This window comes from Gastrolobium bilobum, unplaced genomic scaffold (assembly GCF_033153095.1).
Source record: "Gastrolobium bilobum isolate Gb01-03AN ecotype WA unplaced genomic scaffold, APGP_CSIRO_Gbil_v1 utg354, whole genome shotgun sequence".
In the NCBI taxonomy this organism is placed as follows: Eukaryota; Viridiplantae; Streptophyta; class Magnoliopsida; order Fabales; family Fabaceae; genus Gastrolobium; species Gastrolobium bilobum.
Window position 1 is genome coordinate 221,933 of NW_026897778.1, and position 142,829 is coordinate 364,761.

Genomic DNA, 142,829 nt, shown 5'->3' on the forward strand with positions numbered 1-142,829 from the left:
TACTTTTGAAATAATTACAAAAATTTCATTTAATGTGTAAATAACCAAATCACAACAAATATTTTAACTAAAATGCCAAAATTTCATATTTAACAAATAATAATTATTTCATGAAAATAATAAAATATAATATTTTAAATCAATGAAAATACTAAAACAATATTATATTTTGCCTCATGAAAATACTAAAATATATAAAAAATATTACTCATTTTTTAATACCATATTATTACCTTAATATTAATGAAACAGATGAATTGATAAATATATATATTTGAATCTCATGATATCCAAATAACTTAAAGCATAAATAATTCATACCAAGAGAGAGAGGAAGATGAATAATGTTTTGAAGAGATGAAGTCATAGAGACTAAGGATGTTCATCAACCGATCCAAACGACAGTGACCAAACCAAAAAATTAATAACTGAATTAATCGAAAATTGAAAAACTGCATATTTTAATTGAATTAGATCGATTTTAGATTTGGTTAGTGAAAATCGATTCAATCCAAATCGATCAAATGCATTATGTATTTATTATTTTTGAAATTTTATTTCCCTAATTCAGTAGCTATAGCTATAAAAATTTTTATGGAAATAATCTTTCTCAATCTTCCATCAAAGATGTTCATGAGGTAGAAGACACTAATTTGGCAGCATTTGATAACTCTTCATTTGCCAGTAGGGGTGTTCATCAACTGATCCAAACCGCGGTAACCAAACCGAAAAACCGAAAAAACCCGCAAATTTTAAGTGGATTGGATCGGTTTTTTGATGGGTTGATGAAAACCGATCCAATATATTAATTTCCCTCTACCTATTTGGGTCTTTCCCTAATCATAACCTAAAAATTTCTAAACCCAAGACTCATTAACCCATTAACTAAACTCAAGAAAAAATCTAATCACATCTCATCAACAAAATTTTATCTTTGTAGAGCTTTATATCTCATTGTCCAAAAAAAACTATATTATAGTTTAGTAATATTTTTGTATTTCAACAAAAGATGTTATTTGCACAATAATCATGAAATAAATTTTAGGATTTTCTAAAAACCGAAAACCGATCCAATCCAAACCGAAAAAAATTGGATCGGATTTGAAAAAAAATCCAAACCGAATGGATAATTATATGATCAAACCGAAGGGATTGGATCAGATGATTTTTGTTTCCAAAATCGATCCAATCCAGACCGCGAACACCCCTATTTGCCAGTGAATTTGACAAGGACATAACTGTGAGTCAGCACTTTAATAAAAATGAGATGGATGTGTATCTCATGGAGCCACTAGAGAAATGAATTCAAAAATTTGATATCTTGAATTGGTGGAAGATGAATTTTAGCAAATATCCTACTCTTCATCTAATAGCTAAAGATGTATTAGCTATGCCAGTATCTACAATTGCTTCTGAATCTGTATTCAAGCATTTGACATTGGGAGTAGAATTATTAACGATCACAAGAGTTCTCTTACTCCAAAGACAGTTGAAGCATTAATTTGTGCACAAAATAAGAGTTTATAGAAGAATTTGGAAAGATGGATATAGGTAATTTACTTTATTTTACTTTTATAATTTTTTATTTTATATCATCTTTTTTTTCGAATTATTAAGTTACTAACAATATTTTATTATAATTATTTTAGATATTTTTTCAAATACAGAAGTTGATGATGATTCTGGTACAGATTCTGATTAAAAGTTGATGATTATAGTTGTTATTTTTTAATTTCAATCATTCATGTATTTATTTTTAAATTTGTTATTGCTTGAACCCTCTCTTAATCTTTTATTTTCATAAAAATTGTTGCATTGGTGGTTGATTTGAAGAGCACAAAGTGAGCATTGAGCTAGCTAAAAGGGTGAATGAAGTATGGAAGAGAAAGATGATGACTTGAAATCTTGTTGTTTTGTAGATTTGGAATCTTGGATGCTATTGATAGCAGACTACCTTGTTTTATATTTTTATTGTCTATTACTCTATTTTAACTCTTTATGAGTTTTAAAACTTATTTTAATTTGAAGACTTAAATTTTTCAATCATTTGTAACTTTGTAAGACTTCATTTTGATATAGGTAGTGATTTGTATGACTGAAATTTTAGACTTTTCGAAAAATCAAAAACCTATCCAATCCAAATCGAATAAAATTGGATTGGATTGAGTCAGATTTGAAAAAAATACAAATCGAATAGATGAAAAAATGATCAAACCGAAGGAATTGAATAATATGATTTTTACTTCAAAATCGCTTCAATCCAAATCGTGAACGCCCCTAACTAGGAGTGTTAATGGACCGAGCTGGGTTGAGCTTTGGTCTTAAAAGGCTAAGCCTATGTTTAAAGACTTGTGGCCTGACTTATTTACAAAAAATAAAAATCTAAAAAAAAAAAACAAAAGCTTGGTTTAGCTTGTTAAAAAAAAAACAAGACAACGAAAATTTATCCAAACAAAATATACAATCAACAACACTAATAATTTCATAAAGATTCAAAAATTCAATGTATATCTAAAGAGCGTAATATAGAATAAAATCATTCAAAAAATCTGTTTCACACGTAAAATGGGATATTGGGTTGAGGAGAAAGTGAGTGTTATTATGAGTAGTATAAAAAATATAACATAAAAATGAAAGTTAGTATACTAGGCTAGCCTGAGAGGCTTTAAGGCTGAACTTTTGAATTAGAGCCTGAGACTTTTTATTAAACGAGCTTTTATACAAGTTTAAGCATTGTTCTAATAATCAATTTTAGACATGTAAGCTCAAGCCTTCACGAGTCGAGTCAAAGGTCCCTGATTTGTTTATCACCCCTACCCCTAACATAGAGTAGGAGAGGATAAGAGAAGTTACTTGATGGGGCCTGGTGAAACAGAAGGAGGCACATGAGTGAGAAATGTTTCTCTTTGTGTGCCCGAATAAAAAAAAAAATAAGTTACTTCGTTTTTTTATTCCTCGTAATAGAAATTAAATTGGTTCATTCCTGAAAATAAAAAAATAAATTAATTTTATCTAATATTATTTCGAACTATTTTTGTTCATTGAAATTTTTTTTAAATTAATTAATTCTGAAAAAGTTATCATGCACTCCCTAAATATACAGGGATTAATTTTGAAATCTTATAGATGTAAATCTTACCAAACTAATATGCAAATTGAGCAACACGAGGATAATAAATTTAAAAAAATTAGAGAAATGAAAAGGTCTTTTGATGCAATTTTTTTAAAATTATATAACAATATTGTTTGATTATGTATATATAAAGATTAAAAATATAAATATAAATAAATTTCTCATGCAAAGAATTGCTCTTATTTTTTCTTATCAAATTTTTACTATTACGATGGAACTTTAGAATCAAAATTATCAATATATATTATCTAATTATTAATTTAAATTATTTACTTTTCAAAATTAGTTGCATCAAGAAAATTATCTTATTTTTTTTCTCATTAAAGTCATATATATCTGCAGGGATATTCTAATTTAAATATATTAAAATCTGATATCTTATTCACTTTTTTTTTTAATACACGATGTCTTATTCACTTTAACAAGGGAAATGGATGGTTTTAAAAATGATATTCAAAATTGACATCCCTCTTTTAATAAGATAAATTGTCAATTCAGTAAGTAACCAAACTGATATCAAAATAAGGAGTTGGAGGGATGTCAATTCAGAATGATATTCAAATTAAAATAACCCGGAGCTGCAATTTTTAATTGCTCTATGCTTGAAATATCTAGCATTTGATATTACAGCTTTGATACATAGTCAACTTTAAAAATTGAAAATTATTGAAATCTTTAAAAATATAATATTGGCATTGAATCAAATAATTAACAATGTCTGTGCGAGTACTCTTAAAAGACCAAAATTATAATAAATATCAAATTGTTAATATAAAATCCTAATTAAAAACATCTACTTTAACAAATGTCTGCGACAACATTAAAACTGACTTACAATCAGGTAAGACACAGCTAATTTTAAAATTTTGAAGAACAGTATTTAACCTTTAGCTAGGGTGCTAGTTTTTCTGATTTGAACGAGCACAATTCAATTCAACGAGTTCTGTGTCTGATACCTATTCTTAGGGTCCGTTTGGATGAACTTTTTTTTCTTCAAAAGCTATTTTTTTTAAAGAATTAAGCACTTTTCGTTTGGTTCGTTTGGATGTCTGCTTTTAAAAAAAGGAGAAGTCACAAAAAAGTCAAAAACTTACTTTTTTCGGAAGCTAAAAATTTTAACTTCTAAAAAAAGCAGAAATCAAAAGTCAAATATTTTTTTCAAAAAATAAATATTTTTATAAAAATATAAATACCTTTAACTTTTGTAAAAAAATACTTTTAAAATAAGAAAAGGATAAAAGTTTTTTTTTTTCTTAAGTCGAAATAAACGAACTCTTATTGTTACTTAGAAAAGTCACGTGAATCGAGGTCTAACCTTTAAGTTGTTTGTGTTTTCTGAAATCAAAAACTTGTGCAATAAATATTTCTGCAGTTGAATTTAAGGGAGTTCAATTCGTTCGGTTTCTTTTAATATGTAACGGATCAAAGACCGACTTCAACAGACGCATTGATTTCAGGTTTGAGCAAAATAATGGATCCTTATCCCAAGAAAATCTGGTTGAACCGGTGTGTTTTTTATGGGAGTCAATCTGAAAAAGTGTTCATGTGATCATGTTATTTGATTACAATCACTCATTGATGATGAGATAATAGAGAGAAAAATGTATAATTTTTAAATGAGTGATTGTGATCAAATAACATGACCACATGACCACTTTCCACATGAGAGAATCCACTCTCATTTTCCATTGCTCCTCCTTAAAATATTTAACATTTTAAAGAATAAGTTTTGTTTTATTTTATGCGTTATTTCAGAAATTATTTTTGTAATTTTATTATTTTTATTTATATTTTATGTAATTAAATGGGACAGAATAAGCAAGTGATATTATTATGATGAACGATTTAACTATTTTTTTTTCAATTTGAAATTATTTAATATTTGTTTAGTTTCGATAAATTAGCTAAAAAAGTAAATATTTTAAAACACATCTAAATAATAAAAGGAAGAGACAAAAAAAAAAACTATTAAGAGTGAGTTAATCATGACTTGGGAAACAATAAAATTTTTATATAATTTACTTTTAAAATAATTTTGTGTTTAACTTTTTTTTTTGAGAGAATCTCGTTTATTTAATATTTATAAAAAAAGATAAATATAATTTTTTTACGTGTGAAATATTACCGTAAATTCTAAATCAAATGTACTAGCGTTGATAATATTTAAATCAAAATTATTAAATCGCAATTCAAATAATATAGTAATCAATTATAAGATTAAATTTTTTAATGTAAAATAACTTTAAATATCCCATGATGTATTAAATATATGAGGAGAGATATTCTAACTACCAAAATTTTCTACTACCAACTTACTACCTATCTAATCACCATTAGATTAACATTTTCTCTCTCTTCAAAAACTTTTTAACATTCTCTCTTTGATCCAATGGTGATGTGATGGGTAGTAAGTTAGTAGTGAGAGATTTTGGTAGTTAGAATATCCTCACTCTAAATATATAAGCTAATTTTAAAAAAATTCGTATGAGCGGAAAATTTATTGGAGGATTCCTACCCTAGCTAGCTTTTGGGGTGGTGTACTCCAAGGTTCTTTACATGTATCAGAGCTTGAGTGACTATAAGGTCACAAGTTCGATTCTCACGGCCCCCCCACTTTCAAGTGGAATTAAAATAAAAAGCACAAAAAGGTAAACCAAAAATTGGGCCTGTGCACAGTGGCGGATCCAGGAAATTAATGAAGGGTGGGCACTATTCAAGTACATATAAATTTGGGTATGGTCTAGAACACGACTTGCGAGCAGATGCCGGCTGGCTGAGTCTGGTTTATATCTAGATTTGAACAGATTGCGACTCAACTTGATCGATGATGAAGAAAGAAACAAATGTTCCAACTTCTAATAACGGAGATTGTGGTTTGAAAAGGAGATGAATTAGTACGTAGATGCAAACGAGCTCTCTGTTGTTAGGTTTGGATAATGAAGGTGGAAGAGAAAAAAAAAAAACTCACGAGAAAATAAAATAGAAGGAGAGAAATTAAAGGGGCAGAATATCGTAACAATCAACTAGAACTAGGGTTACCACCAATATTACTACCAATCAATTTCAGTGTTAGATGGATTATGTTGATCCAACGATTATATTTATTATTTATTTTCATCTTGTATGGTTATGATCTCCATATTTGATGTAAAATCATTAAATATGAGAAATCATAATCATACAAAGGTGAAAATAAATATAAAATATTAAATATCGGAAATTATAACCATACAAAGATGGAAATAAATATAATCGTTGGATCAACATAATCGATCTAACGGTGAAATCGATTGGTAAAAATATTGGTAGTAACACTATTTGGTTGTTACAATATCCTACCCAAAATTAAATTGGAAAAATTTGAACTTTAAAAGAAAAATATTTTTATATTTTTTGCATCATAATTTAAGGGTGGACACTTGCCCCCCTTCTCTAACACTTCCATCCGCCTCTGCCTGTGCAGTTCCACGCTTCTAGCCCAAAGGGCTCTTGCGTGAGGGGGCGTGTTGAGATATATAGTCTCACATTGATTGTGTGTGCAACTAATGTAGCCTTTATGAGGCCTTGGGTACACCAACCCTAGCTAGCTTTTAAAGAGGTGTATCCCAATGTTCTTTATAAAATTCTTAAAATTTTGAACTTATGCGGTACACTACAAGAAAATGGGTAAATGATGACCCTTAATATGAGGCAGTTTCGCTTAAAATTTAAATTTTGAGGCAGTTTATTCCCCCAATCATGATAGTTAAAATCTCGATTTAAATCTGCGATTTTACAATTTTTTTAATCAAAATGATTTCATCAAAATTCCAAACGTTTTTATGTTTTTACGATTTTTTACTATTTTTTTTATCTTAAGATTCTACGTTTTACGATTTTATATTCTTCTTTCGATTTTAGGTAAAATTCCAATTTTAACTACCAATTTTATGATTATAAAATATTCGAGATTTCTTAGGATGCGACCTTTCGATTTATGTGTAATTTTTTTTTTAAATAAATATTTTCTACTTGAGCTGCTTAACTTTTTTTTGTTAGTTTATTATTTGGAAATTTGAGTCAATTGACTAATATAATAAGCATGATAAAAAATAATACTTATTTGTTCTTTAATTTTAGAGTAATTTGGTTATAGATAACTATGAATAACCAATTATTTTTATGATTTGATAAATAACTAGTTTATAAAATAAAATGCAGTTTCATATAAAATCGGTTTTTAAAAATAATCAATTTTTAAAATTGTGAAGCAATTTAGTTATAGATCGGTTTGGTTCTTTTGCACATTTTGAACGCCCCTATTCAACACCATTAACGGCTTACACCGTTCAACGACTCTGTTTCACCCTTTTGCTATTTACACCATTGAAGGTAATTTTTTTTTTTTTTTTTTTTTTTTTTTTTTCATACCAACACCGTTAAGAGTTTACACAATTCGTATCTCATTTTTGTGCTTTGGCAATTGCACCCAAAATAGTAGCTGTCTCAGCAGCTATGGTGAACAGGGGTAAACCCCCCTTCCAATTTTCTGAGTTTATGAACCTTTTTTTAAAATATTATTGTGATTTTTGGTGCTTTTATGCATTAGAAACATCAAGAGTTTGAAAATGGAATATATAGTCATAAATTTTCCCTGTCAAAGTTGTGTAATAAGTTTAATTCTCCTTTCAATTCATACCATGAAGAATCACATGGCTGGTTTGGCTATAACATAAACATCCAATCACTTTGTTTTTCATATAAAGCACATAGGACAACATACAAATATGTAATCACATGGCATATGGCTGTGTGATTCCATCTTAAGGCAAGTCTCATACATACTTTTTTATCCATTGTCCCAATATAAACACCATTACATATAGGAAAATCCAAGATTTCAGTACATTAGAACTAGGAACACAAGTTTGGGCTTTTGCCCATAAACTTATATCAAAGACTGAGACTGCATTTTTATTTCGAAAATTATGAATTTATGATATGTTAAAGTAGATATCAAGAGATTTCTAACGAGATATAGATCATACCATTTGGATTAGTATACCTCAAGATATATATGCCTACTTTAAGAATGTTGTTGAAAAATGGAACATACAGATAGGACAGCAGACTTGGGGACAACCCTGTTATTCAAAAAGTTTCATACTGTTTAGATTTGTACAGCTTCCAATTAGCTTTAAGTGGATGCAGATTTCATTTAATTTTGACAACTCTGACTCAAGTTATCACCAAATTATTGCGGACATGTTATCTAGGAACTGGGGACAACATCTACTCATTTTTCATTCAGTCCAATATTTCATCAAATATTGAATATGCATCCAATATAACTAGAAGAAGCATGCCAAAATACAACTTCAAAACCCCATTATCATTACACATCACCTATTAACATGAAATTTCGAATTTGACATGAAAAAAAGTATAAGAAGTTCCTAAAGCTTACAAATACGACATTATCTAGTACATAAACAAAGATTAACATTAAATTCATAGGCCCAAAATCTCACTTAAAATGGAAAGTGACTCTTCTGCAACAGTGTAATTACATAAAATTCATGCTACGTTCTAAGAAAAAAAAAAATCTAGATTACTAATCTCATTCTAATCAAATTCAAGACACCCACATGCAAGATTATACACAAGAAGCCCATGACCCTCAAACTTCGCATATTTTATAGTTCCACTAAAATAAGAATGCATGTAAAGACATCAATACCATTTCGGATTCAAGACAGTGGTAGAGAAGAGAACCCATCATAACTTACCTGGGTGGGGGGAACTTGAAAAGTGCTAAACCGAGGTTTTCCTTTTATGATATGAATCAAGAGAGCTTGAGCTTCTGCATGCATCGTTCGAATCACCAAAATCGTTCTTCTGTTTTCTGCTTCCAGTTGCCTACCAAAACAGAGATGAGAATTTGAGATTGCTAATGTTGACGGAGACTAAAGATAGATCATATGATTACACTCGGGAAAGCTTTTTGGTGAAGAGGGATGAAACGAAGAATGAAGGAGGAATTGATATGGTGGAGTAATGGAGAGATCCCTTTGAAATTTCAGAAATTGAGTTTACAAGTGTAGGGAAGCTGGTTTGTCAATGAATATGAGTGAAAAACCAAAACAGGGAAAAATAGAACTCATGGGGTGCTATAGGGAATTTGTCAGGTGTTACTCTCTTATTATTATTATTATTATTATTATTATTATTATTATTATAATTTAACTAAAAATATATTTTATTTGAAAGTGACAAAATTTTAGGTGTTACACAAAATTAAAAGAATTATTGTTTTTAATTTTATTATTTTATTCTTATTTTTTTGATACTTTTACTAAATTAAATTTGAAAATATTATGAGGTGATATTTTTTAATTATTTTAATAATGAATAATTTAATCAAATATATTTAATTATTAAAACTAACGTTATTTAATGAATTTTTATATAATAAAATTACCTTAAATAATAAATATTTTGAAACCCATCCAAACAAGCAAAAAGGAAATGACAAAATCTAAAAAGTATCTGTGAGAGAGTTATATATTAAAAGACTTCAATAATTTATGGGAAATTACTCTAACATTGCATGAGACTTACTTTTTATTTCACATTCACATAAAAATATGTGTTTTTCTTTTTATTAAAAATAAAATAAAATTGATGGGCCCAATTCTATTTGTCCCAGCGTGGTGCACTTGTTACCAGACGAGGTGTCCCAGAGCTTGACTTGGTGCTCGACGAGGTGCACCTGGTGTCAGGCATGGTGCACCTGCTCCCGGACGTGGTGCACCAGATGCTTGATTTGGTATCCGGCAAGTCGCACTTGGTGCCAGGCATGGTCCACCGGATGCTTGACTTGGTGCCCCAGGTGCACCTCGTCGGGCACCAAATCAAGCATCTGGTGCTCCTCGTCCGGTAGCAGGTGCACCACATCTAGTACCAAATACACCTCGTCGTGTACCAAGTCAAGCATCCGGAAGCAGGGGTACCACGCCTGTCACCAGATATGCCATGTCGGGCACCAAGACAAGCATTCGGTGCACCTCATCCGACAGTTAATATAACTTCTTTCTTACTACGGGAAAGAAGTAAAATCCATAATTTATATGTCATTAATATACGGGAATTGTTTTTTTATGTAACATAAAAAAGCAATTTCTTACATATACACGTTGAATAGAGAAAACAATAGAGACAAGAAAAAATTTAAGGTGGGTCCAGTCTGCCAGGATTGACTATTTTTTTCAAATGAGAAAAAGATTCCCCTCAGTATATAGATAACAAAAAGAGGAAATGAGTGTACCTAACCAAACAAATGACGAAATTAACGAGAAAAACACATATCTATTTTATACAAGAGTGGAATATTCTCCCAAGCCAAATTGATTGGATCCTATATTTTACGCCACCGAAACGAAATGGTCAAGGAATACGAAAACTGAAATAAGACATTTTATATCCGTCGTTGAAAATTCTTCCCAATTAATCGGTTCATTGAAGGAAGTTAATATCATAAAAGTACAGCTCTCAAAATAGAATATCAAAAATTTGTTAATTATAGATTTTATGTATTTAGAAGTTTATTTAATATAATAATTAATAAATATTTATTACTCAATCTTGAGTATGCATATCATTAAAAAATAATAGAAAGTAATGCTCTTATTTGAAAAATTATAAGGATATGTATGATAACCATTCTGTTTTCTGACATTGTTTATGAAAAGAAATAATTCTTTTCTATTTCCGTGTCTTGAAATAGTTTTTGAGAGAAAAAAATATGTTTGATAACGTGTTCTTTTCTATTCCGAGAATGAGAATTGCGTTTAATAACAAAACAAATAATATAATAAAAAATAATTCTTATTAAACAAAAAATTTTGAATTATCACTTTCCTTTTCATATGGTGTGGTGGTGGTGGTGGCGGTGGCGTGGTGATGGTAGTGGTGGTGATGACATGGCAGTGGTGGTAACGATAGTGACTGCGACGATGATTGTGGTAATGATGGCGATGGTGGTGGTGGTGACAGCGGTGGTGGTAATAGAGGCATGATGGTGGTGGTGATGGCAGTGGCTGCGAATGCGATGATGGTAGCAGTGGTGGTGGTGGTGGTGGTAGTGACGATGATGGTGGCGTGGTAGTGACGGCGATAGTGGTGGTGGTATGGTGGTGGTTATGGCATGATGGTGGTGGTGATGGCAATGATTGCAGCAATGGTGGTGATGGTGGTGGCGATGGCGATGAAATGGTAGTGGTGGTGGTGATGGCGGCGGTGGTGGTAATGGCAATGGCTGCGACGATTGTGGTGGTGGTTGGTGGCGGTGGTGGTAATGACAGCAATGGTGGTGGTAATGACAGCGATGGTGGTGGTTGGTGGGGGTGACGTGGTGATGGTGATGGTGATGGCATGATGGTGGTTGTGACGATGGTGATGTGGCGGTGGTGGTAGTGGTGGTGACAATGGCATGGTGATGATAGTGGCGGTGGTAGTGATGGTGGTGATGGGTGGAGGTGGTGGTGGTGACGACGACAATGGTGGTACGACGACGGCGACGACGACGGTGGCGGTGGTCGTGTCAGGATGGTGGTGGTGGTGATGATGGTGGAGGCGAAGAGTGATTGAGAGACAAGTGTTTCTCATTTGTGCTCAGGAACGAAAAAATAGAATTTGTTTTGATTCATTTTATTTATTTCCCAGCACAAAAATTAAACCGGTTCATCTAGGGAAAAAAACTGATTTTACCAAAAGAGTTTTCTATCTATTTTTGTTCTCGAGAATATAAATTAAAAAAAACTGATTTCGAAAAAATTGTCATACACACCCTAAGACTTGCAAGCAAAATGGCTTCATTTTACATTATATTACCGAAATCTCAGTGTTGACAAATTCGGCAAGTGCACCGGTCGTACAAGTAATAAAGTGATAAGAAGGTTTGTCGATCCCACGAGGACTGATGACCAAGCAATAATTTTTTTATTTAATTAAAGTTGGATCGATCATTAAAGGTTTTCTTGAGAATATTGTGATTAAAATAAAAACAGAATTTATAAACTTATTTTTGGTTTTTAATATTTTAGAAATTTAATTCAGAATTAATTAAAGCTAAAAGAAATTGATTTAAGTTTTCAATAAAAAGGCGTAGTTAGGATTCAACTTCCCCAATGGTTTCTTAACGAGTTTGCTTACTCTTACGATTACATTCAAGATTAAATTATTAACAGCTCTTTCTATAATTAACTAAATCCCAATCCTTTGGTAATTTAATTCTTTATTCTAATCCAAAGCCTAATCCCTTAGTACTTTTTCATAAAACAAGCATTAACGCCAGAACTCACAGTTATAAAATTCACAAGTCTATCCCTAGATCATGCGAATTCCAGCAATCAACCAATCAGAATCATATACCAACATCCCTATTGTCATATATGACTCATGTGTTTATCTAAGAGTGATCAAGTCATAAATAAAATGAAGCATAAATATCAGATTGATTGCATAATTTAGAAACAAGAATGTAATTCATAAGAATAAACAAACATCAACTAAGAACCCATTGGTTCTGTATCTTCCTAACTACTGAAAGTAAATTAGCTAGACATAATTATAAATGCAGAATTGAAATAAACAGTAAAAGAAATAAAGTTCATCGTGAAACTTGATTAATGGAGACAAATAATGATGCGAATTGCATTCTTTTCTTTTCCTAAGCAATGCTCCAACATTCCTCTTCACTCCTGCCTTCGTCTTCTTCTCTGACTTCGTCTTTCTCCGCGTTCCAGAATGATTTTTTTACGGCTTCCTTCGCGTCGTATTTAAAGGGGAAATATGGGCTTTAATTTCCTGGATCCGCTCGCTCCATCGATCGCCTATGCTAAGACATTAGCGAACTGCTGGCCATTTTGCTCGCTCTAGCTAGTAACTTTGCTAGCTGCTCGCCTACTTGCTAGCTCTAGCTAGCAACTTTGTTAGCTACTCGCCTACTTGCTAGCTCTAGCTAGTAACTTTGCTAGCGTTACAATTTTTATTTTATTTATTATTTCATTTATGATTTCCCATTGCTCCGCGGATTCGTTGCCTCATTTTGTTACTTTGTTATTCCAGTATTCCAGTCTCAACAACCTGAAACAACAACAAATATTTAGAATTTGTTTATTTGTTGGCAATTCATTCTGTTTTACTATTTTATTGTTTTAACACTATATTTTTAACTATTTTAATAATTATTTGAACTCTTTTTAGTCATAAAAACATAGTGTCTTAGACACTTATCACTCAGCCAAGAAGAGTAATATTTCTGCCAAACGAAAAAATCTTCAATATAAAAATATTTATACTTTGGTGTATCTAGTGAACCATGTGCGTCCTTCAATTTCATCTGGTGGGAAGGTTTTTATCAGTAATTCTAAATTGTTTCGCTTGAAAATCGAACTAAACACTGTACCAATTATGCCAAATTGCCAATGCCACCCTCGAAATTGACTTCTACTTTTTCTCCATTAATAACATTGAATATACTTTGTAACGTTATTGTATCAGATCGTTGATATGTTAGAGTTAATATAAATTTAAAACAAATAATATGGGTTGATTATAATTAAATAATAAAAATATGGGATAAGATATTCTGATCAGAATTTCAACTACCTCGAATAATGTTGGAAATGAGCGGTAGAATAGACATAAAAAATATAAGCATTATATTATATTTCTAGAAATATATACATATATAAATTAAGTAATATGATATTATATTTTTTTTTATACCTATCTATCTATTTATTTTTAACACTATTAATTCTATATAAAGAAAAGAGAAAAAAAGATAAAATCAATTATAAGTATAATCTAATAGTTTTGGAAAGAAATACGCAGAATAGACATGGAATTGTTTTTTTTATAGGGTTTACTATTATAAAGGTTTACAATTGATATCAATAAGGTTAAGTGAATGTTTTTAAAGACATAATTTGTATCTTTTTAGTAGGTTTATACTATGTCTTAATTACAATATATTTTTTTTTTCATTTTTCACCTTAACTAATATGTTTGTGGAGATAAAAAAATAACTTTTCGTATTATAAGTAGAGGAAAGTTATATTTACAATATTTTTTTTTACAACCTTTTACAATCATATCTTAACTAATTTTTACCAATAACGGTTATGATTTTTGCAAATTAAACTCATTATTAATTATTAATTCACAATAAATGATAACCGTTGATTGGCGGAAATTAACAGTGTTAAAAAAGTGTTGTAAGTATTTAAAAAAAAAAAAAGTGTTGTAACTATAACCTTCCTGTTACAAGTATATCAATTTATTAAAAAACACAACTTTTAAAAAGGATACGCCTTTTTTTTCCTATTTTATATGACGTGGGAGTTGAAAGTAGACAACAATATACAATACTGTAGGCGTTGAAACCAAAGCTTGCAATTTATTCTGCTTTTCTATATAGATATTGTCCTCTCCACCCTTTCAATTCAAACCCCTTGGAATTTTCTTCATGGATTCAATCTCTAGTGAAGTAGCCCATGATTTCTCACCCCTTATCAAAATCTACAAAGACGGTCGTGTAGAGAGGCTTCTAGGGTGCGATGTTGTTCCCCCATCTTTTGATCCCATAACCAACGTCGAATCCAAAGACGTTGTGATCTCAAAAGATGAAGACATATCTGCAAGGATCTTCATTCCCAAACTCAACGATCAAAACCAAAAGCTCCCTCTCCTTGTCTACTTCCATGGCGGTGGTTTCTGCATAGAAACACCATTCTCACCTCCTTACCACAAATTCCTCAATTCAATTGTTTCTGAGGCTCATGCTATTGGTGTCTCTGTTCATTACAGGAGAGCACCGGAGCACCCCGTTCCCATCGCTTATGAAGATTCATGGACTGTGCTCAAATGGGTCGCTTCACACTTCGATGGAAATGGCCCTGATGAGTGGCTCAATCGCCACGCTGATCTTGGGAACGTGTTCTTCGCTGGGGACAGTGCTGGAGCTAACATTGCACACCAAATGGGTCTTCGGGTCGGAACAGAGGGGCTTCCGGGTGTAAAGCTTGAAGGGATTGCTTTGGTTCATTCATTCTTTTGGGGCGTGGAACGAATAGGATCTGAGGCCGAGAAAACTGAACATCTAGCCAAGGTGGAGAATTTGTGGCTTTTTACATGCCCGACATCGACTGGATCCGATGACCCGTTGTTCAACCCGGCTAAGGATCCGAATCTGGGGAGGCTGGCTTGCACGAGAGTGTTGGTTTGTGTTGCTGAGAATGATTTGTTGAAGGATAGGGGTTGGTATTATAAAGAATCGCTTGAGAAAAGTGGGTGGCACGGTGTAGTTGAAGTGATGGAGGCAAAAGGAGAAGGCCATGTGTTTCATCTGTTCAATCCAAACTCTAACAACGCTCTCTCCTTGCTCAATCGTATTGTTTCCTTCATCAATCACAGTTAAGTATGCATGCAGTTATATGCATAACTTATGAATAATACATCTCAGACTGTAATGGATCTTTATGTCTTGTAATAAGATTATGCCATGTTTAAAACATCATCGTATTATATGACAAATTTGGGTTATTCATTAACAATTTAATAATAAAAACGAAAGATAGAAAAATGATCATTTTAATTACTAACAGCTGAGATTTGATCATCTTAAAACAACAGAGGATCCATTTAGAGATTTATGGACGACCTTCTTTTAACAACCTTAGCCAGCTAGCGTTTCCTCAGTCTACTTGCAATTATGAGGATATGGAGTTTCTGCGTGTTTTATGTAACTGGCTATTGGATTGTTTTACTTTAGCAGAGATGGAGTGTAAATAATGTAAAATTAAAAATAAAGAACCTTGGCTATCAGAGCCTCGCCGCTCCCCACTTTCTCTTGTGGAATTTTTTAGCACTCTCTGTGAGGGGGTGTGTTGAGATATATAGTCCCACATTGGTTGTATGTGCAACTAATGTGGTCTTTATAAGACCTTGAGCACTCCCACCCTTTGAGCTAGCTTTTGGAGTGGTGTATCCCAAGGTTCTTTACATGGTATCAGAGCTTGAGCCCTCATCGCGTCCCACTTCAAAGTGGAATTAAAATAAAATAAAAAAAAGCACAAAAGGTAAACCAAAAATTGGGCCTGTGCAATTCCACGCTTCTAGCCCAAATGGCTCTTGCGTGAGGGGCGTGTTGAGATATATAGTCCCACATTGGTTAGATGTGCAAATAATGTGGAGTTTATAAGGCCTTAGGCACTCCCACCCTTTGAGCTAACTTTTAGGGTGGTGTATCCCAACATCCCAAGGTTCTTTGTGTATCCCAAAGGTTCTTTACATAGCCTCACCGTCCCCCGCTTTAAAAGTGGAATTAAAAATAAAATAAAAAGCACAAAAGGTAAGCCAAAAAATGGGCCCGTGTAATTTCCACGCTTCTAGCCTAAATGGCTCTTGCATGAGGGGGCGTGTTGAGATACATAGTCCCACATTGGTTGTATGGACAACTAATATGATCTTTATAAGGCCTTGGGCACTCCCACCCTTTGAATTAGCTTTTGGGGTGGTGTATCCCAAGGTTCTTTACATGGTATCAGAACTTGAGCCCTCACCGCGTCCCACTTCAAAGTGGAATTAAAATAAAATAAAAAAAAGCACAAAAGGTAAACCAAAAATTGGGCCTGTGCAATTCCACGCTTCTAGCCCAAATGGCTCTTGTGTGAGGGGCGTGTTGAGATATATAGTCCCACATTGGTTAGATGTGCAAATAATGTGGAGTTTATAAGGCCTTAGGCACTCCCACCCTTTGAGCTAACTTTTAGGGTGATGTATCCCAACATCCCAAGGTTCTTTGTGTATCCCAAAGGTTCTTTACATAGCATCACCGTCCCCCGCTTTAAAAGTGGAATTAAAAATAAAATAAAAAGCACAAAAGGTAAGCCAAAAAATGGGCCCGTGTAATTTCCACGCTTCTAGCCTAAATGGCTCTTGCATGAGGGGGCGTGTTGAGATACATAGTCCCACATTGATTGGATGGGCAACTAATATGATCTTTATAAGGCCTTGGGCACTCCCACCCTTTGAATTAGCTTTTGGGGTGGTGTATCCCAAAGGTTCGAACCAGTAACCATTTTCATTATCAGTGGAATGGATATATACTTGGTCATTCCTGTTGGAAAAATTCTCTCAAACTAATTTGTCTTTATTCTTTTCTTTTTTGTAACAATGTCTTTATTTTTTAATGGCACAAATACATGCGTATTTATAAATGAAAGTCATATCCGTTACACTGAAGTTGACTGAAATTATTTATGAACTGTTGGAATTTCGATTTGTAATTTAACTCACAATAAAGCAAAATTTCCAAGTCAATTTATCCCTACGTATAGCATTTGCAATACAATAAAAAGTTTAGAGTAAGGTAAGATTTTACCCTAACAAATTCAAAGACAAACCATAAATATTAACGATACTTTATAATGAGATTACAAAATAATCTATCACTAGAGAATTTTTGAATTCGAACTCAACTCATGTAGTTAATATAAGGGAAAGGTTGACTAAGTGAACCAACAACTACCGTTGAATAAGATAAATAGGTGAATGATAACAATTCACTGAATTTGCATTAATGACCACACATTACTCAATAACATACTCCCCTTAAAATGCTGTTTGTGAACTCCTACGGCTTCTTTGAGTTGTTGGAATTCTCCCTTGGAAGTCTTATAGTGAAGTTTTTTCTTATTTCTCTTGAAAATCATTAAAAAAAATAAAATTGCTGGACTCTTTCGTTGCGTGTTCCTCGTGATGCTTGATTTTGAGTTGTTAGAACTTATACCATTCTATTAGAGAAACTCTCTCAATGTGATTTGTCTTGTTTTCTTGAATAATTTTGACTTGAATACTCTTCTTTCCGGATGTTTTCTTTTTTCTCTTATTAGTGCTATAACAACTTTTTCGAAATATTTTTTTTTTAATTTCTATTCTCTGGAACAAAAATGGATAGAAAATTCGTTCGATAAAATCGATTTTTTTTTTATTCTCGGGACAAACCGATTTAATTTTTGTGTTGGTAACAGAAGAAAGAATAAATTTTTTTTTGCTTTTTTTGTTCTTGTTCGGGCACAAAATGAGAAACACTTGTTTCTCTCAATCACTCTTCACCACTACCATCATCCCAACACGACCACCGCCACTATCGTCGCCGTCGTCGTACAACCAGTGTCGTCGTCACCACCACCACCATCACCGTCACGATGCCACCGCCACCAACCACTACCATTACCACAGCCATTGCCGTCACCATTACCACCACTACACCATATGAAAAAAAAAGTGGTAATCTAAAATTTTTTTATGCTTAATAGAAAGTATTTTTTATTATATTATGTTGTATCATTAAACGCAATTTTCATTCTCAGAATTAGAACATGTTATCAAACACATTTTTTTCTTCTTCTCAGAAACTGTTCCAAGGCACAAAAATAAAAAAAATTATTTCTTTTTAAAAACAGTGGAACAGAACAAAATTTTTTATCGTCGACACCTTTAGATTCTTGAGTATGATTTTCCTTGATCTTTAGTTTCTCATTTGCGACTAGTCTCCCAATTTCTTCCTTAAGGAACGTTCGGAACAGGAGAATTTTTTTTTATCAGGAACAAAATTTTCCTCAGAATATGTTGGGAAGAATTTTTTGCCGGGTAAGTTAAAAAAGGTGTTTGGTATGCCAAATTTTTTTCGAAAAAATTGGATAAATTTTACTGATATTATATGTAAAATTTTACTACCGCAAAGGTAAAAATTTTTTCCACCCAATTCATGGTAAAATATTACTCTTGGTCCATGAGTAAAAAATTAGATGGAAAAAAATTGTGTCCAACCCCTTTTAACTCTTCCTTCTACCAAACATGGCCATATATTTTTACCTGCCCTTTTTTTCCGGTCAATTTTTTCTTCCCTCCCACCAAACACCCTTTAGTGGTTTCTACAAACTCAAATTCGTGGTAGCTCACGAAAAGATAAATTTGCTTCACATGTATTTTTCAAATGCACAATTTCTTTCCTTAGGGCCTGTTTGGTGTGATGTATAAGGCCTGATAGTATAAGCTTATACTATACATTATGACATTTTCAGTTGTTTGGTGTGACTATAGTATAGTATAAGCTTATACATCAAGACTCTTTAATACATCAAAATGATGTATAAGTTAATCAGGTCTAGAGATGTGGGATTAGACCTGATAAGCTATTGATGTATTAAGTTAATCCCTTGCTTCCCCTTCTACCCTTTTTCCTTCTCCATCCCCTTTCTTCCCCTTCCCCCTTTTAACGGAGGCGGCATCAACCACGCCGGAGCGGCAGGCTTCGGAGACAACTCGGTGGGGACAAGAAAGAGAGAGAGGATTTGGAACACACAAGAGAATAGATGTTGTTCAATTTCTCTATAGCAACACATGAAATCCTTGTCATACTTGCAACGTATGTTAGGAACGGTCACTACGATGAGGTTCTCTATCGCTATTTGGAGCAATGGAAATTTGGTTTGTGTGGCTCAACCATTACGTTTTGTCTGAAAAGTTGTGTTGCTTTAGGGAGGTTCTAATGTGGAAGAGGGGTCTATGTTGATTCCTTAAAGCTGAATTTGAACTCTGATTGTTTTGTTGGTTATTCTCTCATTCAGTTATATTCCCAATATGAGAAAATCGAGGACATATATAAGGTGTTTGATGAAATTACCAACAAAGATCTTGTGGCTTATTCGTCCATGATTACTGCCTATGCACACTGTGGGGGCTCATGTGCTTATGGGGCTTCTGGATTTCTTACTCAATGTAAGAGCAACAAATGCATCCCAATATCGACTAACATTAGTGAGCTTACTGCACACAACAGTGAAATTGGGATCCCTGCAAGAGGCTCGTGCAATCCATGGCTATGCCATTAGAAAAAAAATTGGCTTGTTGGATGAGATTTTTGAGACAGCCCTCCTCGATATATATCATAAATGTGGGAATATAGAAATTTTTTCTATCAAATTATAGAAATACAATAGATTTTTTATAAAAATTAACACCATATGAGATATTTGGAAGAATTATATAAATTCCTTATTAAAGAGTATTTTTGTCAAAAATATTTATTTTTATCATATCTGGTATTATACAGTGCATTACCAAACAATGGATAGTATTAACTTATACAATACATTATCTTATACAATATCATGCCAAACGCTGGATAGTATTAAAATTTAATTAGACATTATACAATCAGGTCTTATACTATCAAGCCTTATACTATCAGGTCCTATCATGTGCACCAAACATGTCCTTAGACTCGTCAGAGAAGTACTTGTGATTGTTTTGCCAAGTGGCATAATTAGAGGAAAATAGTCTAGTATAGGTCATTATGGTTGTAGCTATTAATTGACCCTTTTTTTCTTATCAACTATATACAGAACATTTTCCAACATAAAAAATCACTTTGTAACCTTTGTTAGGCAATGGGTGGATATTTAGTTTATCCTAGGCTAGGTACAATGAAAGCGTTACGAATAAACTTTTGTTGGCTATTTTTAATTTTGAGTGCAATAATGTCTCTTCCTCCCACTTCTTGAATTTTATATTTTCTTTCAGATTGATAAATTAACCTTTGTTACCTGTAGTTTAAACAACCATCATCTAAGGAGAACTCTCAGTATGAGATCTTGATCAACCATCATACTGAATCACTTAATTACATGCTGAGTTTGGTTGCCATAAAAGTGGCTAACAAATAGCTGAGTTGTTTTGACTTGGTTCACTTAACCCATGAGTTAAGTCAGTTTGGGCTAGGTTAGCCTGTGGACTGACCCAATTTAAATTAAAAATAATTTTAAACTTAAAGAGACTAATCGAGGGTCAAGAAACACAAACAGAAGCCCCAAATCCTTGTTTTAACCTTGTCATTCCAAATATGATCCCTAGTCTACCACCACAACTGCCACAAATCTGTCGTCGAGCCATCACCATGGTCCATGGATCTCTCATCAAACCCAATTTCAATTTATCAAGACCAAAAGCTCTATTCTCATTTTCAAACTTAATTTGACACTTATTCAAATTTTAATGATAAAAATACACGCATAATCAACAATTCAAAATTTTACAGGGCTCCTCTTTGAATCATCACAAGAACTCTAGCATCCATGACATTCTTCATCTTCAAATCACCGTGTTGCTCAATTATAGCTTTTATTGTTGTCTCGCTTCTTCATACCTCTTTTGTGCTAAATCCAAGACATCCAAAACAAATTATCCATTTTATTGTTCAAAAGTTTACTTAGGATATATAGCGCTTTTTTTTTTTTTTTTGGATTACAATGAAAATCGACTCTATACATATTACATTACACTACACACACCTAACACATACATCACACCACTAAGTTAACCCTAATGGTTATAGGTAGAGGTGACAAAACAGACTCGACCCGTCTTGCCCCCTAAACGGGGCGGGGCAGACTGAGTATTTCAAACCCGCCGCTCGCCAGCCCATTGGGCTGAGTTTTCTAGCCCACCTTCAAAGATGGAGCAGGTCAGTCCATTTTTTGGCGAGCTTATGGCGGGCCGGGGAGGGTCAGGTCAGACAACCCGCTTTGCCTCCTTTAGTTATAGATAGGGATGGTAAACGAAGCAGGGGTCTTCCAGGGATTTTTGACCCAGATCGTGAAGATCTGAGTCTACATATCTAAAATTGATTATTGGAATCTGGCTTGAACTTGTACAGAAGCTCGTTTAATATAAAAAGGCCTCAGGCTCCAATTTAAAAGCCCGACCTTAGAGCCTTTCAGACTGGTCTAATATACTAACTTTTTTTATTTTATATTTTTATACTACTCGTAATAGTTATCTCTCTACTCAACCCATTTCACCCCATTTTATTGATTAAACAAGTTTTTTAAATGATTTTTGTTTTATATTATAGTATCTGGACATACATTGAATTTTTTTATTTGTTGTATGCGGACATATATTGAATTTATGAATCTTTGTAAAATTATTAATGATGTTGATCATATATTCTGTTTGGATAAATTTTTATTGTCTTATTTTTTTAACAGGCTAATAGGCTAAACCATACTTTTATTTTTTATAAATAAATCAGGTCATAAACTGATAATTATATTCATAATAGGTAACAAGCAAAGCCAGACTAACACATTTAAATACAAACTTACCAAAACCCGGCCAGAAACAGCGTGTAACCACCCCTAGTTATAGGATCTTTAGCTCTTGTAGCGCTCTTTTGGAGAAACTTTCTTCAATTGCCTCGATTTAAACTTTAAAGCAAACATAATTGTATTTTACTGAAACATCCTTATGTTAAAATACTAAAAATATTATTCCCTATATTAATTTTTTCTCTCAGTTATTAATATAGAAAAATAGACTCTCAATTTTATTTATTTATTTTAAGAATGAATTATTATTATTATTATTATTATTATTAGAAATATGAATGAGCGAACCATTTTGTTTGCCTCTTATATGGATAGATGATTTATGAAAAAAATAAAGAAATGAGAAGTGCTACGAGATGATAAGGTACTCAGGCTTCACTGAACGCCACCAACAAAACAAATATCTTTTATGTGGCAACAAAAGCAAACTACCAATTCATGAATCTCATTAGCCATTCCTTCCCTTTATCACTTCCATCTAACCCATTCAAGCCTCGTCTCCTTCCACCTCTCAAACTAGCAAAACCTTCACACTCACACTCTCCACCACAGTTATCTACCATGGATTCAAGCTCTACTGAAAGTGAAGTAGCCTACGATCTCTCACCCATCATGAAGGTATACAAAAACGGTCGTATAGAGAGGCTAGCTGGTGAAGAGGTTGTTCCTCCATCTCTTGATCCCATAACCAATGTTGAATCTAAAGACGTTGTAATCTCCAAAGAAGAAGGCATATCTGCAAGGCTTTTCATACCCAAAACCACTTTTCCTCCAAGCCAAAAGCTTCCTCTTTTTATTTACTTCCATGGTGGTGCCTTCTGCATTGAAACACCGTTTTCACCAAACTACCATAACTTCCTTAACTCGGTTGTTTCATTGGCTAATGTTGTTGGTGTCTCTGTTCATTATAGGAGAGCACCGGAGCATCCGGTTCCCATTGCACATGAAGATTCATGGGCTGCACTGAAATGGGTCGCTTCCCATTCTGGTGGAAATGGTTCTGATGAGTGGCTGAATCGCCATGCAGATCTTGGGAAGGTGTTCTTTGCTGGGGACAGTGCGGGTGCAAACATTGCTCACTATTTGGGTGTTCGGGTTGGGACAGAAGGGTTGGTTGGTTTGAAGGTTGAAGGGATTGCATTGGTGCATCCTTATTTTTGGGGATTGGAACCAATCGGGTCTGAGACGAATCGGCTTGAACAAGCTGCAAAGGTTCATGATTTATGGCGTTTTTCATGCCCAAACACGACTGGATCCGACGACCCGCTAATTAACCCGGATAAGGATCCGAATCTGGGGAGCCTGGGTTGTGACAGGGTGCTTGTTTGTGTTGCTGAGAAGGATTTGTTGAAGGATAGGGGTTGGTATTATAAAGAATGGCTTAAGAAGAGTGGGTGGCATGGGGTTGTGGAGGTGGTGGAAGCAAAAGATGAGGACCATGTGTTTCATATGTTCAAACCAACTTGTGAGAATGCTCTGGCTTTGATTAACCAAATTGTTTCCTTTATCAAACAGGATTGAGCACTATCATGTATCCCTGTGACCCTGTTTTTATTATGCTTTTTTAGTTTTCAATAAATGCAATCTTTCTTGTATCCTATGTCTACTGAAGAAAAGTTTTTTTTTTTTTATGACCTTTCTGATATATTATTTGTCCATCCAAAATTACAACTACTGAGAATGTTTGTGTTGAAAGTCTAAGCTCTAATTTAGTGTTCTGTACTGGATGAGTTTTTTTTTTTTTTTTGTTCCTAAGAGAGACATGTAATTAGTACTATTTAATCAGGATATTTGATTTATAGTGTGCATCTATGGATCCATGGCAAAGAATAATGATGTTTTAGAAAGCAAGAAACAAACATGAGGAAAAGCTGAAAAAGCTTTTATTAGGAGTGGGCCCGGGTAGCAGCACGTCTCAGTCAGAAAGAGAAGCTTGTTGGCGTTTTGCTAGAAAAATCGAATGCAATAGACTCGCTTATAGGTGCATGTGTAATCAAACATATGGTTCCCCTTACTCCAAAGAAAAAAAAAACAGAATCTCATATCAACTTGAATAGTTGTATTTGTGGGTCTTCTGTTATTGTTGTTATCATTTGAATTCATTATCGCGGATTTGTCGTTGTCACTGAGCAAAAGCGAGAACAGTGTTCATTTTCATGTGCTTGTTCTTATTTAACTCCCAAGTTAAAAATCTACGCAGGGGAACTTGCGTGTTCTGTTTGTACAAGGAATAGAGAAAAGGAGAGGTGGGGAAAAAAAGCAAGTCGTTCAGGAAAGGAAAATAAAATAATAGCGTGCCATATGGATTAAAAAATAACTAGTATTTAAATGTTTTAATGTGTTTTCTAATGCTTTTTGCTATAGTGTGATGGGATGCTGAATCACTTCACTGCTTTCACTATTTTATTTCTTTTTTATATAGTAAAATACATTCATATAAATAATGTTTTATGTTGATTGGAAGGCCAATGGGGATTTTCTTTCAGGCCTTTCATGTTATTTAACCCACAATACAATTTTAAAATCCCCACAGTTGATGGACCAATAGTTGTGATTAACAAAAATAATCGAATAACATATAAGACTACAGTATAATTGGGCTCCATGTCATGGTACCCTTAGCCCAGAATGTAATCTTTAAGATGGACTAATCTTTTAATCTTCGTTTTACTTATAAGCCCAATCTGATATCCAATGATATCTGGGTCATTATGATAGACTGACCCGTCACACGCTAGCAACAATTTTCAATACTTTTGGTTTCTAATCATGTTTTTGCTTTACATGATTTTACTCCTATTATGATTTCCATAGCAGATGCAAATGACAAATGGGAATTTAATGCTGGAGGATGGATTAGTAATTGACCCCCTAGATATTCGTATTGATTGTTCTGTATACAATTGGGGAGATATTTTTTTTACTAAGTAAATGCAATTTCTAGAAATATGGTAGGAAAATGAGTTTGGTAGAAAAATTAAAAAAAAGTTATTTGATTGGCGAAAATCTTACCGAAAAAATTGGGTTAGAAGAGAATAGTATTGTCATAATTTTTGTCGACTTTTTCTCACTTACCCATTTATATGTGCAAATAGGACGTTCAAGTTGGTAAACCTCAACAGTGTATTTTGTGCATTTTTGCACTTATTCTCAATTGCTAGGCAAAAGAGAATGGTGGGCAAATTTTTATAAACCCTCTACCAAACAAAGACAACATCAATTTCCAAACTAAGATGGACGAGCATCTCCACCAAAAACTTCAACTAAACACTACCCAATTGAACTTCAGAAGATTACAATTGTCTTTTGGGACATCACCTATGATTTAAAATAGGGGAAATCACTTATTCTGTCAGTGCAAAAGTGATTTATTCCTGCCACACACTCATCGGCATTTTTTCTTTATTTTCATTTTCATTTTATTTTTAAAAAATGGTGGAGCCCATCATGTTTTTGTATCAGCTGCAAACTCTCAAATTTTGCAGTCACAAGTGAGTTGAAAAGCCCTTTAAAATAACGAAGTATTTATAAAACTTCAAATATTGTTTTTTTTCTTTCGGTAAACCCAAATATTGCTTTTAATCCGAAAAATAGATATAGGATTGCTGAGGTTCACTACAGCAGCAAGCATGTCCATTACAAAATGTCAAAAACTATCTTATCAATGCTAGCGATGTAAAATCACCATTGATATCTGTAACACATTGAGAAATTATAAACATGATATCCGTAACTACCGTAAATTATATCCGTTTGAATTATTTTAAGCTGCTAAACATGATATATGTTCGGTGTGCTGAAATTATTCACGTAGGATTAGCTTTTGGGACGTCCAATTTGGCTAAGGAATCACACATAGGCTATTGAGATGGAAAATTCTTGTTTAGACTTAGTTGTAAGCTTAAAGTTCATGTTTTTTATTTTCACCAGCTCTACGCTACACAAATGTTGATTCATTGATTTGTGATAGTGCTTTGATTGATCTTTGAAGTATAATATTATCAGGGAAAAGTCCAATTTCCATCAATGATTAACGGAAAATTCACTTTAGAAAAGTATATGTATCGAGTTGAGCGTTTTTAAAAACGTGAGGATGAACGTGCGTGTGATCCTAAGTTGGAGGGAGTAAATTGAACTTTTACTATTTTATTTCTACTTGTCATTGGTTTATACCTATGTTTATGATATCTTGTTAAATTGTGAAGTGGGCCCCTTGCTTACTGGTCAATCAATATATTCAAGAGCAGTTTGAGAGGAGCTTGAGCTTTTAATCTGTATTTGATGTCCTATAATTTGCTTTCTTATATATTGAGGTTTCTAGTTTGAATTTTGGGGTGATTGCTAAGTACCATAATCATTATCTACGTTTAATTTAGGACATGGTAGCTGAAATTGCCATGAAATGGACACAGGTTCTTAGAACTGCAGCTATTGGAGTAAGGTTTATAGGTGTTGATCTGAAACAGTCATGTCTCATTGTCTCTTACTCATATTCCATGATCAGACATTTTGCATGTTGTCTATTAATGGCAGTGTTGCAAATTTTTTCCTTTTAATTAACACCTATTATTTGGTGGGAGACTATAGTAGACAATACCTATCATAGTTTCCTTCTTGCTCTAATCCCTTTACAAATGTTGGTGCTTTTCTCATAGATACATATGTATGTCTTTACAAATTACAGGCTGCAAAGAAAACAGCAGAGAATGCTATAAACCTTAGGCGTGTGGATGACCAGGTTAATTGTTAGATTAAGAGATATTTGAAATTGAATTACTGTTGTAAAGATTTAGATTATCTTTCTGTTTATGTTTCTGTTTACAACAAATTCTTGTTTAAGAAGTTGTTAGAATATTTTTAGGAATTAGTTTTGAAGATAAAGTGTATAAATACTCATCCTCTGTAAATGAATGAGATGAATCAATAGAAAAGTATTTCAGAATTTAAAGTCTTGACATGGTATCAGTTGTGTTATGATCCAAGGAAATTTTTTTTTCTTCCATTAATTATTCCAACGTTTCTTTCCCCTAACCCAGACCCATTTTTTTTTACCCGAACCCAAAACCCGTTTCCCTTTCCCATTCCAAATCCCTAATCCATTTCAATGGACACAACGAATTCATCCCCTGAAACCAACCCCACCGCCGCGTCTTCCCCTGTTCCTCCTCCACCCTCCAACATCATTATCCAACAAGATATCTCATCTTTTCCCATCACCGTTGTTCTAGATGACAACAATTACCCTCTTTGGTCCCAGTTGCTAGAAATGCGCATTGGAGCGCGTAACAAGTCCGGATTTCTCACCGGAACGTCTCTGAAACCACCGGTTGGTGACCCTTCGTACGATTCATGGGTTACCGACAACAAGAGAGTCAAGAGCTGGCTCATAGACTCCATGACTCCCTCTTTGATGCAGCGTTTCCTGCGCCTCGAAACGGCAGCGGCAATTTGGGATGCCGCACGAAGAACCTTCTTTGATGCTTCCGATGAAACTTGCTTGTTTGAGTTGAATCAACGTTCCTTCACAACGAAACAGCATGGCCGCCCAATCTCTGTCTATTACAATGAACTCCTTTCCATATTTCAAGATATAGATCATCGTACCTCCTCTCAGGCTGACACCGTTGCTGGGGTTGTCCACATGCAGTCCTCTATCGTTCGATTACGTGTTCACATCTTTCTCAGCGGTCTTGATTCTGAGTTTGATCAGGTTCGCGGTGAAATCCTCCGCAAAGACCCAAAATTGGATCTTGAGGGGTCTTATGCTTACGTCCGTAGGGAATACCAGCAACGCGTCACTATGAATCGTCCAGCTCCTTCCTCTGAGCCCTCAGCCATGGTGGCCAAAGGCGGCCGTCCATCATCTGGTCCTCCAAAGCTTCGCAAAGATTCTTTTCCTCCGAAACCACTCTGCTCTCACTGTGGAGATGTTGGTCACCCCAAAGCTCGATGCTATGAGATCATTGGGTATCCCGATTGGTGGGATTTTACTAAAAGGCCTCGCCGGAAAATTCTGCACAGAGCTCCCACTCCCTCACCGGATATGACTTCTAATTCCTCTTCTGCCCATGCTGTGTACGAAGGAGTCCTGGGTAACTCTCCTCTCCCTTCTGCCAATGCTGTTTATGAAGGAGTTCCTGGTAAGTCCAATGCGCTCCTTACATTATCTGATTTTGATTCCTGGATAATAGATAGTGGTGCATCTGATCACATGATTAAAAATCATACATTGCTGACTGATTTTTCCCCTTCCCCTAAGACTGAGATTTCAACTGCTAATGGTGGTTCATCCGCCATAATTGGTCAAGGTTCTATATCCCTTTCTCCTTTGTTACATCTTAAATCTGTGTTGGCTGTTCCCTCACTCGAATTTAATCTCCTCTCTGTTAGTCAGATTACGTTTCATCTTAATTGCTCTGTGCATTTTTTCCCTACCTCTTGTATTTTCCAGGACAACCAAACGCAGAAGATCCTTGGTTATGGTGTTAGAAAAGGCAAGCTCTACTTCTTGGATGTCTCTTCCTGTAGCAACGAACTCTCTCCTCGTGCATCTACTACCTCTGCTGTGGACAAAGCAAAAGAAAAAATCTGGTTATGGCATCGCAGACTGGGGCATCTTTCATTCCGATATCTTCATAAGTTGTTTCCCAATTTCTTTTCTAGGATAAATGTTAGTGATTTCCATTGTTCAGTCTGTGCATTAGCTAAAAGCCACAGAATTCCTTTTTTTCCAAGTTTTAATAAAAGCACTATTCCATTTCAAGTTATCCACTCAGATGTATGGGGTCCTGCAAAGGTCCCTTCTCTTTCTAAGTCCTATTACTATGTAACGTTTATTGATGAATGCTCTCGTATGTGCTGGTTGAGTCTTTTAAAACACAAAGGAGATGTGTTTTCTGCGTTTAAAAAATTTTTATATGGTTCAAACGCAGTTCTACAGCACAATTCAGGTTCTTCAGACTGACAATGGAATGGAATATATGGATGGAGGTTTTAATGATTTTTTATCTTCTCATGGAATCAAACATCAGACTTCGTGCTCCTACACTCCTCAACAGAACGGTTTGGCTGAAAGAATGAATCGTACTCTATTGGAAGTGGTTCGAGCATCCCTGTTTGGCATGAATGTACCTTCTTCGTATTGGGGAGAGGCGGTTACCTCTGCTGCCTACATCATCAATAGGACCCCCTCTAGTGTCCTCAACTTCAAAACCCCCTACCAAACACTTCTCTCTCACTTCTCTATCCCTCACCCCTCTAATCTTGAACCTAGGATATTTGGATGCACCACATATGTCCATATTCCCAAAAACCAGAGATCCAAGTTAGATCCATGTGCCAGAAAATGTATTTTTGTTGGTTACTCAGATGTTCAAAAAGGTTACAGGTGCCTTGATCCCTCCTCTCATAAATTCTATGTCACATTGGAAGTCACTTTCAGAGAAGATGAACCATACTACTTAGGGGGAGCCTCCACTTCTCCTTCTCAGGGGGAGCATCCATTACCAGTAATTAATAGAGAAGAAGAAGCTTGGTTTTCTACTTACATCGTACCACTTAACAACTTGCTTCCTGCCGCAAATGAACAACCAGCTACACCAGAACATAATCAGTCCGTGGCTGTCCAGAATTTTCAACCAGAAGCAGTTTCCACTGCAGTAAATGATGGTCCACAAAGTGAGATGCCTCATCTAACACATATAACCGAAGGATCTTCTCTGGCTGCCCCAGAAATTCAACATAATACCGAGGTAAATCTTATTCCTCCTTCTGTTTCACCTCCTGACACACACATCAGAAAATCCTCTCGAATAAACAAAGGTATTCCGAAACAATTGTATGAACCTGACCCACAAGTCAAAGCTAAATATCCTCTCAGCAATTATGTATCCACTCAACAATTGTCCGAATCATATGCACTATCTATTAATCAATTATCTAGTGTGTCAATTCCAAATAGTGTACAGGAAGCACTGGATGATCCAAATTGGAAGAAAGCAATGAATGTGGAAATGGAAGCACTCCAAAGCAATTCAACATGGGAATTAACATCTTTGCCAAATGGAAAAAAACCAATTGGGTGCAAATGGGTGTTCACAGTCAAATTAAAGGCAGATGGAAGCATAGACCGATACAAAGCAAGACTGGTGGCCAAGGGATATACACAGAAGTATGGGATCGACTATCAGCAAACATTTGCTCCGGTGGCTAAACTCAACACTATAAGGATTCTAATCTCCTTGGCAGCCAACAGGGGTTGGCCTTTGAAACAATTTGATGTTAAAAATGCATTCCTAAATGGCGATTTGGAGGAAGAAGCTTATATGGACATACCACCAGGGGTACAACTAACCCAGTCCAATGAAAATCTGGTCTGCAAACTAAGAAAGGCATTATATGGACTCAAGCAATCACCAAGAGCATGGTTTGGGCGTTTATCTGTGGCAATGAAGAGATTCGGATACAAACAGAGTAATTCTGACCATACTCTGTTCTATAAACACAGAGCACAAAAGGTAACCATTTTAATAGTGTATGTAGATGATATGGTATTAACAGGAGATGATCTTGATGAAATGAAGTCTCTGGAACAAAATTTAGCAGCTGAATTTGAAATGAAGGATTTAGGACCTCTAAAATATTTTCTTGGGATAGAAATTGCAAGATCAAAGAAAGGCATCTTTCTAACTCAAAGAAAATATACTCTAGATCTCTTATCAGAAACAGGAATGTTGGCTTGCAAACCAGCTGAGAATCCCATTGAAATGAACCACTCACTTGGTATATATCCGAATCAAGTAGAAGCAGACATTGGAAGATATCAAAGGCTAGTAGGGAGGCTAATATATTTGTCACATACTCGGCCAGACATTGCCTATGCAGTTGGTGTGGTAAGCAGATTCATGCACTCTCCCAGTGAAGATCACATGAAAGCTGTATATCGTATTTTGAGATATCTCAAAGGAACACCTGGAAAAGGTATCCTCTTCTCGAAAAACAGCAAAAAGAACATTGAAGGATACACTGATTCAGATTGGGCTGGGGATAAAACTACTAGACAATCTACCTCCGGTTATTTCACATTTGTAGAAGGCAACCTAGTCACATGGAGAAGTAAAAAACAGAAGGTTGTTGCAAGATCAAGTGCCGAGGCAGAATTCAGAGGTATGGCTTATTGTATCTGTGAGCTTCTATGGATAAAAAATGTTTTAAGTGATTTGGGAGTTAATTATGAACTTCCCATGAGCCTTTACTGTGATAACAAGGCTTCTATTGAGATTGCTCATAACCCAGTCCAACATGATAGAACAAAACATGTTGAAGTGGATAGGCATTTTATAAAGGAGAAGCTTGATCAGAAAATCATCACTACACCGTTTGTTAGATCAGAAAGTCAACTAGCAGATATCTTGACTAAAGCAGTCTCACGAAAAGCTCTGGATAATACAAGTGGCAAGTTAGGCATGTGTGACATCCATGCACCAACTTGAGGGGGAGTGTTAGATTAAGAGATATTTGAAATTGAATTACTGTTGTAAAGATTTAGATTATCTTTCTGTTTATGTTTCTGTTTACAACAAATTCTTGTTTAAGAAGTTGTTAGAATATTTTTAGGAATTAGTTTTGAAGATAAAGTGTATAAATACTCATCCTCTGTAAATGAATGAGATGAATCAATAGAAAAGTATTTCAGAATTTAAAGTCTTGACATTAATAATGCAATAATCACAGCAAACAAGGCTGCAACTGCTGCTAGAGTTGCTGTGGTAAAGGATGTTCAGAACAGTATGGTTGGAAAATTTTGCGATACTGATGTCTAAGAATTAGATGTTAGCTTTTGTTTGGAATTGTAAATTTTTACTAATTTTGAGTACTTGGGAGATGTCACCCCGTCGAGCAAAAGCTTCTCGGTGGTCGAAGAGAGTCTCTAGTTTTGATGTTTGTTTCACCTCACTGTTACTTGTATATAAACCTTGCATATCAAAGAAAGATGAGCTTCTCAAGTTCTTTATTGATGGATTTTTCTATTTTACATGCCAGTTTCATATAAACTTCACAGTAAGATGTGGCTGCATTGTGGGAAGCGAAATAAAATACTAGCATGTTTGTTAAACCAATAGGAAATTGAGATTGTGTCAAAAAAGCATATGCTGGTGTAAGATTAAGCCTCATGCACATAGAATAATGGTTGTGCCCATACTCATATTACACCCAAATTGTTGACACGAATAAACACATAGCTGAGGGTGATAAGTCTCTGGATGAGACTCTCTAATTAGGCCAACAACTCCTGCAGGGTCAAAACAACCCATCACCGGAAATCTTGTTTGTGTGTTAGTTTAAGATATTAATTCTGGGAGAACTTATATTTATTATTATTTTTTTGTTACTATATCTTATTATCAAATTTTAACCGTTGATTTATGTCAATTCAATGGTTATAATTTATTTAGAATTAATAATTAATTAATAAGTGTGAACCAATAAATTATAGCTGTTAGATTGACGAAAATCAACGGTTAAGATTTGCTAATAAAATATAGTAAGTATAACCTCCTCCTCAGAAAAATTGTATAAATTCTTTATTAAATGATATTTTTCTTAAAAATATTTATTTTTATTCTATCTAGTATTATATAATATATTATTAAATACTGGATATTATTATCTTATACAATTGTCTTATACAATACTAGATAGTATAGTATTAAAATTTAATCAGACAGTATATTATCAGGTTTTATACTATCGGACCTTATCTTATCCTATACATCAAATGTGTTATCAAAACTTATACTATCAAACCTTATTCTAACTTGTACACCAAACATGCCATAAAGTTTCGAGAGAAGAAAATAATACTAACAAGTGACAATGGATTCGAGTTTTCACTTCCTTCATATATTTGATAAATTATACTTGGCATAAAATATTTTATATGAATAAAATTGTTTACACAAACACTTTTTTTTTTGTCATGCTGAAAATGTTTTGTTCTCAGAAAACTAAAGAAAAATATTGAGGATAATTATTTTATATTAAAATTTTCATCTTCAAATTTTTAAGTTTCAAAGGAGGTTCATAACGTGTGGGGAGGGCACGAGAAGAGTAAGTTAAAGTGAGGGCAAAGAATTTACCAAAAAAAAAATAAAAAAAATTGGCCTCAGCGGGCATTTTTACTAAAATCAAGTTGTTCGAAAATTTTCTGATAGCTATTAACTTAGGGTAAAGTGTGTGTCATTCTAAATGATGTAAAATTGTGTCATTTTAAGAGAGAGAAAGAGATAGATAAAGGAGGAGAGAGAGTTGACAAAAAAATAAAGGTGTGAGTCACACCTCTTTGTGAGAATGAAATGATATAAGTTGTGTTATTTAAAAGGATAAACATTTTTCTCATTAACTTGGTTTCATTTATAATCTATTCCTAATAATTTCATATTAATGTCTTATTTTTTAAGGCTTATTTTTTGTTGATTTTTAGTTTATATTTTTTAATTTTATTAAAAATGAAAGATGATAATTCCATATTTGCCCAAAAATGTATTTAGAAGAAATCAAACCTAAGTTCTTTCCCCCACTCTACTCAACCAGTCGTGACAACTAGTGCTATGATACTCGGCTACACCCGACTGGGTCGATTCAGAACCCGGCGAACCGGTTAGATCATGTATTTTTATATAAAAAAACCAAAAATCAAAAATCAAAATTATTTCATTTTATAAAAAAAAATGTAGAACTCATTTTAAATTTTTGTAATTTTATTTGTTAGTAATATACTTTTTTACAATGACCTCAAATTTCAGCTTTCAATATTAAAACAATTTGCGGAACAATAAAATAAGAATATGACATATGTCATTTCACTATAGATGAATTTGAAAAATATGAATTAACAACATCTGACCTTTTGAATGTCATTGAAATGTATGCTATGTGAATTATGAATTGCAATTTAAATTGACATAATAATAACGTACATTTTTATTTATTATGCTTTATGATCTTGTAAAAGTGTGATTGAGTAATTTTTAGTGAACCTTGTTTAACTCATTTTAAATATAAAAAATATAATTAAATTTATATATTTATATTTATATATATTTTTATATATCCGGATGAACTAGACTAACTAATAACCTATCGATCTGATTAGTAAATAGTAACCCAAAACGACCGAATTAATGCCCCGATCAAATTTAATAATACTGCTAACAACTGAGGTATAGTTGATGTGAAGTTTTAGATTGAGGATATATATAATACAAATTTTCACTACAAATTAATGTAGCTCTAGATGCAGGGCACGGACGGCCCAACGTGTCAGATTTTCGTGTCCCATAGGATTGGACAATGGCGTCGTTCCCAAGTCCCAACAGCCAACAAGGCCCTTTGTACCGATCCTACGGATTTTATTATCGACACTTAAAATCGAAAGAAATGCAAAATCCAGTTTGCTTCGATGGGGCAGTTTCAAATTTAAGACTCTGGTTACCATACCTTAACTCACAGTGCTACTAGATACCGTCATTACAGAATTCACGGATAAAGTTTAGCAGCAGTCAGTAGCTGTGCATCAGCAACTCTGTAAACAAATGTAGTATCGCTATTAGTCACCCCGCCACGCAGTTCGATCACTGAGCCTGAGTAATGATAGTAGCAATTTTAGGTGAACGAACACAACAAACGGAAACTATTTTGCAGATCGCAACTATACACCGGTTAATTTAGTAGAGAAGAAAAAAAAAACACTTGTTGAAGACAATTATTCAGATAAAGTTACGTGTATAGTTAAATACAGTTTTATGGAATGTATCACATAAATATTTCTATAACTTTCCCAAAATATGATGGACTTACTTTTGTAACACATGATGATAAGGTTTTGTCTAAGTCTAGTTATGTTAGATTTTCCTAGTCTTGAATTAATCATCTCCTTATATATATATATATATATATATATATATATATATATATATATATATAGATACACAGATCCAGAAAATATTATTTATGTCTGCACATTTAGTGACAGGGTTCGAGGGCAGTGTTTCCGAATTTTTTTTAATAAAATTTTAAATGCATTAAAAAACAAAAAATAAAAAAATGAAAAAAAAAACTTCAATTTAACATAAAAAATTATTCCCAACACTTTTTTTTAACAAGCTAATTTGTTACATAGCATCATAAAATATATGTCATCTCATTCCATATCACCGTATTCTATTTATTTTCATTTCATCCTTCATTATATATCCAAACAAAGTCTAATCTAACCAACATCATACTTTACTATTATACTTAAAAAATAAATAAATCAGAATTCATGTCTACATGGGCTACCAAACAGTGAAACAGGTCTGCCTCTATATATATATATATATATATATATGGAAAAAATATTTCTCCGGCAACTTGAGATAAGTTTATCTCCGTCTACCCCAAAACTACGTCGTTTTATTGATTTATTCTCTTATATTAATTGATTCACCTTTGAATGATTATGATTCTATTTCTCTCTCTTTTACTTTATCACCATTAATCAATATTTGTACGTATATGATTTAGCAGCCGGAGATAAAATTATCTCAAGCAGCTTGAGAAACGATAAATGACACACATTATATTCTTTCACTCTCACAAAGAGGTGAGATCCACATCTTTAAAACTTTTTTCCTCCATACTCTCTCCTATGATTTATCTCTTTCTCTCACTTAAAATGACACAAGTTTGTGTCCTTTAAAATGATACACATTTTTCCTATATGTATATATATGAAAAAATATTTCTACAGCCACTTTGGATAATATTATCGACAGCTACTTTTTATAACTATGTATTACCGACAGTACAAAGTTATAATATTAAAGTTATTTTTTTTTTCTCTCTCCACATCAGTAGACAGGTTCTTAAAAGTGATTGAGGAGAGAGAGAGTAAAAAACAACTTTAATATTATAACTATGTATTACCGGCAATACATATTTATAAAAGGTAGCAGTAGATAACTTTATTTAAATTGGCTGTATATATATATATATATATATATATATATATATATATAGCAGTGGCGGACGTATTTGGTTGCAAACATGTGCAAGTGCACACATAAATTTGGTCAAATATTTTTCTAATAAAGAAGAGATATATATTTTAAGGAAAAAAGATGTGTCATTTAAATGACACACCTTATATTCTTTTACTCTCACAAAGAGATGAGACCCACATCTTTAAAACTTTTTCCACTTATTCTCTCTTCCATGATTTATCTCTTTCGTTCACTTAAAATAACACAACTTTGTATCCTTTAAAATAATAAACACTTTTTCCATATTTTAATTAATTAGGAATGTCACTCAAGGAACAATTTTAGTGACTGCCTTGCCAGAAATACAACTAAGAAAGAAACACATCTTATTTACTGTTTATGTTTTAGTGATTTTATATCATTAAGTTGATTACTATTTTTTATGTTAAGTCGAAGTTTTTTTTTTTTTTAGGATTATATCTCTTATATTATATGAACAAATTTTTTTGTCATATTAAGAAAAAGACAAGTTATATAATATTAAAGAAAATGAGACGATACATTATTCAATTAATTGGTCTTGTCTTTTTCTTAATATGACAAAAAATTTGGTTCATGTAACATGAGGGATATAAATCTTTTTTTATTTATATTCTTTTATTTTTGAATGCATTTAAAATTTTGTATAATTTTTTTTTTGGAGGCACTGCCCCCAAACTCCCTCCACTAAATATTTGGACTAAGTGCCTGTTTGGATCCTCTCTTTTTTAAGCTACAAGCTACTTATAAGCATAAGCTAGGCCAAACAGGTTTTGAGAAAAGCTCTTATAACGAAAAGCTCTTTTTTTTATAATGAAGAAAAAAACGGAAAACTAAAAGCTCCTAGGAGGAGCTTTTTTTTAAGCTCTTATCTGTTTTTCTTGAATTGTGTGCTTTTTTTTTTTAAAATGAAGAGTGATAAAGATAGAAAGAGATAATTTTCTTGAAATATGTGCTTTTAAGTAATTTTCTAAGCTAAAACTTTTATGTAATTTCCAAACAGTTTTTAGCTTATTTTTTTAGCTTTAGCTTATAAGTAGCTTTTAGCTTAAAAATAAGAGGATCCAAACAGGTTCTAAATATGCACACATAAATAAAATTTCCTGGGTTCGCTATTGATCTATAGGGAAAAATATTTCTCCGGCAACTTGAGATAAGTTTATCTCTGGCCACCCCAAAACTACGTCGTTTTGTTTATTTATTTCCTTATATTAGTTTATTCACCTTTGAATGGTTATGATTCCTTTTTCTCTCTCTTCCTTTATCACCATTAATCCATATTTATATGGTTATGATTTAATAGCCGGAGATAAAATTATCTCAAACAGCTTGAGAAATGATAAGCCCATATATATATATATATATATATATATATATATATATATATATATATATATTGTAAAGAACCAATGCAACTCAAAAGATGTTGTTAAGTGAAGGTGCATCAATGATTTATATGCTTCTCTAACATGCCCTCTCACACGAGAGCCCACTGGGCATGAAGGGGTGGAATTCCACGAGAGAAAGTGGAGGAGGTGAGAATCGAACCACTAATTTAACCCAAAAGTTTAAGCTATTAAGTGAATATATATATATATATATATATATATATATATATATATATATATATATATATATATATATAGGGTTAGGATCATTTTACACCAGTGTAAGTTACACTTTCAATCTTGACCATTGATTACACTTATATCTAAGGGCTCTAAATTTTTAGTAATCTGAGCCATTGGATACAAGTGGATCAATGATTAAGATTGAGTGTAAGACTTCTAACTCTTACACCAGTGTAAGAATATCCTGCCCCATATATATATAGTGTGAATATTTTTACAACCACGTTAGATAAGGTTATTTACAATTACCCTTTATAACTATGTACTACCGGTAGTATATAGTTATAACATTAAAGTTACTTTTTTTTCCTCTCCCTAGTCACTTTTCAGAAACTGTCTGTTGATGTGAAGAAAGAGAAAAAATAACTTTAATATTATAACTATGTACTATCAGTAGTACATAGTTATAAATGGTAGCTATAAATAATATTATTTAAAGTGGCTCTAGAAATATTTTTTTCATATATATATATATATATATAGGGTATCATCCTTTGACGTCGATGTCAAATTTAAAGTTTGACGCCTTATCTGAAAGTCGTTAGATAAAAAAATATCAATGGTGTCACATGCTTACAAATCAAAGTCGTTGATCTTTTTTGATCTAATGGCTCTCAGATGAGATGTCAAATTTTAAATTTGACACTGATGTCAAAGGATCTGATCCCTATATCTTTCTCTTTTATATAGGGATCGAATCCTTTGACATCAGTGTCAAATTTGAAATTTGACACTTCATCCGAGAGCTATTAGATCAAAAAAGATCAATGATGACATATACTTACAAATCAGAGTCATTAATCTTTTTTGACCTAATAATTCTCAAATAAAGTGTCAAGTTTCAAATTTGTTATTGATATAAGACGATCCTACCTTATATACTGTTATTACGTGGGTAGATCAAATTTAAATAGTGGGTTTAATCTTTATGCACCCCATTAGACAATTTCTTTTGCTCTAGGCTGTGAAAGTAACGTCTCATGATGATGTCAGAAGTTTTCGCTTATTTAATGTTCCCATCTTCAAGATATCAATAAAATATTCCTAAAAGAGTTAAGTATATATACTCGACGATGATAGTGATAAATATATAAACTCTAAGATAATAATATAAGCTCAACTACAACTTTTTTTTTTTGTTTAAATAATTCATATTGTACGTGAGTCTCACATAACACATAAATATAACTGATAATTTCATATCATAGTGTAGAAAAACATTTTCCATTCATTACTAACAGCAAAAGACAAAAAGCAGAGGATTATAATACTTGAAAAGCACAACCTTTCCCGTTAACGAAGTTGGGCACACAGTAGTGATCAGTTTAAATAAAAGCAAATTCTTATCCAAAAAAATGATCCTATAACAGTCCTTGAGTTGGGTCATTTTATGAAAGATAAATTTTCACCTAAGTAAAAATAAAAAATAAAAAATAAAAAATAAAAGGAATTTGAAATGCTAGATTCAAGAAAATAAAGTAAATAATGATAACGAAAAGTGAATAAAAAGCTTACTTTGTTGTCCTCCTTTTGAATCTTTTGATACATGTAATATAGAAACCCCCATTATTGAACTTGTTACCTTGAGAACCTGTGTGTGGATTGTGGAATCATCCTTTGTCTCTTTCTTTACTTTATTTTTTTTTATTGTTTTTTTTTTTTTTTCTGAATACTGAAAGTAATCTTGCCAACCCTCCACCAGCGAGGTTTGCGGATTTGCCCATTTTTGGTTCATTGGCCCTTTTCTAGTTGCTTTTTACCTTTAACTACTATAGGATGAATTCATGCAATGCAAGTACAAAAGCATAAAGCTTCACAACTCTCTTGATTAATCTTCAAAGCCTCTATGATGCCATCTCAGTTCTGAAAAATCATTGGCATTGGCATTGGCATTGTTCTTTTTCTGGGTATAACGATATATGACTATATGAGTATAATACAAATTGGACCCAGATTGATATTCTCTCCTGACCAACCATAATTAGTCTCCTAGAACAAAATAAACCAAATGATAGCACGGTGCAATTAATAGCAGTAACACCTTCGCTGGTGTTAGCTCAAACTTCAAGGTCCTTCGTTAGTATTTAACTGTTCAAAACTTCAATATAAGCCATACAAGACAATAGGATACCTACTGTGCATCACTGTTACTATCTACCCATTTTACCATTCCCTTTCGTTGGAAGGACTGTTAATAGATTGTCCCCACTATCCCTAGCATACTGCATCTACTCTCTGTAAACAATAACCTTACAATTTAATCATTAGCAGAGTACTTTCTCTTCTTTTTCCTTTTTTTTCCCCCCCTCTTTTGCTCCATCTGCTGCTTGTGTTAAAACAATTTTTTTTTTCTAATAAAGATTCTCTCATAATGTTATGATTTACACCACATCGTATCATAATGATGTCACAGGATTAGAGTTTATATAATTTTCATTAATTTTTTTTTGTTATCAAAACTAATTTCCAGAACGGGTAACAATTTTTGCACTGATATATTTTTCATTGTATGCGATATCTTAGTAATTCATATATAAAATAGTGATATAATAAGTTTTGGTGTACAAACAACATTACACCTTGCTAATTTATTGACATTCAGGCATTTGATATACATAATTTACCTTTCACCAAAAAAGGAACGAAAGAAACAAAGATACGTCACCTACCCTTATTTATCACCATGAATTTTTGCTTCTACTATAGCTACTTCCTGCCTGTAATAAAGCTGTTACAAAACATAAACTGCCCCTTCTTTAGATTAAAGCTGTTACAGAGCACTTTAAAGGCGAACCTAAAACTTGTTCAAAACACCAACAAAGCCCGGTACAATTGATAGATAGCTGAATTAGGGGTTACTATCCCTGACCGGCCATATGTATGAAAAAGTTTTTGTCAAGAGAGATTTATCTACTTAATATGATCCACTTAATATGATCTCTCATCTTGAAAGAATTAGTCTTCGACGATTGGCTGAAAGAAACAAAACCAAAAAAAAATTTCTCCAAAATTTCCATCCGCTTTAAAATCGTCATAAGGAGGCATGACTAACTTCCCAGCACAAGTTGGGTAGAGTGGCCATCAACAAGTACTCTGGAACGGTCTTTTCTAATAACAGAGTCACAGCAAAGAGGTCCATTCCATGTATCTTTTGCATGGGCATACCAATGCTGAATTGAATCTGCAAGATTTGAATTTGAACACAGTAACTCCAAGTGTTGTTGTTGTTGTTGTCCCCACTTACAATTTAATATTAGGATAAAAGCTAATACTTGGAACCATGAGTGGGCCTAATTTACTTGGTGGGTGCAAATATGGCAATAGAAATGAAAAAAATGTGGCATGCCAACTCAGAGGAGCCTATATGGTGGGCTGGCTAACAAAGATAGAAGGACAAAATAAATTGAATTAAATCTCACATGTGGTTTTATGTATTGAGGATACAAGAGAGAAGTGTCTGTCCCCCTTCAGTTTTTATTTATTTATTTACTTGGACAATTATCTCGTTATTTATGATTCATTGATAGTATCAGTTATATATCAAAATATGCTTATGCTGATAATCAATTTCATTTTTTGTTTTACCAATAAAAGCATGCTCTTTGGTCTTGAATGGTTGTTATTTGTTAGGCGCTAAAAAATACTTACCAAAAAATAGATCACATATATTGTAATTCTTTTTTGGTAATTAATTATTCTGCATAGGCATTGTAACAGCCCCAAAATAAATTTCTTCAAGTTATATGCTTAGAATGAAAGATAGATCACATATATTATTGATGGTTTGGTTAATTGAAACGTTATTGCGTGATCCTGCTTGGCATATATCTAATACAACAGCTGGCATATAGCAAACGTTACTCAGAAATTAACTTAGAAATTAAATAGTGGTATATGAATTACACACATACGAGAGCCGTTAGATAAAAAAAATCAATAATGTCATATGTTTACAAATTAAAGTTGTTGATCTTTTTTGATCTAATGACTCTTAGATGAGATGTCAAACTTTAAATTTGATACTGGTGTCAAAGGATCTTACCTATATATATATATATATATATATATATATATATATATATATATATATATATATATATATCTTATCATTTCTCAAGCTGTCGGAGATAAAGTTATCTTCGGCTACTAAATCATAACCGTACAAAGATGAATCAATGAAAAAAGGAATCATAATCATTCAAAGATGAATCAATTAATATAAGGAAATAAATAAACAAAACGACGTAGTTTTGGGATGGCCGGAGATAAGTTTATCTCAAGTTGCCAGATAAATATTTTTCATATATATATATATATATATATATATATATATGTTTGAATCACTGTAAAATCTAGATTGAGCCTTATTTCACGTTTACTTGATAAAAAAAAAACTGAATATTAAAAATAAACTTCACTCTATAAATTTAATCACATCTATAGCATGTAAATGAACATTAAAGTAAACTTTTGAGTACCCTAATCTCTATCAAGCATAAAAAAAATAAAAAATTATCTACTCCATTTTCACTTCATCCATCTGTTTTACCTTTTTTCATTTCTTTATATCTAAACATGCATAGGCTTAATTAATAATACCTATATGCAAATACCATGTAAAATGAAATTATTTATAAATCCTATAAAAAGTGGTAGAATTTTTAAGTCATGACTTGTATAAATAATTAACAAACAAATTATTTTTAAACTAATATTGATCATTTAAAAACAAGTTCATTAATAAAAGAATTCATTTGTAGAGAAAATAAGTTACTTCATTTTAGAGATTCGAATGTTAAATTATGTCTCCATGAAACCTATTTTGAAACTGAAATATAAGGTCACTCTTAGCGTATGAAACTTGAAAGTCATTCATATAGTTTAACTCTGAAAGTCAGTTACACATTACTCTGATATCCATGCTTTTTTCCAGCACTTAATATGCATAATGAGTTATTAAGCATTTTATTACAGTTACTATAATAAATTTTAAATATTAATTATAAAATTATCAACTAATAAATATTTGAGAATCACCTTAAATGTTGAATTCATAATGGTACCATGGCAGTTGCCCATTAAATTATCAAATAGTTTTTTTTTTAGATGAAGGTATTTTCACAACCTCTTTTAGCTACTTGTTCTCAGAATATGACCCTTAAGTCAAGATTTAAATCTTTGACCAAAAAATGTTATTGGACACTCAATTGTCAACTAAACTATCCTTTGAGATTGAATTATCAAATAGTTTTTAAAAGGATATGAGTTTCAATCTTATATAGGAAGATTTCTTATTTTATTTTATCCTTTATTGTACTTTCATTAAAAAATTAAAAGTACAAATTCTGATAAAACTATAAGGAGGGAGGGGGTGATTTTTAAATAACGAAATGGTCATACGTGTATTTTTTTTCTATGTAGCGTCACCTTTTAAACTAAGCATTGCTGGATTTTATTGGCATATCAAGTAAAAATCTTTGGATTTATTGAACTTTTTTTTATGCAGGTTGTATCTAAATTCTTTAAAAAAGAAAGAGCAGAAAGAGCTTTATTTTTCAGTAGATAAAAAGAGCTTTATTTGGTTTAAGAAAAATAAAAGAAGCTCAAAAAAAAATAAAAAATTGTGTTAGAGTTTAGTGCGTATTATAGAAGGAAGTGTTTCACATGGGCTGTTGCAAAACGGCTTACCAACACGTTAGCGTTTTTATCGTGTCGACATTTGGCGAAGTGGACCCACCAACTAGGAAAAAACCAAAAAATATCCTTCATTTCATAGTCCTTAGCATATATAACATGACAAGTGAACTTATTTGTAAAATATTAAATAAATACATGATAGTTTTAAAAAAATGTAGTTATTTTAAAATACATGATAATTCTAAATACCTATTTAGGAGTTATTTTTTTAATTTATCTTTTTCTTATAAGCAGAAACTAAATCAAATAATTTTTTATAAAATCTCTTATAATAAAAAAAATTATAACAAAGAAAAATTCAAAAACCAAAAGCTTTTAGGAATAATTTTTTTTAAGTTGTATCAGATTATTTTTAATTTGAACTTTTAATTAATTTTTAAATTAAAATTTTTATATAATTATCAAACCGTTTTTAATTTTATTTTTAAAGTTTTTTTTTAAAAAAAAAACATATAAAATAATTTTTAACACACAAAAAAATGCCAAGGGCTCTAAAGTCATTAAAATGGTAGCACTTAGCAGTCATCCTCGCAATGACGTTGTACCCGTATGGTTGAGGGAGACAAAAGGACCCACCGTTGATTAATAAATTAAATCTGAACCGTCCATCGAACCACCACCATCATCAATATTCCTCTGCGATCACCCTCTTTTTAAGCTCCCTCCATCTCGCTCCCTTATTCTCTCTCTATGCCTTGCCTCATCTAAAAATAGCAAATAGAGAAAGAGAGAGAGAGAGAGTGTAAGGAACAGAAGGAGGAAGAGAATGGGTGATGATTGTAAACGCTGTGCTCCAACAATTGCAGCCATGGAGGATGCTTCTTTAAGCGGAACTACCATCTCCAAGAAAAGGAAAACTAACTCTGCTGCTTCGCGTGAGTTGCAGTTACACTTTTCGGATATGCAGTACCTCTCGAACTCTCATTATTCGTTCGGTGACTTTCCAGACATTACCGTCTCGCCGGAAACTTCAGTGAATTCAACCGGCACTGTTGTTTCCGGTGAATTTTACTCGGATCGCTCCCCGCTGTCTTGCTGCAGCTCAACCTATGTTATTGAAACAGGCGAAGTCGTTAAGGAGCTCGAAACTAAGCCGTTAGATCTGGAGGTTCGGTTCTCGAAATTCTGAATTTATGAACACTTTCGTTTTCGCATTCTTCAGGTTTTCAGTATGTTATAATTTCCATTTGGCTGCTCGGAATTTTTATTTTTATTTTAAATCCCGTTGGAGTTTTAATTTTTTCCTACTTGGCTGTCCCAATTTTCTTGGTTGCCAAACGATCCCGGAGTTATTCAAGTTTCGGTTTATTTTTCTTACTCGACTCGCTGTGTTTAATTAACCTATTTAATTTTTTTTATGTGTATTTGTTTACATTCGTGAATTAATGTGATCCTGCAGCTGCAGACCAAGGGTTTCGAAACTGTAGACTCAACGAACCTCAATTTCAAATCGTTCAGGTAAACTCCAGTTCAAATTTCTTTCTCCGTGTACATGTACAATTTCCTAACTAAACTTAGCCACTTAAACGCTACCTGCATTTTTTTTTTCTTCCATCTTCGCTGTTCAGTTTGTTGAGTGAGCTTTCTGGAGACTCAGAAGAATCAACGATGTTTCCGGCGATATCTTCAGCGGCGGCGAGCGAGCAGCGGAATTTTCCGGCAGTGAAGACGCCGCCAGAGGCGGAGATTGAAGAGTTCTTTGCAATGGCTGAGAAGTACGAGCAAAAACGGTTTGCAGAGAAGTAAGTTTATCCAAGTTTATAGCGGATAGCTAGTAGTGTTTTTTCCATTTTTATTCTTATTTTTATTTTGTAGTTTTAGTTTTGTGTGACGCAGGATAAGGAATGTGACTCCACTCGCATTGTAGCGGAGCCAGAATCGAACCCTAACTAACTAACAACTTTCCCTTGTTTGCAGGTACAACTTTGATATTGTTAGAGATATGCCGTTGGAGGGTCGGTACCAGTGGGTTCGTTTACATTGAATGCCATGAATGAGAGAGAAAGTGCTGCCTACTGGACACTGGTGACTGGTGAGGAAGCTAACCTTACACGAGGTAAAACGAAATTGAGCGTGCTACTTCTGTGAGAGACGGTGATGCTGCTGGTGGGTTGGTTTTTGTACAGCTAACTGCTTTCTCTTTGTCTTCGTGTTGGATACATCAAAGCTGGCTTTTCTGCAACAACACAATCTCTGCACTCATAGATAGAAGTGTAGAACCTTCTTTCCGCAGATGATGAGGCGAACCAAAAAAGAAAAAAAAGGAAAAAAGAAAATAAATTTCCCACATAGAACACAAAGATTCCATTTGAATTGGTGTCCTAATATTCGGCATTGTAATTGAGACAGTCTCTTTCAGGGTTTCCAGTACAATGAAGGGGTTCAGCTAATTCTTAGGGCTGTTTTTATTATTCATTATTAGAAGAATTCATCAGTTGAACATTAATTGTTATTTGGTAATTTTCGATGAAAAAAGTGTCTTTTGTTCCAGCTTCCTTTTGGCTGCATGTTTCCTTTTCAGCTTTACGCAGCTTCAATTATCTTTTTTTATGTATGGCATTCTTTTTCTCCTTTATTAGGCAATTTTGGAATATCCCTCCATCCCAAGCTTTGATTCCCCTGTTTGGTGTGGGGACCATGTGCCTGGCGCATAAAGAAATGACTGCATATATACTAATTTAAGTCTTCCTCATCTCTCTTACGCGGGTTAATGATTGAAGGTATCTGCTTACCAAATGCACTAAATTTTAACAAAAGCTTACAACACCGCAACTGAACCTACGGCCTATACCATATAATATGACTAAGGACTATATAAATCCATGGACCAACCCTATATGTCTAAATTTATGGATATGTTCGGTTAATTAGTGGAAACCATGTTCTCCTTTGCATTGTTTTGGTAGAATTCTTTTTTTGAATGAAATAAATTAATGAGAGAATCTGGTCCATATTTTGAAAGTGTAATTTTCTTTTGGATTGATCTTCAATTATCAAAAGTTGCTAATATGTACGTTGATCTTTTAAATAGATCAGAAGTACTGAGGAGTCATTGCATGCCTTTACTTGAAAGTGAACGCTTAACAGTTCACATGACAATCGTCATCATAGTGTGCCCACAATTAAAGTAAATTAACAAGTGATGCTATATATTATATAGATATATACCCTAGCTAGTTGAGCAAATAGGCAAAAAGGAAAGTAGCTTTTAATCTTAATTTTGTGTATTTCCCTTTCTCTTTTGCCTCTTGTTAACGGTTGCTCATAAAAGGATAGATAGACGTGACATAATATTCGTTATGAATATATCAGTGAGAGAAGGCAAGAATAAGATAGTAATGACAGAGGGAATTGTCGAAACGAAAAAAGAAACAGGGTCCATAGCCTCCCATGTAGAATGTCATCATTACACACGTGTCCAAAATGGTAGCACCACCACCCTTATCCATGTCATCATGGATCCAAATGTGCAGTTTCCAGCCTTCCCGTGTTCACCTTTCTTTTTTATACGACGAACCTAAAAACAATACAAGATAAATGATGAAAGTAGAAGACTTGCACGTGGTGTGGTGGAGTAAGATCGCGGGGTTTAATTTGCTTTGGATCTGATGCCATTTTAAAATTGGGGTGCACAGCACACCACAGATATGCAGGATTTTTAACATAGCATATAAAATGATAAAATAAAATAAAATAAAATAAAATTAACTGTAATAAAATTTATTATTATTTATACAGAATTTATTTATTCTGTTTTATTTTTCATAATATGATATTATTATGTCAATAAACAATGTAAGAGGATTTAAATTCGTAGTTAGGAAGGCAAGCCAGATCATGTGGGTAGGAAAGAGAACAAGAATTGAATTGGGTGGTATATACTATATAGTAGCAGTGGACAGTGGTGTTGGGACTTGGGAATAGAATGTTGCTTATTAATTAAGGGTAGAACACTAGAAAAGTATTGGTTTCCCGTTTTAGTGTATACGCAGATCATTTAAAAAAAAAGTTAATTTGGGAACTATTTTAGACTTTAATCAGTAAAAAAATTCATTGACATTACCTAAAAATACGCACATAAAGGGGCTTTACTAACTGAATCAGCTACTATCTTTACCCTTCAATTAATAATTGATATATTTTGAGAAACGTTTTTTAAAAAAAAAATTCAACACAAGTTGAGTAGGTGAGAAGAGAATTTGGATTCGATTATCAATAAATACATCTTTGTGCAAATATCGGAGACGACTTGCCTCAAATTAAGAGGTAATTATGATTTGTATATCAATTTTTTTTTTCTCAAAACTAAAATTGCATATTCATTCTTAAAAAATACATTTGACATTATTTTAGTATCTTGAATATTTGTTACAAAATTAAACAAATTAGTCGTCTAAATATTTAAACTAAAATCAAAATGATTCAAATTAATATTACATTAAAGTTGACGTAATGGTATTTTGAACTCATTTTAAATCTTAAAAATTAATTTATTTTCACAAATATATAAAGAGTAAAATTAATATCAAATATACATTTTGACGAATAAAATAATAATTCAATTACTTTTCATGGGATACATTTTTTTTTTGGATACACATGGGATACATTTTTAATATAACCTATGAAGCTTGAAAAGTATCAATTATTGATTTCAGCCATTATATGATAAAATACATTTCTCATATTGTATGAGATAATTTTATTTCATTTTTATATTGTATGAGATAATTTTATTTCATGTATATAAAAAAAATGAATGAGACCCATAAAAAAAGAAAAAGAAAAAAGAATGAATATTCCCACCCACTTTTTTATGTGTGCATTAAACAATTTTTTCTCATACAATATAAAAAGTATATTCCCCTTTTATGATATAAAATACATAAATTTTCTCTCCGGTTTGGGTTCATGGTTGGTTCTTACTTCTTTTTCAACTTACGAGACCGAAAGTGGTGCTTCCAAGGAAGGAATTAGTGTAATGTCAAATGTCAATGTGTATTAACGTGACGCTCCCAATAAAATTATATCCTTGATTTTCATTATTTATACTTTCGGTAAAATATATTCCCATTAATTACCGCCGGTCTTGAGAAATTCATGCATGTCTCCAATTTCAGGACAGGATAATATAATTAAGTTTTCCAATTTCCTTTTCTTTGAATTAATTCCGTTTCAAACATCATTAATTCTTTAAGTGTTGCTAACTTAATTGATGAACCCCCAAGGATATGGGTAGCTCAGTTGACAACTGAGTGTTAAAGGGTTTACTTTGGTCAGGGATTCAAACATTAGTCAAAATAAATTCTTGGAATTCTTTTGACACCAGCAATCCAATGCACCATTTATTTTAATAAAGAACTAATCTTAGAGACCGTACACCAAAAATAAGGTGGCTAAAGGAGGTTGTATGAAGATACCTCTAAGTTATCTACAAAAAAAAACTTAATTGATGTTACAAAAATATTTCTAAACTACCAAATATCGTGTATTTTAGGAGTATTATTAGATGGGTTAAAAGTTTCTTATGTTACATAAAAATGTCAACTCATTCCTGCACAAACATAATAGCATGGGTCCCATGAAAGTTTAAAAAAGAAAAAAAAAATTGAAAGCGACTTCTTTTCTATCTTCAGGAACGGATTGAATTCTTACGTTACATAAGAATTTCAATCCCCTTATTAGATTTAGGTACAATTTGAACAAATATATTTAAAATTATAATAGATGTGCATAATCAATTCATGTAAATCTAAAGTGTACATTAAAAGAGAAAATGTCTAAGTTTATAAAGAAGATATGCATAGTTAATTCAAGAAGAATTTGATTTATAATTTAAAGGTTAAAAAAGTACAAAATTACATATTTAATTCTTCTAGGGATAGTAAATTAAGAGATTAAATTAATCTTAAAAGAAAATACTCTAATCTATTTTATAGCGATTGATTTCAGGTTAGGAAAAATAAGGAGATGTTTAAATTATTAAGAAAGATCAAACAAAATTTTACAGAGAAGAACCATTCCATTTCACCTAATTTACAAAGATGCCGATATGAACAATTTTGCTAATGGTTATTATTACTTGTTAATGAGTGCCTATTTGCTTATTGAGTAGCTTATTATAAACGATATTGTATATTATATACACGAAATTAGAAAGCAATTTACAATTTACTATATATTACTTTTTGTTATGTTGTTATTTGTTCACATTAACGATAAGCAATGATAAATAAAACTATATACTAGATTTATGGCAAAAAAAATTAAAATATTATTATTTTAATAAAAATTTACAAAAACATAACTTTTTTGAATCAATTTACTGATTTATTGTCCTCAATCACGCTTAAAACACTTACATGGTCACACTCTATTCAAGCATGACTTAGGAGAGAGACACGCTTAATGTAGGCATAACCAGACACATCCCATTTAGATATTATCTAGGAGATAGACACGCCCTTATTTAGGCATGACGAAAAGAGAAAGAAAAGGGGCAATCTGACGAATCCTCTGTCTTCATTTGAAGCTGTGTGTTTTCGTGTGTGTGTGTGTTAGGTCGCACATCTCTCGGTATTGTCAACTTTGAATTTTGGTCTTGCACAAAACTTTGTTGTGGTTCTGTAATTATAAGATTTTGTTACTCTTTTGGTGTGCTTGGATTTGGATTATCCATCCTGTTCAGAAACCCATCTCACATATTCACCCAACACCGCTTCTTTTGAAGCCTTTCAATCAAAAGCAATTGGGCAGTCTCACTTCAAAATATTTGCTAAAGGTATGCAGCCTCACATCATTAGACAATTCCAATGGGCCAGTGTATGCTCCTGCAGCTATCTTTGCTTTTAATTGTTCCCAAATCCATAGGATGCTTGATGATACTGAGATAATCCAGAATATTCAACTTCACCACATCTACAAGGGTATTGAAAACCCAAGCATACTGCTGATTCATCAATCATTTCAAGAGCGAATCACAATCTTTCATCAAGAAAATATTTGCACTGCTTGGTGAAGAAGTCCGCATTGCAGACTCAAACTTTCCAGGAGAGGTGTGTCTCTTGGGCACGTACATGGTAGACGTGACCGAGTGCAATAAATTCGTAAATTGGTCCAAAACAATTATATTTATGTAATTTTTATTAAAATAACAATATTTTAATTCCCCCTGCATTTATTAAGTTAAGAAGAAATTTGTAATTAGTATTGCTAGCTTCTTGTTGAATGATCATTTACTCTCACTAAGTAGCTAATATTAATAAATTAATAAATAAAAATGATTTATTATTTCTTATGTTATAGAAGATAAATTTATCTCCTACACACTCACAAATGTATGAGATCTATTTTTTTCTTTCTCTCTCTTTTATTTACATGGGACCATATGCGTCCCACACATTTTTATCAGTGTTTATGAGATAAAATTTATCTCCTATAACATAAGAAATATTAACCACTTAAAAAAAATTATAAAGATACATGAAGTTAAGAAATATGCAAATGATGTTGAGTGGTTGTTCCCATTAAGTGGCGAACATAGTTGTGTATCCAGGAATTCGAACTCAAGGGCATTGGTTAAACTAGAATAACTTCTTGCCAGTTGATTCTTATATTTGGTGGTAATTTATTTATTTATTTACTTTTATATCACTTTAAATTGAATTTTCTTAATTGTTATTGACATCATTAAATTTCCTTTGGATATTTTTTTTTATTTTTTGGATACAAGTGAAAATTAAACACATACAAACTACTCAAAATCCTTCACCACTAGACCAAACCTAATGACTTTCCTTTGATATTTTATAATGCATTTTATTACAATAACTTTTTTTATATATAACATATATATGCCATCGATGTTAACCATCTAGTTAATGCTGCTAAGAGCTAATTAGATACCACAAAAGAAACATTGTCAATTTTAAAAACTCAAATGTTGCGTACAGCACTCGTGTAATATAAATATAGAAAGAATAAGGCAGCGATAGCCAATTTATACACATTTACGTTGCTGTCAGATGACAACATATACTCGTGTAGAAGAGATCGTCTGCGATAGAAGATACCACTGAAATTGTTTCGCAGATCCCAAAAGTAGCATCACAAATGCATGGGAAACCAGTTCAAACTTCAAACTTCTCATGGGGGATAATCTCCTAAATAACTGTCGCAGAGTTCAAAGACACTTGGCAGATTCGAACCAGTGTCCTCGGTGCTTTGTCCATGCTGAAGACACCATCATCCACATGATCATAGACTGCCATTGGAGCAAGGGTACGTATTTGGCAGAAGCTATTAAACCCGAAACTCTGGGCTGATTTCACTTCTCCCATCCTTCCCAACTGGCTCCACCAGAACTTGGGTCATAATCCCAAGCAGTATGGTAATCCAGAATGGCCCCAACTCTTTGGTATAACCTGCTGGATGATATGGAATGAAAGAAATAGTCTTGTCTTCTCTTCTCCAACAAAAGCCTCTCTAAGGAAGGTGTAGTCAGAAATGCCAGGACCTTTCTTCGGAACCATGTTGAAGCTAAACATAACTTATTGAAAGCAGGTCTGAACCAAAACAGCAAAGCCGAGATCCAAGTGAAGTGGTTTCCCCTGCATATGGGTGGATAAAGCTGAATGTAGATGGTTCTAACATCAAGAATGGCAATGTTACTGGGTGTGGAGGTGTGTTTAGGGATGAAGAAGGAAGATGGAAGCTTGGTTTCTCCAAAAACCTTGGTACAGGCAACTCAACCAAGGCTGAACTATGGGGAATACTTGCTGGACTCCTTCTAGCGTGGGATCAGGGATTTAGGAAAATTCACCTAGAAAGTGATTCTACAGTTGCTGTGGACTTCATTCATAAGGGTGTCCAGTCCAACCACCCTCTTTCCAATCTGATTTTCAGAATCCAAGAACTCATGAAGAGGAGCTGGGAATTTAAAGTTACTCGTACCTTTAGAGAAGGGAATAGTGTTGCTGACTGGCTTGCATCCCAAGCTCATCTTCATGGCTGGGATACCAAAGTGTTCAAGGAGAGTCCTTATGGGTGTAGGGATATTTTGTATAGAGATGTTAGGGGTACTGCTACCCCCAGATTTGTAGCTATTTAGGTCCTCTGTTTTTTACTTTCCTATGTATTCAAAAAAAAAAAAAAACTTCTAAGATAAAACCATGCGTGAGAAAACTGTTTTAATTTTATATAATAAGTTTATTTTGTTTACGAAGTATCCCTACACCCATAAGGACTCTCCTTGAACACTTAAAGCATGTTATCGCAATCAAACATGTTATCAATCATATAAATCATCCAATAATACAATTAAGGCAATTTTTTATAATAAAAACCTTAATCCATAATTTCCTAAAAAAAATAAAAAAATTACAGAGTAATCAAATAGGAAACTTTTGCGGCTGATTTGCTCCTTTTCTTATTGTCCATAGTTTCTGTTTCAAACCACTTTATGGTAACCATGGGCCCAAAAGCCCAAAATACTAACTTTTGGCGAGAAACCCTAAGTCAACATTCATGAACCCTAGCCGTCACGTCCACTGCACCGTCACCCGAACTCATCTCAGCACGAAACTCCAGGGAAAGGACCGCCTTGAAGAGACGAGTGCACCGCCGCCGGAACCACCCAAAATGGTGGCTGGATGCTCCCTCACGCTCTCATTCTTTGCCCAAAATAATGACATGATTTTCGCTGTGAATGAATGAATTTTTATATAAGAATTAGTATGAAAATTTACATCGTTCATGTTTATAAAAAAAATAAAAAAATTGCAATATGTATATCTGAAGTATGGATTGTATTGTCTTATATATACTTATTGTTAATTTTATTGATGCATTATATTGTGATTATGATATGAGATTGATCTATTAAGTTATTTTCTCACATTATGCCATGTTTTTTAGTCACCAAAGTGGCCAAACTAAAAGTGTGTAGATAACATAAAAGTCATTTATTTGTGTGCATTATGGTTATAGTTTGTTAGTCACCAAAGTGGTCAAACTAGAATGTTATCGCATACATAAAATTGTCATTTATCCATGTACTTATGAAATACAAATTACTGAAATAAATTGGATAAATTGACGTTGCTGATTATTAGAAATGAGGGATTCACCCAAAGATGAATCATATTCTATAATTAGTGACATTATGTGGCAAATTAGTATTTTAATTAAATATATTTTAATTATCCAAAGATAATGGTTATATTTAATTGATAAACATTTTTGCATATTAATGTTTTGGTATTTGCTTATGATGAGTATATTGTAGTATCTACCCAAAGGAGTGCTACTTTGTGCTTGTATGATTTTATTTGAATCACATTTATGATTATTCATGAGCTTTTGTGTATGTTATTTAAATTGCAGCTTTTTCCATGAATTCATAAGCTTCATCTGTTACTCTGTTTGTTGGTGAGAATTTCTCAGATTGGTGTGAACAAGTCAATTTTCATTTAGGTGTTATGCATCTTGACTTGGCACTCCTTGAGAATGAATCCACTGCTATTACTGAAACTAGTAGTGAGGAAGAGAAATCTCACCATAAGGCATGGAATCGAAGTAACAGGTTGAGCCTTATGTTCATTAAGATGAATGTTTCCAACAACTTGTAAGGATTCGTTAAGATCCGAACTATAAATCCAAATGAAGATTGTTTTCTCTTTATGGGAAACAGAAAGAAATCTTCGATTGAAGGCATAGGGACTTATCGTCTAGTCTTAGATAGTGGCTCTCATTTAGACCTATTGCGCATCCTTTATGTACCTTCATTATCTAGGAACCTTATTTCAGTTTCTATGTTGGATGTTAATGGTTTTAAACTTATGTTTGGATCTTGTTATTTCAATTTATATAAGAATACTGATGTTGTTGGTTCTAGTATTCTGATTGATGATTTATATAGATTGAGATTGAATGAGTCTTATGCTGAATCACTGCTTAATGTTGTTTATAATGTTGGATTTAAGCGTAACATAGAGAATTAGAATTCTGCTTTCTTGTGGCATAGAAGATTGGGTCATGTATCCAAAGAAAGAATAATGAGATTGGTTAAGAATGATATTTTGCCAAATTTAGATTTTACTGATCTTGAATTATGTGTGGATTGCATTAAGGGAAAGCAAACCAAACATAATAAGAAAGATGCCACGAGAAGCACCCAGCTTCTAGAGATTATAACATTGATATTTGTGGACCTATGGACACTCCGACTTTTAATGGGGAAAAATATTTCATTACCTTTATTGATGATTTTTCACGTTATGGCTACGTCTATTTGCTTCATGAAAAATCTCAATCAGTGAATGTCCTAGAGACATTCGTTAAGGAGGTTGAGAGGCAGTTAGATAAAAAGGTGAAAATCGTAAGGTCAGATAGAGGTGGTGAATATTACGGTAAATATAATGAGTTAGGACAATGTCCAGGTCCATTTGGAAAATTCCTCAAATAGCATGGCATATGTGCACAATATATTACACCAGGCACACCACAACAAAATGATGTGGCAGAAAGACGTAACTGGACATTAATTGATATGGTCAGGAGCATGATAAGTAACTCCTCATTACCAAAAAAATAAATTATGGACTTATGCGCTTAAAAGTGCGACCTACTTGCTGAATAGGATTCTTAATAAGGCAGTTCAAAAGACTCTTTTTGAATTGTGGACATGAAGGAAACCTAGCTTAAGGCACCTGTATGTTTGGGGTTGCCCAACTGAAGCAAGGATTTATAATCCGCATGAATGGAAGTTAGACTCTCGAACGATTAGTGGATACTTTATTGGTTATCTTGAGAAGTCCAAAGGGTATGTATTTTATTGTCCGAACCACAGTTCGAGAATTATGGAAATTGGTAATGCAAGATTCATTGAGAATGGCGAAGTTAGTGGGAGTTCTAAAAGGGAAATTATGCAAATAAAGGAGACTAACGTAAATGTTTCATTGCCTATAATTGTTACTCCATCTATTAAATTCTCTAATGTTGTTCCAATTGTTGTAGAACAAGATGACAACACTGAACAACATTTGAATGAAGAAGTACTCCCAGCAGATGCTAACTTGTAGAATGCTAATGCACAAGAACCGCATGAAATAGAATTAAGAAGATCCCAAAAGGAATGTAGACCAGCTATTTTGAATGATTATGTGGTTTATCTGCAGAAGTCAGATTATAACATTGGAATCAATAAAGATCCAATTTCGTTTTAACAAGCCATAGATAGTATAGAATCCGATAAATGGATTGAAGCTATGAAAGAAGAGCTAAAATCCATGTATTATAATGATGTCTGGGATCTTGTCAAATTAGCTGAAGGTTCCAATGAGTCGATTGTAAGTGGGTCTTTAAGACGAAACGTGACTCTAATGATAATATTGAACGATATAAAGCTAGACTTGTTGCCAAGGGTTATACTAAGAAAGATGGCATTGATTATAAAGACACATTTTCACCTGTCTCAAAAAAGGATTAATTAAGGATAATTATGGCATTGGTGGCTCATTATGATTTAGAGCTACATCAAATGGATGTGAAAACAGCCTTTCTTAATGGTGACCTAGAGGAGGAAGTTTATATGGATCAACCTGAAGGTTTTTCCATGGAAAGTGAAAGAAAATTAGTGTGTAAACTCAAGAGGTCAATATATAGACTTAAGCAAACATCCCGACAATGGTATATCAAGTTCAATACCATTATTACATCTTTTGGATTTGAGGAAAACACCGTTGATTGGTGTATTTACCATAAGATCAGCGAGAGTAAGTTTGTTTTCTTAGTTCTTTATGTTGACGACATCTTACTTGCTACAAATGATTTGAGTATATTGCGAGAGACTAAAGATTTTTTCTCAAAGAATTTTGAAATGAAAGATATGGCAAATGCGTGCTATGTGATTTGAATTGAAATATTCCGTGATCGATCAAAAGGATTGTTGGGACTATCTCAGAAAGGATATATCGAGAAAATTCTAGAGAGATTTAATATGAGTAAATACTCACTTGGAGTTGTTCTTATACAGAAAGGTGATAAATTTAGTCTCATGCAATGTCCAAAGAATGATGTTGAACGAAAATAAATGGAATCAATTCCATATGCCTCTGTTGTGGGCAACTTAATGTATGCTCAAACTTGTACTCGGCCAGATATCAGTTTTGCGATCGGGATGTTGGGCAAATATCAAAGTAATCTAGGAATGGAACATTGGAAAGCTGCAAAGAAAGTTTTAAGATACCTTTAAGGCACGAAGGATCACATTTTCATGTACAAAAGGTCCAATGAATTAAAAGTAATTGGATATACTGATTTAGATTTTGGTGGATGTCTTGATAGTAGAAAGTCAATCTTTGGTTACTTGTTTATGTTTGCCCAAAGAGCCATATCATGGAAAAGTGCAAAACATACTATTGTTGTTTCATCCACTATGGAGGCCGAATTTGTGGCATGTTTTAAAGCCACAACTCATGCATTATGGCTGCGAAACTTTATTTCAGGGCTTGCGGTTGTCGACACCATTAGTAGGCCACTGAAAATTTACTGTGATAATTCTGCAGTAGTATTCTTCTCTAAGAACGAGAGATACTCTAAAGGTGCCAAACATATAGAGTTAAAATATTTTTCCGTTAAAGAGGAGGTTCAGAAATAAAGAGTGTCAATTATGCACATCAGAACTGAACACATGATGGCAGACCCTTTGATGAAAGGGTTACAACCAAAGCTATTTAAAGAATATGTTGAAAGTATGAGCCTTGGTTGTATTAAAGATTATTGATGTGTGACACTCTGAGCTCACCTATGTGTTTCTAACATACATTATGTTTCCTTGTTATTTTATGGTTGTATACACATTATGAATTTTGACAAGGAAATCTTTGTAAGACATTATGTGGACTATTATGTTTTCTATATTATGAATTTTATATGAAGGATTGTTGGTGTTGTAGTATATGGAAAGGAATGTACTGAATTAATAGCTCACTATCGCCATAACTCACACTTGACAATTTATCTTTCATGATGACTAACATTAGAGATGAACATGTATATTATGATTAATCAGGTCAAGTGGGAGAATGTTAGAAATATTAAGAGTCAATTATAATATCAAAAGAATTTTATTATAATTATAATATTAAGACTCTTGATATTACCCATTAAACGTTATATGACCCAATTAATTATTGATGCATTTAATCTCAATCAATAATTTGGTATATGATGGACGTACCAGATTATAAGTTATGAAAATATATATATTGGGGATGGTCTTCTCTCCTCTTCAACCCTAATATCATTCTCTCCATCATAATACATATCAAAGTAAAGAAGGCTTAAAAGAGAGAAACTACCCTAACACAATTGCTCACAAGATGATGACTATTGTTAACCCTTCATCATCGTTTCTGGATATGTCTTTATCTCTCATGTGTATGTGAAAATCAAGTATTCCCAAGATCTTTTATCATATTCTTATTTTATGATTTATGATCATGATATATGATGAGCAAACTAAAATATTGGGCAAAATTGTTTTAGTTCATCCTTTTCATATTTGGGAAATTTTCCCCACATTATATATACCTCCCTGCATGAAGAGTTATTTTCTATCTTCGTCCATTTTCTCCATTACCTCCCTTGGAATACAAGGAGGTCTATGCCCTCACATTTCTTCATTCCAAACTTCTACCTAATCCTCTATTTGAATTATAAACCATACTATCGCCTCCCTTAATTGCTCTAATTTAAGACACTTGACCCAGAGAGGAAAAGAGCTCCATTCTCTAGCCCTATTAAGTTCAATAACCATAGTCATATTTTATAACGTGACAAGCCATACAAATAAAGGGTTTTATACTTTTTATAATATATGAGATGAGCCTTTTCATATCATATTGACAAAAGTCATATGAAATTTATATATTAAAAAAAATTATATGTGAAACTCATCTCAATACAAAAATCAAAAAATGTTTAGGAAAATTTTTATTCTCTTAACAAGTATAAAACCAATAAACAAAAGCAATAATTTACTAGTTGGAGTTAGAAGGCTGACTCAGAAAGGAAAGCTGTATCCTGAAAAGTAATTTGTGTCCTCTATGGATTTGGCTATATGTACGAACGAAGGCTGAATCATCCATGACCGTGAATTGAAAATCGAAAATGGCCCTTTCAGATTTTACCCACACGCTCACAACTCACAAACAAGATTATACAGTATCTACTCAGCATCCCCCATCACCCACACATTAATTAAAACTCAACGACACCATACCACCCTTTCCAATTTCCAATTCCAAATCATCGCTGTTGCCATCAACCATAAAAAAAGTTATCAACTTTTGAATTTCCCAGCTCAAATTCACTTGTTTCGCTTATTGGGTCATCTCCGAGCTATGCGTGGAGCTGAAGGTGAAGCTGGTGGAGGTGGTTGTGCCGTCAGAGGCGGTAATATCTACTGGGGAAGAAAAGATGCCACTGATTTCAAAGGAATCGTTGTAATCTTTGCTTGGATTTCTGTTCCACACACCCTGTTACGAGATTTCGTTGATCTATACTCATCTTTGGGTTGGAATTCCCTTGTTTGTTATGCCAATTATCTCTCCGCGTAAGTTTTTTTTTTTTTTTTATATATGAATTCTTACCCCTTTGTTTTTGGGTCATAATTTTTCTTATCTATAGGGTCTTAGCCATTTTTTTTTTTTAATTTGATGTGGTTGTTTGTTGTTTGAGAATTGCTTTGATGGGTCATCAAATGGAATTAATGTATCAACAACCTGAAAAAATTGGTGGGCTTAGTATTACAGGAGGATGAAACACTGTAAAAATCAGAGCTTTCTTGCACAATTTGAACTGAAAAAGCTTGGCTGTTGTGTAGTATTTCTTGGTCATGGAAAGTATAATCATGTAATTTTTGGTTACTCGTGCGTGTGTTTGGTTCTTTGGGTTATCAATAAGAATCATTGCATTTCGGAGGTAAATTTAGTTCTTCTAATTAAAAGCTTTTGCGGCTTTATAATCTTGACATAGTTTTATTCTGGATGATTTTGAGGTTTCTGTTTCAAAATGTTATACCTCTGGGACAGAATAGTTGCCTTTTTTCTTGGGATCTATTTATTTTTCATTTTTCTATGAGCTAGAGAGAGGCATGCACATACATGTGGGGCTTTTTTTTTTTTTTTTTTTGGCATATTTACTTGATCTCAAGCTTGAGAGAAGACAGCTTTTATGAGCTGCATGTCATGTTTGCCTTACCATGTGGAATGATAGTATAAGTTTGGCTTGGATGATTCTTTACATGTGAAAGTAGCAGATTGGTATGTAGTGTCAAACATTTAATCGTATGTTGGCACCTTTTCTCAGAATTAGGTTTTCATCGTCCATTAATTATTTCTCTCCGGGTTGGGAGGAAGAAGAGAGATAATATTTATGATGTTGATAGATAGTTGGTGGAAACTATATGTTGACCTTCTTTATAACTTTAATTAGAGGGGACCATGTACTGAGAATAGAGTAAAAAGTTGTTCCAATTTTGAGTGGGCAAGCAATGTATATCTATCTTACACAGATTTACAAATCAAGAATATGGGTGGATTGGAGAGGTGTAATTATTGTTCTTATTGAATTCATACCACAGTTTAATGTTGAATCTTGTAAGGCAGCTATGGATTTAGCTGCAAATAAGGGAGGTTTGTGCTCCTATTTTGATACATAGGGAAATATCAGAGTTGTCTGAATATACATGTCCCTACATCTTACATGTGTCGGGAAGCTTTTATTTCTGGTTGAAGTGCTGTACAAAGTTCAAATTGTTTTACTTCAGGCACCAAAAAAAACAAAATAAGTAGTTCTACTTCCAGTTAGGTTAATGAGATTTATAACGGAAGGATTACTGTGATTTAAAAAGAAATGTCAGGACAGTAAAGCATCAAATATTACTAATATCCAGTAAGAATATATTAAGTACACTTGTATTAGGCCTAGTGTTGTATTATCCTAAATCCTTTTCTGCCAAAATACTTAAGATACATGCTCGAGTGATGACCTACTAAATAACTGTTGAGATATACTATTTTGTGTTTTTATTTTGTTGGTCGCAGGTCACCTCCTTATTATATTTGTACTCATCTTACCTTATTGGTTGGTTGCATAATACTGATGGAATTTTTATATCACAATTCTCCTCGCATGCAGATTCCACGATGAAAGTGCCATGCCATTGGCATTTTGTGTTCTTGATGAACTTATTGAGGTTAGTTTTAGAAATTGGAAAACATGCTAAGATTTATATTGATGCTCTTACATGTAAATTTAGAAATCTCTTAATAATGATGTGGCCACAAATATCTGGGTATCATTTCTTAGCTTTATGTCATAGGATTTAAGCAAAAAAATTCCTTGGAGTATGCAGGAGCTGACAACTAGGTCCTGTCCTGTCGTATTTGCTGCTTTTTCTGCTGGGTCAAAAGCCTGTCTGTACAAGGTATTTCAGGTAATTTTAGGCGTCCAATCTTATCTTTGGTATGGAGAATATTAAAGTTTGAAGTATTGTATGTCCTTTTGGAGTATAAATGCCCATTTTAATCGCTTTTACTATTAATGCAGCTTATTGATGGAAGATGTGAAGCTCCGCCCTACTTGGTAATGCACTTCTCCAATAAAAAAATTATGAATTCTGTCTTTGTTCAGTCTGTGCTTGTTTTCTTCTTTGATTGATGGTGTCTTCATCTTTATGATCATCTTGAAATTCACTAGTTATTGATTTATTTTTTGTAGCGTAAATATCAATTGCTTAGGAACTGTGTTTCTGGACACATATATGATTCTGGTCCGGTAGATGTTACAAGTGATTTTGGCTTCCGCTTTGCTCTACATCCTTCCATTGCAAAAGTGCCTGGACCATCAAAGCTTGTTTCTTGGGTAGCAAAGTCTGTTGCTTCTGGTTTAGATGCTTTATACCTAACTAGATTTGAATCCCTAGCTGCTGAACATTGGCATGCTTTATATTCTTCTGTTGTAAGTATCTCTCTTGACCACCTGGAATCTTAAGTATGTTTCTTTTTTTATTCTTGATTATTTTAAAATGACTCTGATTTCGTTTTTGTCTTTAGAATTTTGGAGCTCCATTTCTAATTTTCTGTTCTGAGAATGATGATCTTGTTCGATACCAAAGTATCTATGATTTTGCCCAACGTTTACGCAATCTCAATGGTGATGTCAACCTCGTAAATTTGAGTAGCTCCTCTCACGTCGGTTTGTCTGAGACCCATTTTAAACTATATTGGGGCAAACATAAACCTGTTTTACATGATTATTATTATTATCATTTGTTTCAGGTCATTACAAACATCATCCAATCCAATATAGAGCAGCAGTGAGCCATCTATTGGAGAAGGCTGCTTCAATATATTCGCAAAAAGTGATACTTGAACGAGAAAGAACTGGTATGGATGGTTCGCAGGATGAGATATCTGAGTTAATCTGTGACCTGCAAAAGGTGGCAATTAATTCAAATAAGAGCCTTAGAAGAGTTGCACTAGGGCCAACCGATCACTTCTTTTTGCCTAGTTCAGCGGGACATTACAATGATAGACAAACTGGGACTCCACAAGATGAACAGAAGGAAAAACCTGTTTGTCTGCCCAGCTCTCCAAGCATCAGTGCTCATAGTGTCCTTGGCCAATTTCTTTTTGATGTTTGTGTCCCTAAGAATGTTGAGGGTTGGGATGTGAAGTTTTCTGGGAATCTGAATGGGAGGTTGTGTGCTTCAGCTCCTAGGCATTCACCTTTCAGAGGGATTAAACGCATCGGTCGCTCCAGGTTATGAAGTTGTTCTTATATCTGACTTGGGGGGATAACTTGTTTGAAAATCAGAAATTTTCCAAGACATTACTGGAAAATATGATAGATTTTGGTGGAACAATGTGCCGCTATATCTGGCAGGGGAAGTGTAATGGTTGCAATGGTACAACTGTTAGTTACTCGGCACTTTGAGAATAGGAGGGATGATATGGATAAAAGGTTGCTTGAGTTCCATCCCATCTTAGATAATATTTTCAATGAACTTGTAGTACATATTATACCCACTTAAACCAAAAACACATCCATTCACTAAGATCATTTACAGTTATTTTCTTGACAACTTCTTCATAAATGCTGTTAGGTGAGTGGATGTGGGTTTAGTTTGTACTACAAGGAGTACGGAAAATATTTTCTGCGTCTGATTACCCTTAGGAATAAACGGGTGATCATGACTGTTGTCACCCCTAAAGTAGAGCTTAGTGGTTGATGCTTGGCTAGGGTAACCATTCACTGTAATGGCATGAAATGGGATATACTGTGTACTAAGGTATTTGTAACTGAAGGTTGGGCTAGCTGGTTATTATGAAAATAGCTGTAGCCTGTATATATTATTTATACACTTCTGAGGGAATAAAATATATCATGTTTTGAGGTTGGAAACTTGTTAATTATACATGTTTTGTTTGTTGATAGGAGTTTCGCATCCCGGGAACACTATTGTTTGGTGGAAAGTTAAGTATCTGGGTAGGAATGTTCATAAATGATTTAATCTAATTGATAAGAATATAACTGAAAAATTAAAAGTTGAATGAATTGAAAATTGAAAAAATTAAAAATTTGAAAAATTAAGGGCCTTGTTTGATTTTTGCATGTGAAAACAGTTATTTTTTTCTATCAAAAATTAAAATACAAAAAAAGGAATATAAGTTGAATATTTATTTTTTATTTGATTGCTTTACAACTTTATTTTTCATGATTTGTTTATGGGACAGGATATTGTGACAACCAAATAAAGTTACAACCAATGTTACTACCAATCAATCTCACCGTTAGATTGGTAGTAGCGATCTGACGGTCCTCATTGGTCTCTTAAATAGTCCCTCTATATTTGTTTCTCTCTCCCCCTTCTCTCTCTTCCCTTCTCTCTCTCACTATACACTCTGCCACCACTGTCGCTCTGCCTCCGTCACAGCCTCTGTCCAAGATGTCTATTGATTTTGGATCAATTGGCCTGACCCATACCAATTTTGAATGTGTTATTTGAATGTGTGCTTTGAAAGTTATTGCATTGAAAGTTTCGCAGCCTTGGATCGATTGGCCTGACCCATACCAATTATGAATGTGTTATTTGAATCTGTTATTCTCATATGTCTATTGAAACTTGAAACTTCAAGCCTGAGCATATACTTAATTAAAGAAATTTACATGGGGGGCAGATCATGGATAAAATCATTCCAGATTTCAGTTGCAATGGAGTCCCTTAACTGAGAATCAAATGCAATTTCTTCAGTATCAAAAGAAAGATCCAGTGATTCGAATCTGGTAAGTTGCAATGGAGTCCCTATAAAGAAGCGTAAGTTGCTTATGTTGCATGACCCCTTTTCCATCATGCCTTCTGGAACTAGATACGCGATAATTGATCTGCTCAAAAAATCGAATCTGTAAAAATCGAACCCTAGCTCGTGTATTCGACAAAGCTCTCCGCGGGATGCAGCGGCAGCACGGCGGCGGCGGCGGGACAGAGGCTATGGACAGCGGCGGCGGCGGCAGAGTATATATTGAGAGAGAGAGAATGGCAGAGTATATATTGGTTGTAACTTTATTTGGTTGTCACAATATCTTATCCCTTTGTTTATAGAATAGAAAATTGGAAGACAAATTTTAGTTGATTTTGTTCTCTATAATTTGATCTCATGAATTATTTATTTTCACTTCAAACCAGGTTGATGCCGCTGCAAATCATTGACTCTACTAGAGTGTCAGTGCTATTTTTTCCATTATTTTAGTATTTTCAAGCTTTTAAAATTTATTCTCAAAATAAAATTTATCAGAGGTTTTTTTGATATTTTTCATTTGTAAAATAATTCTAAGAAATAAAATAAAAGGAGAAAGAGAAACAATCTGTTGTGAAGATTTTTGCTTTCTCAAAGCCAAAAAGCTTAATTGCCCCCATGCAGGATCGAACTACAGACCTTCAGTTTACAAGACTGACGCTCTACCACTGAGCTATAGGGGCGATTTTGACCAAACGATTAACGAAAGAAATTTAAATATTTAATTTCTCTAATTCAGGCTGGCACTTCTAAAGAAGTCGATAAGAATAATTTCCCTTTACGGAGGAAAAAAAAAATAGAAACTGTTTTTTTAATGGATAACATATTAAAAGGAAAACATCTTTATTCAATATCAACTTAATGTACAATTTACGCTTCAGGATTTCAATAATAATCTACCTTTATCAGATATCTAATTAGGCATAACAAAATTTCTATTTGCTTTCACGAATCATTTCTATGATGTCACCTAAAGTTGTTGACTACCATAGCTCGTGACTCCAAAAGATTATCATGCTCAAGTTTTTTTTTTTTTTTTTTAAAGGAGGGAAAAAAAGACTAATTTTGGAAACCAAGTTAACATTCCAATAAATTTACGAATCTGATTTCAACCCTCCAAGTTTTAAAAGCTGAAATGAGTCAAATAAACTAAAGACTGCAAAGTACAAACTGATCCTTGCCCCAATTATGTCGAAACCTCAAGAAGATTGGATTTCATATTAACAGCCCAAACAAATTAAAAACTATAGTTGACCCAATTAAAATTAGAGGTCGTTTGTTTAAGCTTTTAGAAAAAGTAACTTTTATCACTTCCTTATTTTAAAAGTACTTTTTACAAAAGTTAAAGCTATTTATATTTTGGAAAAAGTGTTTGTCATTTTAAATGACAGAAAGTTATGTAATTTTAAAAGAGATACAGATACAGAAAATTTGAATTTTAAATTAAAAAAAACCACCAACTTTCTCTCTCCCATGATTTTCGTTTTTTTGTGTCTATCTCTCTCCTAAAATGACATAGCTTATGTCATTTAAAATGACAAACACCAAACCCCTATATTTTTATAAAAATATTTAGATTTTGAAAAAAATATTTGACTTTTGACTTCTGCTTTTCTTAGAAGTTAAAATTTTTAGCTTCTGAAAAAAGTAAGTTTGTGACTTTTTTTTTTTTTTAAAAGCAGACATCCAAACGAACTAAAAACAAGAAGTGTTTTTTTTTTTTGAAAAAAAAAAAACAACTTTTAAAAAAAAAAAAAATCATCCAAACGGACCTTACAAAGGAAGCTCAATCTTCCTCCCGTACGACTTAAATTACTTTATGAAAAGCTTCTTCCATATCACATTACTACATTTCTAAGTAAGACTCTTAATGAACCGAACCAGTAAGAGAATAATTTGAGACTCAACTTATTAACAAGCTTGATGAACTTGGTACTTGAACCATCAAATTTGGGCTCTTTAATTATTGTGTCAAATGCTAAGACATCCTCAAAGTACTCATTATGAGCTCAACTCATGCCATTAACCCAAAGCAAGTTCCCTAATCGGCCATCATCTACTCTTGAGGCCCTGGGAAACATCATTAGATTCGTATAGGCCTTTGCTTGTAAAAAGCTAGGAGCATCATATGCATCATCATCATCTATTGGGTTGGAGGTTAGCATCCGCTCAAATAACCACTTTTAACCACAGTGTCTGACATCCATTGGGTTTTTTTTTTTTTTTTTCATGTCTAAATTTTAGAGCCAAATTTGCAGTCATTTGAACAACTTTTTCAACTTTTGGAAGTTTCAAAAAAGCAAATAAAGGTGCTTTACAGTGTAAACGTAAACTTGATATACCTTATTCTGTTTTTCTTACTGATTTTTAACGCTCACAATGGCATTATTAACCCAAAAATAAAAAAAGCATTGAGAATATTTCAGCAATGATGTTGAGCTGATGCAGCTAATTTTTAGTATCATTTGACAACAATATTTGGACAAGAGCTGCTAGCTTAACTTCTTTCTGCATTTGAAACTGAGGGAATATCACATGTGTGAAATCATTTGACATGTGTTGTGACTTATAATTTGGCAGCTTGATGAAGGAAAGTTGGGTCCACGCTGACTACAACCTAAAGAAAACATGTTCATTAGATAGTGTTGAAGAGTTACAAAATCAAAATAGTACTGTATTTCTTAAGAAAGTAAATACCTTCCCAACACTTTTGCCTGAATGGAGATACTCAACAGCATCTGCAACAGAATGCAGGCCTATAAATCTCTTCGGATCAACACCAACCTGTATGAACAAAAGAGAAAAGTAAAGGAACACAAACTTTTAAAGCATGGCAACTGAGAAGGATAACAACTAACTAGCAAATACCAGATGAAATGCTGTTAATAAAGAATAATTTTATTGATCCATAGATATGGAACACGTAAAAATTACCTTTAGCTTTCCTATAGAGTGAAGATTAAATAGTCGGTCAAGATGTTCTTGCCACATGTGACTATATTGCACCAGGAAAAAGCCAGCCTGAAAATTTGGAATTTTGTGTGACAATAAGAAAAGCAAATTGTGAGGAGAGAAAAAAAACAACTTTGTACAGGAGATTGTAATTCTTGGTATAATTTTTTTTAATTTAGAAACAATTAAACAAATACATGGTTAATGCGTTGCTCATACTACTTGTCCAAAATTAGAACAATTTTGGCTAGAAATTCTTAAATTGTAGGTTAAATCCAAATTTGTAAGCCAAGAATTGAAAAAATAAGTATTTGTCGTTCCAATATTTCATCACTGTATGATCTGACCATAGGATTGAGGTTTAAAAGTTCATGTTCAACTTTCCTGACCATAAAAAGTTCAACTCCTGAATGAGATGGATATTCTTAGCTCCGTAAGCCACAAGTGACAGAATGAAAAAAACAAAGAACCAGAAACAACATAAAAGTAATGGCATCCTACAAGTGCATAACTCCATCATATTGCTACATACCACAGTTTGGCTCTTGGCCAAGATCTTCTCGCACAATCCAGGGTAATTTGATGGCGTCCAACCATTATCTCCTTGATACTGATACAAATGAAAACAACAAATATGAAATCAATATTGTTCATTAACAATACATTTCTTAAGAGGACAGAGACAGCTTAGTGCAATTTATACTCCAAGGACTAATACTGGGTAATAGCTTCATACACTTTTTTAATGGACTTCATAGATAAGTGGGATAAGAGAGCCTAACGTTAGAAAAAAAAAAAAAAACTATACTAAGGTAATATAGCTAGCTAAAATCCAAATTTCATCCCAGACATCTGAGATAGGTTACAGAATTTCACAATAATTTAAATCCAATTTCCACTATACTTAAATGACGATAAAATCCTAGGTATTGCTTGAATCTAGAATCACTAAATGATTCAGTACTACCTCTTCAAAAAAAAGGGGTAGTTTTGTAATATTTTATAGATGCGGTGAAACTATCACATTTGCTGCTGTGTAATAAATTTGCGGCATGAGAAGAAAAAGAAAAACCTGAGAAATCATGCCAATAACAATGAGTCGTCCATGGACTGCCAAAGCATTCAAGCACAAGCTTAACATGTCACCACCAACAGACTCATAGATGATGTCAATACCTTTCGGGTACTCTTTCCTTAGAACCTGCCAAATTAAGTCACAAATTTAACATGTTGATAGGAAGCAGTTTACATAATAGAGGTTGAGGTGTATCAATAGTATCAGTGACATGTAGAAACTGTCTCAAAATTCATTTGACGAAGTATATAAGAGATAGCATAAACAGTTCCCATAAGAGAATATAATTAGCATTATCTGTAAAAAAATTCAACAGCCACTAGTTGGATATAGCTAAATACATCAAGGACCTGAGAATGTTATACTGTGCTTGTGTTGATTTCAACGAATTTTACATACAAGCACCCATTAACCACCTGAAAGGTTGATCATGTCATGCTGTAAATAAGACCAAGACCAACCATTTATCCTTTTTAATAAAAATCACAACAAATAAAGCAGTTATGGTTAACAGAAGCCAAAAAGAATCAGAGAAATAAAAAAGTATACAGTTTTTATATCTTCACTATGATAGTCTATGACTCTGTCAACTCCCAACTCTTTCAGAAGCTTGGCCTTTGCCCCACCTCCACAAGTTGCCACCACTGTATTTCCTGCTAACTTTGCAAGCTGCATAGACCAGGCAAAGAAACTTTTACACAGAAAAATTAAGAAAATTTGAGACTAGGAAATATAGAAGGAAACGCCCTCCAACTTAGTTATCTAATAATAGATATGAGCAAACATCGTACTATTATTTTTTAATTTCTTTTTCATCTGTTAGGACAGAAAGGTATTTGCATGGGAGAATAAAGGCAAAACAAAGTAGTTAGTTAGTTAAGCGGGATCAGTTAGATAAATAAATAGGGAGACCAAGGGTAGGGACATCATTAGGAAATTGTATTTTGAGAGAACCAAGCAAGTGCTTAGTTGTGAAAGAGGAAACCACAAGGAGGAAACCCTTGGAGGAGAGATCTTACTTGTTCTGCTCATTTTCAGTCAAGCAATAAAATCATTCTTTTCTTTTCTATATCTCCATCGTGGGTTCCTACCAAAATCTTGAGCGGTTTTAAGTCAAGAGATAGTCTATCTTGATGACTTTTTCACCTTTCTTTGTTTCATAGACATAGAACCTCATATTTAGAGTCCGAGAATCTAAGAAGAAATGGCAAGAACATATACAATATATCTCACAAAATAATTATGAAAAAACAACTAGCAATCTTTGTTTTAAAATAGTGGTTAGTTATCTTTAGTCTGAAGGAATCTAGGGACCACATCTAAGAGTTCTTTGTATGATCTCAAGAACAAGTAGCGCTTGGTTAAAATAGTATTAGTAATAAATGTCTGTCAATATAAAAAGAGCGTGAAGAAAATAGATAGAATAAAAGATACAATAGTCTGTTGAATTTTGTCCAGAACATTATGTTAGTTTGCCTGGCTTTGCCTACAACTATAGAACATAAGAAGCATGCAATTTGTTCCAACAAAAGATTCCTAGAAACATATTCATATTGCTAAGAAAAGTGGCATTGGATTTATGAAGTACCTGAACAGCAAATTGCCCAGTTCCTCCTGCCGCAGCAGTAACAAGGACCACCTTTCCCGATTCCATCTGTCCTGCCTTTGCAGTGTACAAAAGAGAATCTTATCAGGACAAGCCATCCAGTGGAAGATTAACTGAAACTAAATATAAGCTTCATAAAAGGTAGTAAACCATTAAAAAGCTTGAATTACGCTGATACATGATATGACTAGAGTTTCAAATCATAACAAATTAGTATACTTCTGAAGCAAGGAGACGATCTTATATTAGTCAACCTTTTCAAGAGCAATTGAGGCTGTTAATCCTGATGTAAGCATGGCAACAACTTCTGGATCTGGTTTAGGCACTGGAAGGGCATGTTTTGAAGGAATCTAGACCAAATAACAAGACAACGTCAATAACTTACATCATAATAAGTATACCTCGGTATCATCATCACATCAACTTAATAATTAAAACTAGCAGCTTTTAAATAAGTGGTTGATGGGAAATTCAATGATTACGATATTAATATGAAATAAAAATATTGACAATATGTTAAGCACAGCTCACCATTATGAATTCAGCATAGCCTCCGAAAGTCATGAATGCACAAGGCATACCAACTTTCAAGTCAGTAACAGAATCCCCAACTGCTGCAATTATTCCTACTGCCTAAAATGTAACACGAAAATTTGGTACACGTGTAAGTAGAGGTATACTGCATCAAGTGGTAGATATCATACCAAGAAATCTAGGCTTGGCGATATATCTATACCTCAAATCCTGCATCAAATGGAAGACGAGCAGCAGTATCACTGTTGTTGCCACCAAAATATCGGCCTGAGCTAAAATTTACCTATTATCACTAATTCTTGTTAGAATTATAAATGAAAATACATGTTCTAGATAAAGAGAGGATATTGCAAGTGAAAGGCAGACAGTGCGGGAGGGGGGAAGCTGTGTATTATACAAAAAGAAATAATATTAATTAATGTTAAGATACTTAGTTTCTTTCTTAAGTCATTGACGTCAAATAAATAAAAAAGAGAGGAACTGATATCATGAGATCACATGTTTTATCCAAGATCACACACATCTTACATTATAATCCAATAGTGTTCATTCTAGAGATACATACTTTTTGTCCCCACTCCTTCAGTCATGCTTAGGTTATAAATCAAAACTATCAAAGCCTTTGATGAGAGAAGGTATCTACCACCAGATCCCTCAGAGAAAACAATTCGTTGTGTCAGTCTAAGAGTTTATCTATTGGGTTTATATGTTAAGAACTGCGCCCTCTTTTTTGTCATAAAAACAACTTTTGAAGGTAGGCATGCTCCTGTAGGAAGTTATACATCTGAAAGAATAGAAGTGAACACAAAATCTGGCTTATTGGAATTTTACCATTTATTAACAGTTTATCTACATATTCTTAAGAGAAAAAGGTCCCTAAAAGACAAGTGTTTTCTCATTTTGGTCACCCAAAGTTTATTTTATCAACTGAATTACTGTGTGTTTTAGAGTTGTAAAGAACCAATTCAACCCAAAAGCTTAAGCTATTGGGTGAGGCCACTTTTATATATCTGAACACGCCCCCTCACACGAGAGCTCACTGGGCTTGAAGGGTAGACAATGCACAGGCCCACCTATCTGTGCGAAGAAATTCCACTTGAAAGAAAGTGGAGGGCGGTGAGGATCGAACCCGGTACACCGAGGCTCTGATACCATGTAAAGAATCAATTCAACCCAAAAGCTTAAGCTATTGGGTGAGGATACATTAATGGTTTTATATATCTCAACAAGAGTATCTCCTAGATCCCCCAAAGCTTATGTACACAGAAAATGTGTATGGTAGGACCAAACTCAGACGTATAAATAAAGTCAATGACTCAACTAAGAAAACTAGACTTTGAAGAATCAAATTGAGAATACATTGCTTGAAAATATTAGATTTTGCAGAAAAACTCAGGTGTGGTAGGAAGATGTAAAGAACCAATTCAACCCAAAAGCTTAAGCTATTGGGTGAGGATACATTAAGAGTTTTATATATCTCAACACGCCCCCTCACATGAGAGCCCATTGGGCTTGAAAGGTGGACAATGCACAGGCCCACCTACCTGTGCGAAGAAAGAAATTCCACTAGAAATAAAGAGGGGGGCGGTGAGAATTGAACCTGGGACACAAGGCTCTGATACCAAGTAAAGAACCAATTTAACCCAAAAGCTTAAGCTATTGGGTGAGGCTACATTAATGGTTTTATATATCTCAACAGAAGAAGAACTTACGAGCAAGAAGATGAAAGAAACTTCTTATTATCTTTTTTGGTCTTACTTTGCAACTCATACAATTGATACGACTCCACCCAAGATGCAGGTCTGCTGTATGAAGAAATCCAGGGTATTATGCACCCTCATGGCTGACTCAGCAAAGAAAGGAAAGATTGTTATGAAAAACGGTTAAGAGGTGTTAGGCAACATGTATTAAATGAGGAGGAAAAGGAAGATCACTTTTGGGCATTAAAGACTTTGGGCTTGGGAGAGACCAGAAGTTCTCCAATTCTTCTGGGAACTTGTTTTCTGTTTATCCTTCTCCCTTTCTGTTATTTCCATTTCTGCATTTGTTTCGTGCGTAATCTGTCCTGTAGTTTGTTACTGTTACTAGTTTCATGGAATGAGTTGATACCTTGTTGTTAGTTCCAGTAATTTCAATACAATTTGAGATTTTCTTATAGAATCATCTCTTTTTTAGTTTCTGGTTTATATCAATGTTTTTGGTTTGTATCATACTTGAACCATAAATACATAGTGCCTTACTAGTCCTTTAAAAACAAGCATTCTGACTCGAGAAATTTCAGAATTAATTTGTAACATACATGTATAATAGTTTTCTCTCTAAACTATTATACAGAAAAGTCACGAGTATATTAGATTAGTATATATTTATAATCAGTAATGCTGTTTCTGACTTGAACATGGATTTATTGAGCTAATGTATAATTATTCTAGTCTCTTAGTTTAGCAACCAAACAAAGGCTGTATCTTTTTCCACGATTGAGGCTATTTGTCAGGAAGTTAGGCCTTGGACATGTCTGACAGAGATAATTCTGAAAACAAACATCATCAATATGCATACACAAGTCCTCTCAAAGATATAGTAACTTACATCACTAGCATTTACGCCAGCATAAATTATCTTCACAAGAACATGGTTTGGTTTGACAGGAAATCTCAGTGATGTTTTCACTATGCTAGTAGCATTCCGAAAGTTGTGAGTCAAGGTCTGAACTACTCTGCAAACAGTAAGCAGCTATTTAAACCACTAAATAACCCATATTTCAATTAATAAAATTATGAGAAGTAATTGTCAACAGATCAGTCAATTTGAGGATATAATTGCACCCTTTCTAACGCTATGGAAATAGAAAATAAACATCTTCCAACAACATATATATGTTATAGTAAGAAAGAGTTCAAATACACACATTTTCTCAAAACTCTCGGGGAGTTTAATTGATGGAGCTTTGAATTCGGATCTTCTCTTAAAACGTGAAGAACCTATCATGTACTTTGCTTCTTCTGAAGGGGTGGGCCAGTACTCCATACCTCGACGAATAGTAATCCATAGGCAATGACCAGCTTTACTCTCATCCGTAATGAGCTCAAAAGCACCTTGACAGGTTAAAATTCTCATCAAATTTTATTATAGATTAGAAATGTTGACCAACCATTGATGATTGACTCAGGTGACATTCTCATAATGCTTATTAAATATTAACAAATTATTATTAACAACACAATTTTCAATCAACAAATGAATCAGGGTTTTCGGTACAGATGAAAGAAAAGAGAGAATAGAAACTGAGTAATATTTTGTGTATATTGGTAAAATATGAAGCAGCAAATCCGATTTATATTAGAACTAGACTCTTAATCCTAATTACATATATGTTGATAATATTTAAGTGTGAGTCATTGGTAAAATCTCACATTAGATAGAAATGGACCAAGTAAGGACCATATAAATGGGAAAAGATCCATAGGCTTCTTGTGTTAAGATTTTGGATTGAGATGTGAAATTAAACTAATGGAACTAGAATTTCTATTAATGAGGAAATAATGGAGACTAGCTCCTTACAACAAATAGAGGACAGAATCACACAAGAAAGAAGAATCTAATTGCTAGAGCAACCCTAAAAATGGAGGAAAAAACACCCCAAGAGGCCTCACATAGAACCTCTCTCCTCTCAACCAACTAACATTCTAAAAACCAGTGTTTAAAAACTCGGACCGGTCATCGACTCGGTCGAGGTACTGGGTCAATGGTTTAACCGAATTTACTGTTCACATATTAAAAAAACATAAACATATTACTTATATTAAAAATTCACATAAGAAAACTACCAATGAGCTTCAAAAAATAAATTGGTTCTCAATGATAACAAATATTATATACTTCTAGGCTTCTACTAGCTCTAGACCATATCCTAACACTGGATTAAAATTGCAATGTAAGCTAAATGCATCTTTTGTGCCTTGACATAACACAGATAAACTAAATCATGATAACAAATAGTAGGCATGAAATATACACTAAGGAGAAAGTTTCTACCAGATGAGACCATCAAAGTTTATCCCCACTTAACTTCTTTATATCATTATAAGATACAACTAAATTACATAAACGAACTGCACTAATCCAAAATATCTTCTTATTTTTTAATTATATTTATCACAAAATATGAAAATGATTTAATTCAAGAGTTCATAGCAGCCAAAAACAAAAATATTTACAAAAAAAAAAGTTTTACAAAAAAAGAAAAAGAAAAAAGAAGATGGTCAACCGGTCTAACCTGGGTCAACCGGGTTACTGAGTCGTCGGGTCTCCGCCGAGTCAACCGGTCCAAACCGAGTTGACTGCAGAACCGATCCAAAAGACGGCTTGGACCGGGGAACCCACCGGGTCACCGAGACCCGGCCGGTTTTTGAAACACTGCTAAAATCTATGCATATGATCTCTACCACACGCCCTTCTTTCATACAACAGCCTTCCACCCACGTTTGATTTGATTTGTTAAAATATAAGGGAAATCATAATGTAAAAAAATTATATTGTGTACGAATTTTTAAATTAAAATAAGGATCAGACGAAAAGCAACTCAAGAGATAGTATCGTCAAGCCTGTTTCGATCCTTTCTTTTTTAAGTTAGAAGTTATTTATAAGATAAAGCTAAAAAAAAGAGCTTAAAATAAAAGCTAAAAGTTGTTTGGTGACTACTTAAAAATTTTAGCTTAAAAGCACGTATTTCAAGAAAACTCTCTCTCTATCTCTATAGCTCTTCATTTCAAAAAAAATGCATACAATTCAAGAAAAGTAGATAAAAGCTTAAAAAAAAGGCTCTTCCTAGAAGCTTTTGGCTTTTAGCTTTTTCCTTCATTATAATATAAGAGTTTTTCTCAAAACTTGTTTGGCCTAACTTCTGCTTATAAGTAGCTTTTAGCTTAAAAAAGAGAAGATCCAAACAGGCACTAAATTTGGTAACAAAAATTTATCCACATTCCACAATACATAAAAAAATACCAATAATTCATGCTCCTTCATTTTTCCAACTTTATTGCACACGTATCAAATACAAAGGGTATTACATTTAATTTTGTGTTATTTTGTGTAGTTCATAGGCATATCAAATAACCGAGAGCACAAAATTTGTGCATTGATCATCAAACAGCTAACAACACAAATTATTCATTGATTCAACCACTTGTATTTTATTGTCCTGTTTGTGTTGTCCCACAATGTACATTAAATGCACCCTCAATAATATTCTTGTTTACTCTTTCCTTTTCAAAATAATTGTCGTTTGACATTTTGTATAAGGATTAAGAAAGTCATTAAATACCTTAATTTTAGGAAATATCACTATATTTGACTAATTACCCTTCCATTTCATTATTTCTCTCTCTCATTTCACTTAGAGAAGATACTAGGACATAAGGAGACAATTAGAAGTAAAAAATAATTAATATTTTTTTTGTTTTCCTAAAGTGACAAATAATTTAAACAAACTAAAGCTTCTAAAGTAATAATTATTTTGAAACAGAAAAAGTATACTGATGAATATCAACATCACCTTAATCCTGAATTAGTTGGGATAGGCAAGAAAGAGTATATTGATATGATAAAAAAAAGAGTCGCTAACCCCTATTTATAATAGTACTAAACTCTTGATTCTAATCAAATAAGTAGGGAAATATGTAAAAATATGAAATTATTGTTAAAAGATCATCCAAATACTTCAAAATATTCTAAGATATAATAATATTATGAGATATTTTTAAAATTTTAACATAAACGTTAGGATATGTGCATGCTGTGAAACACGGACACGAGAATTTTGAAGAAAAATGCGTGTCCGACACGTGTCCGACACAGACACGTTGGGACACGTTTGGACACGCGTCCGACACGCGGTCAACTTTTTGGGACACGTTGACTAGTGGGACACGCGAATTTGACCGTATCCGACACGCGGTCAACGTATGTGGACACGTTTTGGGACACGTTTTTTTTATAAAAAAAATAAAAATAAGATAAAAAAAATAAAAAATATTTAATAAAAACGAAAAAGTCTGGAACGGTGGAAGTGGCCTCTCGCGCTGGAACGGTCCTCGTCTTCTTCCTCTCGCCGTCGGTCGCCGGCTACATTTCCGGTCGTTGGTCGCGTCTCTGTCCATTCTCTGAAATTTTTCTTTCAATGATCTATAAGGAAGGATCTAATTAAAAAACTTGAGGAACATCAACATAAAAAGATCTAATATACAGTGCAACGTATGAAGGCTTCTTTTGAGACTATTGGCAGCATAATTTGTTTAAAAAACTTTGAAGAATCCAAAGGCAATATAAATATAAAAAAAATTGTTCTTCCGAGAAAGGAGTTTTTGAAGCTTGTGTTTTGATACAGTGATTATGCGTGTGTGTTTTGTTTTGTATCTTGATATTAAAAGAGAGTGAGAAAATGAGGGAGATGGTTTGATGAGTAAAAGGAGGAAAAGGTTGGGTTATTAGGCACCTGCAAAAAAGCCAGACCTTGTTTTTCTTTTCCAAGAAAACATGGGGAAAAGGAACAAAGGAAAAAGAGAGAGAAAAAGAGTCAAGAGTGAGATAGAGTTGTCATCTGTGCGTGTCTATGAGACTAGGAATTAAGACACCTTCAACTGCATGATTGATTCCTTCCCCTTTAACAATCTGAAGGTTTGATGTTCTATTATTTTTTTTTAATATTTATGGTATGAAATTTAAATATTTGATTGATTATATGACTTATTATGGATTTTTATATGTATTAAATTAAATTATATTATATATATTAAAAATTTTATTTAATATCAAAACGTGTCCCAACGTGTCCAAATATGACATTTTTTAAAATTAACGTGTCGGCGTGTCGTGTCGTGTCGTATCCCGTGCCCGTGTCCGTGCATCGTAGTGTGCATGCAATGGAAGAAGGGGTAACAGAAAACCAATCAATCATCCCCATGATGCTTTTGCAATATTCACATATAAATCAGACCTCTACAAAGTATTGTGATTTGGTAAGCTAAAGAGTAAACCCCCACCCTTGTTTGGCCAGGCCACACGATAGAACAAGGAAGTATTTTTATTTTTATTTTTATTTTTTTTGGAGAACGAGAAAGATTATATTTACAAACTGTTACAAAAAATTTGTAAATATAATCCTACTATTGGAGAATTGAACAAGGAAGTATATGGACTCACCTTTCACCACCGTTTCCATAGGTATAAAGCCTCCCATCAAAGTGATGAAATTGCGATCCATCTTTAAGCCCATATCAGTTTCAACAAACTGCCGAAACATTCAAAATATTATAGTAAATTGTAATATAGCATTACAAGAAATTTTGTTTTGAAAACCGAAAACCATTTAACAAATGAGAGGGGATATTCATCCTGCCTCATTTTTTTCACTACCATCGACTATAACCATGTACTCCGAAAAGTACATAGTTATAAGGAGAAAGTTATATTTATAAATTTTTTGTTTACAAAGTAAACTATGTACTAGAGGTAGTACATTCTAACACACAGTGTACTATCACTAGTATTTAGTGTAATTTATAAGAGTTTGTAAATGCAATCCTTCCCTAGTTATAATATTAAAGTTTTTTTTTCTCTCTCTACATCAGCTGATAAGTTTCTGAAGAGAGAGAAAAAAGAACAACTTTAATATTATAATTATGTACTCTCACAAATATATAATTATAATGGATAGTAGTAGAAAAATGAGGTAGTATCAACATTTTCCCTCTTAACAAATTACAAACAACAGAAAAATACTAGTCAATTTTACAGCACAGAGAAAAAGAAAAATTCTAGTCAATTTAAGCGGAGTATTTAATATTTCCACAGGTTAAAGATTAATAATATAACCAAGAATATCCATTCTTCAAATACAAATCTTACCTCAGGGCAAAGCGCATTGACTCGAATTCCTTGACGTTTGTACAGACGAAGTGCTCTAGAAAACATAACAACACCAGCTGCAGAAGTATAGTAGCGTTTTAGGAAGCAATAGTAAGTTAATTTATGCAATTGCTAAAGATGGAGATATGAAACCCACTATTTAAGCCTCACCGAAAAAGTAAAATTTATTTGTTTTTCCAAAATTTACCGTGAAATCAACTTTTCTGCTAAAAGCTCTCATCTCAGCATTTTGATTATAATTATAAACTTCAAGCCCAACAATCATCAAATGAATGCTCATAATTAACAACTTCATTTTTAAAGTTGAACAGTTCTTTAAGCTCTTTTGTGTAGCATATTTGTTTTGCTAAACTCAACAGAAAGTTTTCAAGGAGTATACCCTACTCAAAACTGGTAAATGACAAACCTTTAGAGCCACTATAAATAGGGTCAGCATACATTGGATAAAGACCAGAAGCAGAACCTACATTGATAATCGCACCAGGCCTTTTGGCAGCTTCCATGATTTTAATCTATTAAAATGTAAATAATCAATGTCACCAACAATTAATGGTAAACCTTTTTTTTCTTTAGATAAACAGAAAATGGTGAACTAATGTGTGCTCTAATGTGGTTATGTGAAAGCAAATTATGATATTTTCCCCATTGAGAATGTGAATCAACGTTCTTTTGGCAGCAACAAGTAAAAAGATTTACTCAAAAGGATATTAGAAAAACCAGGTCACATTTCATCTTACAGCATGGCGAGTGCAGTCAATAACAGCAGTCAAATTCACATTAACAGTGTGTCTCCATGAAAGAGTACCATCCGTTTGATCCTTATAAAAGGGTATAGGATTACCAATCCCTGCACTGTTAATACAAATGTCTAGTCCTCCATATGTCAAACAGTGCTTCTCAAATGCAGCAGCAAGATCCCCTGATGGTGGCAATAAATTAATACATCTACGTACACTTAAGACAATAGCAAGTGCATTTGATGATTTATAACATTTATCTGCATATCTTACGCTACTTCATGATATATGGAACACAAGGAAAACAAAATACATTTTTTCCATGTTATGAAAATGGAAAAAATGTGTATCATTTTAAAGGATGTAAAGTTATGTCATTTTAAGTGAGAGAAAGAGATAGATAAAGGAGGAGAGAGAGTGGACAAAAAATATAAAGGTGTAGGTCTCATCTCTTTGTGAGAGTGAAATGACATAAGTTGTGTCATTTAAAAGGACAAACACTTTTCCCTATGAAAATTTATCGTTTTCATTCTACCATGTAAAACTCTGTAACTAACTTCCTGTTGAGTGATGTTACTTCACTACACAGAATGGTAACACTATATTTGCTATGGAAGAACAAAGGAAGGTTTGATGAGAAGCTTATAGAGAGCCCATAAGCATGCAATTCCAACTTCCAGCATGTTGTTGTATGTTTTGCTAATAGACAATAGCCCACTTACTTGCTTTAGTCACATCACATTTTACAAACATTGCAGATGGATGTTTTAACTTGGAATGAAACTTGGTGTGAATTTTCTCAACAAGGGTTGCGACTTCTCTTCCCTTTTCCTCAGAGAAATCGACAATTGTGATAAATATACCCTTCTCTGCAAGAGCAAGGACTAGACCTTTGCCTGTATAAAAACCAGAAACACAGAATCAGATTACACATATTAATGTTTGAAGAAAATCATAGATGTGGTATAAAGTAAATTGCATCAAGCATATACATACGGATGTCACAAACACAAAAATAGATAATGTTCCGGGCTAGATTACACTCCAAAACGTACACACATTCACCAACCTACTCACCATACACTCTATGCCCAGAACTCTCCAAATTTCCCTCTCCCTATAAGTCCACACATGCACCCTTGATACCAGATTGTTGGCATAGAGATTCTGATCCTTTCAATTATAATATTTATACTGACGCTCTAAATATTGAAACACCAACCTCTATCTATTGCGCTGGACATTCTCTTTTCGACCACACCGAAGAGCTAATTAAATTGGGAAGGATTTAAATTCTTAATTATGAACCCGCCCCGAACAGGATTGCCTCTCGTGAAAGATATACGTGATTAGTCACAAATTATCATTCTTTCACCAGTCCGTGACCAAAGAGTTGCATAGTTGTAGCCTTAGAACTAATTCTTACATATGTAGATATATAAAAGAAGAATAATCATTTCATGAACTTGGAATTGAGTGATTCAATTACTAATAGTTGTTTGAACACGACCACAATAGTCACTATTTCATTCGTTGAAACAGCACAAATTGCTTCCGCAAAAAAATTTCAAAGAGCGAAAGAATAAATTTTTTAATTAGAAAATCATATAATATAGTATTGCTCTTTGTTTAAACTCAGGAATGGCTTAAAATTAATCTCCATAACACCGCTTGTTAAATCACTTCCACAACTCAAGCTTGTTTTGAATATTTGAATACCGATAACAGTTTCAGTTGAGAAAGTCAAATCGAAGAGTATCATAGATATGAATGGCGTTAAGGAAAACACGCGCTTACCGATTCCAGAGGCACCTCCAGTGACGAGTGCTGACAAACCAGGTTTGATCTCCATTATCGTTCTTCTTCTGCGGTCGCTGTTATGAACGGTTTAAGGAAAACAATAGATTGATAAATCAGGTCTTTTTATCTGACAACATGTGATTTAGTCTCAAATCCGGATAAGGATCCTCTGGAGTTGGAACATTATTAACTGCATGAAACGCAGTTGTAAAAAATGAAATTTTTATAAGAAAAGATAAATGTTTTTTTGATTATATGTTTTTTTAAGTGGAAGGTTATATTTGTAAAAATAAATTTATAATTTCTTAGAATCATATTTTAAATACTGTTGATTTTTACCAATTAACAGTTATGATTTTTGAAAATTAAATTCATTAATTAATTATTAATTCACAATAAATGATAACTGTTGTTTAACAAAAATCAACGGTATTAAAGTGTAGTTGTAAGAGGTTATAAAAAAAGGTTACATCTCTTTTTTATAATTATTTTATCATAAAATATAAATAAAATTTAAAGGTTAAGAGGTCATTAATAGAGGATCATGATCCTTCAGATCCTGAGATTCGGTTCCCCCCCTTGTTTTTACCGAAACTTGCCTAGGAATAAGTGAGGGTCATTTTGGGTTTCACGCTTCTTATACGCTCGGTTCCACGTGCAACATTTGTCTTTCAGCTTTTGTTCTTCTCGACACCGCGAAAAAAAAAAATACACAATTACTTGAAAAAATTATAACCATACAAAATAAATTAATTGTTATAATATTGTAACTAGTTTTGTACAAGGGAAAAAAGTTTTCAATGTTACTTTAGACAATTTTATTTAATGTTTACTAAAACGACGTTGTTTTGGGTTGATAAATTAAAAAATTAGAATAATAAAGATTATTATAACCCTGAAATAAATTAAATACACTATGAATTTTTCCCCAAAATGACGTCATTTCGGTGAAATTTAGATAAAGTTATTTAAAGTAACTTTGGAAAAAACAAACTCATTGTATAATTATAATTCTCTCCTATGATTATATCAATCATGCGAAAAATTATATTTACTATCAATTTTTTTTATTATCTTTTACTATTAAATCTTAACTGTTGATTTTCATTAATTCAATAATTATAATTTATTAAAAACTAATAATTAATTAATAAGTTATAAATATGATCTCATAAATGACAACTATTAAATTAACAAAAATCAACTATTAAGATTTAATAATAAAAGATAAAAAAAAATGCAATAAGTATAAACTCCCCCTTATATGATATATATATATATTTTTTGTCATACAGAGGATCCAGATCAACTTGACACCTCCTATGTTTCTCCTAAACGACAACAGAGGGACAAAAAATGTAGGAAATCGAAGATAATGTTACGTCACAACGGATTTGTTCCCGAGTTCAATAATAAAATGTGTTATATAATTTTTTTTCAAAGAATAATATTTTATTATTTGTAGGTAATTTAAAATGGTGAAATTATACTTATTATTTTTTCTTATTAGCTCTTATTATTAAATTTTAATCATAAATTTCTGTCAATCTAACGATTATAATTTATTAGGTCACATTTAATAATTAATTATTAAATTTTAATAAATAATAACCGTTAGATTGACGAGAATCAATGATTAAGATTTAATAGTAAGAGATAGTAAAAAAAAAGTAATAAGTATAATTTTTCTCATTTAAAATATTTGATTAAAATAGCTCTTTACAGTATTAGTTAGCAAAATTTTATATTTTTAATTTAACGACAAATTATCAATTGGATTTGAAACAGGTTTGATAATGATAATTGTTGATGTTAAATTACATAGTTGAATGACTGGCCGGGGTCGAACTATTCTAATGTCAGGTGAAAGGTATGCGTATGTTTTTAACTAATTGTTAATTTTTTAATTAATTAATCACAAACAATTAATTGCAATTTGATTAATTGACATAATCATTTATAATAAATATTACGGTTAATCAATCACTCATCTAACCTCTTTTGTATGTATGTCACATTAAGTGGAGCTAAAAATAATCCAAAAAAAAAAGTAACCTATAGATATGTTAAAAAGCAGCCAATGATTATATCGAGGTCTATTTTTTTAGGGTTTGTTTTTTCTAAAGTTACTTTAGATAGTTTTATCTAATGTTCATCGAAATGACGTTATTTTAGGACTGAAATCATGGTATTTTTTGTAATTTTAATTTATTTCAGGTTATAATTGTCTTTATCATTTTAATTTTTTAATTTTTAACTCTAAAATAACATCGTTTCGATGAACATTAAACAAAGTTATCTAAAGTAACATTAGATATTTTTTTCTCTTTTTTAAGACAAATAAAAGATTCCTTCTTCAACAAAAACAAAATGGAAAGCGAAAGAAGAAAGAAATAAAAATAAAACGAAAAGGTTTAAAAAGACTTTATACCACACACAACCAAAAAAAAGACAAAAAGGAAGTGACAAAGACAAGAAGACGATTATATGCAGATATTAACGAGAGTGGTACGAAATAGTGAGAGTGGTACGAAATAGTATGAGTTATGAATGCTTTAACCAATGTTGTCTTATTAGAAGTTTATTAATTAATTCTGAAAAAATCTCGGCGATGACATTTCTATCGTCATTTCATTTTTATTAATCAACTCATTTTTATAGGCAGTTTGTGAAAGAGTTCAACAACATTGTCGCACCATTGACAGAGATCATCACGAAGAAGTTAGGCGCGTTTAGTAGACAATAATTTTTTTATTAAGAAAATATAATTATTAGGAATATGATGAAAAAATAAATTTGGTAAAAAAAATTTAAAAAATTATTTAAAAGGTCAAAATATTATCGAAAAAATTAATTTTAGTTTGTTAAATCTATGGTTAAAGGTAAAATATAGATAAAAAAATATGGTTAAATTACCACAACAATCTTGAAGTAAAATAAAATGGAAAAATGTGATTTTAGTTTGCTGAATAGTTTTTTCCAATATCAGAGTCATTTTGATCTCCTTGCTTGTAGTACTTTTTTTTTTTTTTTTTTGATATATATGGAGGGCCTAGCCCAGAAAAATTACAAAAACAACTGATGCATGTTAAAAGTCACATGCTCCAGCAACAATTTCTGTTTAAAAGAAAACCAAACAAAATCTATTTTTGCAGGGGGGGAAAGGGAAACAGATTCAACTCTTCCCCCTTGTAATCTAAACCAATCTTAGCTAGAGAGTCAGCAACAGTATTAACATCCCTAGGAGTATATTCCAAAAGAAAATGATCAAAAGAAAGAGCAAGCTTCCTTATCTTATCAATCAACCCAAAGAACCGGAAAGCCTCAGATTCAGCTTCCAAGCAAGCTATAGCTTCTTTGCTGTCACAACCCACCCACACATCAGCAAGTTTTAATTGCATAGCTAAATTAAGCCCATGGAAAATACCCAACAGCTCAGCTTCCAGAGATGAGCAGGGGCCAATATTGAAAGAGAAGCCACTTAGCCAATCTCCTTGAGCAGAGCAAGCAACCCCTCCACAAGCTCCAAAACTGGTTGATAAATTCACAGCTCCATCTACAAAAATCTTGACCCCTTCATGAGTTAAAGCCTGCAATGGAATACCAGAAAAACCAACAAGATTCTGATCAACAGTGAATGGTTCTAAACTGCTACTCCTCTTCGTGTCCTTCAAAAAGTTTAGAATCCTGCATAGAGGGTCTTGAGGTCTGGAGAAAAATTCTTCATGAATAGTAGCATTACTCCACTTCCACAAGAACCAGCATGTAACAAAAAATACCTCTTTCCAAGATTTCCAAAATCGCGAAAAGAAAGGTTTGTGCAAATTAATTATGAACCAATCCAAACCATTAATATTGAGAAAATTGGCAGGAACCTTACCATCAAACCAAGCCTCCCAAATGCTCCTAGCATTTTTACAATCTCTGAGTGCGTGCATCAGATTTTCATTCTCCCTTAGACATGTAGGGCAGACTGCCTCCCCTCCACTCCAAAGGCAAGTGATGCTCCTAACAGGAAGTTTATCAAGGCAAGCTAGCCATAAAAATACAGCTATTCGATATGGGCCCTTCCATTTCCACATAGAATCCCAAATTTTATCCTTCTCCAGGTTGGATTTTAATAGAAAGCAGTAAGCATTCCTCACCACAGATCTCCCTGAACGTAAATTCTTCCAGCAGAGGCCATCCTCAGAATTGCTGGGTTTAGGAGTAGGAATCTTCCTTAGCTCATTACAAACAGAAACATCTAAGTGCTTATCCAGATAACTCCAGTTCCACTCTCCTGGAAAAGGATTGACTACATCACTGATCTTAAGATTCAGATCTGCCATAGGAGGCTTGGTTGCGGCCATGTCCAACATAGTCCTCTGCCACCCACCCCACTGATCAGTCCAGAAAAAAGCAGTCTTTCCATTCCTAATAACCCATTCAAGATGCTGTGAAATCTTGTTTCGAGCTGAGCAAATATTCCTCCACAGAGTTGAATCACTCTTCTTTGCTGTTAGACTTCGGTTGGGGTCAGCTTTCCTCCCATACTTCCCTAGCAAAACTTGAACCCACAAGCTGTTTTGATCTTCTATAATCTGCCAAGCTAGTTTATGCATGAATGCTTCATTTTGCAGCCTTAGATTGATAATTCCAAGCCCTCCACACTCCTTTGGTTGGCACATCACCTCCCAAGCTACATAATGAGCTTTCCTTTTAAGTTCCTCATCCCCCCAAATGAAATTCCTTTGCAGTTTCTCTATGTCATTGCATACATGGACAGGCATCATATTATTCTACATGTGAAAACAAGGAATAGCAGATAAAACACTTTTTGCTAGAGTGATTCTGCCTGCCATAGAGAGACACTTGGCCTTCCAACCTTGGAGTCTTGATTGCATTCTTGATATGACCTCAACATAGTGGTCTTTCCCTATCCTGCCATGCCTCATCTTTGATCCTAAATATCTTCCAAAATTCTTGACTATCTTGAAACCACTAACATCTGAGATAGCTTGCACTTCTTCCCGTTTGACATTTTTGGAAAAGTAGATGCAAGACTTCTCAAAGCTAACACACTGTCCGGACATCTTGGAAAATCTGTCTAAGCAAGAGGTAATGCAATTGAGTTGGCTCAAAGATGCTTCTCCAAACAAAATGATATCATCAGCAAACATAATATGAGAGATAGGAGGGCCAGATCTGCCTGCTTTCAAGGGAACCCATGCCCCACTTCCCACTTCATCCAGGATCAAATGAGTTAATTTCTCCAAACAGAGAACAAAAATATAAGGGGACAGTGGGTCCCCTTGTCTTATTCCTCTTTGAGGTAAAAAGCTGTCAGTTCTCACACCATTCCAAAGCACCTCCAAACTGGGACTAGGCACACACCCCATGATGGCTTCCACCAAAATAATAGGAAATTGCAAATCCTCCAAAACAGATCTTATAAACTTCCAGCTCAACTTGTCATATGCCTTTTCAAGGTCAATCTTAATGGAGAAAAATCCTTTTTTTCCTTTCATTCTATGCATAGAGTGAATTAGCTCCTGAACAATGATGATATTGTCATGTATGTGCCTCCTAGGCACAAAGCTTGCCTGGTTAGGAGAAATCAGCTCCTCTAGAAGAGGCTTCACTCTGTTGGCTAAGATCTTACTAAAACCCTTATATATAGAGTTGCATAAAGCAATAGGCCGAAACTGCTTCATCATGCAAGGTCTATCTATTTTGGGAATTAGCACAATCAGAGTATGGTTGATCTCCCCTATCTGACTTGGATTCTTCAGGTAGTACTGCATGCTATTAAAAATTTGAGATTTAAGCATCTCCCAATTTTTTTGGTAGAACATTGCAGGATAACCATCTGCTCCAGGAGCCTTCAAGGGGGGCATTTGGAAGAAAGCCCTCTTCACTTCCTCAAAAGATAAGTCCACATCCAGACTACTCAACTGATCTTCCCTCATATTCGGCCAAGAGCTATTAGTGTGAAACCACAGAGGTTCTTCAGAATTATCCATGAATAAATTCAGAAAAAACTCCCTTGCAAAAACTATAAGCTCCTCCTCTTCAGACACCCAGAATCCTCTATCATCCTGAAGCTTCAAGATCTTGTTATTTTTCCTACGAATAACAGTACTAGCATGATAAAAGCTAGTGTTCCTGTCACCATCCCTAATTCAAGCCCCCCTAGACTTTTGATACCATAACTGCTCCTCTTGATCTAAGACAGAATTGAGTTCTTTCTTCAAATTAGACTCTAGCTTCTCAAGTTTATAGTTGTTACAATAGCTTAGCTGCCTCTGAATGCCCTCCATTCTAGCTATTAATTTGTTCTTCCTAGCTTGTATGAAACCAAAAATATTCTTGTTCCAATCCTTTAACAGGGGAACAAGAGAAGTTAAGTTGTCCAGCAAGCCAGCATCAGCCTTCCAATTAGCTTTCACAAAAGAAGTGAACCTGACATCATTCTGCCAAGCAGCCAAATATCTAAATGGCCTCTCCCTCCAGCACGAATCAACCTTCCTCAATCTAACCAGAACTGGATTGTGGTCAGAAAATAGCCTAGGTAGAACTAGGACATCAACCTCCTCAAAATCAGCTCTCCACCCTTCATTTCCCACTGCTCTATCAAGCCTCTTGTAGACCCTATCCAAATTAAGGAACTTGGGACCTCTCCAGGTGAACCTGTTTCCTCCACCCCCCAAATCCATCACCCCACAAGCATTTAGCACACTAGCAAAAAGGTTGCACCTGTTGACATCCACAGGTCCCCCTCCCCTCTTTTCTGAAGCCAAAGCTATCTCATTGAAATCACCAGTTAGCAGCCATGACTCATTCATATTTCGGCCAATATGCTTTAATTCCTCCCACAACACTTGTCTATTATTTACTTGAGGGCTAGCATAGATGGCAGTCCAAAATAAACCTTTCGAGGCAGGGAACTCCACCCAACAATGCACAAACTGTTCATGATGAGAAATAATAGTAATCCCCACATCCTTGTTATTCCAAACTAATCAAATACCACTAGAGAAACCATGAGCATCAACATAAAAATGATTAGAAAATCCCAAGCTACGAATTATTCTACTAGCTTTAGACCCACTCACTCTAGGCTCAAAAATTGCAGTCACTCCTACATTATGCTTCTTACAAAATCTAGTAAAGGTGCTCTTAAACTGTTTTTTAGCAGCCCCTCTACAGTTCCAGGAAAGAATATTCATCATAAATTTTGTTGTAAATGCAAGTTTGCAAAGCACTTGCTACTTAAACTCTGAATAACAGAACCGGACTCCCTATCTACATCAATCTCTGTATTACAGGCTGTATTACAGTCAAAATTCATGGGATTAATAAGAGAAGCACCTAGAGAGGGGTCAATCTCCATACCTGTCTGGCCCTCACTCTGCTTAAATTTCTGCAGACAGATATTATCAGGTGGATCCGGCTCCTCCACACCATTCACATTGGACATCAAATCAGCAGCTAAGTTCCCCACTGATTGTGCAGGAATTCCCTCCTCCATAGAGGCTTCTGCAGCCATCATCAAGTCCCCCCATCGTTCTCCTTTATAGTTCCCAACACTGATCTGGTCCTCCACCCTAGTGCTCTTCTGCTCAGTCAAGATACTGGATGTGGCACCATCGGCTGAGGTGTGTTGAAACACTTCCTTACCTTTAGAGTTGGGCTTTTTTACAGCTTGTTTCTTCCCTAGTGGCCCAGGGGTTTTATGCCCTGTATTCTTCCTAGGAAGGTTAACTGCTGCAGCAGTAAAATTCATTCCACTAGAATTGGAACTATTTGTCCTCCTTTCTCCCTCATTTTCCTTAGTCACCCTTGTTTTAACACTGGCAGTCTTAGAAGGGCCAACATTGGTCTCTCCTTCCTTCGAGAGGTTCTTATTGGATATGTCTTCCCCGAATTTCCTACCACCACCAATCTCTTTTTTCTGGAATTGTTGATGTACTCTTCTCCTACGCTGAACCACCATCCATGGGCCTACTCCTTGTGGGCACTGGTCCCCTATTGATTGTTCAGGAATAGGAACCTCTTTCTCTGTAGGGATAGGCCTGATAAAGTCTGGGCAAGACTCTGAGTTATGCCCATATCTCCCACACTTGAGGCATATAAGGAAAAGGCCTTCATACTCTACTTTTTTCCTACAACCATCCAGTATGTACTCTCCTCTCAGTGGCTGAGATAAGTCTACCTCAATACATACTCTAGCAAACCGAGCCCTGTCACCTGTCGATGTAGTTCTGTCAACTTTCAACACTTTACCAATTATGGTTCCCAGTTGATTGAGTAGGGCAAACTCGCAGTATTCTTGAGGGATCCCAGGTAATCGAACCCATGCGGCCACCTTGTGGATATTGGCTTTATCTGGGTCAAAACAGGGTTCCCATTTCCTTGCTGCTAGGTAGTGACCTAGGATGATCCAGGGTCTTCCCGTGATTGCCAGATTCAGGTCATCCAAGGAGCTAAACCTCATTGAGAAGAATTCGTTGCCTAAATCAGCCACTGTGATGCTGCCTGCTTTTCCAGTTTCTTCTTCATGTAACCCACCCCGATCCTTTTACCCAGCAGCTTAACAATAAGGGCATTTCTCCAACGTTGCCTCATCCTTGTCCTAGCTTCTCTAGAGCTCCTGATCTCAACTAGTCCATCCTCCCTATAGATCGTTTGAAACCCTCATTCTGAAATCTCGCCTAAGTTTGGGTCAAGAGGCTCCAGATCAGGGTCTTCATCCTCAACCAGCCAAGGGATAGTCTCCCCTACTACCCCATTCTCCACACCCGTAACATCAGCAAAAGAACGATGATTCCCTTTCAAACCTGGACCCGATTGAAAAGCCTTCACCGCTTCCCTCATCTGCATCTCCGTCGAGACTTCTTCCCCACTCTTGGTCCTCTTCGTACTCCTCCTCGCCAAGAGCACAACCTCTGCACTCGCATCCATCGCTTCATCCATCAAAATCCAGCAAAAGCACAAAGAAAACGAAACCCTAGCAGAAAGAATTTTTTTTCGCGCGCGTGGATGTACGCGCCTAACCCATCTCTCGTGTAGCTTTTCTTTTCTTTTTTAATCATCCAAAATGATTCGCCAGCAGCCAATACGTTTTTTCTTTTTTTAATAAAATTCGTTTATCATGCATTTGCTTGTAGTACTTTTTGGATTTCCCCAAACATCACTTTATAGGTGATTTTATTCGACCGCATATTTTACACACAAAATGCAAAAACTAGGCAAATAATTTTCTTAGCAAAAAATTTTAAAACATGATATCAAACATGAACATATAAAAATATCACTTTCATTTACCTAGGTATCTTCAACAAAATTTTGTACCAAACACACCGCTAGATTCAAGTGGGGGAAAGAGAAAGAATGTGCATTAATGAGTTAACTAATGCTCCATTGTTAGTATTACTGAATTTCGGTGCTACTTTTGAAATTGATTGAGTGTGATGCTTCAAGAATTGGAGCTGTATTGATGCAAGTGCAGCGTTCAATATCATTCTTTAGTGAAAATTGAGGGGCTTGAGACTCAATTACCCTATGTACAATTGTAAGCATTGGTGCGAGCTTTTTAGACATGAAACACTACCTCTGGCGTAAGGAGTTTCTTATTCTCATTTGAGACCTTAAAATGCCTTACGGGCCAATAAAAGCTCAACAAACGATATGAAAAGTGGATGGAGTACATAATTCTTTTTCCTTTGTCATCAAATGCAAAAAAAGGGAAGAAAAATGTGGTAGCAATGAGCTATAGGTATGCCTACAATGCAAATCTGGCTTTTTGACCACTGTAGCCTTAAATTAATAATTAATTACTAATTCGCCCTTTAACCAAAACATATCATCCATCTGCCCCTATTTTACTATGTAGGACATAAAATACCTGGGTAGGCAGAGAGATACCCGATTATAATTTGAAAATTTCACCCTACCCGGGTAGTCAATAGGATACCCGGGTATTGTTCGAAATCTGGAAAAATGTTTGAATTATTTACCCGGGTAGGAAGGGGGCTACCTGGGTAAGCTACGATGAAAAAAATAAAGATGAATGATTATATATTCAAATGAAATACAGTACCTAATTTCATCAACGTTTTCTTCAATTCTACATTCCTAAATCTTGTGTTAAAGTTGCTTCCGATGCGAGTAGACAAAATACATGATAAGCATATAGAGGTTGCCAACCAGTGTGATCTTTGACTGCCCTTATGATGCTTCAGTGACGATAGAAAATTATACAAATACATTGCCTATGTGTGATATGAAAGCGTATAAGACTAAGAAACCAGGACCAATCTTCTAACTTCTCACCTGGAGGGACAACAACAAAGGCAATAGGCAGCAGATATCAATCTCATCTTGTGATGTTGCAATCAAAAAAGTTCCTCTGTACTTCCCATACAGATGAGTGCTTTCAATTTGAAGTATAGGCTTACACTATTTGAATGCTTCAATGCATTGGTGAAATGTTCAAAAAATCCTATGAAATATGGCCTTGTCCGTATAAACCCGACGTTCGTCAAAACATTGATTCGTATCAAGCTTGAACACAGAACTGACGTTCACCTGCGTCATGCACATCAGCCAATTGGGCAAGAATCCATACGACTTCTCTCAGTCACCATATAACTTAACAATGGCCTTCATTTTTGCCTTCCAAGCCTTTCTGTACGTTATGTTGTATCCATATATGTGTTGTATCCTCTCTTGTATCAGAACTGGTTTTAAAGCTGGATCTTCCTTTAACATATCTGTAAAAAAAATGACTTTAGAATATTCTCAAAAAGCAAAATTCATTAAGTACATGGTACAATACGTACTCATAATAGCCGCACAAATGACATCTGAATCCAACTGTCTATGATCCTGTGCGAGGCCCTGATTCAGGCAGGTGTGATCTTGGCCCTATTTACGGACCACCCAATTAGCTCCCTTCTTGGGCTTGATTGCCTTCATATACCAGGGACAACCGTCAGCATGGTTTCTACACTTCATAACAATTCTGGACTCGTCGCTTTTTTCGACTATGGCTGTCTTGCGCCCCTTCATACAATGTATCTTCACAGCATGCTGCATTTCAGGTTTGGAGCAAAATTCTTGTTGCACAAATAACGAAACTCCTAACTTCCAACCTCCGTGCAAGTCACCATCCTCATAGAGAATCTCCAACTCGTCATTAGGGTGCGCTCAATTAATGAATGAATAGTGTTGGCTTTCATTCCAAAATGGCTCTACCTCAGTCTCTGCATTTAAAGCATCATTATTATTGTGTGAAGCAATACCACCGCAAATAATAATTGTTCATTGCAAATTAAAATTTAATAACTTACCACTACTGACTGGGTCAACATGAAATGGTGACATGGCTAGGGTACCCAGGCTTACAACGCTTGTGTCAGCGTCAAAATTTCCATCCACGTCAGTGTCTGACGAATCACCTTGTGGAATAGCACTTTCAGGTTCTCCCTCATCTTCGCTGTCCACATACTCCTCCTCTTCATCCTCATCCAATGTTATCTGGCTTAACACCTGAGCAGGTGTAGATGAATGTACAACTGTATCTTATTGAATAGTACACAGTGCAGTGGTTGTATGCACCGGTAAAGATGAAGACCGACCATCATCAACTTCAACATATATCTCAATCAATTTTAATACTTTCCAGCCAACAAACGCATCTGTTACGAACTCCACATCTTCATCATCATTGAGATCGTTACCAATGTAGTATATTGTATCCATATCCACTACAGTCTCTAACCTGGCTATCATGTGGTTAATGGATTAGATGCATTCTAACCCCAATTTTTGATGAATTCTCTCCTTCAGTTCATTGCATGTAGTACCCACTTTGATTTTCATTGTTTTTGTTTTGTTTTTCCAAATCGGACACCGTTCGGACCTTCAAAATGCCTCCCATTGTAGTAAATAACTACAGGAAACATGTTTGGACTTGAACTCATCTTTCACACGAAAATTGGGTCTAGGGTTTCAGTTTAGGTTTTGATTCGGATTTTTGAGAAAAAAATGGGAATATGAAGGTGTAATGCCAATGTCCTCTCAAGATTAGGCTTTTTGAGATGATGGGATGAAATACATGTATGATGATTCAGAATAGAGATGTCAAGGGAGAGAGATTTGAGGAAAAAAAACTTATAACTCGTAACAATGGCCGAAACCCATTAATATTGGGGTTTCTGGCCGACACATACCCGGGTATCCCTTTCCTACTCGGGTAAATAACTGCATACCCGAGAATCCCCCTTCCTTACTCGGGTAAATAACTGCATACCCGAAAATTTCCCTTCATTACCCGGGTAAATATTCAACATTTGTAAGAACATATTTATTTTGCGAAATATACCCGGGTATGGAGAGGAATACCCAGGTATCTTAATGGTCAACGATTAAACAGAGGCAGATTGATGTTATGTTTGTTGAAAAAGTTAAATTTTTGCAATAGTTTATAAGTAAGGTCAATTATAGCTTACTTGAGTGAATATTCAACATTTGTAAGAACATATTTATTTCGCGAAATATATTCGGGTATGGAGAAGGATACCCAGGTATTTTAGTGGTCAACGGTTAACCAAAAATAGATTGGTGTTATATTCGTTGAAAAAGTTAAAATTTTGCAATAGTTTATAAATAAGGTCAATTTGATAATTATTTATTAAATAAGGACTACAGTGGTCAAAAACCCGAATAAAGCTATATGTGCACGTGTGTGATGGTATTGATTATTGTTATTATTATCTAATTTTTTTTATCTCGTAAGCTATATAATATGATATTTGACGTAATTTAAGATTTTATGAAACTTATTTTTACCTTAGTTTATTATTTAATACCATATATTAAATAATACGAAAAATGTATATTTAATTACCACAATCATAAACAAATGTATTTACAGCTTTTGTAACTTTTAGCTCGTATTTTGTTAACTTTTCCATATTAAATGAAAAAGTTTCGTTCGACATTGGACTAAAAGTTATTAAATGAATATCTGAAATCATTTGATATTATGAAAATTAATTTTTTGGATATGATGAAGATTTTTAAAAAGGAATTTAATATTCATTTTTATTACTTATTAAGACGACGATGGATAATAAATGCTTGATAAATGATTATTAATTAAAGGGTAAGGTTAAAAAAAAAATCAAATTTTCAAAAAGGATAAAATTGAATTCAGCACGACAAGAGAATACGGAAAAAGTTGTAGAAGGTAAAGGTCCATTTGGAATTTAAAAAACACCGTTCCTATTGACTCATCATTTGCGTGGTTGCGTGTCCCTTCTTATGGAGCTTTGTTGCGCGTCGCCGCCACCCCCAAACATCGCAATCCACCGTCCTCATCCTCCGTTTTCACCGTTCCTATCTCCTCAATTTCACCTCAAACCCTAATTGGCCCCACTCTGCGCTCAATTCCAGTTTCCGAAACCATGTTTTCTTGGAACATTGCGAAATCGGCGGAGTCCATGTTCTCCCGGTGGGCCATGAGGAGGGTTTGCAAGTTCTTCCTTAAGAAGAAATTGGGGCAGTTTATTTTGGGCGACATCGACCTCGACCAGCTCGACGTGCAACTCACACAAGGCACCATTCAGCTCAATGATCTTGCTCTTAACCTCGACTTCATCAACGCCAAGGTAATGCTCGCGTTTTTTGTTTCCCCCTTTTCCTCAATTTTGTTCCGTATTAGGAACTTCCGAGGAGAAGATATTAATGAATGGAGTGAGATGTGGTATATGTTTCCCCTTGTTTGACATGAGTTGCCCGAGGAATAAATATGATTAGATTAATTGTAATGGAAGAAGATATGTGGAGGTGAATACATGAAATACCGTCAAGATTATTTTTTTATTGATGGTGTTCTCAGTTGGAAATTACCAAAAGTAAATTTTTTGTAACAATAACTTATTGCTTTCCTCTGCTCATGTTTTTACAGTTTAGCAAGACAGCATCCTTAATGATCAAAGAAGGATCAATTGGCCACCTGTTGGTTAAAATGCCTTGGAGTGGTAAAGGTTGTGAGGTTGAAGTGAATGAGCTTGAACTCGTAGTTTCTCCATGCACAGATAAAATCTCAACTAGTGGAGATGAAACTTGTGGTTCTGAGGATAATGATAATCGCCACCTCAAGAATACCTCAACTAGGACTGAGCATGAAATAGCAGATGATGCTCTGAAGTCAACGTCTATGGATGTTCATGAAGGTGTGAAAACTATTGCAAGGATGGTAAAGTGGTTGCTCACAAGCTTCCATGTGAAAATGACAAACGCAATTGTTGCATTTGATCCATCTTTAGACAATGAAGAGAAAAAAACACAGTGTCATCGTACCTTAGTTCTTCGAATTTCTGAAATACAGTGTGGAACGAGTCTGTCTGAAGATACTGACTCAAATGTTGATGTCCTTGGAATAAGCCAGTTAACAAACTTTGTAAAGTTTCATGGAGCAGTACTTGAGCTTCTCAACATAGATAATGAAGATAACCAGTCATCCTTTCATCATGTACCAGGAGACGGGTGTGGTGAACCTGTTTTGGGGTCTAATAAAGCCACATGTCCAATCATGACTGGGAAGCAAGGTGGTGGATTTGGTGGAAATGTAAAATTAAGTATTCCTTGGAACAATGGTTCTTTGGACATTTGTAAGGTGGATGCAGATGTTTGTGTTGATCCTATAGTGTTAAAATTTCAACCCAGCACAATTAAATGGCTCTTGCAGTCATGGGAAACTTTTAAGAATCTGAACAAGGATGGAAATGGTTGCTTGAATCACAACGTAGGAGGTTCTGCCATATTGAATTCTACATTGTTATGCCATCCATCAGCTTCAGTGTCTGTTCCCAATGCCACCAGTGAAATGTTAACTGGTCATGGTAGTTTGTCGGCTGATTGTGCTTCTCTGACCCAACCAGAACCCCCTACTGAAGCTTTGTTTCCCGCGGCTCATCTTATATCAGATTGGGTGCCATATTCTACTCATATTAAGCATAAGGATGGTATTCAAGAACTTGATTTTGGGGCAAGGTAAGTCCTTATTTTTCCCCTTTTAAATATCATCATTGTTAGAGAAGAATGTAGTAGAAACAAATTGCAGTTAGAAATCCTTCAGAAGACTTCAACAATTATGAAAATCTTATTAAGTTTGACCAATTCACTTCACCTAACATTCTCATACTAAAATTTTCCCTTTTGTGCCATCTTATCAAATAGTAGATATTCCTCTGCTGCTTTTGAATTAAATATTTGCTGTCAATTGATCCTACCCTCCCAAAGAGAAAAACAGAAACACTCTGGTTGAAATTTCTATGGCATTCATAAATCGTCGTCATGAACCAACTATCCCAAAAGCTTAAATTGGTAGGTGAAGACACATGAGTGATTTTATATTACATCTTTAACATGCCCCTGCATGCCCTTTGGGCTTGAAGTTTGGACAGTGCACAAGTCCATCTACCTTATGCTGAAATTAAACTTTTTATTGGAGTATGGGACGACAATGATCAAACTCTAGACCACTAAGGCTTTGATACCATATCATGAACTGACTATCCTAACAACTTAAGCTGTTATGTAAAGACATATATATGGTTTTATATTACATCTCTACGAATCTCTACTAGTTGTATGTGTTACAAATGAGTTTAAAATTTTTAACATGCTAGTATAACTCAAGTTCACTGTATTATCAATTAAACTTTCTTTACGGAAATTTTCAGGTAATTTCACTAATTTGTTTATTCATGCAATCTTAATATTCACAATATCCCCATAATATTATTACTTCCTCAAGATAGCTATTATGTACATGAGAGCTAAATCAAATCTTGTATTTTTAGCATTTTATAGGTCTTCCTTACATTTATTGACTGATTTATCAGAGGTTTGGATGCTGTTGATAATTCTGTCGTTATGGGAAATCCTGCAGTGTGGACCAGTTTTTTGAATGTTTTGATGGAATGAGAAATTCTCAGTCAGCTTTAGGGAGCAGTGGAATGTGGAATTGGACATATTCAGTTTTTAGTGCTATTACTGCCGCATCCAGCCTTGCTTCTGGATCTTTGTATATTCCATCTGGTACTTGACTTCTCAAGATATTATTTTTAGTAGTTATCATGGATCCTTTATATCTTAAATTTTGTTTGCATTATGCTTTTTTATTATTTTTATGAGTTTGGCTTAGAACTTTTTGTATGCAGTTTATTCTTGCATATTTCATTTTATGATGTCTGAATACTGGCAAATATACTGGAGACTTCTGTTTCTAACGTTTTTGCTGAACTATTAAGCATGTAGAACATATGATGTTTCCTTTTGATAGTTTATTTGTTACTAACTTGTCTTTTATGACATTAATCAACAGAACAGCAACATGTGGAAACCAATCTCAGGGCAACTTTTGCTGGAGTATCTGTTATTTTGTCTTTCTGTGATGAACAGAACCATTTTTATGACCCTAAAATTAACAAGATGGTTGGATTACAAATTGATTATCTTGGTGCAGAGTGCAATGAAATCGTTTTTTCTTTGGAGGTAAATCTTGATTCTATGCTTTCTCCCCAATCCCCTTGTGTTCTCCTTATCCATGGCCTTCATCTTTGTGAGATCTATCTACCTATATCTGCTCTTTACTACTTCATTTTGAATAAACTCGTCCGTTCTAACTTTGAATGCATTGTAATCTCAACAGGTACGTCCTCAAGGTATGACTTCTAATGTAATGGTGAAGCATGTAGAAGTTGCTAATTTCTTGAACACTGGAATTGATGCTAAAAATCAAAGTGCTTTGGTTCAACACCTACAAGCTAATGTCCTTGATGCTCTCCCTCTGTCTACTTCTTACAATCTAGATTCAGATTCATTAATTGGGTCAGTTGTGACAGATTTTCCATTTGGAAATAAGGATTGCTTATCAAAAGTTACATTGTTTAGAACTTCTGGTGTTACCGATTGCAAATTTACTGTGCAATCTAGTTCATCAGATGGTTGTCTGACTGGGCTGACATCATTCTCACTGAACCTTCCCCCATTTATTGTCTGGGTAATCTTTTCTGTAATAAATGTGCTCATTAACCTGCTAGAGGAAGTTGGAAAGTCACTTGAAGTGCAGGATAAAGCAAAGGAAATTCTGTCTGAAGCCTCAGATAAGAAGTGTGGATCATCGCTGGGTGATGTGAAGGGAAGTTCTAGTCCCTGTGTGACATCCTTCTCCACAACAGAATGTTTGCATGGTGATATATCAATTTCTAGTGCAAGAGTAATACTGTGTTTTCCTTTTGAAAGGGAAAGAGATCATGCAACTTCGTTTTCCTGGGAACAGTTTATTGCTCTTGATTTTACTTCGTCATCACCTTCAAACAAGGGTTGCACTTCGGATGGTAGTCAAACATCAAACGCAAGTTCAAAGAAAACATTTCCTTCAGTTTCTACACAATCTCTTCAGTTGAATTTTTGTGATCTAGATTTCTACTTGATCACATCATCAAGTAATAACAGTGTTAGAATCAGCTCCTATGATGTGCAGAATGAGAAATTTTCGGCTAGCTGCTTTCTTTCTATTGCATGCAGAAAGGGTTCTTACTCTGTTGTTCGTGTAGTTTGGCAAAGGGGTCAAGTGACTGGTCCTTGGATTGCTAAGAAAGCCAGAATATTTGCTAAGCCAGAGCAATCAAGGGGCAAAGATGATATTGCAGGAAGAGGGTATGAGTTCGCATCTGCATCAACGGTGAAAGATCTGGAAGATTGGAAATCTCAAACTCAACAAGAGATGATTTTAAGCTCATCACTTCTCATACATGTCCATCTATCTGAAGTTGTGATTAATGTGAATGATTCTCAATATAAAGGCATATATTGCCTTTTACTTCAGATGCTAAATGCATTGACTTGTGTGACTTCTGAGGAAGCAATTGTTGAGAAAGAATCTTCTGTCCCACAATTATCTGTGTTTATGGAATGTGATTCTGTAGAAATTCTTATTAGTAGTGATACATCTGAGATGTTTGACAGGAGTATCAGAAGCTCAATGCAGAGGGAACTTCCTGGTCTTTGGCATCAATTCAAGCTGAAGGTTCAAAAGTTTGAGTTATTGTCTGTCACTAATACTGGTGGTGTTAAGAATGCTAATTTCTTTCGAATAACCCATGGTGAAGGCAAGTTGTGTGGGTTCATCACTGGAGTTCCTAATCATGAGTTTCTTCTGATTACTTGTAGCAACTCCTCTGTGAAGCGGGGTGATGGAGGAGGTTCTAATGCATTATCTTCTAGATGTGCTGGTTCTGATATCATATATCTGTCTGACCCTGAGATTTCACATAATATTACATCTATAACTGTCAGTTGTGGCACAGTTATTGCTGTAGGCGGTCGTTTGGATTGGTTTGATGCAATACCATCCTTTTTCAGTGTGCCTGCTTCTAATACTAAAGATGCAGGTGATACTAGTATTTCAAAGAGGGAACAGGATCTCTCATACACAACTTCTTTTGTTCTCAGCATGGTTGATATTGCTTTGAGTTATGAGCCCTATATGAAGAATCTGGTCGTTCAGAGTCAAGTCTTCAATTCGGAGTCTGACTTTTCTTGTGTCAAAGAAGATACAGGTGAACAATGTGTTGCTTGTCTGTTGGCTGCATCCAGCTTGACTCTTTCAAATTCATCTTCGGCAGATTCAGTTGAAAGTGTTTTCAAAATCAGAGTGCAAGACCTGGGCCTTCTGCTTCATTTAATGTCAGAGCTGAATTCTCTCTGTGGCACTTATAGTGTAGAAAATCTTCAAAAGACTGGTTATGTTAAAGTTGCTCAAGAGGCTTTTATGGAGGCAATTTTGAAAACCAACTGCGGTAGTGGTCTTCTTTGGGAACTAGAATTATCTAAATCTCACCTTTTTGTGGAAACTTGCTATGATACAACTGCTTCTCTGATTCGTTTGGCTGCTCAACTTCAGCAATTATTTGCCCCTGATGTGGAGGAATCCATTGTGCATTTGCAGAACAGGTGGGTTAATGTTCAACAGGCACAACAAATGAATGAATTTAGCAATGAAAGTGAGAATCTCAGATGTGACTCCATGGCTTCAACTTCTGAACAATGCTCCCCGAAAACATTTTCGAAGGATGGATCTGGTGTAACTGGCTTGATGGATGAAATATGTGAAGATGCATTTCAAGTAAATAACAATTTTGCATGGCAATCTTATTCATTTGAATCAGGATTTTGCATGCCACTTGATGGAAGCTTAATTAAGGTTGGTCAGATGAATTTGGATGAGCCTGAAGTTCTCTCTCAGGAATTAACTTTGACTGAGTCGATGCCTGTAATAGGACCAGAAGGTAGTCACACTTCATTTCTGCAAGAGGGTGGCTTTCCAGAGATTATAGAAAGCTATTGTTTGTCTGACTTACGCCCTCTCTCAGAGCTATCTGTAGGTATACATTCTAATGAGCTTTCTAGACGCAAACTGAGGAATGTGGAACATAATAGAGAGATTGAAAGAGGAAGTGGTGGATGGTATGGAGGAACCTCTTTAAAAGTATTAGAAAACCACATTTCAGAGGAAAGTGAACAAATTGGGGTGACAAAGGCTGCAGATCCTGGCATGCTTCCATCTAATGGTAGTTCATCACATAGTGATACTTGTGGACGTGTAATTCTCAAGGAAATTGATATAAGATGGAGAATGTATGGTGGTTGTGACTGGCTTGATTCAGGCAAAAATGGACAGCATTCTGGGAGAGACACATCTGTTTGCTTGGAGCTTCAATTGTCTGGGATTAAATTTCAGTATGATTTATTTCCAGTTGGTGGACTACATGCATCTAAGATGTCTGTGTCTGTTCAACATTTTTATCTGTATGACAAAAGCCAAGATGCGCCTTGGAAACTGGTAATTTTGAAAGTTTAGTTGCTTTAAATCACATGACTTTACATCAAACATCTTGGAACTTGCAAGTTCTAGGTTCTTAATTTTTTTTTTTTGAATTGGAAGGTGCTAGGATATTATCACTCCAAAGGCCATCCTAGGGAATCTTGTACGAAAGCATTTAAGTTGGACTTGGAGGCAGTGAGACCAGATCCTCTAACTCCACTTGAGGAGTATAGGTAAGAGTGTTATAATACAATTCTAACTCTTTTTGAAGGTGATGAAAGAACCTGATTTCTTTTTTTCTTTTTTTAAAACTCATCTTTAATTGTGAGTCTGTGACTGAAAGTAAGCTAAGTGATTTGGAAGTTGCTTCAGCTTTCAAGTATATGAAGACATATAGCTAGGTCTTGTTGGCTAAAACATAACAAAATCTTGCTGTTTGACTTCTGACGTTTGCAGCCTGGTTCCACATAGCTTTACATAGCGATTAAATTGTTTATAACCTTTTTCATGGATAATAATTTCTTTTTGGGTCAGCATCTATTTGTGTTATTATATATTGAGAGATATTAGATATACTGGTGTATCTTCACAACTTGTGTCCCTCCTGATGGCGTCCTTATAAAGTTTAAAATAATATATAGGAATAAATAAGCAAGGAAGTGCTTCATACATTAATTAACTGCTTTTCTTTCTCCTTTTCAGGTTAAATGTTGCTTTTCTACCTATGCTATTACATCTACATCAGTGCCAGGTTGATTTTCTTGTTGATTTCTTTGTGAGGAAAAACTCATTGAATGATCAGTTTCCTAATAATTGTCAAGATTTGGAGGGTTCAAATTCTTTGCCTGAGAATAGTAAAGATCTTGTATGTCATTCAATTGCACAAGAGGCATTGCTTCCCTACTTCCAGGCAAGTGGTGCTCTGTAACATGATTAAATTTATAGTTTCATGTCTTGCTTGATTTTTTGAATGCACAGTATTCTGAAGTGTGCTATGAATTTTGTAATGAAATATGGAAAATCCAATTAGTAATATAGAAATCAATCCAGTTTCTGCAGTTGTCTGAAAAAATGTTATCCCTGATTCAATTCATCATATTGCTACATCTATATTGTCATTGCGTTTTGGTGAGTGTCAGAGTTCAAGAAACACTTACAATCTAAACTGCATCTTAGACTTGTTTTAGGAAATGTTAATTTGATGAGTCTTTCTTGTAGCTTATCATATTAATGTATTCACATATTAATTTTGGTTTCAGAAGCTAGACATATGGCCTATTCTTGTCCGGGTGGATTACAGTCCCAAACATGTAGATCTAGCGGCATTAAGGAATGGGAATTATATAGAGCTTGTAAATCTTGTTCCTTGGAAGGTAAATTTTGCTCTTTGATTTTTATTTAAGAATTTCTTTCTTGTTTTAATTTTCTAATTACCCATATTGCCACTCGATGGACTCTGGTGTAATAGAAGAGCACCAATTCTTGTTTATTAGTAAAATTGTCTAAAGCATTACTTGGTGGGGTGTGTGCAAGTGTCAGATAGGTGTTGTTTTTATTAAATTACAAATAATGTACGGGACATTTCCTTATATTTGTTAGTATCAAGATCTTGTTTAAATAAACCATTTTATTTTAAAACTAAGCTGGATGTGTATGTCTATTCAGATAAAAGGATTTTATATCCTGTTGCAAGTTGCAACAGCACTCCTGGTTGTGTACTCCGCTATAAAAAGACTTGTGGACCCTTTTTATTTCTGATAATTACTGTGAAAATAACTAATTAATATGGTTTGTTGCTAAAAGTGAAGCTTACATAGAAATAAAAATAGGTTGTTATTGGACTTATAATATTTTGTACATTGTCCCAGGGGGTTGAGCTTAACCTGAAACATGTTCATGCTACTGGCATATATGGTTGGGGGAATGTTTGTGAAACAACTATAGGGGAGTGGTTAGAAGATGTATCTCAGAATCAGGTATGCTGACTTGGATTATTTTCCTTGAGAAATGAGAATGTATAAATACTTTGGCCGTCATTTATAATTTTCAATTTGTAGATTCATAAAATACTGCGGGGGCTTCCTACCGTACAATCATTGATTGCAGTTGTGACTGGTGCTGCTAAGCTGGTTTCATCACCAGTAGAGAACTACAAGAAGGAGCGGAGAGTGCTCAAGGGTATTCAGAGAGGTAGGTTAGAGTGATAGATATTTTTTCACTAGTGTATCTATATAACTTGTGTATATGTCTGGGTAAAAATGTAAGCAACAATAGCAGAAGTTTATCAAAATATTTATTTGAGATATCTGTTGGTACTGCTAACATTTTTGAGAATCAGTCCCATACATATTTATTTAGATATTGCGTCACTTATGGCTGTCATTATCTAAAAGTAAAATAAAATAAAAAACATTTTCCTTCTTGATGAAAGATGGAACTGTTATCTTCTTTTGTTTATCACTTTTATCTTCATATGTAGATTGTTTGGTTTATGTTCTGAACCTCTAAATTCTAATGTTAATTTGAATTTTGTCATACTCTGGATCAGTTTTCATAGCAATATTAAAAAATATTTTTAGGGACAATTGCTTTTCTTCGAAGCATTTCTCTTGAAGCTGTTGGACTTGGAGTTCATCTAGCTGCTGGAGCCAATGACATTCTACTCCGAGCAGAATATACCCTCGCAAGCATACCTTCTCCAGTTCCTCTGCCTGTAAAAGATAAATCAAAGACAGACGTTCGATCTAATCAACCTAAAGATGCTCAACAAGGAATTCAACAGGTGAAGTGTAGAACATATTGAGAACGATATATTGCTTTATGTTGTCTCTTTTTATGCATGGGCCATGGGTTTAAATAAAAGGCCAGAAAAAACATGCATTGGGTAAATGAACATGATGAGTAATTTGGAGTTGCCTTTAGCAAATTTTGCACTAATGTGTGTGTATAAATATCACTAGACTTATTGAAACCATTTGTTCATTGTTGGATAAGTTGTATGACGTACTGTATGTTTAAATTTCAATTACTTAGCAGTTCCTTGTACATAGGAAACATGGATGTTTGGACAATAACAGAAATTCAATGTGATTGCATCATGCTTTTTAATTTGTTTACTGACTATATAAAGGTTATCTTTCTTTATTTTACAGGCTTATGAGAGTCTCCGTGATGGCCTGGGAAAATCTGCTGCTGTGTTAGTTCAGAACCCCTTGAAAAAATACCAGCGTGGTTCAGGTGCAGGACCTGCCTTGGCAGCTGCTTTTCGAGGAGTTCCTACAGCTGCCATAGCTCCTGCGTCTGCTTGTGCAAGTGCTGTACACTATACTCTTCTTGGATTCAGAAATAGGTCCGTGATAAAGTTGACTTGATTTTGAATGATTCATTTCTGGATTGACAAATTCCTGTTTTGTACCTCTTGAATTCTCTGGAACTAGATATAATGAAGTTTTTTTTTTCCCCTCCCCCTTTGTAGCCTTGATCCCGAACGTAAAAAGGAGTCCATGGAGAAATATTGTCCAACACAACCCTGGGAAGAAGACTGATTAATGTTGCCACTTGTGGCATATTACTTTGTTGTTGTACTAAAATGGCATTACAATTGGAGCTCTTTTTAATCTGCAGGGCAGTCTCTCGGGTATCATGTGAGTTGAGCCTTCTTTGTTAGTAGAAGATAAGGAATAATGCTCTTTATCAATTGAAGTTTTTTTTTTTAGTAGACTTTATCAATTGAAGTTAAGAGGATGAGAAAAAATCTTTTGCTTGTTAATTTTGAACGTCGTTGTTAGATGATATGATGGCTACTATCAAGCTAATATTTCTTTATACCATTCTCATTATGATCATCAACTTTCAATTAGCTTTATGATATACCTTTGTATGAGATACCTTGATGTTAACTGTTAGAATATCATAGATCATGTATAGAATCAATTAGAGGATCATGTAAATAAGGAAATGAATCCTTGTAATTATTTTCTCTATTTATATATATAGAACCTTGTGTGGTCCAATTGGAGACATAATTTCTCTCAATAATCAAGTGGTATTTAAGCCTAGTTTGGGAGACTCTGCTTTTGCAAAAGTTGTAGTTTTGTTTGCCCACTTCTCAACAACCATCTTCCTTGTTGTGCCTCAATACTGATATGCCTTTTCCTTGCCATGTGTCCTTTTAGTAGTCTCCTTTCGTGCTGCGCATCCTTATGGCCACCGTTTGATGCTGTCCATCTAATCTTCAGTGATCGCCGGTCGTTTGAGAATTTTCTGGCTGTTGATCCCCAGATCCAGTTTGCACCCTCCCGATCTGTCAATGCATGCAAGACCGGCGACCAAAGACCACTGCAGTGCTGCCACGATCCTCGGCTTTGAAATCTTGCTCCAAGTCCGTGGATACGCCACTCGAGTCTGGTCAGCCATAGATCTAATTGTCTCCCCAAGATTGGCTTTTTTTGGTGTCTCTGGTCGTGGGCCCAACATTTTTGGTGTTTTCCGGTGATTTGTCCTTTGATTTCATTGTTTCCAATGATTTTTTGGTGTTCTAGGCCCAATCCATCCAGATTTGGACCTTCCTGGTTGTGGGCCCTCTCCTTTTGCCTTTTTCCAATAACTTTCTAGCATTCTAGCCCTCTTCTAGCACTTCTTCTAACGTTCTTCCGCCGATATGGTAAAGCATTTTTATGGGGGACTCTTCCTCTGTTGTTTCTGAGACTTTTTCCTTTGACGAAACATGACAAGCCAGCCTCTGCATACTTTGCTTGGACCGAGTGAACATCACCTTATGTTCCTTATATGGTCATTCCCAGTGCAGACTATATGAGGCCTTCCTGCGGAGTGCAGACTATATGAGGCCATCCTACGGTTTAAGGCCATTTCCAAGCCTCCTGTAAAAGAAATTGGTAACCTTGTTGTTGCTTGCATTTCTTAGTCATGTCCAAGAAGACCATGAACGAGATCTGGAGAATTCGTTACAGAACATGCCATTAGGGAACTACTCACAACAAGATGGTAAAGGGCTAGTGGGAACTAGGCGCAACATGATGGTAAAGGGCTCGATATGGGAAGGACGATTGGAGTCAGTCGTGAGTCACGAGTCCTTTACCATATTGCTGCGCTTGGTTCCCCAACGACATGTTCTATAATGGATTCTCAATATCTCGTTCCCCAACGACATGTGCAAACTCCGCAAATCATTTTATGGTTTGAAAAAATCGCGGCTTGGTTTAGCTGCTTTAGTTCAGTTGTTAAGGCACTTGGCTTAACTCGTAGTGAAGCCTATCTAGTTTTTATCAGCATAATTCTCATAATTGGTGCATTTATCTCCTTATTTATGTCGATGACATTGTCAGCACTAGGAAAGACCAGTTGGGATTAGACAACTAAAACAACGCTTGTTCAAATAGTTTCAGACTAAGGGTCTTGGTAAGCTTTGATATTTATTATGCATTGAAGTGACACAATCTAGACATGTCATCTCCATCTCCCAGAGAAAGTATGGCTTGGATATTTCGGAAGAAACTGGTATGTGTGGGTGCAAACCTATTGATACACCTATGATCCTAGTGTCAAACTTCTACCAGGGTAGGGGGAACCACCGACAAACCTTGGTCGTTATCGAAGGTTGGTTGGGATGTTCAATTATCTTGCAGTAACAACCAGATTTTTCTTTTGCAATGAACATGCTATTTCTTTTGACTCCGTGAGACTCTATTAGGATGCAGCTATCAGGTTTCTTCGATACATCAAAGGAAACTAGACAAAGGCCTATTATATGAAAATAAAGGGCCTATGGAGATTTGTAGTTATACAGGTGCTGATTGAGTAGACTTTCCCTTAGATAAACGCTCTGCTTCAAGCTACTGTACTGTCTTTGGGGGAAATACGATTTCTTGGAATAACAAGGACCAAACCATAATGGCCAGATTGGGTGTAGAAGTTGAGTATCGAACAATGAGAATTGCAATTTGTGAGCTCATTTGATTAAAACAGTTGATCAAACAATTAAGAACCTGTGAACTTACAACCCATGGAACTAATTTACATTCAGGCGGCATTACACCTGTCCTAAAACCCAATTTTTCATGAAAGAACCAAGCCTATTGATATTGGTTGCCATTTTGTCTCAGAAAAGATTCAATTTGGGGAGATTGAAACCACATTTGTTAACTCCGATGATTAACTTGAATATATCTTCACTAAGGCTTTTAGAGATCGTCCAGCCAACTTGTGACAAACTTATATATGCAACACCTTGAGGGAGGGAGTTAAAATATTGTGGGAGATCATGTATAGAATCAAAATTAGAGGATCATGTAAATAAGGAAAGGAATTCTTATAATTATCTTCTCTGTATTATTTATATAGAACCTTGTGTGATCTCATTAGATACACAATTTCCCTCAATATTCAATTATAACCATTAATTCTTGAATGTTGCTTTTGGAGATAGTACTTTTAGGTAATAAAATCATTTCTGAAGATCTATGATTTCAGTGTCTTATTTTGTAAATTGAGTTCTTATTTATGCTTAAAGTGTTATTTGTTTCTCATTTCCCTATTCTGAATATGTGCATTTGCTGCAGATGTACGGTAACGGAACCAGTCAGCTAATTCTTTTCTATCTGAGTAATTGTATATAAGTGTAAATATGGATGGTGCTTCGTATTCATATTCTTATTCAAAAGTGCGTTATTGTAGGTGTAGTGACCCCATTGGTGTAGTTAGATGTACATATCATGTCATTCTTTGAAAACCTTGATTTCTATGTATATTGCCTTTTATTTATTGTAAATAGCGTATCGAGTTTATTACTAGAGTTCCAATCGTTAAATTTTTCTTTGTAATTAGTACCAGAACTGCTGATAATGGCATAATAAAGAGTCTTTCAATGATTTGGCTACTAATATGTTGTTTGTGATTGCAAGCTGTGTTTTTTTTCCATAACAATTAAGAAATATTCATTTGTTGCTGATTGCTTATTAGCGTAAGTTAATTCAGACTTGTTTTCTCTGTGGATATTTTACGCTAAGTAGAGATACTATTTGTATCAAATTCCTATTGACTTCTTGTTATTGGCTCTTGGCCATACTATTGAGCTTTGGCTTCAAATTCGTGTTTCCAACGAAAATCATGCTTCGCCAGAATGGCGAGACAGGTTCATCAGCTAGTGTATTAATGAGATGTGCTTTGGTCAATTGGTAAAAAGGAATAGGCTTCTTATGCCTCATTTAACATGAACATTAATCTGAGATAATTTTAATAATGATTATTATTTTTTCACTCTTAATCTTTATTGTTGGATTATGTATAAATCTCTTGGATCGTCTCACATAAATTATGTTTACGAAATGTGGGGAGTTGAAAATAAGCGTAAATCCAGAAATTTCCGAATAGATTAACCTATCAAACTGTTGCTGAATCCATGGGCAGCCAAGAAACAATTTAACGAACTGAAACGTTTTAGTAGTTAGAGGAAAAAAAAAGCAAAAAAGATTTGGTTTCGGAAAAGCTATATAACCGTTGTGCTGCTAAGCGAAGTTGTGGAGTACTGCACCTTGAGAATTTATTTTCTTTAAAATGTGATATTAATAAAGGGATTTGCATTGATCATTTAATATGATCACAAAAAGTTTCTTACACACAACATTTCGTGGAACCCACATGTTTTGAAGAAAAAAAATAAAATTATGACACGCAAAACGAATCTCTATAACATAACAAAATCATTTTTTTTACAACATAACTCTTATAAAATCCATTAATAAAACAAGAATGAAGTGCATGGTTATCCCAAAGGCGTATAAGAAAAAGTAAGCGTTCCAGCTCATTCTGCTACTTACGTAAGAGGGTGAAAATAATATATTCGATAAAATATACTTTATCCCACTTGAATTATAAACTTGTATTAACTAATCTTTTGAAATTTTTGTTTTTCTAATTTTTAGTGCGCGTCATAAAACGGATCCCACGTAATATGTTCCACACTAAAATTAACGTTTTTTTTTTGTCAAAATGAAAAGGGAAAAACTACTCTTATGCTACATGTGATAACTTTATTTCTTACACGCTCTTGCTATATTTTTCTTTTCTTTTATTTTTATTTTTCATGTGGTAGAGCCCACAAATTTATTTCTATGACATGAGGTAACTTATCTCCTTTAACATGAGATTAATAAAGTCCTTAAGGATAATACTTCTCTCATGAGAAGTTTTTTTTCCTACACTAACAAAAAATGTGGAGCCCACAAGTTAAAAAAATAAAAAATAAAAAAAATTACAGGCACATCTTTTTATATTTCAGTGACATGAGATAGTTATCTCCTACCGTTAGAAAAAACCATTTCCCAATCTTTAATTGCCCAAATTCCCATGGAGTGATCATGCATCATGCCTAAATGTGACGTGAACGTGAGATTAAAAGCAGGTAACTCTCAAATGTGACACACAAATGTGACATTCCTCATTTTTGCCTACTAAGGGAATTTGTTAGAGAAAGGGTCGAAAATCAAGATGAAGAAATAAAGATTGATAACATCAAAGAAAGAAATCATGTTGAATTGCCCCAAAACAGTACACTTCCACCCAATAGAATTCTGAAAACCATTAAATCCACAATACGAGCACATTTTCGATATAGGTACTCCCTTTCCTGAAATAGAAAAGAAGAGATATATGAAAAGAAATAATGATAAAGGTAAGGATAATATAAATATATATATATTTTTTTATATTTGATAAAAAGATGTACGAGTGTTCCTTATATTTGATGTATCAAAAATATTTTCCCACAATACATAAAGCAAGCCCTAAATACAAATGTAACAAACCCCTATGCATCAAATCACACACAACCCCAACACAGCTCAAATCAGGAAATCAAACCCATGCAAACAACAATAAACATCATTTTTAATCCTTGCAACCTAAAAAAAAAACATCAATTCCCTCGTAAAAAATAAGAATCAATATACAAATCCTATTTCTCGGCAACTCGACTACAACTGAATCACCAAGCCTCTGCCATTTGGTCAACACCCAATATCATAGAGGAGTAGAATCTTCATCATTCCCATTCAACCCAAACACCTAGAGCAACACCTGCTGTGAGCCACTGCAACCAGAAGATCCACTATAGTTAGAGTTGCAAGATATACACATTGACTTGATGCATTTCGTCAGTGATAGCCACTGCCCATTGCACCATACACATTGACTTGATGCATCCAATTTAGATCCTGAGGAAGCATTCGATGTTACAGACCCTCTCCATCTTCCTCTCCACCCTATCTTAAATCTCAAAAATGTTGATTTTATGTTCCTTTTGTTCATGTAGCATTTCCACCCTCTCCATGTTCTTTTCCAAAATTTCAGTCTTTTGCGTCCAAAATCCACAAAGGAGGTTAACCTCTATCTGATTCAACGGAGAATTTAATAGTTCCAACGTGAAACAAAGGTTAGAGGGGGTTAAGCAATGAAAAAAATTTAAGTAGTGTTAAATGATACAAATGTGTATTTCTATAAAATTTAAAAACGAGTTCTTTGATGGTTGGCTTGTTGAATAAATAAACTTAATTTAGTTTTTGGTTCATTGGGCTTAGTATACATTTAGCCCAACATCTAGAATTATACTTTAGGAGTTAGTTTAACCCAAGATTTAGAAATTTCTATTCTAGTCAATTCCATGAAAGTTCTAGAGGGTAGTTGCACATACCATTATTAACAAGGGTAGTTGCACCTACCACAATTAATATTTGTGCTAGGCTAATATAGAAAACTCTAGAATTATTTGGAGCCATTGTTTTGTGGAGGTGCTACTAGTATAAATAGGGGTCATCTCCATCATTTTGTATCAAGCCAAAAGCCAAAAAAAGGGTTGTGTAGCAATAAAAGTGTTCTCTTCCTCCATATCTTTCTATAACCTTTACTTTTCTCAAAAATCCTCCTCCCAACAAAGTGGTACCAAAGCCAAGTTCGATCAAAGAGGTGAATTAGAGCCCTCGATCTGGGAGCTATGGTGAAGAGAAGTGCTAAAGCACTGTGAAAGGAAAAGAAGAGTTTCAAAGCCAAGTTCTGGGAGTCGTGGTATCATTCGAGAAAAAATGGAGATTCCAAAATTTTATGAAAATGAAGGAGATGATGAAGCCTCAAGATGGTTAATTCTCTTGAAAGAATATTTTCAGGCAGAGAAAATCGATGAAGATGCAAAGTTGATGGAAGCTGTGAGAAGACTAAGAGGAAGCGCGTTTAGTTGGTATCAAGAATGGTATCAAGGATGGATATGGTCCAATCTTGATGCAAGCTGGAAGGACTTTGAGAAGGCGTTTAAAGCAAAATATCTACTTGAAGTTTGTTTTGTTGATGATGACACATAATCAAGTAGCCTAGAATCAGAACTCGATATCCAAAATAAATTGCAGTCAAAGATATCAGAGACTGTGAAAGAGGAAGAAGAACAACAAGAAGCTGAAGCTGATAATATTGATGATATGGAAGAAGATACAGAAACTGTTGAGGGGATAAATAAATCTGCTTCGACGAAAGAAAATGAAGAAAAAAGAGGAGGAGAATGTGACAGCAAGCGTAGTGGTGATCCTAACGAAGTCGATGATGATGATGAGGAACGTGAGAAAGAAGAGGATTTGGGAACAGAGTACCTTGTTTGCTATTTAGGCACTGCTGAGGAAGAGGAAACAGCTAGTGATTTTGAACATAAAATGAAGTCAAGGAGCAGTAGCAACAAGTCAGGGGGAGTACCAACAAAGAAGACAACAAAGGAGAAATAATTCTAGTAAAAGAAAAACAAACTCTCATTGATGTGCCAGAAAAGCAAAAAAAAAAAGAAGATATTATGGATAATGAGCAAAGTGAAAAACCAAAGATTACTTGATCAAATTTAGCAGAGATCATGCATGTATCAGAGACGCCACAAACACCGATAAAGATTTTTTTATCTTCCACCATTCTCGAAGCCACCAGACAAATATGTTTCACAAAACATGTTTTATGCAAAGTCAAATTTGAGGGGAAGTGTTAGAAATCAAGTCTAAGGGGGTGTTGAATAAATAAACTTGATTTAGTTTTTGGTCCATTGGGCTTAGTATACATTTAGTCCAACATTTAGAATTATACTTTAGGAGTTAGTTTAGCCCAAGATCTAGAAATTTCTATTCCAGTCAATTCCATGAAAGTTCTAGAGGGTAGTTGCACTTACTATTATTAATAACGGTAGTTGCACCTACTATAATTAATATTTGTACTAGGCTAGTATAGAAAACTCTAGAATTATTTGGAGCCATTGTTTTGTGGAGGTGCCACTAGTATAAATAGGGGTCATCTCCATCATTTTGTATCAAGCCAAAAAGTCAAAAAAAAAGAAAAAAAGGTTGTGTAGCAATAAAAGTATTCTCTTCCATCATATCTTTCTATAACCTTTACTTTTCTCAAAAATCCTCCTCCTCAGTTAATAATGATTTTGTATCAAATATATCTATTTTTTCTTCAAATTCTGGATAATTACTATTAAAAAAACAATTATTATGATTAGGAATATAAAGAAATATACCCTGAATCTTATTTATCAAAATGTGATTTTTTGTGTAAGTTTCATTTGACATGGCTTGGCCTGTTCCTATATTTTTGAGTTGCACCACGCTGAAAGTTCCAAATGTTGATGAGTAACATTGCAATTCATTATTATAACAAGGAAAGAGTTAATATAAATGTTACTTACATTTGATATAACTTTTTTGTAGTAATTTATCGTAAACAAGTGCTAGAATGTCTGAATTGTGCCTTCTTCCTGAATGCAGTTTGGTAAGACACGGTGGTGGAACTCACCGCTCATATCATGAAATTATTGGCATCAATGAATGCATATGTCAGCCAACATTTTGCTTGTAAACCTTGACATTTCTTAATACAACACTTTGGTTGTAAAAGTTGAAATTCAATTTTATTACGCAAGTTTTATGTTGAATGTATTTTTTTTTTTCCTTTATTTAAAGTTATACCAGTGTTTATTATTCTTGAGAATTTGAATTTTATTAGGGATGATACTAATTGAATATCTTTTCCAGAAAAAGAACTAACGTTGAACTTGGAATTGAATTTCAAAGGAGTCCTTCACAAAAAATTAGCCACCCTACTAGTTCCTCTATTTTGTAACCTGTATGCGGAAAATTTTAGTTCTGTTGTAGTAATAAAAATGTGGTACTAATGTTATTCATTTTTATTTTGTCAAGTATAATTAAATTTTGCAGTTTTTAAAAATGTACAAAAATGAACTCTGTGTCTGTGTCAATATATTTATAATCATGACATTATCAATAATTTCTCATGTGCTCGCTTGCTCATATGAAAAATCCTTAAAAACTGCATTTGAATTTTTCCCCCTCTTAAATTAGATTTCACATTCAAGATTCTAAAATATTTGAGTTCTTTGTTGCATAAAATGTTAAAATTATTACAACTTCTTTTGGTCCATTTAAAATATAACAATTTGATACTTGTTATTCGTATTTCTATAGGTAAACCCGAAGTTGGTATCTTATACTAGAAACCTTGTATAGTTGTGTTAAAATACTATCATCAAATTTCTTACTCTATGTTTGTGGGAACCAGTGTTGCGAACTGAACGGAGATATCTGACGTTAAAAGCTGATTGTTTGTTGGGAATCCTTGAGTTTTCTGCTTCCCTTCCACTGCATATATTTTGTACAAGGCAGTGTCTATTTTTTTTTTTTCAAACACTACAAGCTTCAACTATCTTGGCTTGCTCTTCTGAGTAAATTATTCAGACTTTCTCTTCACATAACTTACTCTCCTAAGTAAGTCATTTCTCTTTATGTTTAATATCCCCTTCCTTAGAAATAAAATGTAAATTAAGCAGAAAAGAAACTCGCTTAGATAATATCAAAGCCAAGAGTATATTGGGGAACTTGCTTAGAAGCATAAGGAAAAGCTACTTGATAACCAACAAGCACAAAATAACTAGTCACTATATATCAATCAAAGGCCACAACTACAGGATGTACTCCACAAAGAAATACTCATTGACTCATGGAATTTCTTCAACTGCAAATTTTTGTACAAAGATCAAAATGCTTAAAGTACTGTCTTTCCTACTACAAAGGTGGGGAACATAACTTAGGTTAAATTTAAATGGTCGAAAATTAAGGGAGTCAGCACAAATTCTAACAATTAATGCCTTTAGATATTAGTAGAATACCATCCCTACTTGAGAAATGAATGCTTCTTTTATGGAGTTCACTTACCTCTGCAATGTACTCCTTCTTCATAACACAGTTCCTGTGATATATAAGAAGGGAACTATATTAAGACTGGATGTGAAAATTTAATAAACAGATTTGCTACTAAGTAAGTGAAATGAAATGAAAAAGATGGACATCTTAATCAATTACCATATTGTCTTTGCTAGCAGTCATGTCTTCTTGTCCAAAAGTTGGTCCTTTTTCATCAGCAACTCTCTGAAGAAACCCATCACGCTTATTCTTATCTTTCTTAGATGCACCCTTCCTGAGGCCTAATCGCTCCTTCCACCGGCTTGAACTCTTTGGTAATCTTGGTAATGCGTCCTCATAGTCATCATTGACAAGAAGCTCATCCCTTAAAGTCATCTTCTTATTGGAACAGTCACTCTTCAGAGGCAACAGCATGCCTTGGAAAAAGGCTTCATCTGCTGATATCATGGAATAGTTCTTGACAGAGAATTCGAAATCCGAAGAGACAGGAGCTTCTCTGTATATATTTTCACGCTTGGTTGTTTGTTGGGCAACCACAAAATCATTGGAGAAGGAGATTCTTGGGTCCATGGTTCAAGCTCATGCAATGCACTATAGATCTTGCTGCTTATAGTTGAGAGTAGTGGGAATTCATGTGACAAAACTTAATATCTTTTGTTCGTTCACTTTGAAGGTTTAATTTCCACATGTAGATGTTTGCCCTTATATAATGATGGGGATTCTGCTATGTGTGTGTATATAGTGGACATAACATGTTACTTAGATTTGTCATTTTATGCTAGGAATGTGGGTCTTTAACTTTTTTTTTTTAGTCTTTACATATGAGTACTCACTTTGTTTGCTAAAGGATATATAATTATTGATCAATATTGAAGCAAAATGTTTGCCCTTATCTTATTTCAGACAGAACTGATGCTTGACAAAAGGGGTAACGACATTATTTGCCGAAGCTTTTGACTATTGTGACCAGATGAGATCCCTGATTTAATTAATAACTGCAAACCTAAAGCTTGCCTTTATTAGTTTAAGTACCCTTGACAGGGGAATGGATGAGTACTTACGCTCTTACTGATCAAGCTTATGAGTTATGAGTCCCCTAAAACAAGCGCTATATATGCAATGCAAAGCATATCCTGTGTTTATTGGAAAGTTAAAAATTTCCTTAGAAATTGTCATTGACAATTATATTTACACATGCTTTAGTATGACTCATATTTTGTATTAGTTAATGACTCAAGTCCCCCTAACGCAGATAAAGCTAATAGAGGTTCCGTTCCTTGATGAGAGGGCAGGTCCAAAGGCCGTTTCGGCAGGGGTGTAGAGGCTTAGTATTATTGCGGGCCTAAAATTTCTTTGTGATTTGATATTTTTTAGTATTTTAGGTTTGAGTCCATGAATAACTACTACAATTTAAGAATTTTAAAGCCTATTTATTATATTTTGTATATCTGAGTGCGATGCAATATATAAGTGTCGTGAGAAAAATACAATAACAGACTTGTCAGACATAACCTGATAGTGGAGTGAACCAAGATAAACGATGTGTACTATTTTTTCCCATCTTTTTATTTTTATTTTCAATTGTGTGTGTGATTACTTTGGTCATTAGATACATATATTATAGCAAGATAATATTTAGATGGATAAAATATTAACCATTTCCTAGAAGTATTGATTCCTAGCATTTGTGAGTAAAAGGGCTGGGGAAGGAAAAGAAATGTAGTAGATGCTCATAGTCTTTGAAGTCCATGTGGGTTCGGTCAGATTATTTAATATAAGTAGCATGTCTCTACATATTCTTCTCTTCTTTTGTGAATTAAAAAAGCTAGTTGTAATCAAAAGAAGGAAACAAAATATATTACAAATTAAGTAATGAAAGACTAATTAATCATATGCCAAAGAATCTTTCAGTTGAACTATTGACCTTCACGTGTATCTTTTCCAAGTGTCCTTCACATGAAATGCCCATCCATAGTGTGAACTTGGAGTTTCTATATATATTGCTTGGCAATTGGGCTCAGGACAAATAAATGGTCGCATCCCACTTGGGAGATTGCTATTAGCAGAAGATTTAATGAAATTCACCAATAGTTTGCTGGGAGAAAAGTTAGGCCTAAGAGCCTGTCCCCCTTTTGGTCTCCTCTCCAGTTAGCAAAACTTGTCTCTTGTAATCCAATAAATGATGCTTTTAGTCCTTATTATTCTAATCTAATACATATCATATACACACTCAACGCTCGAGGTTCATTTTACTATGTCAGATCGAGAAACCCCTTAATTTACTTTTTGGGTGGCATGCATGAATCTTGCTCAAAACGTCTAACAGATAATCTCTCTGGAATATGCTATTAAAGGGAGTAGTAAACTTTTTATTACTTTGTTTAATTCTTTGAAATATGTTAGCTTTCCATTGGATTTAGTCTATAGTCGCTTAGGCAGTGGAAATATAAAAAATATTCTACCCTGACAAAAACAAAACATCTACAACTCAGATCATGTTTGATTAAAGATAAAAGAAAGAGTGATACCTGCATCATAACATGACATACTTTTTTTATAAACATAAGTTCATATTATTTTATAATCATAAACAAACCTTGACAGCAGAGGTCGAATCTATAACATCAAACATACCATTACAAAAACTGTAACCAATGATATTTGAGCTAAAAACCTCATTGGCATATACAGTGCTGTTAGAACACCATTTGACAAAAGCTAGCTTTGATAGAAAATTATTAGAGAAGTTTATATAAGCTCGCAGTTCTAGCTAGGTTAATATTTTTGTCGTGTGCACGGATGTTGCAGTTGTTGAAACCCTAGCACAAGTGATCATGGCTTCATAATTAGGGCTACTCTTAGATGAGAATCTAGTTCAATTTCCTCGAGACATTCGAATCTTTAAAGATAAGCACCACTTTATAGCCTCCACTAGGTTGGCAGAGAAATGTACAACCCTAGTTAACTCATCTGAATGACTTAGCCAACCTAACTATCAATGAATAATCAACCTCGGCTACATTCAACAGCTTCAAAGTGGAAGGGGAAATTTCCACTCGACTTTGCTTAACATATATAATCAATTGAAAGCCCATGACTCATGCCGTATTAAAATACTCTATAACTAAGCAACAAGGGAAAAGAAAAAGAAGATATTCAACTTATGGGTGTGGATGTCCAACTGGGAACCTATCCTTTCGTATTACTTTTGACATGATTTGAGAGTCATGTTCATTTCATAATTTTAATGATAAACCTTATAAAACTAAAAAGTGAAAATAGTCATTTTAATCGCTAGCAATTAATTTCTCAATAATACTGGAATTTAACACATGACATAATCACGTTAAAAATAAATAAATAGAGAACCCATTATGATGTTTAGCCTATTATGGCGGAACATGTAACACCTTGTGTGCACCCGATGTATTAACATACATATGATATTAAGCGCAACAAGTTTAAATAATTAAACGCAGAAGCTCACTTGTAGGGGCGTTCGCAGTCTGGATTGGATCAGTTTTGAAGCAAAAATCATTTGATCCAATCCCTTAGATTTAATCATTTAATCATTTATTCGGTTTGAATTTTTTTAAATCCGATCTAATCCAATTCAATTTTATTAGGTTTAGATTGGATCAGTTTTTGATTTTTCGAAAAGCATAAAATTTTAGTCATACAAATCACTAACTATCTAACTATATCAAATAAAGCTATACAAAGTTACAAACCACTGAAAAATTCAAATCTTAAAACAAAAAAAAGTCTTAAAACTAATGAAGAGTTAAAATAGATTAATAGACAATAAAAAAACTAAAACAAGATAGTTTGCTATCAATAACATATAAGATTTCAAGTCTATAAAACAACAAGATTACAAGTCACCATCTTTCAAAAATAATAAATACATAATACATTGAATCGGTTTGGATTGGATCGATTTTCACTAACCAAAACCAATAACCGATCCAACCCAATTAAAATATGCGGATTTTTTTTTTGATTTTCAGTTTTTTGATTTTCAGTTAATTCGGTTATTAGTTTTTCGGTTCGGTCACCGCGGTTTGAATCGGTTGGTGAACACCCTTACTTACTTGTAAAGTTACTACTAGTTCTAATATGAAACATGAATAACTTTTATTTTTCGTCATGTGTTGCAATTCACCAATTATTTCGAATTCAATTCATAACGTAAGATACTCTCTTATATTTCACGTTCTATTTAAAAGAAAATGAACGACATCTCCTTTGTATTTGAAGGCTTTGGGGACTATTCCCACATAGAAAAGGGTACTTAATTGACATTTTAATATGATTCATCCATATATAATCGGTCTCAAAATAATGTCCATAGTGTTACTTACATGATTACATCAACCAAACAAAAGATATGTAATTAGGTAAGTAACATAGACCGATACATACATCATTAATAATATGCATAAACTAGCAATATGGTATAGACATCTCATATGCTCTCCAAAAGAATAACATGACCTATACATCTCAAAATAATAAAGTCATGTCATGTACATAACCAAAATGGCAGGCTAAATCATGAATATCATGTTGAATAATATCCCTCTCTCGGCCTCCAGTCGTGTAATGCCTCAATACCATCACCTACTGTACCTGAAATGGTAATCCCCATAATGCGAGGTGAGATAATCATTTCAGTAAACTTGGGGTCCTTGGAGGGCTCCTCCACCACTAGGTTCACTTCAGGTATAACCACAGTATAAAATAAATGTGTGCATTAGAATATATATATATATATATATATATATATATATATATATATATATATATATATATCAATGCATGTGTGCTATGATGAGTCCTACTGGCAAGAGATATAATAAGTATGCATTACGTAAGGAAAAGCCGCCTTGCAACATACCAAACACAAGGAAAGTTGTCCTATGCTACACACATCGGACATACCCCAGACAAGGAAAGCTGTCTTATGTCGTACGAGCCATGAGGAAAGCTGTCTCATGCAATGCATAAGAAGGGCATGCCCCACACAAGAAAGTCATCTTGTGTGGTACACAAACATACATATATATATATATATATGTGTATGTGTATATATATATATATATGTATGTGTATATATATATATATATATATATATATATATATATTTATATATAGGGGAAAACATTTCTATAACCACTTTAGATAAGGTTGTCTACAACTACCCTTTTTTCACTAAGTACGACCGATCGTACATTAAAATTGCATTTTCTCTCTCCGCCATGTCAGCCGACAATGTCTGAGGAAAGAAAAAAAAAGAACAGCTTTATTGTTATAACTAAGTACGACCGGTCGTACTTAGTGAAAAAGGGTAGCTGTAGACAACCTTATCTATAGTGGCTGTAGAAATACTTTTCCCATATATATATAACAGTTCATTTTCAACATACCCTATCAAATAACCATCTTACCTCGGAGTCTGGTGGAATGAATGGGGGATTAACCCCAAGGATCGAAAGCTTACCTGTCAAGCAACGTCCTCAAATGTACTCCTTGTATCCAAGGGGTCACAACCACAATCTATCACAATGTCACAACCTATTTTTAAAATGTGAAGACAATTAGTATATGTACTAATCTACCACATTCAATTCTTTTGTCTAATTATTTAATCCGTTCAATTTTGTCAACTAGCTTTGGTCCTCAACCATGGAACATTAATTTACTCAACAATCGACTCTAATATTTCATAGGGTTATAGATCTATGTGTTAGCTTCACATAGGTTCAAATCCCACCTAATTTGCAGCTTCTTAGCTCAAGATATGGTCATTTTACTAAACCATGTTTCTATTGCAATAGGGATTCAAATCCTTCATTTAGGGATTCAAATCGCTCACGAAATTTTCTAAACAAAAGCTGAATTTAAGTATTTTGACAGTAGGGAATCGAATCCCTTCCTGAAATTTCAAAACAGAGGCTTGATAGTAGCCAATTTTTCATGTATCTGTATTGGAGATTTGAATCCCTCCTTCGAGGATTCGAATCCCCCCTGTATAACATCATTTTGAAAGCATCTTGTTGGATGAAAAAGGAATGAGATACTTTCTCAAAGCTCGTTTTATCATCTCCTCAGCACCCCAACTAGTTCTAAACACATGAACAATCTTTAATCTGTGAAACCCCTAATCTTTCCTACTCAAAGCTCCATTTATATAACCCTAAATTATGACACTTTCCATAAAAACACAAGAGGGGTTATGGTATTTACCTTAGGAGCTTCAATCCACCAAATGAAAGATAACTCAAGCCTCCAATCACGAAACACTCCTCTGCCTAGCTCCAAATCCAAAAATAGTTCACAATGAGTTTTTTTCCTCACAAACACACTACCAATTGAAAGAGGTAAGGGAATGAGATTGAAGTGAATATTTGGGGGTGATTTATCTTGTTTCTAGAGGACGTAGATAGATCACTATGGAGAGGAGGAAGAATTCTTCTTCTTCGATTAAGAGGGGCAGTCGGCCAAAATAAGAGAAAAAATGAGAGGGAATAGGGTGTTTGAAGTGACTTAAGTGAGTTCTGATGTGCCTCTGGCATGTGATGTTTTTTAAGCCAAAAATAATAAGAATTTAGTCACAGGAGAGCATTTTTTGTATATTAACTGCTTTTATTATTTAGTTTTTCCATTCAGTTTATTTCTCACGCTTTTATAGTTTTACAGGTTAAAATATAAAGAAATAGGAAATTGAAGAAAAGAAGAAAAAGAGAACCGCGCTACCCGCGCGAAAGTTGGCGCTACCCGTGCGGATATGCTTTGCCATATAGACTCGAGAGAGTTGGCGCGGTTGCAGCACCAACTTCGCGCGACCAGCACGAACTTCTGCGGGAAGTCAATTTCTGAACGTTTAAAGGATGTTGTGAGGGAAGGAAAAAAGGGGGGATTTGACGACATAAAGGACAAGAGTTCCAGTTGGAGGAGTACATCAAGGGAGCAAATCATCATTCTTAGTTTATCATCGTAATTTTAATTTCTTTTCTCTTTTATAATTGTATGTCAGCCATGTCTATGGCTGGCTAAATTCCTTTATTGTAGTTAGGGTCACAAACCCTATGTGAACCCTTTTCACGATGGATTGATTTATTTTTGTTTGTTTATTTTAATATATTTTATTTTTACCCTGCGCGTATTGTTTATTATTTCTGTTAGACTTGATCAACCTAATAGGAGATAATAATTTGGGAATTAGGGCTCGCAATAGGAATATTGAGGTTTTGATTCTGAAATGGGGTAAAGTAACAATTTATGCATGCTCTAGGGATAGGCTTGTGTGAATTACAGTCGTTTAATTTATTGTGGTTAATGCTTAATTTCATGCGGGATTACTAAGAAATTAGGGTTCTAATTGGATTAAAGGGTCAGATTACCAAGGAATTGAGATTTAACTAATTATTTTTAGATGATAAATTGTTTGAATTATTAAAATGAATGAGCATTGTTAATCAATCCAAAGTTTAAAGCGGGGATCATATGGTACGTGTACCTTAGCTGCAATGTTTACTTATTATTCTCTCAAAAATCCAAACTGTACCATTGCTTATTAAATTGAAAATTATAATTTTAAACTTTCTGTCTTTATTTTACCATCAATTCACAATTTTCCAAAAACAACCGAATTTTCCAACTTAAGGGAACAAGTTATTGTGGTACTTGGTTTATAATCCCTGTGGAGACGATACTTTACTTACTTACTATATTACTTGTGCGATCGGTACACTTGCCGGTGAGCACCAAGTTTTTGGCACCGTTGCCGGGGATTGTTAATTCCAATATTATAAATAACAGTTGATCTTTGAGATTGGATTTTTATTTTTATTTTATCTTGTTCTATCTTGTTCTGTGTTTTGCAGGTGCTACTAACCATTTTTTCTGAGTTTTATGCGAGGTAGATCTGCTCCTAAAGACTTTGTGATTGATCCTGAAATTACAAGGACTGAGAAGAGACTGAGGAAAGTTGCCAAGCAGATAATTTGAGAAGAATTCAATAGTGTACCTGAACAACCATTACAAGAGATGGCAGATGGTAACAATGCTGGTGGCAGAGGCCATAATACAAATAACCCACCTCCAAGATTGTTGGACACCATTCTGACTCCGGTGTTCAATAGGCCAAATTCAAGTATACTCAGGCCAGCGGTGGAGGCAAACAATTTTGCGCTGAAGCCAGACTCTAATTACTTTGGTGGAGAGGGCTCAGTTTTCTGGTGCTGAGGATGAAGACCCTTATGAGTTCATAGATCGATTTCTGATGGATTTAACCCCAAAAATAAATAATGTACCTATTACTATATAGTGTAAGGATTTAATATCTATAAACACAAGCATATCTGTTGCGAACTCGACAAGTGCACCGGTCTGTACAAGTAATAAAGTGATAATAAAAGTTGTCGATCCCACAAGGACTGATGACCAAACACTAATTTATCTATTTAACTAAAGTTGGATCGATCGTGAATTGTTGGTTTGAGAATATTTTAATTTAATTAAAATAGAATTTTAAACTACTTATTTAGTTTTCAATATTAAAGAAATTAAATTCGGAATTAATAAATCTAGAAATTGAGTTTAAGTTTTAATAAAAAGGCATAGCCAGGACTCGACTTCCCCAATGGTTTCTTAACGAGTTTGCCTATAGTTACGATTACATTAAGATCAAATTATTAATAGCTCTTTCTATGATTGATTAAATCTCAATCCCTTGGTAATCCAATCCTTTATTCTAATCCAAAGCCTAATTCCTTAGTACTTTTTCATAAAATAAGCATTAACGCAAGAACCTATGGTTATAGAATTCATAAGTCTATCCCTAGATCATACAAATTCCAACAATCAACCAATCGGAATCGATACACCAACATCTCTATTGTCAAGCACGACTCTAATGCTCATTCAAGACTGGCCAGATCATAAATAAGACTAGGAATAAATTACAGATGGATTGCATAACTTAAATCAAGAATATAAATCATAATAAAAGCAAACAACGTTCAAGAACCCATTGGTTCCGTCTCGCCCTAACTACTAACAGGAATTTAGCTATGCATAATTATAAAAACAGAATTAAAAGATACTGGAAAATAAATAAAGTTCATGATAAAACTTGATTAATGAAGACGATCAATGATGCAGATTGCTTCCTTCCATCCCCTCTGCCAATGTTCCTCTTCCGCCACGGCTTTTGTTTCGTCTTTGACTTTCTTCTTTCTTCGCGTTCCAAAATTGTTTTCACGGCTTTGCTCACGTTATATTTAAAGAGAAATTGTGGGCTTCTGAGTTTGGACCCGCTCGCTGAGGAGCTCGCTGAAGCGAGCTGCTCAGCTAGAGTTTTTCTTCTCCTCGCTCACTTGCTCGCTGAAGCGAGCAGTGGAGCGAGCTTTGACCGAATATTTTATATTTATTTATTTTTGTATTTTTCTTGATATTCAGCCGATGCCAACTGCCTCCTCATCCTTATCAGGTTAGTAATTTATTATTCTAGTATGAAACAACCTGAAACAACAACTAAAATTAGGATCTTATCTATTTGTTGGCAATTTACTATCTTTTAATATTTTATTTAATTAATACTATATTTTTAATTATTTTAATTATTATTTGAACTATATTTAATATTAAAAGCATAGTATATTTGACACTTATCAATATGTCAACACATGAATTATTAATTCATTAATTGAATGTATAAATTATCAAGTTTGAATTTTCCACAACCCTTAAACTTATTAATTTCCGGTGATTCCATTTCAACTTTAAAAATAAACATTTCTTCAAAACACAGTAGCTTGTTGTCAACAAAGAGACAAATAAACTTGTAACATTAGTAGTTGTTAATATATTTAAGTAATACCTCATAATATCATTATTGTATCTTAGAATATTTTAAAAAAAATTAGTTGATCTCTTAAGAAATTAAATTTCATTTCGATTAATAAAATTATATTAATATTAATGTGAAATATATATTAGAAAATAATATTTCTTACTGATTTTGATCATAAAATTAAGGCATTCTGTTCCGGAAGATATGAAGAGAATTTTCATGAAAAACATGCATGGAGATGAGTTGGGACAGCATACATGATACATGAACATCATGTAAACAGTTTTTCATCTCTACAGTACTGTAAGACTACCGCTGCGTTATTTCAAACATAATATTACTGAGCTTTTCATATTTTCTAACTTAGGGACATGGTATTAATTCAGGAATGCCAGAAGATGCAGAAATCTATGAGGAGGTGGAAAGTGAGGGTGGACATTCAATAATACCATGTTTGATAGCACTATAAAAAAAAAATTGCTGGGAAAATTATATTGTTGGGGATTTTGTGTGTGTAATCTTAAACCAAATTCTCAAAGAAAAATGTTACCCAGACTATGGTACCGTGATTTTGTCGGGTAAATGAAAAAGTTGATGCCAAAATTGTGTCAAAAGTAACCCTGAATAGAGAACAACTCTAAAACGGCAATCCTTCTTCTACGAGTTTAGCTGCTCGACCTTGAGGGAGACAACCGACACTCGAATCTACCACTGGGTTTCTTTGCACTGTACGAACAAGATCTACTAGATCTGCATGTCTTTTGTGTATATGGTTTCATTCTGAAATTTTAACTTTTTAAGCTGAAAATAATTTTCTACCTTTTTTTAGAAAAAAACAAAGTTGAATGATGACTATATTTTTTATTTTAATTATTTTTTGTTGTCCTATATATAATTATCTGGGTTCAAATTACATATGAAGTGAGTGAAATTTCATTTTGTTAACATGTTCGTTTTGTACTAGAGTACGAACAAGGTCTGCATCTTTTCTGGCAAGAAGACGTGAGCCAAATTGTGATGAATATTTAGAAAAAGTGGAGGTATATTTGAAATATCACACCAAATTCTCAGTAATATTATATAATCAACCAAACATAGACTTAGTAAATTTCACTTAATATTCTCAGTAAAATTTTGGTATACCAAATAACTTTTTTTTAACTTTTCTATCAAATCTACTATCCCACGATATTCCTAGTAATTATATTTTTCTTGTAAAATTTTTTTTCTCCTCTTCCAAACGTCCCCTTAACGTAAGGGAAGATAACTAATATCTTAATGAAAAAAAATAAAAAATCATGCATAAGCAAGAGATTATTTTAAGATATGAGCAATTTGAGGTTATTTTTATGGAAAAGTGTGTCATTTTAAAAGATGTAAAGTTGTGTATCTTAAGAGAGAAAGAGATAGATAAAAGAGGAAAGAGAGTTGACAAAAAAAAAATAAAGGTGTGAATCTCATCTCTTTGTGAAAGTGAAACAATATAAGTTATGTCATTTAATAGGATAAAATTTTTTCTTTATTTTTATATAGTGCCTCCGACTTCACAATGAAGATTATTTACAATTATAAGTCACAATTTGACACGATATGTAATAATTTTGGGACAGGAAACATCCATCAAGTTGAGATGGCCGAGTTGGTCTAAGGCGCCAGATTAAGGTTCTGGTCCGAAAGGGCGTGGGTTCAAATCCCACTCTCAACAATATTGACTCCATGGCCCAATGGATAAGGTGCTGGTCTACGGAACCTGAGATTCTGGGTTCGATCCCCAGTGGAGTCGTTTCTTTCTTTTATTACTATATCGACGTTCCTGGTTATTGAAATTACTTCTTTTATTATTATATCGACGTTCCTGGTTGTTGAAATTATTATAATTTCATTTCGTTAACAGAAAATATTATAAATTACAACCTTCGGTTGTTGAAGATATGATAAGATTTCGGTTGTTAAAAATATGTTATATAACTACTTGTACTGTAAGAAAGTTCGTACTTATTGACTTGTTATTTAACATGACAATCCTTGTCTAGCAACCCATTTTTGGCCCGCATAATTCAAATTACAAGTAGCCAACTAAATCATTGGACATGAATTTTCAGCTTGCATCATTGCAAACAATAAATTATTCTCGAGTCAGCTTTGAATCTTGAATACATAGGTGGGAAATTGGGATGTTCCCCTGACCGTGTCCTAGTCAAGGACGCAATTGCAAATTGTCTTATCTTTCTATCATTTTGCTCTAAGAAGCAGCATGGTAATGTAATCATCTTAGTCTACATTTTCCTTAAAAATAACAACATGATATTATAAAGCTCCCACTATGCTATGCGCTTAATCTACAGTTTCCTTGTTTTTTTCCTAAGACAGTGATATTAATCAAGACATTTTCCAATTATTTATGCTGATATTCAAATACTTATCACCCTGGTATTTTTCTTTGAAACTGCTGATTATTAAAATAATCACAATGAAAATGGTATTCCCCAACTAGCTAGAAGCTACAATGTGGATTATTAAAACCCCATTTCAAGTTCCTGTTATTTATATACAAGTATAAGCAAGAAACGTTTGTCTTGGACACAGAGCCATTGAATTAACAGAAATTCTAGCTCATTTGCTATATTCCCAGCATAATGTATCCTAGCTCGAATGAACATGAGACATATAGCCATCCGGGCTATGTCAATGTCATACCAGAAGCGCTTCCAAGTTATGGTACTCCACAAGCTTATGCTCCTTCATATATCAACACCAGTATGAGGAACCCTATTAGGACACATCATTGGTCAACTGGTCTTTGCCGTTGTCTTGATGATCCTGGAAACTGTAAGAACCCATAAATGATCATGTGGATTCATCTTAATTTCTCTATAAACATCAACCAATTCACATACTACTGTAATTTCTTTTGTAAGGTTTGGTCACTTGCTTCTGCCCTTGTGTTACGTTTGGATTGATAGCAGAAATTGTAGATAAAGGCACTTCGAGTAAGTTTTTAAACTCTGCATCTTCATATGAGTACATGCTATGTAGAAAGGGGAGGAATTATAATGGTTATTAATTTCAGTTGCTGTTTTTCTTTGTATCTGCAGGTTGTACTTGTGATGGGGCTATTTATGGGACGCTGCTATCTCTGACTGGACTTGCTTGTTTGTATTCTTGCTCTTATCGGTCCAAACTGAGGGCACAATATAACTTGCCAGAGGCACCATGTATGGATTTCTTAGTTCATTTCTGTTGTGAAACTTGTGCTCTTTGTCAAGAATATAGAGAGCTAAAAAACCGTGGATTTGACTTGGGCATAGGTAATTCCTTCTTACTTCAAAGTTCAAATACTTTCGTTCTTTCTTTAACTAGTGATTGACAAATATATACTGTCATCTCATCAACTTCAGGATCTCTACTTTCTTAATTTTTTTGTACAGTTAAGAGTTTTTTATGCATTGAGGATGAGAATTATGGAGGATTTGTCTGATATCATACGGGTTTTGCTGGCTAAATAATGCCTTTGAATCATTTTACTATAAGTGCAGTTTAGAAATTATTATTATTATTATGATGATCTTGTCCTATTATTATAAGGAAAGATTAAATTTCATCTTCTTGTTTAAGTTTGATTGTTGATGGTTATGTATGAGACTTCTTTTTTCTTTAAAGAGTGATATGAAACTGACTTCTTGTTGGGCAATCAATTGAAATATAGGCTGGGAAGCCAACATGGAAAGACAAAGGCAAGGAGTTACAGTAGCTCCGGTGATTTCACAAGCCATGATAAGATGAAAAATGCAACCTATTAGGAGCTTTTTCTGGCTACCCTGGGAGCTATTGATGCTGTCTCAAATCCTTGTTTTGAATATTTTGTTTGCTGCTTGGTTTGAGTGTTTTTGTTATTAAAAAGGAATGAAAATTTATGTCAAATGTTGATCCGCAGTGTATCAGGTTTTGTCAGTTACTTAGACATCCACTCAAGTTCCAATATCAAATTTTAGTCCTATCAACCTGTAATTCAGAAAGTTTCTTTTGCCTCAGAGGTCAATAGCCTTGAACATCTTTAATAGGACAACAACGTTGAGTTGAATTGCTTCTCATAGACAATATTTGAATGGCTTAAGTAGTTGGCATCACATGCATATCAAATCTAGCAAGATGATATTTGCAATTTTTTCTTTTTTCTTTTTGGTGTCATTCTACTCTGCTTACCTCATAGGTGGAGTGGGGGCAGCAATCAAATGGAGCAATTCAATAATATGATCGATGGACTCAACTTTATACTGTTTAAATATCTTATGTTGTAGGAGAGCATTTTTTTCTCGTACACATACATCGATTTTCGTGTTATTTTTTTGTTTCTTTTTCTTTTTCTATAAATGGGTGGATCCCACACATAATTGTCTCTATAACATGAGAGAGTTTCTCTCCTGTTACATGAGATTAATAAAGCCCTTAAATATAATACGAGGCTCGATTATATATTCAAGCTATACTCGAACATGTATTTGATAAATTAAATATTTCACAGTTCAATTCGATGATAAAAAGCTCCTTAAAACACATAAATATGTCTGTAAAAACAAATTTCTCATACAATCGAGTTATTAAATTAATTCTTTTCTAGGATTTGGTGTTTGTCCTTTTAAAGACATAAAATTTTGTTTTATCCTTTTAAGTGAGAGAAAGAGATACACAATAAAAATTATGGAAGAATAAAGTGGATAGTTTTTTTTAATTTAAATTTTAAATAAAAATATTTTTAACTAAAATGAACCTCCTTTAAAAAAACAAACATTTTTCCCTTCTTTTCATAATTATTTTAAAATTTACGCGTTCATTTCTCAAATTTTAAATTTGTGCCAACATCAAAAGCTTTGTTTGTTTCTTTTTCTTTTTCTCGCATATAAATTTTGCTCTAACAACATTTGTGATATGAATAGAAATTAAAATATAAAATTTACGCATATATAATAATGTAATATTTACATAGAGAATCTACTCCCTTAATATATATATATATATATGTCCCGTATAACCTTAAGAATTAAAGGAAGGTTATACTTACAACTATGGGTGTTAATAGAGTTAGGGGTCTTTCAAGGCCTTTTGGCCCGGCTCGTATAGGTCTGGCATTAGGGGTGTAAATAGGCCAGGGCAGGGCAGGCTTTGGCCTTCATGGCCTAAGCCTACACACGAAAATGTTTGGCCTATCTGGCCTATGAGCCTATCAAAGGCTTAGTTTAAAGGCCAAGCCTGCCCTGTTATTTAAAAATAAAAAGCCTACATGGCCTATGAGGCCTTTTAGGCCTACCATATTGTAAATTAAATAAATAAAAAAATATCTCATTCATTAAACAATATTTCCAGCATAGGTCCAAATTATAAAAATTTTACAACAGATTTTTTAACAAGAACACATGTTATAAAAATTCTACAACAGATCTTTTAACAACAACAAAGATTGAATTTTTCTTGGCACTTCACAATCTTCTAGTGAGCCTTCTTAACATCATCTTCCTGCAAAAAAAAAGTGAATGAGGTAATAAAGTTATGTTTAAACAATGAATTTCTATTAATAATGATAAAATGTTAATAATTATGAAAATATTTCATGATGTTTTATATTTACGCATATTGGTACACGTGTGAAAATAAACTGTTTTGTGTGAAAATAACTGAGATTTCATGATCAGCATATATCAAACTTATAAATTATGTGTTTTGTGTAGTTCTAATATAGATAATTTTCTGGTAGTAATTTTGTACATTTGTTCGCTGCAGCATGGATGTCATGTAGAAGAAGCAGCAAAAAGCTGCACTTTAAGAGGGAGAATGCTGCCAAACAGAAAGCACTTAAATTTTGATCCAGCTAATCCGAAAAGCATAAAGTAATTAAATATAAAAACCAATATTGGTACTCAATTGTAGATATTAATAATTAAATAGACATCTCACCCATAAAAAGTAATCAGCTTGATTATTCCCACTATCTTTTCGAACCTGCAAGTAAAAAATCAGAAAATCAAATTAGTTATGCATTTCACTATGTTTACATTATGAAAATTGCAATATATAAACATTTTCAAATGTGTTGTTAAAGAAGCAATTTATACCTTTTATTTTTTTCTTCAAATCATATTTATTTCGTAGCCAATCTCCACCACAAATTAATGCTTCGACAGTCTCTTCGTTTAAACTAGCACGATAAGCATCAATTACTCTTCCACCAGCACTAAATGTGGACTCAGATGCTACAGTAGAAATTGGAACAGCTAGTATATCTCTTGCCATCTTTGATAAAATTCTATATTTCAAGCTGTTTGTCTTCCACCATTCCAAGGCATTAATCCTATTCACATTCATTAATTCAGCCTTGAGACATTTCTTTTCTGCCTGATACAATGTCATGCAATCATTTTTTATTGTTTGACGTGAAACTTTCTCAAAATCAGCATTTGCAAACTTAAAAGCCCACATCCAAACTGTGTCCTCCACAATGCTAAAAGGATACTCATGTACCATGATAGAAGTAGCAATAATTTCTCTCATCTTCATATTAGAATACTTACCTCCTGATGCAAGGAAAGGGTTCAAGGTAGAACTTGTAGGCTGAAACTCTATGGTTGATTGCTTTAGTCGTGATTGGTCTGTTTTCCTTCTTAAGCAACTTTCTGAATGCCTCCTCAAATGGCTAGTGCTAGCTCCAAACCCACCCGTAGCAAATTTAGCTTTGCAATAGTTGCAAACTGCTTTTTGTTGTCCATTAGGGAGTTTAACTTCATGAAAATCATTCCAAACAGCTGATGTTTTCTTCCTTTTCTTTTCTACGACTGAATTTGCACTATCAGCCGCTGCAGCACTATCTGTTACTTCTTCCTGGTGTTCACCTCTTACTTCAAGTTGATTGGGGTCACTTGGTGCACTAGCAATAGCATTACCACTTGCACTTGCACTTGGAGTAGAGTCCATTTTCTAAGCATATAAAAAAAGAGTACAAAAAACAGAACAAATTAGCATCATAAAAGGATGTAAGTAAACTGAGATATATATTAATGTAAATAAATGTGAGAAGATGCTCATTAGAAGAATGCATTTCAATGGAGTAGTTTGTTTCGTGATCTTTTGTCTCACTTGTTCTCTACATCAAATTTCTCATATATATATATAAGCTATAAAACCCAAACATCAACATATATTCCATTGATTGGTTAATATTTATATATAGGCTGAAAAATGGAAATCTGTAATGCATGTACTCTTGTACAAACAAAAGATAGATGCTAAGAGCCAGGCATTACAGCAGCATGTTTGTTTAGTCCAATTCAAAAAAGTCACAAGCCACACCAATTACTATACTAAATTAGCAATCAAAGAAAACAAACAAGCCACACATATTAGTAAATGCTCTTCTGTGGCTTATACTAGTTATCTTTGGTCCCTTTTATTATGTTATAGTAATTGACATTTCTAAAAGCTACTATAAAAATGAATTCTAAATATAAAAACAATAACAAATTTAAGGAAATGCAAAAGTAATGCAGCAGGTTGTTGATCTTCAAGTAGAAATTTAGGTTTAAGTATTGCGTGGAGCTTAGTTTTTAGTACATTCTAAGATGTTAATTATTCTAAGAAAAGAAAAAAATATAGGATTTTTATCGGCATATATGTTTCCTCTGTAGTAGGTAAGAATTCAACTGATTAAATCACAACTGAATTTTGTTTAAATTATATAACAATAGTCGATCTGTTCATTAATACTACCGATCGATCGATTCAACCGGTTAGTTCAATTCGATTTTTAAAGCATTCAGATATATCATAATATATAAAAGACAATTAGTTCTAATTATGGAAAATGATATTGTTTAGTCTTACCATACATGTTGCTTCTAATGGTCATAAAAAATATTTATGCAGATTGCAGGCCAAAATGTACTAGTCATTTTTTTATGTCCACCTCATCCTTCCAATAAAAACACCACCGCTGCCACTCTTTTTTTTGAAGGTGACAAGCAATGAAAAATTATCAACCACTCTTCAAATTAAATAGAAAAAGTATGTCACATATCAAGTTTAACACCATTCACAAAACATAACCTTCGGAGTACTTTTCAAGGTTGGGTGAGAGAGAGCTAATAAACCCCCAAAACTTAAAAACAAAAACAAAAAGAAAATGGTATGCAAAGCATTTCATCGAGAAGAATCAGGAATAAATACCAGTAAAGTAACAGGGTGTGGAAGCAAGAGACTAGTTCAAATATCAATACTTTTTTTTTTAAAAAAAAAGAGAAGGAACAACGCAGTGCAGGAAGAACCCCCACCTGGGAAGAAAAAACAAGAATACCCAAGAGAATGCGAATCAAAAATAAGAATACCCAGGAACAATGTACACACTTGTTGTGATGATCAGAGCACTCACCGAGTCCCCCTTAAGGGGCAGTAACAGTGAGTTCAGCTACGCCTACAACAACAACAAAATCAACCTAGAAGAGAATCCTAAATTTCAAGGCTAAACCAGTAGCAAATCCAAAATAACAGCACCTTCGCAAAATCTAAAAAGTTAACGAAAGAAAAAAAAATACCTGGTAAACCTTGATAGATGAGTAACCGGCGATGAGAATAGATGGGTGACCGGCGATGAGAATAGATGGGTGACCGGCGGTGAGAGACTAAAACTTGATCGTTTGGGTTTTGGTGAGACTAAGGTGAGACTCCTCTTGAGTCGTGAGATCTGATGTAGAAGAAGCTGCGCATAGCAAAAGAAAGAAATTAGGTTTTGTCATCTTTTAAATATAAATAATATTGTATTTTTTTTTATTAAAAATTTAAATAGGTCGGCCTACAGGCCAAAAGGCCAGGCTTGTTATATTTAGCCTACGGCCTTGTTTCTAAATAGGCTCGTCTACAAGCCTTCACCTGTCCTAATTACCTCGAAGGCCGGGCCAGACCAGGCTTTACGTAGGCCAGGCCGTAGGCCCCTGTAGGCCGCCTGGCCCATTTACACCCCTATCTGGCATGATCTTTATTTTTTAGTTGTTGGATCAAGACTTAGACTTGTATAGAATCTTATTTAATAAAAAGGTCTCAAACTCTAATTCAAAAGCCCGACCTTAAAGCTCGTCAAGCTGACCTACTATTTTTATTTTGTAATCTTTTGTTCTTTTAGATATGCAGAATTTTGTACTACTTTAGTTTATTGGTTAAGCAGACTTTGAATGATTTTATTTTATATTATGTTGTTTTGATATACATTGAATTTATGAATCTTTGTGGAATTATTAGTGTTGTTATCGTATATTCTGTTTGGATGAATTTTTATTTTTTTATTTTTTTTAACAGGCTAAGGCATACTTTTATTTGTTGTAAATAAATCAGGTCACATGTCGATAATTACATTCATAACAGGTTACAAGCTAAGCCAATTAGAAATATTTAAACACAATCTTAGCCTTTCAAGACCAAAGCCCGGTCCAGCTCAGCCGATTAACACCCCTACTTATAACCTATTTTCATTTACAATCTCTTACAATCATATCTTAACCATTGATTTTCGCCAATCAACGGTTATTATTTTCGCAAATCAAACTCATTAATTAATTATTAATTCGCAATAAATGATAATCGTTAATTGGCAAAAATCAACGATTACGATATAATTATAAATGAAAATAGATTGTAAGTATAACCTCCTTCTAAGAATTAATTAGTACAAATAAAAAATGAAACATTGACAGTTAATTTTAACTCACTTGATGGCTTCAACTGATTCGTCATGACCTAATAGCTATTAGGAATAAGAGACAACTTAGTTTATCCAAAAAGAAAGAGACAACTTTTAGGGCAAAGAAAAGAATGGTTATTATTTTCGCAAATCAAACTCATTAATTAATTATTAATTCGCAATAAATGATAATCATTGATTAACGAAAATCAACGATTACGATATAATTATAAATAAAAATAGATTGTAAGTATAACCTCTTTCTAAGAATTAATTAGTACAAATCAAAAATGAAACATTGACAGTTAATTTTAACTCACTTGATGGCTTCAACTGATTCATGACCTAATAGCTCTTAGGAATAAGAGTTAATGTAAAAATAATAATTTTTTTTTTCAATTTTAATTTGTGAAATTAGCAATTTAGTAAGTGTAAACATAATCATATCCACAAACTTTGATCCACTGTCCACCGGTAAGAAAGAAATTTCACTGGTTACAGGAACCAGACCCAAAATAAGAGCCCATTGTAAAACTTATTGTGTCTCATGTATAATATTAAGTGTATTTAATTAATAAAAGGGCATAATGGTAATTGACAGTAAAGGGAAGTTATTAAAAGAGTAACTGCTGATAGGTGCAGTTACATAAGTGTTATATGGTCAGTTTTCTGTGTAAGTGTCTCTGACAGAAAAGAACGCTACATCTGGGTCTGCCTATGATAGTTGTATCTTATCACTATCAAAAAAGATACAAAAATAGTGAAGGGTAAAGACTCAGAGAAAGGATCTACCATCAAAGTTCTTCCGCAATTATGGACAAAGTTATGTTTATGTGAAACTCATAAATTCTGAAGATCCTCTGTCATGTTCTTGAATGATTACTGTTGAACATGAATAAATGTATTACTGATGAAGTTAACTAACATGTGGTATCAGAGCATGTGTTTAAGAATTTGTGTTTTTTCATAAATAATTGTGAATGAATTTCTGATTCATGAAAAGTAAAGGTTTTGAAAAGAGAATAAGATTCTCGATCATCATTGAAAATTCCCGATCATCATGCTTAAAGGTACTTCTCAATAACCATTCAGTTTACATATAAATTTGCACTCTGTATCCGTGAATGTGTTTTTTATGAAATGTCACATTATGCAATTTTTAATGAAACCGAAATGCACAGATCATCATGTTAAGTCTTCTCGGTTTTCGTGCTTATGGACAAAGAATTGAGTTTATGGATTAAAAAAAAAAAATCCCGATCATCATGATTAAGTCTTCTCGGTTTTTGTGTCCATGGAAAGCTTTTGAAATTTGAACAAAGAATAACCGGCTTTTTGAACTTAATAGTGTCATTTTCATAAGGTTTCACCGGAATAATTTTTTGGTCAAACATATTATCTATATAATGCATAACGACGCGGTACTGTGAGAATCACTTTAGGACGTGACACTTTAGCAACCGCGTCCTTAGCATTTGTTCCTGACCACTGGAACGTGATACCCTGGCAATCATGTCCTATTCCCAAGACCTGGAACGTGATACCCTGGCAATCACGTCCTATTCCCAAGACGCGGTACCCTCTCAGCCACATGCCAGTGGGTCCCATCTCAAAAAGAATTCAACGGGAAGCGGTAGTGTATAAGCCGCGTTCCAGGTTACAAGTCAAGTCGGAGTCAAGCATATATATATATATTTCACCTAAAATTTAGACCTATTGATATATTCACGGTAAAAGAGTTCAAAAAATCCAATAAAAGAAACAAGTCATTTTCGTACAAAATGGTTTTTATAGTTGCTAGCAATTTATTCTTTACTGGTTAGAAGACTAACTCTTAAACCAGAGAATAATTAATTTAGAAATTTACTAACAATAAAATTATAATTATTATAATTTTAAGGTGTTGGATGAAGGTCTTTATAATAGTTTATATTATTCACTTACACACTGACTCATACAAAAGCCCTTTGGGCTTGAAGTATGAATTTTGCATAGATTCTATTTTTATTTTTTTTACCTTAATATAAATCATTAAAAAATTTGGATTAAATTGTTTCTTTCACATATTGAAAATCGGGAAAGCAGACCAAACACGAAACATGGGTATAAGATTGGGTACTATTGGATTTATTAGATTTTATGTACTCTTTTACAATGAATATATCAATATGCCTAAATTTTAGGTGAAACATATATATCTGTTTGGCTTTGACTTGACTTGTAACCTGAAACGCGGCTTATACACTACCGCTTCTTGTTGAATTCTTTTTGGGATGGGACCCACTGACATGTGGCTGAGAGTGTACCGCGTCTTGGGAATAGGACGTGATTGTCAGGGTATCACGTTCCAGTGGTCTTGGGAATATGACGTGATTGCCAGGGTATCACGTTCCAGTGGTCAAGAACAAATGCAAAGGACGCGGTTGCTAAAGTGTCACGTCCTAAAGTGATTCCCACAGTACCGCGTCATTATGCATTATATAAGTAATATGTTTGACCAAGAAATTATTCCGGTGAAACTTTATGAAAATGACACTACCAAGGTCAAAAAGCCAGAATAACCGTGTATCTTTGTAAAATATTTGTTGTAAAACATCACGGTTTCAATCCTTGGAATAACCGTGCATCATGAAAGGAATTTGGCTATTGGTTTTCGTGTCCACATTTGACTTAAGGGGGCGTTTGGTTGAGGATAAATTTTATGAATACTAGGGAAATGTAATTGATAGGGAAATAGTTGGAATATGAGTTTGGTAGGAAAATGTAAAAAAAGTTGTTTGGTTGGATAAAATTTTGATAGGGAAATTAGGTAACTTTTATAAAGTCTATGTTTGAATGTAAGTAAAATATAGATGGGGAAATTTTTTGATATTACGAAAATAACTTTTATTAAGTGAATGGTGTAAAGGGACAACAGTACCAGTTGCACAATAATTAGTGGCTAACATCGAAGTATTCTGAGACATAATAACATCGAAAGTATCTTGGTGTTCCCCCCAATATCATTTGCACTCATTCTTCTGGATCCGAAATTTGTCCTTTCGCGCGCTTAAACTGGGGGTACCCAAGTCTTTTGGACAATCACCAAATAAAGCAGATTGGTAGGTTTCCAGGAATACCATATATCACGTGGGAAACGGAAAGCTATCTATTGGATGAAATTGATGTCGAAATACATTTACCCTGCTATCACATTTAGGTAGGCATCTTCAGAAAACACTCCCTCCCAAACATGGTTATCTGAGAAACACATCTATCACTTACCTATCAAAATCTCCAAAATTCCTAAACCAAACACCCCCTAATGGACAAAGTTGTTTACGGTTTTCGTGCATGACTTGTTGAACCGATTTGCACAAAAGGAACAAATCATATCTTTACTGTGTTCCTTCTGTGCATATATATATAAATATTATTTACGTACTGTGTTCGTTCTGATCGGTATATTATTTTGACAAAGTTGGATTAAAATTAAATGCGAAAATTTAATCCTATTATTGTTTATGATATATTAAAGTTTTGGAATTAATTATGTTAGATTTGTTAGTCACCAAAGTGGCCAAATCTTGAAGAGTTATTTTAATTTCAAATATTATGAATTTTATTTCAATTACCATGACTATGATGCTGTGAATAGTATGATATAATTATTCATGTTGTGGTATATTGAAGTTCATTATTATAGAACAGTTAGGGATCAACCCAAAAGTTGATTATTTGTTTTATAAAATGAACATGGATGTTGGTATTGTTGGCATATTTTCTTGCATTTGGACATCCAAAGATGACAAATATTTATGATAGGGGTATGCATCATTGCCAAATTGTGTGAAATTTATATAGCATCATTATAGTTAATGTTGTATGTTAATGGATCCCCAAAGGTGAACATTGATATGCATTGAAGTTAGTATATTTGAATCTGTGAATTATGTTAGTATGTGACATGTATGACTCAAAGCATTAATGTTTTTACATGTTATTCCTTGCAGTACCTGTTGCTACATATTCCATGTTCTCAACTGTTACAGTTTTTAATGGGCTGAACTTCTCTAAATGGAAAGAGCAAATCCAATTTTACCTTGGGGTAATGGATATGGATATGGCTCTTAGAGAAGAGGAACCTGGTGCTATCACTCCTGAAAGCACTGAGGATGAAAGGGACCATTTTAAGAACTGGGAAAGATCCAACAGATTAAGTTTGATGTACATGAAAATGAGCATAGCAAGCAACATTAAGTCAGCTCTTCCACAAACTGAAAGTGTCATCGAAATGATGAAACTTGTGGAAGAGCGCTCCCAAACCGCTGATAAGTCTCTTGTTGGGACACTTATGAGTACACTGACCACCATGAAGTTTGATGGTTCGCGTACTATGCATGAGCATGTTATTGAAATGACGAGCATTGCGGCAAAATTGAAAGCATTGGGAATGGATGTGGATGAGAACTTCCTGGTGCAGTTCGTATTGAACTCATTACCGTCTGAATATGGTCCTTTCCAAATGAACTATAACACCATGAAAGACAAATGGAATGTGCATGAATTGCACAGTATGTTAGTTCAGGAGGAAACCAGACTTAAGAATCAGGGAGCTCATTCTATCAATTATGTAAAGCATCAAGGAGCTGAAAAGAATAAAGGAAAGAAGCATGAGAAGAAAGGAGGAGGAGGAGGACCCCTTAAAGTGAATGAGGCCTCTTCTTCTAAAATCCACAAAAAGGAAAGTAATGCAAAGATGAGGTGCCATTTCTGTAAAAAGGAAGGGCATTTCAAAAAGGATTTCCTGAAACGTAAGGCTTGGTTCGAAAAGAAAGGTAAGCCTAGTGCTTATGTATGTTATGAATCAAACCTGGCTGAAGTTCCTTATAATACTTGGTGGATTGATTCTGGTTGTACTACTCATGTTTCTAATACAATGCAGGGATTTCTTATGACCCAAACCACAAAGCCAAATGAAAAGTTTGTCCTTATGGGCAATAGAGTGAAAGTTCCGGTGGAAGCTGTTGGGACTTACCGTTTAATTCTCGACAGTGGATTTCATTTGGATTTATGTAAAACTCTTTATGTACCTAGTATATCTAGGAATTTAGTTTCAATTTCCAAACTTGATGTTGCTGGATACTCTTTTAAATTTGGTAGTGGTAGTTTCAGTTTGTACAAGCACAATCATTTGATTGGTAATGGTACTTTATGTGATGGATTATATAAATTATGTCTTGATAATCTTTATGCTGAAACGCTTATGACTCTGCATCATAATGTTGGTACTAAACGTGCCTTAATTAATGAATATTCTGCTTACTTGTGGCACAAACGTTTGGGACACATTTCCAAAGAAAGGATGAAAAGATTGGTAAATAATGAAATTCTTCCAGATTTAGACTTTACTGATTTAAATATTTGCGTGGATTGTATTAAAGGAAAACAAACAAAACACACAAAGAAAGGAGCCACAAGGAGCACTCAGCTTCTTGAAATTATACACACTGATGTATGTGGTCCGTTTGATGTTAATGCTTTCAATAAAGAAAAATATTTTATCACTTTCATTGATGATTATTCACGTTATGGTTATGTCTATTTGCTGCATGATAAGTCTCAAGCTGCAAATGCTTTGGAGATTTATATTAATGAAGTTGAAAGGCAATTAGACAGAAAGGTGAAGATTGTCAGGTCTGATAGGGGTGGTGAATATTATGGAAGGTATGATGAAAGTGGACAACATCCGGGCCCATTTACTAAATTTCTGGAAAAGCGTGGTATTTGTGCTCAATACACAATGCCCGGTACACCGCAACAGAATGGTGTATCAGAAAGGTGTAATAGGACCTTACTGGATATGGTTAGGAGTATGTTAAGTAATTCTTCTTTACCTGTTTCATTGTGGACTTATGCTCTAAAAACTGCCATGTACGTATTGAATAGGGTTCCTAGTAAGTCAGTTCCAAAGACTCCTTTTGAACTTTGGACTGGAAGGAAACCTAGTATAAGACACCTGCATGTTTGGAGTTGTCAGGCAGAGATTAGATACTACAATCCGCAAGAAAAGAAACTGGATGCAAGAACAATCAGTGGTTATTTCATTGGTTATCCAGAAAAGTCAAAAGGGTATAGATTTTACTGTCCTTATCATACTACAAGGATTATTGAATCTGGAAATGCAAGGTTCATTGAGAACGGTGAAGATAGTGGGAGTGAAACACCACGTAAAGTGGATATTCATGAAGTGAGAGTACAAGTTCCATTACCTTGTAGCTCTAGTAAAGTTATTGTTCCTTATGCTATTGAACCAATCAATAATAATGAAGGACAAGTTAATGATCCCACTACTCATGAAGAGATCATTGTTGATGAACCGAATGAACCCATAGTAGAAGAACCACAACAAATAGCATTAAGAAGATCTCAAAGAGAAAGGAGACCTGCTATTTCTAATGATTATGTGGTATATCTACAAGAGTCTGAATTTGACATGGGTATTCAGGATGATCCAGTAACGTTTTCACAAGCCATGAATGGAGAAAATGGTGATAAATGGTTAGATGCTATGAAAGATGAGTTGAAATCTATGGAACAGAATAAGGTCTGGGATCTTGTTGAGTTACCAGAAGGGTGCAAGAGAGTTGGTTGTAAATGGGTCTTTAAGACCAAACGTGACTCTCATGGTAACTTGGAACGTTACAAGGCCAGACTAGTTGCAAAAGGATTCACTCAGAAAGATGGCATTGACTATAAAGAAACTTTTTCACCAGTTTCAAAGAAGGATTCTTTAAGAATTATTATGGCATTGATGGCTCATTATGATCTAGAGTTACACCAAATAGATGTGAAAACCGCCTTTCTAAATGGAAATTTAGATGAAGATGTGTACATGGACCAACCAATGGGGTTCATAGAAAAGGGTAAAGAGCACATGGTGTGCAAACTTAAGAAGTCAATATACGGACTTAAACAAGCTTCACGACAATGGTACCTTAAGTTCAATGATACCGTTGTTTCCTTTGGATTTAAAGAAAAAATTGTTGATCGATGTATATATCTGAAGATCAGTGGGAGCAAGTTTATCTTATTGATTCTGTATGTTGATGATATTTTGCTTGCAACTAACGATCTTGGTCTTTTGAATGAGACTAAGAAGTTTCTCTCTAGTAACTTCGAAATGAAAGATATGGGTGAGGCAGCTTATGTGATAGGAATAGAAATATTCCGTGATAGATCACAAGGACTGTTAGGTTTGTCTCAGAAAACATATATTAATAAAGTTCTAGAGAGATTCAGAATGAAAAACTGCTCATCATCTCCAGTTCCAATTCAGAAAGGAGATAAGTTTAGTCTCATGCAATGTCCTAAAAGTGAATTGGAACGAAAAGAAATGGAGGCAATTCCGTATGCATCATTAGTTGGGAGTTTAATGTATGCTCAGACTTGTACGAGACCAAATATTAGCTTTGCAGTTGGGATGTTGGATAGATACCAAAGTAATCCTAGTATAGATCACTGGAAAGCAGCAAAGAAAGTTCTGAGATATTTGCAAGGAACTAAATGTCACATGCTTACTTATAGAAGGTCTAGCAACCTTGAAGTGATTGGATACACAGATTCAGATTTTGCAAGATGCGTAGACACAAGAAAGTCTACATGTGGTTACCTGTATCTTTTAGCTGAAGGAGCTATATCATGGAAAAGTGCGAAGCAGACTGTAATAGTTGTGTCCACTATGGAAGCTGAATTTGTGGCATGCTTTGAAGCCACGATTCAGGCTAAATGGCTACAGAACTTTATTTCAGGGCTTGGATTGGTCGACAATATTGAAAAGCCGCTGAAAATTTATTGTGATAATTCCGCAGGTGTCTTCTTTTCTAAAAACGACAAATATTCCAAAGGTGCTAAACATATGGAATTAAAGTACTTTGCCGTTAAAGAAGAGGTTCAGAAACAAAGAGTGTCTATAGAGCATATTAGCACCGATCTTATGATAGCTGATCCCTTGACGAAGGGATTACCGCCCAAGACATTTACTGGTCATGTATGTAGAATGGGCATTATGTCAGCTAATGAATGATGATAATTATTGTTATGTATTGAGTGTTGACACTCTGAGCTCATTGATGAATATATATTTCTGATATTGTCTTGTTTTCAATTTATGTATGCATGCAAGTATATGTGATGATATTGAAAATATTTGTGGTCCGTTATGAAGACATTATTGTTGGACATAATGTGTACTTCCTATTAAAGTATCATGTTAGGAAGAAGAGTCAATATAGTAATACATGGAATGGACTATGCCGACTTGATAGCATACAACCGCCATGACTCTTGTTGATTTTAATTTCTAATAATGAATTATGATGAAGTCAATGTATAGAACATTTAGCCTAGTAAATGCGCATTATAATGAATGTTGATTAAATCATGAAGGGACACCTCATGACATGAGCCAAGTGGGAGAATGTAAAACTTATTGTGTCTCATGTATAATATTAAGTGTCAGTTGATTTAATTAATAAAAGGGCATAATGGTAATTGACAATAAAGGGAAGTTATTAAAAGAGTAACTGCTGATAGATGCAGTTACATAAGTGTTATATGGTCAGTTTTCTGTGTAAGTGTCTCTGACAGAAAAGAACGCTCCATCTGGGTCTGCCTATGATAGTTGTATCCTATCCCTATCAAAGAAGATACAAGAACATTGAATGGTAAAGACTCAGAGAAATGATCTCACCATCAAAGTTCTTCCGCAATTATGGACAATGGTATGTTTATGTGAAACTCATAAATTCTGAAGATCATCTGTCATGTTCTTGAATGATTACTGTTGAACATGAATAAATGTATTACTGAATGAAATTAACTAACACCCATGACCCAATACAAAGTACAACAAAAATAAGCAGCCCAAACAGTTGTCATAGCACCCTAATTGCTCCTTCCGCAGTTTCACTCAGTCATGGTGATGTTCCAATTGATTGAGCGTGCACGATCTACAATGTTCTCTTCCTCCTTCAAGCTACGGACACTGTTTATCCATCCCAACCACTGCAGCCAAACCCTGATTATAAAATCTTTGAGTACCTCTGCGGTTCTAAACGATTATGGGAGATTCCCTCCACAGCAACCACCCTCTGATCACACACCCTTTCAGGGTCAATGGCAACAACGTCAGGGCCATTCTCCTCAACATTTAAACCCACATATTCAAAACCAGAGTGGAAACCCTGCCCCTTCAAATCAATTTGCTTACCAAAACCATGAACCCCACAAACACAATATTCCTAGTCGATTTCCTGCGAAACCTTAATCATTGGAATCCTCAACATCAAGCACCACCCACTTCTCAAAATCCCAACTTTCAGCCACCCACTAACCCT

The 142,829-nt window shown here is 34.1% G+C and overlaps 9 protein-coding genes and 3 non-coding genes across 16 annotated transcripts; 8 read left to right on the forward strand and 4 right to left on the reverse strand.

Annotated features, from left to right (window-relative positions):
• The first annotated feature begins 14,600 nt into the window (after positions 1-14,600).
• LOC133310256 (probable carboxylesterase 12) lies at positions 14,601-15,681 on the forward strand. The gene has a single exon (XM_061511156.1). It carries the CDS (start codon positions 14,646-14,648, stop codon positions 15,594-15,596), a length of 951 nt encoding a protein of 316 aa, XP_061367140.1. The 5' UTR covers positions 14,601-14,645; the 3' UTR covers positions 15,597-15,681.
• A 7,005-nt stretch (positions 15,682-22,686) lies between these two features.
• Positions 22,687-24,100, forward strand: LOC133310250 (probable carboxylesterase 12). Its single transcript, XM_061511148.1, has one exon. It carries the CDS (start codon positions 22,792-22,794, stop codon positions 23,872-23,874), a length of 1,083 nt encoding a protein of 360 aa, XP_061367132.1. The 5' UTR covers positions 22,687-22,791; the 3' UTR covers positions 23,875-24,100.
• Positions 24,101-44,447: 20,347 nt separating this feature from the next.
• Positions 44,448-46,234, forward strand: LOC133310259 (cyclin-dependent kinase inhibitor 7). The gene is made up of 4 exons (XM_061511159.1): positions 44,448-44,852; positions 45,144-45,202; positions 45,313-45,486; positions 45,662-46,234. Exons 1-4 carry the CDS (start codon positions 44,511-44,513, stop codon positions 45,726-45,728), a joined length of 642 nt encoding a protein of 213 aa, XP_061367143.1. The 5' UTR covers positions 44,448-44,510; the 3' UTR covers positions 45,729-46,234.
• Positions 46,235-58,878: 12,644 nt separating this feature from the next.
• On the forward strand, positions 58,879-63,202 carry LOC133310252 (uncharacterized). 3 transcript variants are annotated; one of them, XM_061511150.1, is made up of 7 exons: positions 58,879-59,360; positions 60,947-61,004; positions 61,131-61,244; positions 61,358-61,393; positions 61,529-61,768; positions 61,864-62,005; positions 62,089-63,202. In XM_061511150.1, exons 1-7 carry the CDS (start codon positions 59,149-59,151, stop codon positions 62,577-62,579), a joined length of 1,293 nt encoding a protein of 430 aa, XP_061367134.1. In that variant the 5' UTR covers positions 58,879-59,148; the 3' UTR covers positions 62,580-63,202. The 3 variants fall into 3 exon arrangements, with proteins under 3 accessions (XP_061367134.1, XP_061367135.1, XP_061367136.1); XM_061511151.1 differs by having other exon boundaries at positions 61,131-61,235; XM_061511152.1 differs by having other exon boundaries at positions 61,164-61,244.
• Positions 63,203-64,718: 1,516 nt separating this feature from the next.
• TRNAT-UGU (transfer RNA threonine (anticodon UGU)) lies at positions 64,719-64,790 on the reverse strand. Its single transcript has one exon. It is a non-coding gene; the product is annotated as a tRNA-Thr (tRNA).
• A 1,605-nt stretch (positions 64,791-66,395) lies between these two features.
• LOC133310249 (uncharacterized) lies at positions 66,396-80,862 on the reverse strand. Of its 3 annotated transcripts, XM_061511145.1 has the most exons (18): positions 80,735-80,862; positions 79,660-79,833; positions 78,938-79,119; positions 78,607-78,712; positions 78,180-78,256; positions 77,475-77,562; positions 73,181-73,369; positions 72,864-72,988; positions 70,477-70,557; positions 70,272-70,373; positions 69,995-70,090; positions 69,723-69,797; positions 68,684-68,803; positions 68,132-68,260; positions 67,592-67,669; positions 67,042-67,128; positions 66,805-66,891; positions 66,396-66,724 (listed from the first exon to the last, which is right to left on the reverse strand). In XM_061511145.1, the coding sequence occupies exons 1-18, from the start codon at positions 80,787-80,789 to the stop codon at positions 66,674-66,676; spliced, it is 1,902 nt and encodes a 633-aa protein (XP_061367129.1). In that variant the 5' UTR covers positions 80,790-80,862; the 3' UTR covers positions 66,396-66,673. The 3 variants fall into 3 exon arrangements, with proteins under 3 accessions (XP_061367129.1, XP_061367131.1, XP_061367130.1); XM_061511147.1 differs by lacking the exons at positions 66,396-66,724; positions 66,805-66,891; positions 67,042-67,128; positions 67,592-67,669 and adding an exon at positions 68,485-68,550 and having other exon boundaries at positions 68,145-68,260; positions 72,864-72,990; positions 73,183-73,369; XM_061511146.1 differs by lacking the exons at positions 66,396-66,724; positions 66,805-66,891; positions 67,042-67,128; positions 67,592-67,669 and having other exon boundaries at positions 68,211-68,550; positions 72,864-72,990; positions 73,183-73,369.
• Positions 80,863-83,880: 3,018 nt separating this feature from the next.
• Positions 83,881-89,216, reverse strand: LOC133310245 (uncharacterized). Its single transcript, XM_061511140.1, has 5 exons — positions 87,985-89,216; positions 87,835-87,922; positions 86,927-87,723; positions 85,636-86,845; positions 83,881-85,518 (listed from the first exon to the last, which is right to left on the reverse strand). Exons 1-5 carry the CDS (start codon positions 89,214-89,216, stop codon positions 83,881-83,883), a joined length of 4,965 nt encoding a protein of 1,654 aa, XP_061367124.1.
• A 4,831-nt stretch (positions 89,217-94,047) lies between these two features.
• LOC133310251 (autophagy-related protein 2) lies at positions 94,048-107,482 on the forward strand. Its single transcript, XM_061511149.1, has 14 exons — positions 94,048-94,395; positions 94,695-95,782; positions 96,684-96,832; positions 97,119-97,288; positions 97,446-100,640; positions 100,743-100,855; positions 101,325-101,532; positions 101,882-101,995; positions 102,491-102,598; positions 102,680-102,812; positions 103,202-103,404; positions 103,775-103,971; positions 104,098-104,266; positions 107,201-107,482. Exons 1-13 carry the CDS (start codon positions 94,192-94,194, stop codon positions 104,165-104,167), a joined length of 5,952 nt encoding a protein of 1,983 aa, XP_061367133.1. The 5' UTR covers positions 94,048-94,191; the 3' UTR covers positions 104,168-104,266; positions 107,201-107,482.
• A 6,191-nt stretch (positions 107,483-113,673) lies between these two features.
• Positions 113,674-114,448, reverse strand: LOC133310246 (uncharacterized). The gene is made up of 3 exons (XM_061511141.1): positions 114,038-114,448; positions 113,891-113,924; positions 113,674-113,690 (listed from the first exon to the last, which is right to left on the reverse strand). The coding sequence occupies exons 1-3, from the start codon at positions 114,446-114,448 to the stop codon at positions 113,674-113,676; spliced, it is 462 nt and encodes a 153-aa protein (XP_061367125.1).
• Positions 114,449-125,361: 10,913 nt separating this feature from the next.
• On the forward strand, positions 125,362-125,442 carry TRNAL-AAG (transfer RNA leucine (anticodon AAG)). The gene has a single exon. It is a non-coding gene; the product is annotated as a tRNA-Leu (tRNA).
• Positions 125,443-125,447: 5 nt separating this feature from the next.
• On the forward strand, positions 125,448-125,520 carry TRNAR-ACG (transfer RNA arginine (anticodon ACG)). Its single transcript has one exon. It is a non-coding gene; the product is annotated as a tRNA-Arg (tRNA).
• An 853-nt stretch (positions 125,521-126,373) lies between these two features.
• Positions 126,374-127,520, forward strand: LOC133310258 (cell number regulator 1-like). The gene is made up of 4 exons (XM_061511158.1): positions 126,374-126,566; positions 126,656-126,727; positions 126,833-127,045; positions 127,444-127,520. Exons 1-4 carry the CDS (start codon positions 126,374-126,376, stop codon positions 127,518-127,520), a joined length of 555 nt encoding a protein of 184 aa, XP_061367142.1.
• The last annotated feature ends 15,309 nt before the right edge of the window (positions 127,521-142,829 follow it).

Coding starts and splice junctions, on each gene's coding strand:
- LOC133310256 (XM_061511156.1), top strand. CDS start 14,646: ATGGATTCAATCTCTAGTGAAGTAGCCCATGATTTCTCACCCCTTATC.
- LOC133310250 (XM_061511148.1), top strand. CDS start 22,792: ATGAATCTCATTAGCCATTCCTTCCCTTTATCACTTCCATCTAACCCA.
- LOC133310259 (XM_061511159.1), top strand. CDS start 44,511: ATGGGTGATGATTGTAAACGCTGTGCTCCAACAATTGCAGCCATGGAG. Junction 45,203..45,312: donor CTCAATTTCAAATCGTTCAG/GTAAACTCCAGT, acceptor TTCGCTGTTCAG/TTTGTTGAGTGAGCTTTCTG. Junction 45,487..45,661: donor CAAAAACGGTTTGCAGAGAA/GTAAGTTTATCC, acceptor CCTTGTTTGCAG/GTACAACTTTGATATTGTTA.
- LOC133310252 (XM_061511150.1), top strand. CDS start 59,149: ATGCGTGGAGCTGAAGGTGAAGCTGGTGGAGGTGGTTGTGCCGTCAGA. Junction 61,394..61,528: donor GTGAAGCTCCGCCCTACTTG/GTAATGCACTTC, acceptor TATTTTTTGTAG/CGTAAATATCAATTGCTTAG. Junction 62,006..62,088: donor GAGTAGCTCCTCTCACGTCG/GTTTGTCTGAGA, acceptor CATTTGTTTCAG/GTCATTACAAACATCATCCA.
- LOC133310249 (XM_061511145.1), bottom strand. CDS start 80,789: ATGGAGATCAAACCTGGTTTGTCAGCACTCGTCACTGGAGGTGCCTCT. Junction 78,257..78,606: donor TATTTATAGTGGCTCTAAAG/GTTTGTCATTTA, acceptor ATACTTCTGCAG/CTGGTGTTGTTATGTTTTCT. Junction 66,725..66,804: donor CAGGCAAAAGTGTTGGGAAG/GTATTTACTTTC, acceptor TGTTTTCTTTAG/GTTGTAGTCAGCGTGGACCC.
- LOC133310245 (XM_061511140.1), bottom strand. CDS start 89,216: ATGAGGTTTAGCTCCTTGGATGACCTGAATCTGGCAATCACGGGAAGA. Junction 87,923..87,984: donor ATTCAGAGTTTAAGTAGCAA/GTGCTTTGCAAA, acceptor CTGGAACTGTAG/AGGGGCTGCTAAAAAACAGT. Junction 85,519..85,635: donor GGAAAGACCACTATGTTGAG/GTCATATCAAGA, acceptor TTTCACATGTAG/AATAATATGATGCCTGTCCA.
- LOC133310251 (XM_061511149.1), top strand. CDS start 94,192: ATGTTTTCTTGGAACATTGCGAAATCGGCGGAGTCCATGTTCTCCCGG. Junction 97,289..97,445: donor AAATCGTTTTTTCTTTGGAG/GTAAATCTTGAT, acceptor TAATCTCAACAG/GTACGTCCTCAAGGTATGAC. Junction 102,813..103,201: donor GCTCAAGGGTATTCAGAGAG/GTAGGTTAGAGT, acceptor AAATATTTTTAG/GGACAATTGCTTTTCTTCGA.
- LOC133310246 (XM_061511141.1), bottom strand. CDS start 114,448: ATGGACCCAAGAATCTCCTTCTCCAATGATTTTGTGGTTGCCCAACAA. Junction 113,925..114,037: donor CTGCTAGCAAAGACAATATG/GTAATTGATTAA, acceptor TATATATCACAG/GAACTGTGTTATGAAGAAGG.
- LOC133310258 (XM_061511158.1), top strand. CDS start 126,374: ATGTATCCTAGCTCGAATGAACATGAGACATATAGCCATCCGGGCTAT. Junction 126,728..126,832: donor TGTAGATAAAGGCACTTCGA/GTAAGTTTTTAA, acceptor TTGTATCTGCAG/GTTGTACTTGTGATGGGGCT. Junction 127,046..127,443: donor TGGATTTGACTTGGGCATAG/GTAATTCCTTCT, acceptor ATTGAAATATAG/GCTGGGAAGCCAACATGGAA.